General features: G+C 44.0%; 2 protein-coding genes across 2 annotated transcripts; both read left to right on the top strand.

The window, feature by feature from the left end:
* Positions 1 to 12038: 12038 nt before the first annotated feature.
* Positions 12039 to 64054, top strand: ercc6 (excision repair cross-complementation group 6). The gene is made up of 24 exons (XM_038960275.1): positions 12039 to 12235; positions 12879 to 13096; positions 15229 to 15457; positions 15632 to 15752; positions 15995 to 16109; positions 19289 to 19458; positions 19535 to 19642; positions 19791 to 20233; positions 34639 to 34770; positions 35319 to 35477; positions 42609 to 42744; positions 46345 to 46518; positions 46748 to 46924; positions 48112 to 48228; positions 51465 to 51560; positions 52744 to 52962; positions 53111 to 53221; positions 53594 to 53713; positions 54780 to 54874; positions 58194 to 58339; positions 58432 to 59127; positions 60387 to 60555; positions 60721 to 60799; positions 62725 to 64054. Exons 2-24 carry the CDS (start codon positions 12889 to 12891, stop codon positions 63175 to 63177), a joined length of 4473 nt encoding a protein of 1490 aa, XP_038816203.1. The 5' UTR covers positions 12039 to 12235; positions 12879 to 12888; the 3' UTR covers positions 63178 to 64054.
* Positions 64055 to 72099: 8045 nt separating this feature from the next.
* On the top strand, positions 72100 to 76919 carry drgx (dorsal root ganglia homeobox). Its single transcript, XM_038960120.1, has 6 exons — positions 72100 to 72160; positions 73086 to 73189; positions 73649 to 73750; positions 75567 to 75742; positions 76256 to 76368; positions 76516 to 76919. The coding sequence occupies exons 1-6, from the start codon at positions 72100 to 72102 to the stop codon at positions 76917 to 76919; spliced, it is 960 nt and encodes a 319-aa protein (XP_038816048.1).
* The last annotated feature ends 67260 nt before the right edge of the window (positions 76920 to 144179 follow it).

Here is a 144179-nt window from a genome sequence, read left to right on the forward strand (position 1 = left end):
GTAATTGCCCTCTGTCCTATTACATTTCTTCCGCGGCGCCTGGTTTTGGTGAGGTTGAAGCCAACCTCATCCACATAAATAAATTAATGGCGAATTACTTGGGCATCCAGCTCCAATACTCTCTGTAACAGACAAAAGGATATACAGATGAGTAAATACAGTATGTCTGAAGTACTGGAAGTAGTGTTGCATACATACCTCTACAAAGTCATGTCGCATATTCTTGACTCTGTCAGAGTTTCTCTCAAATGGCACCTTGTAAAGTTGTTTCATCGTCACTCGGTGCCGTTGGAGGATGCGTTGTATGGTCGACAGGCTTACAGCATTGATGTTGTTAAATATGGTGTCATTATTCAAGATATGCTCTCTTATCTCTCGAATCCTAATTGCATTGTTGGCCAAAACCATATTTATAATTGCAGTCTCTTGTACATCTGTAAACAAGCGTCCTCATCCTCCATGATGTCTTTGCCTTTCCACTCTGTACAGAATTCAAACACAGTATGTGTTCAGCATAGGAACTGTGAACAATGTACAAAAAAATGTAGTACAGCATGATAACCAACCTCATTCATTCAATGCAGTGCAGTAAATCGATGGCTTAGAGTTACAAATGTTTATGCAATACTATGCAGTCATACGTATTTTACAGTACATTACTGTAATGCTAAAATAGTCATTAGATAGTTGCATACCTGTTCTCATTTCTGAAGGTTCGAATTATGGACGCCTCTGTAAATCGACTCAAGTTGGGCTGGACTCTCAGTCCAGCCTCTCTCATGGTCAAACCGTGGTTGATCACATGATCAACAAGTGTTGCCCTAATCTCATCAGAGATGGCTCTCCTTCCTTCTCTTCTTTGCCCTCGTCCTCCTCTTCCTCTCCCTCCTACTCCTCTTGCTCTCTGTCCATTGTTGGCATCCATTGTTCAAAACAGGTAATCTGACCTGTGACCTATTTATAGGCCTATACTACAGTAAAGCAGTGATTGGTTAGTGATCAGTTAAGCTATTAGTGTTTGCACATGTGAGGAGTGTGTGTGTGACCTGGTGAATAAGTGTAGCATTTTGATTGGTTTTGTTTGGAAAAGGAAAGCAAGTCACTTCCTGTTAGATTTTGTGTTTTAGGTAGAGAATTGTGTGTAGAGTTTTGAAAAAAGTGTTTTATGCAAATGACAACTGAGTCAAAGGCTGAGAAATAGCTTATGGTTTTGGATATTTGGTGTGTAGTTTTGCACTTTGAGTGAGAGGTTTCAAAAATCGTGTGACATTAAAAGAGTTTGTGTGTAAGCAGTTGGAAAAAACTGTAAGAAGATCTCTGCTTGGGGGATACAGCAGAGTCATTTCCTCAACAGTCTTAATTACATTACATTTTGGGGGATATGTCATTACTATGTCATAGGGCCGTTTGGGGACAGGGCCTACATGTACAGTATATGTGGATATGTAACATGCTGAGCCAGTGTCTGTTCTACTGAGCCAGCTGAGCCAGCTTCCAAGTCTGTTCTACTCATTCTTATTTCTATGATGGCAACCATGTTCTGTGTATGTTTGGTGGGACGTTGATGGAACATTCTCCTAACCCGCAGAAAACTGGACACACAAATGTTCTTGTAACGTTCTCTAGAACATTAATAGCTTATATTTGGAGAACCTGCCAATCATATTCTGTGTATGTGTGGTGGCACGTTGATGGGATATTCTCCTAACCCTCAGAAAACTGGACACATTAAGGTAATGTTCTCTTTGACGCCAAAACATGCTTAAAAGGTTCTCAGAAGGTTTTTTGCTAACGTAGTTCCCCTTAACAAATGAAAAACTGGACTCTCAAACATTAGGGGAACATTACGGGTAACATTACAAAAACGTTCTCTCTCTCTGGAATTGTTAGACGGGTCCCCAGTTTCAGTTTAAATTACCTGGTTATCCACCCCTGCAACTGCTTTAAGATTGTAGTTGTGTTCCCTGTGTTTTTAATGACATTCGGTGCACACTACCCATGTTGTAGATATGTTGTTTTTTGTTTATGTGTTGAGTTTTCAGGAATTGTCTTCTTTGCTTAGGTGTATCGCTCTTATCTTGATCAGGTCGTAATTGTAAAAGATAATATGATTTTTTTAGATTATTTTTTTATTTCACCTTTATTAAACCAGGTAGGCTAGTTGAGAACAAGTTCTCATTTACAACTGCGACCTGGCCAAGATAAAGCAAACAACAACACAGAGTTACACATGGAATAAACAAGCGTACAGTCAATAACACAATAGAAAAAAAAGAAGGTCTACATGCAGTGTGTGCAAATGGCGTGCGAAGGTAAGGCAATAAATACGCCATAGTAGCAAGTAATTACAATTTAGCAAATTAACACTGGAGTGATAGATGTGCAGATGATGATGTGCAAGTAGTACTGGTGTGCAAAAGAGCAGAAAAGTAAATAAAAACAATATTGGGATGAGGTAGGTAGATTGGATGGGCTATTTACAGATGGGCTATGTACAGCTGCAGCGATCGGTTAGCTGCTCAGATAGCTGATGTTTAAAGTTAGTGAGGGAAATATAAGTCTCCAGCTTCAGCGATTTTTGCAATTCGTTCCAGTCATTGGCAGCAGAGAACTGGAAGGAAAGGCGGCCAAAGGAGGTTTTGGCTTTGGGGATGACCAGTGAGATATACCTGCTGGAGCGCGTGCGGTGGGTGTTGTTATCGTGACCAGTGAGCTGAGATAAGGTGGAGCTTTACCTAACAAAGACTTATAGATGACCTGGAGTCAGTGGGTCTGGTGACGAATATGTAGCGAGGGCCAGCCGATTAGAGCGTACAGGTCGCAGTCGTGGGTGGTATATGGGGCTTTGGTGACAAAACGGATGGCACTGTGATAGACTGCATCCGGTTTGCTGAGTAGAGTGTTGGAGGATATTTTGTAAATGACATCGCCAAAGTTGAGGATCGGTAGGATAGTCAGTTTTTCTCGGGTATGTTTGGCGGCGTGAGTGAAGGAGGCTTTGTTGCGGAATAGAAAGCCGATTCTAGATTACATTTTGGATTGGAGATGTTTAATATGTGTCTGGAAGGAGAGTTTACAGTCTAGCCAGACACCTAGGTATTTGTAGTTGTCCACATATTCTAAGTCAGAACCGTCCAGAGTAGTGATGCTAGTCGGGCGGGCGGGTGCGGGCAGCAAACGGTTGAAAAGCATGCATTTAGTTTTACTAGCATTTAAGAGCAGTTGGAGGCCACGGAAGTAGTGTTGTATAGAAGCTCGTTTGGAGGTCTGTTAACACAGTGTCCAAAGAAGAGCCAGATGTATACAGAATGGTGTCATCTGCGTAGAGGTGGTTCAGGGAATCACCCGCAGAAAGAGCGACATCGTTGATACATGCAGAGAAAAGAGTGGGCCCCGAGTATTTAACCCTGTAGTACCCCCATAGAGGCTGCCAGAGGTCTGGACAACAGACCCTCCGATTTGACACACTGAACTCTGTCTGAGAAGTAGTTGGTGAACCAGACAAGACAGTCATTTGAGAAACCAAGGCTGTTGAGTCTGCCTATAAGAATACGATGATTGACAGAGTCGAAAGCCTTGGCCAGAGAAGACGGCTGCACAGTACAATCTTTTATCGATGGCGGTTATGATATCGATTAGTACCTTGAGCGTGGCTGAGGTGCACCTGTGACCAGCTCGGAAACCGGATTGCACAGCAGTGAAGGTAAGGTGGGATTCTAAATGGTCAGTGATCTGTTTATTAACTTGGCTTTCGAAGACTTTAGAAGGCAGGGCAGGATGGATATAGGTCTATAACAGTTTGGGTCTAGAGTGTCACCCCCTTTGAAGAGGGGGATGACCGCGGCAGCTTTCCAATCTTTAGGGATCTCGGATGATATGAAAGAGAGGTTAAACAGACTGGTAATAGGAGTTGCAACAATGGCAGCGGATAATTTTATAAAGAGAGGGTCCAGATTGTTTAGCCCAGCTGATTTGTACGGGTCCAGGTTTTGCAGCTCTTTCAGAACATCTGCTCTCTGGATTTGGGTGAAGGAGAAGCTGGGGATGCTTGGGGAAGTAGCTGCGGGGGGTGCGGAGCTGTTGGCCGGGGTTGGGGTAGCCAGGAGGAAAGCATTGCCAGCTGTAGAGAAATGCTTATTGAAATTCTCAACTATCGTGGATTTATCGGTGGTGACAGTGTTACCTAGCCTCAGTGCAGTGGGCAGCTGTGAGGAGGTGCTCTTGTTCTCCATGGACTTTACAGTGTCCCAAATCTTTTTGGAGTTAGCGCTATAGGATGCACATTTCTGTTTGAAAAAGCTAGCCTTTGCTTTCCTAAATGACTTTGTGTATTGGTATATCGCGGGGACTATTCAATGCTATTGCAGTCCGCCACAGGATGTTTTTGTGCTGGTCAAGGGCAGTCAGGTCTGGAGTGAACCAAGGGCTATATCTGTTCTTAGTTCTACATTTTTTGAAAGGGGCATGCTTATTTAAGATGGTGAGGAAATTATTTTTAAAGAACGACCAGGCATCCTCGACTGATGGGATGAGGTCAATATCCTTCCAGAATACCCGGGCCAGGTCAATTAGAAAGGCCTGCTCGCATAAGTGTTTTAGGGAGCGTTTGACAGTGATGAGGGGTGATCGTTTGACCGCGGATCCATAGCGGATGCAGGCAATGAGGCAGTGATCGCTGAGATCCAGATTGAAAACAGCCGAGGTGTATTTGGAGGGCAAGTTGGTCAGGATAATATCTATGAGGGTGCCCATGTTTACGGATTTTGGGTTGTACCTGGTGGGTTCCTTGATCATTTGAGTGAGATTGAGGGCATCTAGCTTAGATTGTAGGACTGCCGGGGTGTTAAGCATATCCCAGTTTAGGTCATCTAACAGAATGAACTCTGAAGATAGATGAGGGGCAATCAATTCACATATGGTGTCCAGGGCACAGCTGGGAGCTGAGGGGGGTCTGTAACAGGCGGCAACAGTGAGAGACTCATTTCTGGAGAGATTAATTTTAAAAATTAGAAGCTTGAACTATTTGGGCATAGACCTGGAAAGTATTACAGAACTTTGCAAGCTATCTCTGCAGTAGATTGCAACTCATCCTTCTCCTTCTCAATGCTTTACCTGATTAAATAAAGGCATTTTTTTTTAAAATCAACTTAATATTTAGATTGATAGAAAAAAGGTATTATATAAAAAGACTTGAATCCATCCAATCCATCCATGTATTTATGTGTGTGATAGACAAGAGTGCAGTGCATGTAGTACATTCTTATGTACCACTAGAGGGTGCCGTTTAAATGTTGAGCAGAGTAAACGACAGTGCACTTGGAAAGTATTCAGACACCTTCCCTTTTCCCACATTTTGATACGTTACAGCCTTATTCTAAAATCGATAAAAAATATATAAAATCCTCATCAAACTACACACAATACCCTATAATGACAAAGAAAAAAAAGGTTTTTAGACATTTTTTGAAATACCTTATTTACATAAGTATTCCGACCCTTTGAGCTCAAGTACATCTTGTTTCAATTGATCATCCTTGAGATGTTTCTACAACTTGATGGGAGTCCACCTCTGGTAAATTCAATTGATTGGACATGATTTGGATGGCACACAATTGTCTGTATAAGGTCTCACAGCTGACAGTGCATGTCAGAGCAAAAACCAAGCCATGAGGTCAAAGGAATTGTCCATAGAGTTCCCGAGACAGGATTGTGTTGAGGCACAGCTCTGGAGAAGGGTACTAACAACAATTCTGCAGCATTGAAGGTCCCCAAGAACATAGCGGCCTCCATCATTCTTAAATGGAAGAAGTTTGGAACCACCAAGACTCTTCTTAGAGCTGGCTGCCTGGCCAAACTGAACAATCGGGGGAGAAGGGCCTTGGTCAGGGAGGTGACCAAGAACTTGATGGTCACTCTGACAGAACTCCAGAGTTCCTCTGTGGAGATGCGAGAACCTTCCAGCACTCCACCAATCAGGCCTTTATAGTAGAGCGGCCAGAAGGAAGCCACTCCTCAGTAAAAGCAACATGACAGCCCGCTTGGAGTTTGCCAAAAAGCACCGAAAGAACTCTCAGATCATGAGAGACAAGATTATCTGGTCTGATGAAACCAAGATTGAAGGAAGGAAGGAAACTTGGCACCATCCCTACGTTGAAGCATGGTGGTGGCAGCATCATGCTGTGGGGATGTTTTCAGCGGCAGGGACTGGGAGACTAGTCAGGACCAAGGGAAAGATGAACGGAGCAAAGTACAGGGAGATCCTTGATGAAAACCTGCCCCAGAGCGCTCAGGACCTCAGACTGTGGGGAATGTTCACCTTCCAACAGGACAATGACCGTAAGCACACAGTCAAGACAACGCAAGAGTGGCTTCGGGACAAGTCTCTGAATGTCCATGAGTGGCCAAGCCAGAGCCCGGACTTGAACCCGATCAAACATCTCTGGAGAGACCTGAAAATAGCTGTGTAGCAACACTCCCAATCCAACCTGACAGAGCTTGAGAGGATCTGCAGAGAAGCATGGGAGAAACTCCCCAAATACAAGTGTGCCAAGCTTGTAGAGTCATACCCAAGAAGTCTTGAGGCTGTAATCGCTGCAAAAGGTGCTTCAATGAAGTACTGAGTAAAGGGTCTGAATAGTTATGTAAATGTGATATATTTGAGTTTTAATTTCTAATACATGTACATAGATTTCTAGAAACCTGTTTTTTCTTTGTCATTATGAGGTATTGTGTATAGATTGATGAGGGGGGAAAACGATTGAATCCATTTTAAAATAAGGCTGTAACATAACAAAATGTTGGAAAAGACAAGGGTCTGAATACATTCCAAATGCACTGTACATAGCAAGGTTCTCTCTCCCTCTACGGTTGTCACCGAAAAAGATTTACGAGGTGTCATAATGGTTGTCACTAGTTACCACAACCACAAAGTAATAAACCCTGACGATTTCTAAAATGTCTCTTCCTCGGAGCGCGAGGCTTCCACCGAGGGTTAGGATAAAGATGAGTTTGTGACAGTAGGAGTAAAAAAATTTTTTTAAGTGGACCTTTGCCTTTTGGCTGATCCATCTGTGGTTTCAGGGTGGGTGAAAACAGAGTTGGGTGCTGTGGATAATTGTTTGTGTTTCTGCTGGTCAGACGGAGCAGGCACTCCGCGTTAAACGAATGGGGACAAGAGAGGTGAATTGTTTTGCTCTCAAGGAAAGGGCGCCATTGTGATTACTGGGGTAGAGGTAAATATGAAAGATGAGCAACTGAAGGGGAAGATTCCCGGTGTTTGTGATGCTCGTTGTTTGGTGCGACGCAGACAGGGTGGCGTGAGTGGTGTCTGTCTTTGCCCGACAAAGTGATGTTAGGATATATAAGTTATCCCATATGAGCTTTGTGCTGAATACATTACGCTGTTACAGGTGTCAAGCTTATGGGTATGTGGCAACAGTGTGTAGCAGGGAGGTTCCTAGGTTTGAGCAGTGTGCAGAAGGGCATGATACAAAGGAATGTGTAGTATTGGGGAAATTAGTGGTACAGTATGTGTTAATTGTAGGGGTGCCCATGGGGCTGGGGATTAGAAATGCCCAGTGCCAGAGAGGCAGGATTGAGGTTTCCAGCATTAGAATAGCGCAGACGTTGTTGTATGCTGAGTCAGTGAAGAAAGTAGAGGAAGATGGATCAAGGGGGAGGGATCCTGAGAGGAGTGGTGTGAGTAGTAGATCTGTACCAGTACAGAGGGATAGGCCAACTAGTGATATATGGTTCAGAAAGATTGGATTTTTAGCATTTATAGCAATGGCTATCAACTGAACTGCATGGATGGAACGTAAGTCACAGAAAATTGAGGTGGTGGTGTGCAGAGAGGTATTTGGGTGTGTGAGACTTGACGTCAGGAGAGTTAGAGGATGTGTTAAGTGGTGGTATCCCATCCTTTCAAGCTGTTGGCCTGAGGTAAGAGTAAATAGATTTAAATAGAGGAGTATGGTGGTAGGTTTTTAGTGAGTGTAGGGTTAATGGTAGGGTATTTTTTTAATTAATATTATTTTATTATTATTAGGCTTTTTCTCTCATGTTCTAAACTCAGAAAAAAAAGAAACATCCTCTCACTGTCCACTGCATTCATTTTCAGCAAACTTAACATGTGTAAACATTTGTATGAAAATAACAAGATTCAACAACTGAGACATAAACTGAACAAGTTCCAGAAATGGACAGAAATTGAATAATGTGTCCCTCAACAAAGGGGGGGTCAAAATCTAAAGTAACAGTCAGTATCTGGTGTGGCCACCAGCTGCATTAAGTACTGCAGTGCATCTCCTCCTCATGGACTGCACCAGATTTGCCAGTTCTTGCTGTGAGATGTTACCCCACTCTTCCACCAAGGCACCTGCAAGTTCCCGGACAATTCTGGGGGGAACGGCCCTAGCCCTCACCCTCCGATCCAATAGGTTCCAGACGTGCTCAATGGGATTGAGATCCGGGCTCTTCGCTGGCCATGGCAGAACACTGACATTCCTGTCTTGCAGGAAATCATGCACAGAACGAGCAGTATGGCTGGTGGCATTGTCATGCTGGAGGGTCATGTCAGGATGAGCCTGCAGGAAGGGTACCACATGAAGGAGGATGATGTCTTCCCTGTAACGCACAGCGTTGAGATTGCCTTCAATGACAACAAGCTCAGTCCGATGATGCTGTGACACACCGACCCCGACCATGACGGACCCTCCACCACCAAATCGATCCCGCTCCAGAGTACAGGCCTCAGTGTAACGCTCATTCCTTCGACGATAATTGCGAATCCGATCATCACCCCTGGTGAGACAAAACAGCGACTCGTCAGTGAAGAGCACTTTTTGCCCGGCCTGTCGGGTCCAGCAACGGTGGGTTTGTGCCCATAGGCGACGTTGTTGCCGGTGATGTCTGGTGAGGACCTGCCTTACAACAGGCCTACAAGCCCCCAGTCCAGCCTCTCTCAGCCTATTGCGGACAGTCTGAGCACTGATGGAGGGATTGTGCGTTTCTGGTGTAAATCGGGCAGTTGTTTTTGCCATCCTGTACCTGTCCCGCAGGTGTGATGTTCGGATGTACCGATCCTGTGCAGGTGTTGTTACACATGGTCTGCCACTGCGAGGACAATCAGCTGTCCGTTCTGTCTCCCTGTAGCGCTGTCTTAGGCATCTCACAGTACAGACATTGCAAATTAATGCCCTGTCCACATCTGCAGTCCTCATGCCTCCATGCAGCATGCCTAAGGCACATTCACGCAGATGAGCAGGGACCCTGGGCATCTTTCTTTTGGTGTTTTTCGGAGTCAGTAGAAAGGCCTCTTTAGTGTCCTAAGTTGTCATAACTGTGACTTTAATTGCCTACCGTCTGTAAGCTGTTAGTCTTAACAACCGTTCCACAGGTGCATGTTCATTAATGGGAAACAGTGTTTAAACCCTTTACAAATGAAGATCTGTGAAGTTATTTTAATTTTTACGAATTATCTTTGAAAGACAGGGTCCTGAAAAAGGGAAGTTTCTTTTTTTGCTGAGTTTATAAGGGAGTTATACTACAGTCGAGTAGGTAGCGGGAGGTCAGGAGAGGAAGATGGCGGAAGTGGTTGATGAGTTCGAATTAAGCAGCACGTCAAGTAAATTTGACGAATGTTCTGAATGGACAACAGTAAAATCAAAAACTGGAACAAAGAGGATAATTGTCTGAAATTGGAGTGGATGATGCGTGCTTAAATGATAATGAATCACTTCTTGTTGGGAAGCGGTTGTTCAGTAAGGATGCAGATGTGGGAAACCAGTTTGAGGTGTTGAAAATGGTGACGTTTTTGCTTGGAAAACTGGAGTCTGTCAGAATGACCAGGAGTGGTCATATTTTGATTCATTGTATTTCTGACGAGCAGAGGAAGATTGCAGTTGGCCTCAAAAGAATCCGGACAACATAATATTGTATTTTGAACTTCGGAGTAGAGCACCCGTCAAAGGAGTCATCTCAGGGGTGACGACGGATGTTTAGGTTGAACACCCGAAGAGAATTCCTGGTGTGGTTGGTGCCCGGCGTCTGACCCGCAGGCTGAATGGAGAAAAATAAGAAAGTCTGTCGGTACTGTCGTTTATTGATTAAGTGCAATTACCTACGCATGTGAACCTTGGTTATGAAAGATTCGTCGTAAGAGCTTTTGTCCCCAAACTACCGCTGTGTAAAAATTGTAAAGGATTTGTCCCTGTTTCAAGTGTGTGCAGACGAACAGAGTATACTGAAGAATGGCGTGTAGAAGGACAACGGTGTTGCAGTTGTGGTGGGGGGATCATGATCCTGAGTTCCTGGAGTGCCCTGTAAGGGCGAAGTAAATTGTGGTGGCAAAAGTCAGAGAGGTCAATCGAATCTCCTATGAGGAGGCGATCAAAAGAATTTAGAAAAAAAGTGGTGCCAGTGAAGAGATGGTGGTGGATACCCCACAGCCTATATTAAATGTTTGCTGCCAGACAAAAGATACCCTGTGTGTCAAAAGTTTTTTTGGTGGAATCCTTTGCAGATGTGAAGCGGAACTGAGGACGGGATGGAAGATGGTGCAAACGGAGGTTTTGTTTGCAACTGATAGTGAGTCAAGTGAAGCTAATAGTAAAGAAAGTGAGAATGAGTGGGTTACAGTGGCGATGAAAAATGGAAACAAGAGAAGTTAAGAAAGCTATGTTGGAAAATAGGAAACCACTAGACTCGTTTTTGGTCGGAGTCAGGGTTTTGGATCAATGCTATTTGGAAAATCTGTTTAACGTCTCCAGGAAAATCTGGAATGTGTTGGAGGAAAGTGTGGATTTGGTGAGACTAACAAGAAGGGGTCTTATTTTTTTTGTGAGTGTCTGTGGAGCAGAAGAAGAGTGTTTAAAGACTGAAAAAGACATCGGAGTGGAATGTTTCCTGCATGGATTTTCATAGCAGAGCGCCGATCAAGGGGGTTATTTCTGGGGTGGTGCAAGAAATATAGACAGAGGATAATACTGAAGACATCGATGGAGTGGTTGGTACACGTCGACTGACTTGTATGGTGGGCAGAGAAAAGAAATTCACTTCATCCATGCTACTGTTCTTTGATGAAGAGTCTCTCCTTTCTCAAATAAAGTTTGGATTCATGACATACCCTGTAAGCGCTTTTGTGCACAAGCCCCTTCAGTGTGATAAATGTAAAAGAGTTGGTCATGTGTCAAGTGTGTGCAGAAGGGAAGAATATCGTATGCCAGATGAAGGGAAATGCTGCAACTGTGGAGGTGAGCATGTGCCTGAATTCTTGGAGTGCCCTGTTAGGGTGAAGGAGAATGAGCTGGCAAGGGTAAGGAGTGTCCAGCGTGTATCCAATTTGGAGGCGGTGAGAAAATTGGAAAGAATGAGTGGGAAAGAAAGGGAAAGGGCAGGGAAGAAAGGGCAGGGAAGAAACAATAGTAGTAGAGTCACCACAACCAGTGAAGGTTTCTCATCAACCGAGGGATAGTGAAATGCTACATGTTAAAATGGTGGACTTTGTATAATTTATTGCAATAGTTATAAACTGTACAGCACAAGCGGAGAAGAAGTCTAAGAAAATTGGAATCACTGTGAATGCCGCTGAACCTTTTTGGGGTCTTCATGACTTCACAGCTGAGGCAGTGCAAGAAATCCTGTCGGTGAATGTACCATCATCACAGGCCCCTGAGACTGTGTAGGGGTGTATTTTGGAGTGGACTGTGATTGAAGAAGTGTGATTGGTTTTCTTAGTTGATGTGTTTTATTTTGTATGATGTCGTTTACCCCTTTCCCGAAATGTTGTTTTGTTTGTTTCTTATACAATACCGCGTCCAGCTGGTGGCGGTAATGCACCATTACAATTGGATCCCAACCGACGTTAAACACCATCGAAGAAGAGAAGAAGAAACGCCGTTTCCACGCCGCATAGTAGGTGGGTGGCGGATGTGTAATCGCCAATATATCATAGATAAGAGGTGTAGGTGGCAGTAATGCCACATTTATTGGATGCCAACCGCCGTTAAACCTCATCGTAGAAGAAAAAAAAAGATCTTCTTAAAATTTGATTTTAAACCTATCCACACGGTTATGCCTAACCCTAAATTAAGATTTAAAAGCACATTTTTGTTTTCATACATTTGTATAAAAATTATACGATATATATCCCATTTTGACTTTGTGGCTGTGCTATCTAGTGGAAAGCATCACAATAGGAGTAGCCAGGTAGCTACGTTGTGTAACTTCGAGATTTGTAAGTATCATAGCTAGGCTAAAGACATTAACATTACTTTTTGTAATCTCGATGTAATTGTAATGTAAGTGGTGAAATGGGTGATCTTTGAGACGTTATATCAGCCTCGTTTCATTGATCGAGACTAGACTATTTTCTGTCAACAATGAATTTGCTGTCGACAACGTTCCTGACACAACTATCTAGCTAATTAGCTCGCTACTAGCTCGAGAATGTAACTAGTTAGTAAGGTTGCAACTTGTAGTCTCTAAATAAAACAAGATTGAACTGCTAACGTTATTGGTACTAGCCAATAAACGTTACATAGCTAACTCACGTTAGTTAGTTAACTCTGCTAACGTTCAAATTATGAGTCTGTAATCTAGCGAATGTTAGCTATTGGACCTAATTTGGTAGAATAACTACAGCAGCTAGAGAGAGCTAAATGGATTATTTTCAAATCAAGTCATGACATATTCTATTTAGTTAGCTAGTTACTGGTAAGTGTGTAGTTTAGAGCTGAAATAGTCTTCGAAATAGATAGCCATAGCTACAGATTAAAGAGCTATGTGTAATTTTGCAATCTGTTGACATCTCTTTCCCCGTGTGTATCTGTGTATTTGCACTGCAGTTGAATCAGATGGTTTAATCTTTCTGTCTCAAGATGTAACAGGATGCCAGTAGAAGATACTGAGGACCAGGTTCCTATTTCCCTCTCCAACCCGGCGAGTGCTGCTCTCACCCCGGGAGTAATGGAGGAGGATGGGGCCAACAGAGGAACCGCTGGATGCTCAATCTCCATCACTGGGACCAGCCAGGGGGACGCTGAGCAGCCAGCAATGGCCTGCCCAGATAGCACTGGATCTGGGGAGGGCAGCAGTGGTAAGACGACGGATAGTCTGGGTTCACAAACTCAAATCAAATGTTCCAGTGAAACGCTTACTCACAAGCCCTTAACCAACAATGCCGTTTTAAGAAATATAAGTGTTAAGTGAAAAGTAACAAATAAAGAACAGCAGTAAAATACCAGTAGCGAGGCTATATACATGGGGAACCGGTACAGAGTCAATGTGTGGAGGCACAGGTTAGTCGAGGTAATTGAGGTAATATGTACATGTAGGTAGAGTTAAAGTGACTGCATAGATAATAAACAGAGAGTAGCAGCAGCGTAAAAGGGGGGGGGATTACAAATAGTCTGGGTAGCCATTTGATCAGCTGTTCAGAGTCTTATGGCTTGAAGGGGGAAGCTGTTAAGAAGCCTTTTGGACCTAGACTTGGCGCTCCAGTACCACTTACCGTGTGGTAGCAGAGAGAACAGTCTATGACTAGGGTGGCTGGAGTCTTTGACAATTTTAGGGCCTTCCTCTGACACCTGTCCGGTATAGAGGTCTTGGATGGCAGGAAGCTTTTCCCCAGTGATATACTGGGCTGTGTGCACTACCCTCTAGTGCCTTGTGGTCGGAGGCCGAGCAGTTGCCATACCAGGCAGTGATGCAACCAGTCAGGATGCTCTTGATGGTGCAGCTGTATAACTTTTTGACGATCTGAGGACCCATGCCAAATCTTTTCAGCCTCCTGAGGGGGAATAGGCTTTGTCATGCCCTCTTCACGACTGTCTTGGTGTGTTTGGGTGATGTGGACACCAAGGAACTTGAAGCTCTCAACCTGCTCCACTACAGCCCCGTCGATGAGAATGGGGGCGTGCTTGGTCTTCCTTTTCCTGTAGTCCACAATCATCTCTTTTGTCTTGATCACATTGAGGGAGAGGTTGTTATCCTGGCACCACACGACCATGTCTCTGACCTCCTTCCCTATAGGCTGTCTCATCGTTGTCGGTGATCAGACCTACCACTGTTGTGTCATCAAACTTAATGATGGTGTTGGGAGCCGTACCTGGGAGTACATGAGGGGACTGAGCATGCACCCCTGAGGGGCCCCCGTGTTGAGGATCAGTGTGGCAGATGTGTTGTAACCTACCCTTACCACCTGGGGCGGCCCATCAGGAAGTCCAGGATCCAGTTGCAGAGGGAGGTGTTTAGTCCCAGGGTCCTTAGCTTAATGAGTTTTGAGGGCACTATGGTGTTGAATGTTGAGCTGCAGTCAATGAATAGCATTCTCACATAGGTGTTCCTTTTTTCCAGGTGGGAAAGTGCAGTGTGGAGTGCAATAGAGATTGCATCATCTGTGGATCTGTTGGGGTGGTATGCAAATTAGAGTTACGTTAGTCTTCTTGGGCACATGGACTATGGTGGTCTACTTGAAACATGTTGGTATTACAGACTCCGTCAGGGTCAGTTTGAAAAGGTCAGTGAAGACACTTGCCAGTTGGTCAGCGCATGCTCGGAGTACACGTCCTGGTAATCCGTCTGGCCTTGTGAATGTTTACCTGTTTAAAGGTCTTACTCAAGTCGGCTACGGAGAGCGTGATCAAACAGTCTTCTGGAACAGCTGATGCTCTCATGCATGCTTCAGTGTTGCTTTTCTCGAAGCGAGCATAGAAGTAATTTAGCTCGTCTGGTAGGCTCGTGTCACTGGGCTGTGCTTTGTAGTCTGTGAAACATAAGTCTGTGAAACATAAGATATTACAGTTTTTAATGTCCCGTTAGTAGGATATTCGTGATCGTAGCTCGTCTATTTTGTTATCCAAGTACGTTGGCTAATAGGACTGATGGTAGAGACAGATTACCCACTCGCCTGTCGGATCCTTATAAGGCACCGCGACCTACGTCCCCGATATCTCTGTCTCTTTCTTATGCGAATTACGGGGATTTGGGCCTTGTCGGGTGTCTGAAGTAAATCCTTCACGTCCGACTCGCTAGTACGAGGTGAGCAATCGTTGTCCTGATATCTAGAAGCTCTTTTCGATTATAAGAGACGGTGGCAGAAACATGTACAAAAAAGTTATAAATAACAATTGGTTAGGAGAACGTGTGGAGACCTCCGTCGCCATTATATCATTACTCCTCTGTTGTTCTTAGTGACAGTGACTGTGTGTGTCTGTACTCTGTTCTTAGCCATTAAGAAGTCTGGAGCCCTGCTACACATTGACCGTCAGCGTATCCAGGCTGTGAGTGCCAGCTCCGGGGCTGCAGAGCTGCAGGGTCTGGGTGTCGCCGTGTACGACCAGGATGTGTTGGAGCAGGGGGTCTTGCAGCAGGTGGACCAGGCCATACACGAGGCCAGCCAGGCTGCAGCCAAGGCCGAGGCAGAGAAGGAGTACCAGTCTGTACTGGACGATGTCAGGTATGGCCTTTGGCTAGGCTGGGTGAAGGTTAATCTAGCTAAGTCTAAGGGTTATAACTGGGTTGGTAGAGTACAGGAGAGGTGCTGGGGTATAATTGTAGTTGGAGCAGGTATCGGTCAGGCTGTACCCGTGTCAGTTCTGTACTAATGTATGTATGTGTGTGTGTGTTCCAGGTCATGTATGGCAGCTCTGAAGCACATTAATAAGATCATAGAACAGCTGACTCCCTACGCTACTTCCAGTAAAGACATTAACAGGAAGATGGAGTCTGTCAGACGGCAGAAAGAGAACAAGGTGAGGAAAACTGCTGTCAGGAATGCGGCTGTGCTATGCAAGCCGTGATCCACTGTTCTTCAATGGATTAGCTCTTGTTAAGTTTACTAGTGTCCGCTTGTTGCAGATCCTCTTGTGGCCAGCACTTTCTGTCTCCTGATTTGATGCTCCTCCTGTCCTTTATAAGTGATGATGGGGCTGGTTATGATGATGATGATGATGATGATGATGATGATATTCAAGATGAAGATGTCTCTCTGCAGGAGAAGCAATTGAAGAAGATCAGAGCAAAGCAGAGGAGACTACAGGCCATCCTGGGGGGAGAGGACACACAGAAGATAGAGGCTGAGCTACTGCTGGAGGACGATGGGGACGAAGGTCAGTTACTTCTCACTAGAGGGATCTTGATTGCCCTGTCCCATTCTTTGCACATTCGCCGTACTCTATGGTCTCTATTTTAAGAATGTGAAATGTCAGAATAATAGTAGAGAGAATTATTTCAGCTTTTATTTCTTTCATCACATTCCCAGTGGGTCAGGAGTTTACATACACTCAATTAGTATTTGGTAGCATTGCCTTTAAATTGTTTAACTTGGGTCAAACGTTTCGGGTAGCCTTCCACAAGCTTCCCACAATAAGTTGGGTGAATTTTGTCCCATTCCTCCTGACAGAGCTGGTGTAACTGAGTCAGGTTTGTAGGCCTCCTTTCACTCACCCGCTCTGCCCACTAATTTTCTATAGGATTGAGGTTAGGGCTTTGTGATGCCCATTCCAGTAACTTGACTTTGTTGTCCTTAGGGCCATTTTGCCACAACCTTGGAAGTATGCTTGAGGTCATTGTCCATTTTGAAGACCCATTTGCGACCAAGCTTTAACTTCCTGACTGATGTCTTGAGATGTTGCTTCAATATATCCACATCATTTTCCTCCCTCATTAAGCCATCTATTTTGTGAAGTGCACCAGTCCCTCCTGCAGCAAAGCACCCCCACAACATGATACTGCCAACCCTGTGCTTCACGGTTGGGATGGTGTTCTTCGGCTTGCAAGCCACCCCCTTTCTCTTCCGAACATAACAATGGTCATTATGGTCAAACAGTTCTATTTTTGTTTCATCAGACCAGAGGACATTCCTCCAAAAAGTACAATCTTTCTCCCCATGTGCAAACAGTAGTCTGGCTTTTTTATTGCGGTTTTGGAGCAGTGGCTTCTTCCTTGCTGAGCGGCCTTTCAGGTTATGTCATAATAGGACTTGTTTTACTGTGGATATACATACTTTTGTACTTGTTTACTCCAGCATCTTCACAAGGTCCTTTGCTGTTGTTCTGGGATTGATTTGCACTTTTCGCACCAAAGTACGTTCATCTCTAGGAGACAGAACGCGTCTCCTTCCTGAGCAGTATGACAGCTGTGTGGTCCCATGGTGTTTATACTTGCGTACTATTGTTTGTACAGATGAAGGTGGTACCTTCATGCATTTGGAAATTGCTCCCAAGGATGAACCAGACTTGTGGAGCTACATTTGTCTTTTTCTGAGGTCTTGGCTGATTTCTTTTGATTTTCCCATGATGTCAAGCAGAGGCACTGAGTTGGAAGGTAGACCTTGAAATACATCCAATCAAAAGCGTCTAAAGCCATGACACAATTTTCTGTAATTTTCCAAGCTGTTTAAAGGCACAGTCAATTTAGTAAACTTCTGACTCACTAACAGACTTGCCAAAACTATAGTTTGTTAAAGATATACCTCTCCTTAATGCAACCGCTGTGTCAGATTTCAAAAAAACTTTACGGAAATATAAACCATGCAATAATCTGAGACGGAGCTCAGGTGATTAGCCAAATTAGCCACCATGTTGGACTCAGCAGAAACCAGAAAATACATGATAAATGTTTCCTTACCTTTGAGGAATTCATCAGAATGTAGTCCTATGAATCCCAGGTCCACAATAAATGCTTGATTTGTTCGTTCATGTCCGTTATTTATGTCAAATTAGCTACTTTCGAATTGTTTACCAAAACCCTAACCAAAGTCTCAAAGCGCGACCACTATAACGTGACCAAATATGGTGCATTCGGAGAGTTTTCAGACCGCTTCACTTTTTCCACATTTTGTAATGTTATAGCCTTATTCTAAAATTGATCAAATTAAGCCATAAAGTCGAAGGAATTGTCCGTTGCGCTCCGAGACAGGATTATGTCGAGGCACAGATCTGGAGAAGGGTACCAAAAAATGTCAGCAGCATTTGAAGGTCCCCAAGAACACAGTGGCCTCCATCATCCTTAAATGGAAGAAGTTTGGAACCACCAAGACTCTTCCTAGTGCTGGCCGCCCAGCCAAACTGAGCAATTGGGGGAGAAGGGCCTTGGTCAGGGAGGTGACCAAGAACCCGTCGGTCACTCTGACAGAGCTCCAGGGTTCCTCTGTAGAGATGGGAGAACCTTCCAGATGGACAACCATCTCTGCAGCACTCCACCAATCAGGCCTTTATGATTGAGTGGCCAAACGAAAGCCAGTCCTCAGTAAAAGGCACATGACAGCCCGCTTGGAGTTTGGCAAAAGACACCTAAAGGACTCTCAGCCACGAGAAACAAAATTCTCTGGTCTGATGAAACCAAGATTGAACTCTTTGGCCTGAATGCCAGGTGTCACGTCTGGAGGAAACCTGGCACCATCCTTACGGTGAAGCATGGTGGTGGCAGCATCATGCTGTGGGGATTTTTTTCAGCGACAGAGACTGGGAGACTAGTCAGGATCGAGGGACAGTTTAGCAGAGCAAAGTACAGAGAGATCCTTGATGAAAACCTGCTCCAGAGCGCTCAGGACCTCAGACTGGGGCAACGGTTCACCTTCCAACAAGACAATGACCCTAAACACACAACTAATACAAAGCAGGATGGCTTCGGCCAAGTCTCTGATTGTCCTTGAGTGGCCCAGCCAGAGTCCGGACTTGAACCCGATCGAACATCTCTGGAGAGACCTGAAAATCCCTGTTTAGTGACGCTCCCCATCCAACCTGACAGAGTTTAAGAGGATCTGCAGAGAAGAATGGGAGAAATACCAAAATACACTGTGCATTCAGAAAGTATTCAAACCCCATGACTTTTTTCACATTTTGTTTCGTTACAGCCTTATTCTAAAATGGATTAAATTGTTATTTTCCCTCCCTGTGTAATGATCATGCTGTTTAATCAGCTTGTTGATATGCCACACCTTTTAGGTGGAAGGATTATCTTGGCAATGGAGAAATGCTCACTAACAGGGATATAAACAAATTTGTGCACAACATTTGAGAGAAATAAGCTTTTTGTGCGTATGGAACATTTCTGGGATTTTTTTTTTTCAGCTCATGAAACATGGGACCAACACTTTACATGTTGCGTTTATATTTTTGTTCAGTGTATATATAATGGTGTGTATGGAAAGTATATGAATAGAAAATGTGTGTACAGCAATAGTTATAATAGGACGAGCCATGACTACAATACAGTATATACATATAAAGTGGGTAAAACAGTATGTAAACATGATTAAAATATTGAACCTGTTTTGTTCTAACAGAGCCCGGCCCATCTGCTCTGGGCAGTATGCTGATGCCGGCACAGGAGACGGAGTGGGAGGAGCTAATCCGGACGGGTCACATGACACCGTTTGGAACGAGGGTCCCTCAGAAGGAGGAGAAGAAGGAACCACGCAAGTTCATGCTGTCTGAAAACTCTGGCTTCGACGCTGTAGGTGGATCATTTTTTTTCATTGATGGGTTGATCGGTTGATAAGTTGATTGATTGTGTTATTGTTATTGTTCAGTACCTGGCGGACCAAGCTAAGATGGCGGTGGACAGGAAGAGACCTGCACCCCTAAAGCAGAAGAAGAAGACTGCTGTGGGCAAGGAAGGGAAAAAGACCAACGGAGCGGTGGGTGATTGTGTGTGTGTGGAGATTTCGGTACCATTAATTCCTGAATCTGTGACTCTATGGCTACTTATGGTGAAAAGCATTATATCTTAATGCATTTCATGATTATTATTATGACTATGCTTATCATCATTCATACCATTACTAGGCTCTCCCCTCCTTCTCTGTGGATAAGAAGCTCCAGAAGCGAATGCGTAAGCTACAGAGAACCGCTCTGAAGGCCCACTCTAAGGCCCCGGCTAAGAGGGTCACGCCGATCCCCAAGCCCAGGACGAAGCTTCAAGCTGGGGGCGATGAGATGGACAGCGAGGGGTCTGAGTACCTCCCCAGTGATGAACTGATGGACCCCGAGAGAGAAGAGAGGGAGGACCGAGACGAGGGCTGGGGAGAGGAGGATGAGGTTGACTACTATGAGTTAAAGCCCTACAGGAAGAAGAGTGAAGAAAAAGGGGGGAAGAAGGGGAAAAGGAGAGCGAGTGACGAGGAGTATTACCCCGACAGCTCAGAGGAAGACGAGGGTTCAGGGAAAAAGGGAAAAGAGAAGATGAAGAAAGACGACGGAGATGTGGAGTCCTATAAACAGAGGATACGGTAAAAAAAAAACACGCCTTCACAAACAGATTATATGATAAACACTACCTGTAAATGTACCTCATCAGCATCCAGGCTGCCAACACCAACTTTGGAACATTCCTATGAAAACACATTCAGACATAGATGAGCTGGGCAGGGTAGTTTGTCCCATCTAAGTAACATTGGTAGTAGTGGAAAAACTGATGTTAATGGTGTAGCCTAATCACTAGTAGGTTTGTCCTTACCTCTTAGTTACCCCCCGTGGCATAGATTAAATAAATGTAATTGAATTTCAAAGGAAATTAAAATTACAGGACTAACCTACTAGTGACTAGCTACACCTTTAACATCAGTGTTATTGTAATGTAGGCCTGGTTGGGGTTGGGATTGGGGTTGGGAGGGATGTTTTGGAGAGACACGCAAGACTATATTCTTTGAGCTTTTCAAATCAAAGCTTTGCAGTTTTATCAGTTAGGCTGTATCAATATGTTGAAAAGTAAGTCTAAATGAATGAACTAAGCCTTATTGTTTTGTCATACTTATTTAATTAGAAATCGACTATAATATCATAAATAAGCACAAATTGCAGTCTGTAGTTATAATCGTTTCACACCGTTAATGACTAGATATCGGATATCGAGATATTTGGAGTAGCACTTTGTAGAAGAGGTCTCCCCAAATATCCTCCCCCAACCCTACTGCACACATTTAATATTAAGACAGTGCTAACAAGATTACATATTTATAGACACTAACTAAATAGTGTTGGCAGGTGTCCTTTCTCTGCACTACAAGCTACACAGTTGGAATGATAATACAACATCACTGTTCTGGGTACTTATGGTAGGGGGGTCATTCCCTGTCGTTTCAGCAAGCCATGACACCCAACCTCTCAGATTGTTCTGAAATAGTTTCCATAGTTATAAACAAATACGATTAGCATTCCTGAAAATATTATTTTGTCGAAATGTAATTTGATCTCTCTGAAATAAATGTATTGCACTCAAATTGTCCATTTAAACTTAGAGGAGTCATATCTTCAATAAATGGTACTGAACATTTGGTTTGGACCATAATTCTTCATAACAATGAGTAAGCAGGGTTCTGCGCTAACTTTTTCCAACTGGTGGCACCAGCACATTTGATAATGACTTGGCCTGTGTCCCATAATGTGCCTGCATTCCATACAGAACTGGGCTAATAATGACTAGCTGTCTTTTTAAATTAGCATGCCCTTGTGTTCTTACATTGATTTGGATAGATTTACTGTAACGGCATAGAAAATGGTGTTAAAATAAAGTGCAAAATGTATTTATTTCAGATTTCTGAACTAATAAGTGCCATGTGTTAATTTCTGCGAAATTCTCTAGAGGGCAGAATTGGGGAGAAAATGCGGGTTTTTGCTCTCAAAACACAATTGAATGTTCTAAATCCACAATAATGCTTAAACCACACCAGGGGACCATTGTTTAGGTCTGGGGAAAATCTAAGAAATGTTAAAAAGAAGAAAAAAAATGGTTTAGCTACCCTTCGGTTTAGGTGTGCACCAGCCAGACAGTTGTGTTAGGCTAGCGGTGTTTCTGTAGCGCACTTGTGATGGAGTCTTCAAAACAAATGGCCACTGGATTGATTCAAATGATCATGATTCTGCCAGTAGGGCATAGACTACTTTCTAGTTCTTCTGCTGATGTGTGTGCGTCTGGGAGCGATACTCTATCTATTCGACTATGTTCCTTTCGGCAGGGTTAATCCTTGCCTGGCCCCCGAACAAAACTCTTTATCTTTACCCCTCTAACAATATCACGATAATTGTATCTTTCATTTGCGGGCTGATCAAGTAGCCTATGCATGGTTCATACAGACATTGGCAAGTCAAATTCAAGGACTTTTTCAAGCACTTCATTGTAATTTCCCATTGAATTGTTGTAATAGCCTATAATAGGCCTACCCGCTGCATTGACATTCACACTATTTTTACGTTCTAAAGTATGTTGAAATAATGTGGGCATTGTCATACTAAATCGACTACATCCTCCCGACACACACACTAATGAAGTCTGTCCATGTGGTAGCCAGTCAGTCTCGCCATTTGAGATGTTGAAGAGTTATTGAGGGATTATTGTATCATGTGTTAAAACGAAAAGCTATTTAAAACCCGATCCCCTTTGTAATGGAACGCATTGTATGGAGAACTAAATTGAAGGCAACATTCGTTGTTGTCTTGCTCATAATAACCGCATATGGTTTTTACCGCAACAGACTAGGGCAAACACCCTTCATTTGAGACGGCGGGAAACAAACGGAAGTGCCAATATCTCTCATTAAAATCTGATCAGAAATGAAATCGCAGAATAATTATATTGGAGCAGTGAAACTTTAAATTGGCTACCATAACTTAAATTACTTCAAGGACCAAAGAGCCTAGAGGCAATGTCGGATTTTCAAGGTAGGCCATGATGACTGAATTGCGCATTGCAAATATTCAAACGAGACTGAACTTTTTAAATTCCTGATTTGCATACACATTCTTGCCTTGGCATTTACTGGTAGATATCAGAACTAGGAACATCTTTCCTACCCCTACCGCTCTCGGTCTTCGCTCCACGCAACAACCAACTGCCCGACAGAATATCTATAGGCTATATGAGTGCAGCGAGCGTGTGATAAGTACTCGATATAACGAACTTTCTAGGCACAGACTGTGTTCAACATCGAGTCCTGACACACACTGCCATGGGCATTCCTGTGCTGTTGTTGGTTTATTTTTGGTAAATTGCACATTACTGTTTAAATAAATCATGATGATTAAAAAAGCTAATTGTGAACCAAAAACGAACCTGATTATCAATGTTTGTCGCATTGCCAAGTCAAACTGGTCGCAGTATCGAAACCTCGTAAGACATTAGGAATCCAATAAAATGGTCAAAAGCTACCCACGGACCCCCCCCCCCCCCCACACACACACACACACCAATCCCACCCCAATAACCAGTATACAATATTCGTTTTCTATGTTTAACAAGTATACTGAACAAAAATATAAACGCAACATGCAACAATTTCAAAGATTTGACTGAGTTACAGTTCATATAAGGAAATTCGTTTATTGAAATAAATTCATTAGGCCCTAAACTATGGATTTCACATGACTGAGAATATAAATATGCATCTGTTGGTCACAGATACCTTCTTTTAATAAAAAAAAAAGTAGGGACGAGGATCAGAAAACCAGTCAGTATTCTGGTGTGACCACCATTTGCCTCATCAAGCTCGACACATCTCCTTCACATATAGTTCATCAGGCTGGTGATTGTGGCCTGTGGAATGTTGTCCCACTTCTCTTCAATGGCTGTGCGACGTTTCTGGATATTGACTGGAACACACTGTTGTACACGTCGATCCAGAGCATCCCAAACATGCTCAATGAGTGACATGTCTGGTGAGTATGCAGGCCATGGAAGAACTAGGACATTTTCACCTTCCAGGAATTGTGTACAGATCCTTGTATCTCTGTGCATTCAAATTGCCATCGATTAAAAAGCAATTGTGTTTGTTGTTCGTAGCTTATGCCTGCCCATACCATAACCCCACCGCCACCATGGGGCACTCTGTTCACAACGTTGACATCAGCAAACCGCTCGCCCACACGATTCCATACACTTGGTCTGTGGTTGTGTGGCCAGTTGGACGTACTGCCAAATTCTCTGAAACAACGTTGGGAGGTGGCTTATGGTAGAGAAATGAATATTACATTCTCTGGCAACAGCTCTGGTGGACATTCCTGTAGTCAGCCTGCCAATTGCACACGCCCTCAACTTTAGTCATCTGTGGTGTTGTGTGACGTAACTGCGCATTTTAGGGTGGCCTTTTATTGTCACCAGCACAGGGTGCACCTGTGTAATGACCATGCTGTTTAATCAGCTTCTTGATATGCCACCGCTGTCAGGTGGATGGATTATCTTGGCAAAGGAGAAATGCTCATCAACAAGGATGTAAACAAATTTGTGCTCAACATTTTTGAGAAATAAGCTTTCTGTGCGTATTGAACATTTTTGGGATCTGTTATTTCAGCTCATGAAACATGAGACCAAGACTTTACATTTTATATTTTTGTTCAGTGTAGTTTAAAGATGTGGTATGCAGTATTGCTTCTTCATCCCTTGTGATGTATTTCCTGTGAATCTGGTTATGTCCCCCCCCCCCATTTAGAGAAATTAGCCATTGAAGTCACTTCCATAATTTAGTGTTTAAGTACCAGGTTTTTCCCACTAGATGTCGCTTTTCCTGCTGCTGCCAGCACACCCTTTTATCCATTTTTCTGGTCTCTTGTGTTTATTAAATGGATCTCAACATTTTCTTTGCAACTTTGGGTAGAAAACCAATAGCTTTTGCTCATGATGAAAAAAAAAAAAAATCAAAGCCGGTCCTCTATGAAAGCAATTCAGTTTGCCCTTTTCTTAGCAACCTAATGCTTCAACCCAACTCTCCTTAAATAGTCCAAATGGCAGTTCATATGAAGGCTTTTTCTACAAGCCCAAAACGTTGATGGAGAAAAATGTTGTGAGAGTCCTAATAAAAGAATACAATTATAAACCATTGCATGGCAGTTGTATGTTTTTCAATACAATATTTAGAGAACATCTCTATATGTAGTGTGATTAGTGACATTTACCTTTAAACCCAGCCCAATACAATTACCCTTGCAGAACACGATACAGTGTGTGTTTGGGACTTTAACTCTTTGAAGACCATTAGAGAACATAACATTGAAACCATTAGAACTGCTGTTGGTCTAACTAATCCATGCCTTTTTTTAATGGGAATAAACCACACACAGAGGGGTCGTTTTCCTGGACACAAATTTAGCCTAAGAGAAGGACTCACTGAATTGCTTTCATAGAGGACTGGGTTGAATTGTGAGGATGGCCGCACAATTTATTTTCACCATGAGCAAAATATATATAACCTAAACCTAAATATAACCTAAAGTTGCTAAGAAAATGTTTTATCCATTTAATAAACACAGGAGACCAGCAAAATGGATAAACGTATCAGGAACAGCAGCATCTAGTGGGAGAAACGTTGTACTTTCACACTAAATAATGGAAGAACTGTTTTCCATTCGTGCCGGCTGCGGCTAATCAACCGGTTGCATACTCGTTTTCAACCGGCTACTTTTTCCACTTCATATTAACTAGACTATTTTTTAAATTTAAGTTTCAATTCGCTACTCAAGCCCTCTCCCGCTAGAATGAACAATACGCATCTTCTAGCAATGTATTGAAAGGATAGGCGCCTGTCGGTCACAAAGCGAGCGATGACCGGTAATGAAGTCTGCTTCATGAAGTCTGTCCAACCTCCCAGTACAATTTGTGTGCGCTGTGGTTGGTTGCCTGCAGTCCAATTTCTTCACAGGGAGTAGGGAAAAAGCATGATGCTCGTGAATTAGCACGTCCCTTGTAATGTCAGTGGTAACAATGAGTCGAAATCCAGTTAGCCTTATTTATATGATTTGTTTTCTGGTACATTTTTCTTTTCTTTTGCGTGTTACATGTAAGCCAGCCACGTGGCGTTGTAGCCTACTTGCCAGAAAGTGACGCTAAAGTCAGTGTAGTTTACTGAATCTCATTGGTGAGAGAGCTGCTCATTTGGCTCCCTTATTTACATAGGCTACTGGTAGGCCTAGCTTTTTGCGATTATCTGCAGATAAATTATGGAAATATTCGATGAGAGTGAATCATCACTGCAGCAATAAGTAGTGGAGAGCCTCATTCTGGTCCATGATAATTAGGCCCCTCACGGAATCCAGGCATTAAAAAGGAATAAAACAAAATATATATTTTTTATTGACCTTAGTTAGGGCTGGGAGGTGTACCGGTATTGATGCATGGACAGGTTTGTGTTTTTTACTTTACCTCCTATACCGGTATTTGAATGTTTGGTTTGTTAAATGTGATAGGCAGTGTGTAACGTTCATTTTTGTAGTTTACTTCGCTACTTGGGTCATCTCTATGCCGCTTTCCACACAGATCTAGCCACGCCCCCTGTCACTCAAGGAGCGCATTTGATGTTCCTCAACCACGAGACAAGTGATGGGCATTCCGGCTCTTTTCAGTGAGCCGGCTCGTTCGGCTCAGCTCACCAAAAAGAGCCGGCTCTTTTGGCTCCCAAACGGCTCTTTAAAAAAATATGTTTTGTATTTTTTGAAGTCAAACCGTTTGCGATAGTTTGACTATGATTGGTGTTAAAACAATTCTAATTAAATGATCAAATGAAATCATACTCTACCTTAACCACAATGTATTTAAAAATGCATTGGTTTGTTATGAAAAATAATGCTATTAAACATTTGCATTTAAAGTGTAACATTTTAATGTACACTGCTCAAAAAAATAAAGGGAACACTTAAACAACACAATGTAACTCCAAGTCAATCACACTTCTGTGAAATCAAACTGTCCACTTAGGAAGCAACACTGGTTGACAATACATTTCACATGCTGTTGTGCAAATGGAATAGACAACAGGTGGAAATTATAGGCAATTAGCAAGACACCCCCAATAAAGGAGTGGTTCTGCAGGTGGTGACCACAGACCACTTCTCAGTTCCTATGCTTCCTGGCTGATGTTTTGGTCACTTTTGAATGCTGGTGGTGCTTTCACTCTAGTGGTAGCATGAGACGGAGTCTACAACCCACACAAGTGGCTCAGGTAGTGCAGCTCATCCAGGATGGCACATCAATGCGAGCTGTGGCAAGACGGTTTGCTGTGTCTGTCAGCGTAGTGTCCAGAGCATGGAGGCGCTACCAGGAGACAGGCCAGTACATCAGGAGATGTGGAGGAGGCCGTAGGAGGGCAACAACCCAGCAGCAGGACCGCTACCTCCGCCTTTGTGCAAGGAGGGGCACTGCCAGAGCCCTGCAAAATGACCTCCAGCAGGCCACAAATGTGCATGTGTCTGCTCAAACGGTCAGAAACAGACTCAATGAGGGTGGTATGAGGGCCCGACGTCCACAGGTGGGGGTTGTGCTTACAGCCCAACACTGTGCAGGATGTTTGGCATTTGCCAGAGAACACCAAGATTGGCAAATTCGCCACTGGCGCCCTGTGCTCTTCACAGATGAAAGCAGGTTCACACTGAGCACATGTGACAGAGTCTGGAGACGCCTTGGAGAACGTTCTGCTGCCTGCAACATCCTCCAGCATGACCGGTTTGGGTCAGTCATGGTGTGGGGTGGCATTTCTTTGGGGGCCGCACAGCCCTCCATGTGCTCGCCAGAGGTAGCCTGACTGCCATTAGGTACCGAGATGAGATCCTCAGACCCCTTGTGAGACCATATGCTGGTGCGGTTGGCCCTGGGTTCCTCCTAATGCAAGACAATGCTAGACCTCATGTGGCTGGAGTGTGTCAGCAGTTCCTGCAAGAGGAAGGCATTGATGCTATGGACTGGCCCGCCCGTTCCCCAGACCTGAATCTAATTGAGCACATCTGGGACATCATGTCTCGCTCCATCCACCAACGCCACGTTGCACCACAGACTGTCCAGGAGTTGGCGGATGCTTTAGTCCAGGTCTGGGAGGAGATCCCTCAGGAGACCATCCGCCACCTCATCAGGAGCATGCTCAGGCGTTGTAGGGAGGTCATACAGGCACGTGGAGGCCACACACACTACTGAGACTCATTTTGACTTGTTTTAAGGACATTACATCAAAGTTGGATCAGCCTGTAGTGTGGTTTTCCACTTTAATTTTGAGTGTGACTCCAAATCCAGACCTCCATGGGTTGATACATTTGATTTCCATTGATAATTTTTGTGTGATTTTGTTGTCAGCACATTCAACTATGTAAAGAAAAAAGTATTTAATAAGAATTTTTCATTCATTCAGATCTAGGATGTGTTATTTTAGTGTTCCCTTTATTTTTTTTGAGCAGTGTATACAAACAAAGTGCATATAAATCTAAACATTCAAAATGAATACAATCTGAACAGCATAATAGAATATTGCACCATATCAAAGAAAAATAAATAACAATGTGCAAAACTGCAGCATCCCACTTAAAACATTAAACTGGTCCCTCTTTTCTCTCTCTCCTTTAATGCCATGTTATAACCAGCAGCACACAGCAATGCTGACCATATTTTTCTTTTATGAGAGATTTGCATTCAGAAATGCAAGCTGCCTCACTTTCGAGGGGCTGATGCAGTTTCTTCTCTCAGTAATTATTTGTCCCGTTTTCGAGAAGACCCTCTGAGAGAATGGATGTGGCCACTATGCAGAGTCTCCCTGTCATGACTTTAGTAAGCCCTGGGCAGACAGAGGCCTTGTTCTTCCACCAGCTCAGAGGATCTGAGGGGCTCCTCCAAATAGGATCGGACCTCCATTATGGAATCTGCTAAGGGATTCCTTCGTGCTGCATCCCCAGTTGCTCTCTCGTCAAACAGCATCCAAACAGCAGACGTTTGTGGCACTACTGCTGGTGCTTCTGCTCCATCTGATCCCTCTTCTTCCTGTTGCCCTGGTGCCTGAGCCAGCTGACTGCTGGGGCTGTCCCTCCCTGCTGCTGAGGTTATTCTTTGAAGAGCCTCGTCAATCGCTCTGGCATCACTGAAGGCTAACTTCTTAAACCTGGGGTCAAGTGCAGCGGTTTCTGATAGCACGTGATTATTTTTCATTCGGTGGAACTTTCTGTCCATTGATGAACACAGGGTGTCCATCAACTCTGTGGTTACATTTGCTTCTCTCTGGCAGCTGGCTGAGATTCACTGAAGACCCTTACACAGGGATATAATTTTTTTAGGCTGTCACATAGCTGACGAGAGAACAGTAACTTATTAGTTCAGGTTCATGTTTTGTCCACTGATACTACATTCTCATCTACTGCTCATATACATATAAAATACTGGATTAAATAATGATGTAGTAATAACTGCGTACTGTACCTCTCTCCACTGATCTCCACAGTGACCTGCTCAAAGGGTTCCAGGACTCTGCACACCTCCTCCACCACCTCCCATTCCTTTTGGGTCAGAGCATCAATAGGTGCATTGGCAATGGCCAGGGTAGATATGATGGCATCCTTTGACTCAAGAAACCGCTTCAACATATAAAATGTTGAATTCCACCTTGTAGTGCAGTCTTGTTTAGGCCTCAGCTCAGGCTTCCCCATCTGGCATGTAGACTTTAGTTTTTCAGCACCTACTGTGCTCCTGTGGAAGTATTCCACAGCTGCTTTCACTTTGTCCACAGTGGGCTTCATCACCTTCAGAGCATCTCTTACAATCAGGTTGATTGTGTGGGCAAGACATGGATGATGGGTCCATTTAAACATTTTCATGGCTTTGGTTATGTTAGCTGCATTGTCGCTAACACAACAGACCACTTTTCCATCTACTTGCCATTCTCTGGCCACTCTCAACAGTTACTCTACCAAGTTCTCTGAGGTGTGTCTGTCGCTGAACTAGACATTAAAGTCTTCAATGACGTGACATGTAACCGACATGTAAGAAGTGGTTACCCTTGATGTCCAGCAGTCAGTGGTAAGGCAAACTGCAGTAGCTTTTTGGACTCTTTTTCGCACTGAAGCTTGTGTGCTCTCGTACAGTTGTGGAATAAGTGATTTTCAAAGGGTTTTCCTGCTAGGAATTGTGTACATTGGATTTAGACTATTGCTATAATTTCTAAAACCTCTGTCCTCCACGATCAAAAATGGCTGCTAATCGGTGTCAATCATTTTAGCCAGTGCAATATCAATTTGGCCTTGTTTTGCCTCAGACATAGACTTTGGCATAAATGGGTCCATAGAAGACTGCGTTGCTGTGGGTTGCGGAGTAGGCCTACTTGACTGAGTGGATACATCTCCATGTGTGGAGTTGCTGGCTCCACCACTATCACTAGCAGGCCCGCTAGTTGCTCGAAGCTCCACTACAGCTAGCTTCACAGTTGGGTGCACAGTTTGCAACTGCCGGTGTAGGTTGTGCGTAGAACCGGCTTTATATGAGATCTTGTTTTGGCAAATTCTACACTGTGCTCTAACATTGTCTACATTATTAAAATGCATCCAAATGCTACTTTGCTTCCGACTCATTTTCCAGCTGTTTTCACAGCTGTCCTTCCTCTCTCTCCTCGGCTGCTAAGTGTGTGACTGTGAGTGAGTTGGCTCGGCCCTCCCTCACACATCTTTGGTTCATTGGTTGACACTGCGTGTCTGATTGACAGGAACAACAGGTGAGGCTGTTAGTCTGAGCAGACAGTCAGAACGAATGGGTGCGCTTGAGCATTTAGGCCTATATTATTATTATTTATTTATTTTTGAATTAGTTAATTCTGTTCATTTAAATCTTTTGATAATTGATATCTTTATTTTATTTTTATAAATAGATTCGGCTCTTCTGATATGCAAGCCGGCTCTTAGAGCCGACTCGTTCTCGAAAGACCCATCCCTACACGAGACACTTGCGTTCAGTCTGCATGGTCAGTGCAGCATATGCAACACTGTTGATGACAACGATGCTGTTGTCACTTTGCTTCTTAATATAAATCTACTAGCATTCTATAATTACACTGTTAGCTTGTTTCTTACATCTGCAAACAGCTAGTTTGTCTTAGCAAGTTGGTCCTAAATCTTGTTGTTTGTGCAACAGTGTCTTCTAAATTAACGAGGTAAACGCAAAGAAAGAATATTTTAGCTACATGAAGTTGCTAAGAGAACATTCAATGTAGCCAAAGATTATAGGGTCCCCTAGGACACCTAACCTAACCTGTCACAATAAATTCCTCCCTGGCATTTTCATTCGTTGTCATGTCAAACAACACTGTATTAAAAGTGCCCACTATTATATTATAACTATATAATTACAATAGACATTCTATTCCCATGATTCCAACAGTTAACCCAAGTGTTTTGCTCTAAATCGCAAGTCAAATTGCAACATTTGGTTAAAAATAAGGCCCAGATTACTTGCCCATATCGTGCAGCCCTACGTGGTAGTGTGAAAATGATCTCAAATGCAGGAATTGATGAAAATTATGACTTTTTGGGGGTTGAAGTTGAATTAAACGGTATAAAACAATCAGAATGGAGAAAGACCCATTGAAATCACTTAGAATGTATGTGTTGCCACCCTATAGTCACACACTACTCATAAAGCAAATTTTGAACTTTTATTATTAAAAAAACATAAAATACTGTAGATTTTTTTTTTTAAATATGGTGATATAATATTTTGGCCATATCACCCAGCCATAACCTTAGTAGGGAATCAACTAAATGTATTAAATTAATTATCCCAAGTTTATCATAACACATGAACAGAATGCATCAGTGATCTGTATTTCCTGCAACTTTCTGAAGAGGCAACGAGAATTCCCCTGTGTGTGTCTGAACAACTTTGTGTAGCTTTTAGCGTTGATGCTAATGGAAACATTATTCTGGTAAAAATTCTCAATTAAATGTGAACTACAAAGTAGCCTTTGCTTATCTGGCACAATTTTATGATTATTTTCATTAATCCAGTGGGTATTTGTTTTGAAAACTCTACCATCACATGTGCGCTACAAAAACACAGCTAAAAAAAGGCTTCTTGTTAGGTGCACACTTCAATTAAAAGGTGTCTACACCCAAAAATCTAAACAGAATTTGGGAAAGAACAAAATGGAATCAGGCAAAAAAATATAACTGATTTTATAGGGCCCTACTTAATGATCATTTTACATAATTTTACCTTAAAGGTGCAGTCAAACGTGTTTTGCCTGTGTTTGATATATATTTCCACACTATGAAGTTGGAATAATATTGTGAAAATTATGATAGCCCTTTTAGTGTAAGCGCTGTTTGAAACGACTGCCTGAATTTCCAGCTTGTTTTGGTGGGATGGAGTTTTTGCCTGCCCAGTAAATGAGTTAATAGACCAATAAGAAATCATTCTAAACCTCTGCCAATAACAGCTAGATTTCAGTTTCCCCTCCCCACTCAGACCACTCCCAGACAGTCCTAGCAAAATTCTTCCTTGAGAAATTGCTCTTTGCTAAGAATTTTAAACCTTTATTTAACTAGGCAAGTCAGTGAATAACAAATTCTTATTTACAATGACGGCCTACACTGGCCAAACCCTAACCTGGACGACGCTGGGCCAATTGTGTGTCGCCCTATGGGACTCCCCATCATGTAGTGACGCCTCTATCACTGAGATACAGTGGGTTAGACCGCTGCGCCACTTGGGAGCCCAGTAAGAAGCTATTTTAGTTTATTTTCAACCATTTTAATTGAGAACAATCACAGTAAGGTACTTAATTGTTACCCAGAAAGGATTTCATATTGAGATAAAAACAGCTGCATTGGACCTTTTTAAGATGTGTGTGTATATAGCCCTTTTATTTAAAAATGTAACCTTGAATTTATTTGTCAAGATAATGTGGGCTATTTACTTCATTATTCTGTTTTAATAAAATACATAATTTGAACAAGCATCATTGTGGCATTTCATATCTTAAATAAATAAGACTTTAATCTCAAGAGAAGACAGGTTAAAGGTTTAATGTTCTCTTACTTAGAAAATAGTCCTGATCATATAGACCTAGACGATATCCAAAACAACTAACTATTTGTATTTATTATGGATCCCCATTAGCTGCTGCCAAGGCAGCTTCCTGGGGTCCAGCAAAATTTAAGGCAGTTTATACAATAGATTGAATTCATACATTCTCAGTCATTTAAATTGTAAAATCATGTCTTACACAATACCACAACAAATATTTCCAATCTGGGATATAAACTCGATAAAGTATTCAATAACTGGTGTATTTCAGATGGAATCAAAGCATTAGTATGTACTAGAGGCTACTAAAAACATAGCTCCTTCCACAATGTTGTTTAAACTGAGTACTTGTGGAAAACGCTGATGCAAGCAACTTCATTTGCTAATTTCTCTAAACAGGGGAACAGCACCAAATTCACAGAGAATACGTTATAAAAGAAGAAGCAATACTCCAAGCAGCAGCGTCATACTCCTTGTCAAAGCTGATAGTATACTGGTTGTTGGAGTGGGATTGGCGTGGGCTGTGCGTGGCTCGTAGGTGGTTTTTGACAATTTTATTAGATTCCTCATGTCTTACTCATTGTTAGGAAGAATTATGGTCCAAATCAGATTCATTGACTATATGAATCCTATCAATTTAAATTGACAATTTGGGCGCAATCAAATAGCTTAATTTCTCAGATCAAATTATATTTCAACAAAATAATGTTTCAGGAATGCTTATCTTATCTGTTTCTAACTACAGAAACGATTTCAGTACAATCTAAATTGGTGGGTTTCGAAATCCTCTTTCTTGTGCTTTTTGAGGTGGAATGACTCAGGAGGCTGAGAGAGCGGTTAAGAAGAGCGAGAGGGACGGGAAGGGAGTGAGAAAGGACAGGAGAGGGACAGGGGGAGAGAAAGGAGAGAGAGAGAGAGGAAGGGAAGTGTGTAGAGAGAAAAGCGTAATAAACTGAGCCGATGCCTTGACTTAATTAGTGTGGCTGGTCTCAGCAGGCCAGCAAAGAGCAGCAGTCTCCCAGCCTTAGTGACAGGACCAGGACCAAATGAAGATGGATTCCGGTCCTCTCCCTCTCACACCTTTCCTAGGGAACCCACTCCACTAATTGTCTGTATCAATCTTCATTTGCTGTGTGACGACTCTGCCACTAACTGCCCTCTCGCTCTATGCAGCTAGTCTATTAAAAATACACGTGTCCTGGCTGGTCTAGTGGTAATCCCGCAGCCTCCGGCACACGTCTATTGTGCCGGCATAGGTTTAAATCCGGCCTACTGCCCTTTGACACAGCCTCTATCTTTCCACACTATCACCTTTTCTCTCTATCTGTTCAAAAATGTCAGAAAAGACAATGTAAATATATATATATATATATATATATATTTTAAAAAATTCAACTGCCTTAGATTGCTCTCCTTAAAACGGCTTAAGAATTCCCTATGCTAACTGATAGTGATTACACCAATTACTCACACATCCCTTTGGGTTTTAAAGAGCAAGGTTCGGGCCGCAAATGTTTAGTGGTCTTGTTTCAGCATGGGACATCTCTGCTGCTCAGATGCACATAAGGGTCTGGGCCCATATTCATAAAGCGTCTCATAGTAGGTGTGCTGATCTACGATCAGTTTAATGAAATTAGAGGTGGGACCTGATCCTCGATCGGCAGGCCTACTCTGAGACACTTTGTGTTATGGGCCCAAGTGTTGTAGGGGGAGAGATCCAGATGGGGCTGGTTGGGCGATTGCTGAGGGAGATTTTGCTGAGTCAATACAAGAGTGTGTGCGGGGCTGTAGTGACTGTTATGTGACAGTAGCACCTGCTCCCCTGTAGGAGGAGGAAGAGGAAAGGGAGAGGATGAGAGTAGTGGTGACTGTTTTCTCTCTTTACAGGAGGTGGAGGCGGCTGCGGCTGAGAGAGAGGGAGGAGAAGAGGGAGAGAGGAGAGGAGGAGAGTGACCAGAGTGACGCTGAGTTTGATGAAGGATTCAAAGTGCCGGGATTCCTCTGGAATAAACTCTTCAAGTAAGTAACAAACAAAGTAACAGCTTTTCCCAATTGTCACTGTATTTTGTAACGTTTCTGACTAATGTTTATGTTGATACCTGTTGAATATGAACTCTGATCGTGTAAATGATCATATACATAAAGTATGACTATAATAAGCCGTGTGTGTGTGGACCAGTTTATAAAAAAAATACATTCAGTTTTAGATTGGTTTTATCATCACCACAGAACATCATTGTAAGTATAAGTGAAGCGTATTGAACTCAAAGCAGGCAGATTGTTTTGGACTGTGTTCAGTTGAGTAACTGAGTCTGAGTTGAGTAAAAAAGTACTCAAGTAGAAAGTAAGCAAAGTGGCTCACAGCTGATCAGTCTCTACACTTCCGGTCTCTTTATCTGGAATGGTTACTGATCATGACCTAACGATTCATTTACCACTACACACACTGTGCTCTTTGTGTTTTGGCGGGGGTGGATTTTTGACAGACAGGGATGTTTGTGTGTGTGTATATTAACAGCTGTGTGCGCGCGTATGTGTGTCTTTGTCTCTTTCTGTGTGTGTTCCAGGTACCAGCAGACAGGTGTGAGGTGGCTGTGGGAGCTACACTGCCAGCAGGCAGGGGGAATCCTGGGGGATGAGATGGGTCTGGGTAAAACCATCCAAGTCATCGCATTCCTGGCTGGCCTCAGCTACAGCAAACTACGCACACGAGGGTCCAACTACAGGTACACATGGACACACAGGCATGCACACACATACACCTGACACACACATACACCAAGTCTTTCAAATACTTTGAGCATTTGCTCTAGCCTGCCTAGAAGGCCAGGTGGGTGGGGTCTGCATTATTTGAACTTTTATATTAGTTCCATTGCAACAGGCAAGCTCAATTAGGCATAGATCAAGTATTTGGACCCTAGAGATAGATGGAGATCACTCCTTGGAAATAACACATTTTTGCATGGACATTGCCATTGAGGACTTTTTAAAAGTAGTCAACTGGGTGGAACTTCCTATGGGTTAATGAAGGATCACACAATTCCATCCAGCTCATCAGCAGCGATCAGCCAAATAATTATACTTGTGAGCAAACATTACATTACTGCAGGTGGGTTAAATCGCCAACCTTGGCTTTATACCTGTTCAAACAACAGACTCCAGGTGGCAGTATGCACCCTTTCAGTTTGTTTACCAATTCAGTAGAAGAAGAAAATTAACTACTTTATAATGGAGATGGCCTCAATTGTGCTGCTCATGCCCACAGACGCCATAATGGGACAGTTACAAAGATTTGTCGTCTATGATTTGGACCCAGGTCTGACGCTCGCACGAACACACACAAACTCTAGCCGTTATGGTGTGTTCAGACTGGGAGTCTGTGTAGTAATGAATATTTCATTAGGGTGATTTGTGCTGTAGAGTTTTAGTCTGAATTATTAAACATGTTTCAATTATTAGACTCCTCTCATTCTCTACTGCAGACACCAAAGGAAAAACGCGGACATGACACAGGGTCTGTGTGTGTGTGTGTGTGTGTGTGTGTGTGTGTGTGTGTGTGTGTGTGTGTGTGTGTGTGTGTGTGTGTGTGTGTGTGTGTGTGTGTGTGTGTGTGTGTGTGTGTGTGTGTGTGTGTGTGTGTGTGTGTGTGATTCTTAGTGGACGTGGTCACGGGGGCAGAGGGGGCCAATTAAACGTGAACCACATTAAAGCACGTTGAAGGCGGGGCCCACTGGTTCCGCACACACACACACTCCGGAGGGATTGAACCTCTCTGATGGTCAATACTCTGTCTGCTGTGAACGTCCACAAATTGATTGTTTGCAAACTCAATTATGCCTCTATCAATGGTTTCCACCAAGCAGAGGTTCATGGCAGTTAGGGCTGTGACGATAATTTAATAACCGTGTCGTTGACGGTTATGGATAAAGAACGTCATAAACGAAATAACCGTCAAAACCGTTGAAATGGGCCTACATTCATTTTCGGATTTAAAAAAAATCGTATTAACTTTATTGTCGTGTAGCTAAACTTGACCAAGTAGTGTTTACTAATGACTATAATCAATTGTTTTGCTAACTTAGTCTATCCATTAAACTTTCTACATCCTCTTTTTAACTGTCCTTTTGATGCTCAACTAGCTGTAGAGCGCTATAGGCTGTGACACTTCAGTAAAAAGTCTTTTGATGTGTCGACTTTCTTTTTACACAATGCACGTTTTCATTGCTTGCTAGTAAATAAATAAATACATCTCTTTTTTTATTTTTTTTAAGCAGTCGACAAGGTTGTTCTGGCTCTGAGGCCTATAATGCGGTAATGTTGTGTCAAATGGACAATGTGTCAATCCTCATATCGGCCCGGTCCTGGCCAACATACCGCCCTATGCGAGTTAAATAAAATTGCCGCCCTCTTATCCCCGCAAAGTGGAATAGTAGCCTAGACTATACAGTGTTGGCCCGCAAAGCACTTTTATGAATGCCCATGTTGTAGCCTACCATTTGTAAAACAGGCAATTTAATGATAAACCCTGTTATTAATTTATAGTTCTCATTCTCTGAGTGGAAATGTTTTTTGCAGAGTTCACAACCTGCTACATTTATGAAAAACACGTTTTGGTTTATTTCATAGCATAATTGACATGCTCCATGTAAGCAATGAGCGCGTGTCTTGTTTCTCTTTCCTGGTAATTTTGACGCAGCGTTGCGCGCCTGAGCACACACACAAGTACCTGGCCTGCAAATGCAAATGTAGGAAAGTGCCCATTTGGGGATGTCTGATTTCTGATTGTGTTCACTCACCACCACTAATAAGCTGGGCATCTGTCATTTTTTTATTCACCTCACACAGTAAGTCAACGAAGTCATTTTTTTAAATGTTTTTTTTTTTTTTTTTTTACATCCATTCACACTGAACAAAAATATAAACGTGACATGTGAAGTGTTGGTCCCATGTTTCATGAGCTGAAATAAAAGATCCCATACATTTTTCATACGCACAAAAAGCTTATTTCAATCAAATCTGGGGAACAAATTTGTTTATCCCTGTTAGTGAGCATTTCTCTTTTGCCAAGATAATCCATCCACCTGACAGGTGTGGCATATCAAGAATCTGATTCAACAGTATAATCATTACACAGGTGCACCCTGTTCTGGAGACAATAAAAGGTCACTCTAATATGTGCAGTTTTGTCACACAACATAATGCCACAGATGTCCACCAGAGCTGTTGCCAGATCATTTAATGTTAATTTCTCTACCATAAGCCACCTCCGTTGTTTTAGAGAATTTAGCAGTATGTCCAACTGGCCTCACAACCGCAGACCAAGTGTAACCACGCCAGCCCAGGACCTTCCCATCCGGCTTCTTCACCTGCGTGATCATCTGAGACCAGCCACCCTGATGAAACTGTGGGTTTGCACAGCCAAATCATTTTTGCCCAAACTGTCAGAAACCATCTCAGAGAAGCTCATCTGCGTGCTCGTCATTTTGACCTGACTGCAGTTCGACGTCGTAACTGAATTCAATTGGCAAATTCTCACCTTCGATGGCCACTGGCATGCTGGAGGAGTGTGATTTTCACGAATGAATCCCGGTTTCAACTGTACAGGGCAGATGGCAGACCATTCATCTGCCGCCATCACCTCATGTTTCAGCATGTTCATGCACGGCCCCATGTTGCAAGGATCTGTGCACAATTACTGGAAGCTGAAAATGTCCCAGTTCTTCCATGGCCTGCATACTCGCCAGGCATGTCACCCATTGAGCATGTTTGGGATGCTCTGGATCGATGTGTACGACAGCGTGTTCCAGGTCCCACCAATATCCAGCAACTTCGCACAACCATTAAATAAGAGTGGGACAACATTCCACAGGCCGCAATCAACAGCCTGATCAACTCTATGCGAAGGAGATGTGTCACGCTGCAGATACTGACTGGTTTTCTCATCCACGTCCCTACCTAAAAAAATTATAATTAAAGGTATCTATGACCAACATATGCGTATTCCCAGTCATGTAAAATCCATAGATTAGGGCCTAATAATTTTTATTTCAATTGACTGATTTGCTTATGAACTGTAATTTAGTTTTTTTTTAAAAGGAAATAGTTGAATGTTGGGTTTTATATTTTTGCTTAGTGTATATTCCGCACAGTATTTGAAAAATATTTCCAACACTCTCCCCCTCGATAATCGGCATCGCTGATAAATAGGCTATGGACATGTTGCACGTATTTCTTTCTATTTTGATGGTTGTCAATTACATCTTCATACTATAGCTTGTGGCATTGATTGACCGGTGCTTTTATGGGGGGGGGGGTGTCTCTTTAAGAATCAAACGCTCCTGTCATGATTTAATCTTGGATCTTTCATTGAGCCAATGACTGCAACAGCAGGGTTTGTGACATTATGTGAATATTTTGGGAAAATTAGAAAACCCATCGGATTTCATTTGAATGGTTTTGTGCGTGAAAATAGGATCTGTGTTGCTTTTCTTTATTTTTTATTACAGGAAAGTCAACTGATAGGCATACAATACCGGTAGGCATACACTACCGGTCAAAAGTTTTGGAACACCTACTCATTCAAGTTTTTTAAAGTAATTTTTTTACTCATGACAGCTTTGCACACTCTTAGCATTCTCTTAACCATCTTCATGAGGTAGTCACCTGGAATGCATTTCAATTAACAGGCGTGCCTTCTTAAAAGTTAATTTGTGTAATTTCTTTCCTCAATGTGGGTGGCAGGTAGCCTAGTGGTTAGAGCATTGGGCCAGTAACCAAAAGGTTACTAGATCGAATCCCCGAGCTGACGAGGTAAAAATCTGTCGTTCTGTCCCTGAACAAGGCATTTAACCCACTGTTCCTAGGCCGTCATTGTCAATAAGAATTTGTTCTTAACTGACTTGCCTAGTTAAATAAAGATTAAATAAAATGTGTTTGAGCCAGTCAGTTGTTGTGACAAGGTAGGGGGGTATACAGAAGATAGACCTATTTGGTCAAATGCCAAGTCCATATTATGGCAAGAACAGCTCAAATAAGCAAAGAGAAACTACAGTCCATCATTACTATAAGACGCAAAAACCATGTGTAGCTCTATGATGAAACTGGCTCTCATGACGACCGCCACAGGAATGGAAGACCCAGAGTTACCTCTGCTGCAGAGGATAGGTTCATGAGTTACCAGCCTCAGAAATTGTAGCCCAAATAAATGCTTCACAGAGTTCAAGTAACAGACACATCTCAACATCAACTGTTCAGATGAGAATGTGAATCAGGCCTTCATGGTCAAATTGCTGCAAAGAAACCACTACTAAAGGACACCAAGAAGAAGAAGAGATTTGCTTGGGCCAAGAAACACAAGCAATGGACATTAGACCGGTGGAGATTTTTGGTTCCAACCGCCGTGTCTTTGTGAGACGCGGTGTGAGTGAACGGATGATCTGCATTTTAGTTTTTCCCACCGTGAAGCATGGAGGAGGAGGTGTTATGGTGTGGGGGTGCTTTGCTGAAGACACTGAATTATTTAGAAATCAAGGCACACTTAACCAGAATGTCTACCACAGCATTCTGCAGTAAATACGCCATCCCATCTGGTTTGGGCTTAGTGGGACTATCATTTGTTTTTCAACAGGACAATGACCCAACACACCTCCAGGCTGTGTAAGGGCTATTTGACCAAGAAGGAGAGTGATGGATGCTGCATCAGATGACCTGGCCTCCACAATCCCCCGACATCAACCAAAGTGAGATGGTTTTGGATGAGTTGGACCGCGGAGTGACGTAAAAGTAGCCAACAAGTACTCAGCATATGTGGGAACTCCTTGAAGACTGTTGGAAAAGCATTCCAGGTGAAGCTGGTTGAGAGAATGCCAAGAGTGTGCAAAGCTGTCAAGGCAAAGGATGGCTATTTGAAGAATCTCAAATGTAAAATACATTTTGATTTGTTTACCACTTTTTTTGAGGGGGTTACTACATTATTTAATGTGTTATTTGATAGTTTTGATGTCTTCACTATTATTCTACAATGTAGAAAATAATAAAATAAAGAAAAACCCTTGAATGAGTAGGTGTTTCAAAACTTTTGACCAGTAGTATATAGTTGACGTCAGAAGTTAACATACACTTAGGTTGGATTCATTAAAACTTGTTTTTCAACCACTCCACAAATTTCTTGTTAACAACTATAGTTTTGGCAAGTCGGTTGGGACATCTTTGTGCATGACACAAGTAATTTTTCCAACAATTGTTTACAGACAGATTATTTAACTTATAACTCACTGTAAAACAATTCCAGTGGGTCAGAAGTTTACATACACTAAGTTGACTGTGCCTTTAAACAGTTTGGAAAATTCCAGAAAATGTCATGGCTTTAGAAGCTTCTAATAGGCTAATTGACATAATTTGAGTCAATTGGAGGTGTACCTGTGGATGTATTTCAAGGCCTACCTTCAAACTCAGTGCCTCTTTGCTTGACATCATGGGAAAATCAAAAGAAATCAATAGACCTCCACAAGTCTGGTTCATCCTTGGGAGCAGTTTCCAAATGCCTGAAGGTACCACGTTCATCTGTACAAGCAATAGCACAAGTATAAACACCATAAAAAAGCCAGACTATGGTTTGCAACTGCACATGGGGACAAAGATCGTACTTTTTGGAGAAATGTCCTCTGGTCTGATAAAACAAAAATAAAACGTTTTGGCCATAATGACCATCGTTATGTTTGGAGGAAAAATAGGGAGGCTTATCACACCATCCCAACTGTGAAGCATGGGGCTGGCAGCATCATGTTGTGGGGGTGCTTTGGCGCAGGAGGGACTGGTGCACTTCACAAAATAGATGGCATCATGAGGGAGGAAAATTATGTGGATATATTGAAGCAACATCTCAAGACATCAGTCAGGAAGTTAAAGCTTGGTTGCAAATGGGTCCTCCAAATGGACAATGACCCCAAGCATACTTCCAAAGTTGTGGCACAATGGCTTAAGGACAACAAAGTCAGGGTATTGGAGTGGGCATCACAAAGCCCTAACCTCAATCCTATAGAAAATTTGTGGGCAGAGCTGAAAAAGCGAGTGAGAGAAAGGAGGCCTACAAACCTGACTCAGTTACACCAGCTCTGTCAGGAGGAATGGGCCAAAATGTACCCAACTTATTGTGGGAAGCTTGTGGAAGGCTACCTGAAACGTTTGACCCAAGTTAAACAATTTAAAGGCAATGCTACCATATACTAATTGAGTGTATGTAAACTTCTGACCCACTGGGAATGTGATGAAAGAAATACAAGCTGAAATGAATCATTCTCTCTACTATTATTCTGACATTTCCCATTCTTAAAATAAAGTGGTGATCCTAACTGACCTAAGACAGGGAATTTATACTAGGATTAAATGTCAGGAATTGTGAAAATCTGAGTTTAAATGTATTTAGCTAAGGTGTATGTAAACTTCTGACTTCAACTGTATATCTTTCTTTTGACTCCGTTTAATGTTGTCAATATGCAACAGATCCTCCATCCTGGCTTTTCTGTATTTGTAATAACCTGAATAATAAGAATAAAATGCCATGATAATAGGGAAGTGTTAATTGCTTGTTTCAAATGGGTTTTATTAAGCTGCATGTCCATGTAACAAGTGTACGAACCTGAACGGTTATGTCGGTGACCGTGTACGTTGGCCTGGCCAACTACCGTAACCTCATTTTCCAAGACTGTCACAGCCCTAATTTGGCTATTTATGTCGGTATAAACCCGGTGTGAATGAACCATAACATGCCAGCAGCCTGACAAACACAAACCCCGAACTTTACCTGATCCTATATATGTGTGTGTGTGTGTGTGTGTGCGTGTGTGTGTGTATTCCAGGTACCAAGGACTAGGTCCTACAGTGATAGTGTGTCCAGCTACAGTCATGCACCAGTGGGTCAGCGAGTTTCACACCTGGTGGCCCCCATTCAGAGTGGCTGTCCTACACGACACGGGATCCTTCACCCAAACAAAGGTAGGGGGGGGGGGGGTGTATTCAGGTGTTCACTTGTGCTGTATCTTCTCCCCTGTCAGCATTTTGTGGAGGATTCCGCTCTGAGGGAGATGTAAATTAATTAGTGGTACACTAGTAGATATTAATTACTTTACACTGTTGTGTGGGTGTGACAGCAAGTTGTGTGGGTGTGACACAGTGATTAATGGGTGATGCAGGCTGGGCTGGGCTGGGGGGGGGGGGATACCTACTGTAGTCAGTTGTACAAATGAATGCATTCAACTGAAATGTGTCTTCCACATTTAACTCAACCCCTCTGAGGGAGCGAGTTTTTTTTTTTTTTTTTTTTTAAAGGGGTTTCCTTTGGGGGGGGCACCAAAGACCTGTTTATGCAGAGTTGGCTCCTCATGCCTCCCCCTTTTTAATAGTGAAGAGCTACAAACTCCACATGCACTTTTAATTAACCAGTCTCTATGGTACTGAGAAATAATGCGTCACCATCAGCTGGCGGTGTGAGGACTGGAGTTCAGTGAGGTGACATGTTCTCAATGATAGAAATGTAATGAGTAGAGCTGACCCAATTCCCTGTTCTTCCTGAAAGACAAGCATATATGTTCTACACAATACATACATTTTAATTTTTACTCTCTGTAATACCAATTGACCCCACCGAATACATTATTTTTAAAGGGCAAATAAAAGTCACAGAATTAAAAGTTACGTTTTATATCTTCCTAACATGCTGACCACACCGCTCGCGTCGCAAAATAAATGGACACATATTCAATCATTGCACCCACACTGCTCCCGCGAGACAGCGAGCGAAAATAGAAGTTGGTTCTATTTGTGACACTCAACGCGCTTCAAGTCCTGGCTCTCGAATCTCCTCATTGGTTTTTAGGAGCATATACCCACGTGGGTGATTTGAAAGGTGAACTGACGTCCACACTCCAGTCGGTTGTAGTAATGCCCTGTAAAGTTGGTTGCCAACCGCCATATCAAGTCCAAAGAAGCCTGTAGGAAGGAGGAGCGATGATGAGAAACGAATTCGGTTGACTGTTTTTTCTGAATTAATTGTCAGAGTAGAGGAATTTGTGTATTTCAGGTAAAATAACCCAATGTTTATATCCCAGAACAAATTAGCTAGCAACAGCAAGCTAGCTAGCTAAATTGTCATAAATGTTTAATGCAAATTTGACCTGTCCACAAATTATAATAATTGGTTCAGAGTTTGTTTTGATATTTCAATCTGCGTGTCCTGATCGCTTCTGGTGTGGCTGAACAAAGTCAACGTGCGCACGCAGACAGCGTGTGTGCGCTCGCGTCTGGTTTGGCCAGCATGTAAGTCTGAGAGTGGTTTTAACCTTCCAGACTTGGAATTGTATCAACACACCACCCAGGGCTTTTACTTGCGACATGTACACTCAGTAAAAAAAGAAACGTCCCTTTTTTAGGACACTGTCTTTCAAAGATAATTCGTAAAATTCCAAATAACTTCACAGATCTTCATTGTAAAGGGTGTAAACACGGTTTCCCATGCTTGTTCAATGAACCATAAACAATTAATGAAAATGCACCTGTGGAACAGTCGTTAAGACACTAACAGCTTACAAATGGTAGGCAATTAAGATCACAGTTATGAAAACTTAGGACACTAAAGAGGCCTTTCTACTGACTCTGAAAAACATCAAAATAAAGATGCCCAGGGTCCCTGCTCATCCGTGTGAACGTGCCTTAGGCATGCTGCAAGGAGGCATGAGGACTGCAGATGTGGCCAGGGCAATAAATTACCACGTCTGTACTGTGAGATGCCTAAGCCAGCGCTACAGGGAGACAGGACGGACAGCTGATCGTCCTCGCAGTGGCAGACCACGTGTAACAACATCTGCACAGGATCGGTACATCCGAACATCACACCTGCGGGACAGGTACAGGATGGCAACAACAACTGCCCGAGTTACACCAGGAACGCACAATCCCTCCGTCGGTGCTCAGACTGTCCGCAATAGGCTGAGAGAGGCTGGACTGAGGGCTTGTAGGCCTGTTGTAAGGCAGGTCCTCACTAGACATCAGGCACCAACGTCGCCTATGGGCACAAACCCCCCGTCGCTGGCCCAGAAAGGACTGGCAAAAAATGCTCTTCACTGACGAGTCGCGGTTTTGTCTCACCAGGGGTGATGGTCGGATTCGCGATTATCGTCGAAGGAATGGGCTTTACACCGAAGCCTGTACTCTGGAGCGGGATCGATTTGGAGGTGGAGGGTCCGTCATGGTCTGGGTCGATGTGTCACAACATCATCGGACTGAGCTTGTTGTCATTGCAGGCTATCTCAATGCTGTGCGTTACAGGGAAGACATTCTCCTCTCTCATGTGGTACCGTTCCTGCAGGTTCATCCTGACATGACCCTCCAGCATGACAATGCCAGCAGCCATGCTGCTCGTTCTGTGCGTGATTTCCTGCAAGACCGGAATGTTCTGCCATGGATCCGAAGAGCCCGGATCCCATCGAGCACATCTGGGACCTGTTGGATTGGAGGGTGAGGGCTAGGGCTATTTTTGCTGGGTTTATTTAAGTGCACTAAAGAGGAACACTGGGTACATATAGAGGATACTCATCCCCAGAATCGTTTTACGTGTTTATTTTCAAAGGATAAAGCTAAGCACATTAACAACTTTATAGTTAAGAACGCTATAACAATATGGAAGAAACTGAAACGTCTTCTACAAGAACCAATATCCCTCCCTAAAAACACCCCTATGGAACAATCCTTGTATAGCTTTTCAGAATTCACAGATCAATTGGTCTACATGGAAAACTAAAGGCATAGAAACCTTTTAATGACTTGGTAATAGGAAATACATGTATTTCCATGACAGAATTTAAAAAGCAATTTTGGACTGACCAATGTAGATATTTTCAAAAGTTGAATATCAAGATATTTCGATTTTTATATCTTTTCAACATTAGAGGCAAAAACGTGGATGTCGATTTTAAGGCAGCCCCCCGCACCTCTCCGATTCAGAGGGGTTGGGTTAAATGCGGAAGACACATTTCAGTTGAATACATTGTTGGACAACTGACTAGGTATCCCCCTTTCCAATCTTGTGGGAACCCTATTTGAGTCCGAATAGGATATTCATGTGATGGGTAAGATATACCAAACCTTATAGAGAGCCTATACAAATATAAACTACTGGAACCAAGACTTAAAAAGAACTGACATTGGCACAAGATGGGAATGTTGGAACATAACACAATTACAGTTAATGAAAATGAACGCTTAATAAACTCAAATTTACACATGACAATATTCTCAATCTACAGTACAACTAACAACGACTCAATAATCCATGCCTTCTGGGAATGCTATAAAGTCCGAAAGTTAGTGAATGTCAGAAGTATTACAATGTAAATGTACTTTTCATCTGTCTGTCTGCGTATTTCAAGACATGGAATATGAGGGTGCAGTGAGATACCTGATGGGTCGGACGATACTTTTCTGTACTAAACTGGAAATCAACCAATCCACCATCGTTAGCTCAATGGGCACTCCCATGTGGCGGCGAGTCATTTGGGCACTGGAGAGCGATGCGGGGGGCTGACTTTTCTCTCTCTCTAGGAGAAGTTGATCTCAGAGATGGCAGCGTGTCATGGCGTCTTGATAACGTCGTATTCAGCCGTGAGGATCATGCAGGAGACCCTGCAGAGATACGACGGCTGGCACTACGTCATACTGGACGAGGGACACAAGATCCGCAACCCTCACGCTGGAATTACCACTGCCTGCAAACAGGTACGCTCACACAGCTCAATAAACTATTGGTCAGCACCCCTGGTCCTGGATAGCTACAGTATACATATTTAGTATAGTGTTTTGTTCCAGCCAAGCTGCTAATCAAGATTTTTCTTCCCTTTACCCGCTTGCTCTCTCCTCTCTCTCACCCTCTTTTTCTCTCTCACACACACACCCCTCTCTCTCTCTACCTCTCTCCTCATCTCTCACTCCCTTTCTCCATCTCTAGTTCCGTACTCCTCATAGGTTCATTCTATCTGGAAGTCCTATGCAGAACAATCTGAAGGAGCTGTGGAGTCTATTTGACTTTGTCTTCCCTGGCAAACTGGGCACGCTGCCTATTTTTATGGAACAGTTCTCTGTACCCATCACCATGGGGGGCTACAGCAACGCTTCACCTGTACAGGTAACACACAGCCACACGATTTGGCATCAAAGAAGCTCTCGTCATTTTCGGGAAGCAGGGAGTTGAGCTTACAATTGTTAAAGGGTCATTTCTCAGGATTTGACCTCAGGATTTGATTCACATTTGTATTCACATGGAGGGGGTGGAAGAGAGGTAGGGGATGGATAGAGGGGAGGGAGGTAGAGGGTGGACGAAAGGGGGGGGGGGGCGTGAGAAGGGATGGACAGAGAAAGAGGCGGTGAGCTGCTAAACGATGATCCTCAGTCATTAGTGTCCAGTCATTAATAACTCACCGACTGGATTTAATTATTTAACTGGCTCTAGAGGTAACACACACACATTGACTGGATTTAATTATTTAGCTGCTTTTAGATGGCCATCCGTGTTTCCGCTGTCGATAATAAAAAACCTTTACTAATTATTGAAGTTATTAAATGATGAGCGGGCAAAGCACTCTTTCTCTCTATAGCTCCCCCCCCTTTCCCTTTCTCGCTCCTCTGTCTTTCTCTCTAACCCCCCCCATCTGTGTCCATCTTCCGTCTCCCCTCCCTCAACTCACTCTCCCTCGCTCTTTCTTTCCATAGTCCTATCTTTCTCTCTCTCTCCCTTCCTCCCTCTCCTCTCTAGCTCTGTGTTATATAGTGCCCTGCAGCTATAACACTTTTTGCCCCCTGCTGGCTGTCCCTCTGATCTCACCCCCCCCCCCCCCCCCCCCAGTGAGGTGGATGACTGATGAATGAATGGTCAACAAACGGTTAAAGGGTTAAATCGTGACCCTGCGCTGAGGCCGTTTACTGGATCACACACTATAGGCAGCTGATGAAAGGGAGAGAGGTCCCCCTCTAGAGACCACCATAAGCACTCTGATCAATGTTTAATGGCCCAATCTGCTGAGAGGGAGGAGTGGATAGAGGGAGGTGGGGGGGGGCTAAACGACAAACATGCCCCAGGACAAATGTTCCATTATAGCATTATAGGTGTCGTAGTCAAGTGTTTGTTCATCTGACCCTTCAGAAGGCGCGTGTGTGTGTCATGTATGTTTACCCAAGGGCCTGTTGAGCCATTGTGTTGGTGTCTTTGTTGTCATTTGTTGTAATTGTTTGTTGTGCGTCTTGGTTATTATAGGTCCAGGCTGTGTAAAATTGTGCGTGTGTCTTGAATTGTTGTGTCTTTTTGTGTTTTTTTAGGTCCAGACAGCGTATAAGTGTGCGTGTGTTCTGAGGGATACCATTAACCCTTACCTGCTCAGACGGATGAAAGCTGACGTGAAGGCCAACCTCTCTTTACCTGACAAGAATGAACAGGTGCGCGTCTCTTTCTGTCCCTCCCCTCCTTCTCTACGCCTTTCTGTCCCTCATGTAGCGGATACCGAAAGAGGCTGTAGTCTTTTTGCAATTCTTTTGACAGTTTACAGTTCTACGTTGTTGAGGAAATGGGAAATAAGAATACTAGCATAAAGAACTAGGCAGTATCACACTGCAGACCTGTTCCTGCACAATGCCAAGCAAACCTCAACGAACCACAGGTATGTAGAATGTGCCAATTACGAGTTGTATCGGGCGTGCCGCGTCGAGATCGGCGCTGTCCGCCCGCCGTAACTGAACCCGTAGTCAGCGCTGTTTTCGCGGTGACTGTCCGTGTTCCTGTGCAATAATACAGTCAATATTTGATGGGTTTTTACAAATTGAGTTGTCTTACTTCATTATGTAGCTGTTACATTTATCAGAATGTGTTTTTTACCTTCTCAATTTTGACAACCGTTGCTGGTTTTAATGGGTACATCTTGGGGTTTACCAGAGGTTTTATACAGTTGAAGTCGGAGCTTTACATACACTTAGGTTGGAGTCATTAAAATTTGTTTTTCAGGGCCTCCCGGGTGGCGCAGTGGTCTAGGGCACTGCATCGCAGTGCTAACTGTGCCACCAGAGTCTCTGGGTTCGCGCCCAGGCTCTGTCGCAGCCGGCCGCGACCGGGAGGTCCGTGGGGCGACGCACAATTGGCATAGCGTCGTCCGGGTTAGGGAGGGTTTGGCCGGTAGGGATATCCTTGTCTCATCGCGCTCCAGCGACTCCTGTGGCGGGCCGGGCGCAGTGCGCGCCAACCAAGGGGGCCAGGTACACGGTGTTTCCTCCGACACATTGGTGCGGCTGGCTTCCGGGTTGGAGGCGCGCTGTGTTAAGAAGCAGTACGGCTGGTTGGGTTGTGCTTCGGAGGACGCATGGCTTTCGACCTTCGTCTCTCCCGAGCCCGTACGGGAGTTGTAGCGATGAGACAAGGTAGTAATTACTAGCGATTGGATACCACGAAAATTGGGGAGAAAATGGGATAAAATTTAAACATTTTTTTTTTTTTTTTTTTTTTTTTTCAACCACTCCACATTTTCTTGTTAACAAACTAGAGTTTTGGCAAGTTGGTTAGGACATCTACTTTGTGCATGACACAAGTCATTTTTCCAACAATTGTTTACAGATTATTTCACTTATAATTCTCTATCACAATTCCAGGTGGTCAGAAGTTGATTTACACTAAGTTGACTGTGCCTTTTAAACAGCTTGAATAATTCCAGAAAATGATGTCATAGCTTTAGAAGCTTCTGATAGGCTAATTGACATAATTTGAGTCAATTGGAGGTGTACCTGTGGATGTATTTCAAGGCCTACCTTCAAACCCAGTGCCTCTTTGCTTGACATCATGGGAAAATCAAAAGAAATCAGCCAAGACCTCAGAATAAATATTGTAGACCTCCGCAAGTCTGGTTCATCTTTGGGAGAAATTTCCAAACGCCTGAAGGTACCACCTTCATCTGTACAAACAATAGTACGCAAGTATAAACACCATGGGACCACTCAGCTGTCATACCGCTCAGGAAGGAGACGCGTTCTGTCTCCTAGAGATGAATGTACTTTGGTGCGAAAAGTGCAAATGAATCCCAGAACAACAGCAAAGGACCTTGTTAAGATGCTGGAGGAAACGGGTACAAAAGTATCTATATCCACAGTAAAACGAGTCCTATATCGACATGACCTGAAAGGCCGCTCAGCAAGGAAGAAGCCACTGCTCCAAAACCACCATAAAAAAGCCAGACTATGGTTTGCAACTGCACATCCGGACAAAGATCATACTTTTTTGAGAAATGTCCTGAAACAAAAATTAACTGTTTGGCCGTAATGACCATCGTTATGTTTGGAGGAAAAATGGGGAGGCTTGCCAGCCGAAGAACACCATCCCAACCGTGAAGCGTGGGGGTGCTTTGCTGCAGGAGGGACTGGTGCACTTCACGAAATAGATAGCATCATGAGGAAGGAAAATGATGTGGATATATTGAAGCAACATCTCAAGACATCAGTCAGGAAGTTAAAGCTAAAGATATTTTCATCTGTCACGTGAAACCGCTTGCATGTGCGGTGCGCTTTTGACGATAGGTTTTCCGCTAATTGCATTATGGAACGAACATTCCCGTGTAGCCTACTGCATTGTGCGCATTGCTGCTCTTATAATGTGAAGAAATAATTGTTAATCAGTGTTTTAAACTAAATGTTCTGATCTGTTGGATCAGCCCTATTGCTTTTGACATTATTTTTTTACTGGTTATATGAATTTGGGATCTATCGTTCCAAAGTCTATTTGGAATAGGCTATTTATTTTTCTCACAGAATGACAAGCTGACCAATAGAATAGGTAAACTTTTCTAATATGGGAGATATTAGATTGACTAGTGATTTTGCTGTTCGTTACTCGTCTTGTTGGCTGAGGAAAAGTACATTGTGGCAGTTATTCCAACATCTTCAAAGTGCGCATCGGAATTTGGTAAGAAGTGCACGCCGTTGCATGTTCTGTTAAGATGAATAACCATGGGCCTCCTGAGTGGTGCAGTGGTCTAAGGCACTGCATCACAGTATTGCTGCGTCACTACAGCCTGGGATTCGATCTTGCAACCGGCCGTGACCGGGAGTCCCATAGGGCGGCACACAATTGGCACCAGTGTCATCTGGGTTATGGGAGGATTTGGGTGGGGGGGGTGCCTGCAAGCTGACTTCGGTCGTCAGTTGAACGGTGTTTCCCGCCGAATCATTGGTGCAGCTGGCTTCCGGGTTAAGTGTGCGGGTGTTAAGAAGCGTAGCTTGGCGGGTCATGTTTCGGAGGACGCATGACTCGACCTTCGCCTCCAGATTCCGTTGGGGAGTAGCAGCGACGATACAAGCTCGCAATTGGATATCACGAAATTGGGGAGAAAAAGCGGGGTTAAAAAAAAAACACGATGAATACTCATCATCTAAATGTGATTTTTGTCATTCTGAGCACCGTGAGTGGACGCCCTAATCAGGTAACGCACTCAATACATGTGGGTCTGGTAAATTTCTCAAATGTCCATTAAATTCAAATGCTGCCGGTCAAATTTCCACACACACACACACACTGTTCAGTTCATTAATTGTCTCCCTCGGGACAGAGCCTCTAGGCTGAAACCTCTTGTCTTTGATTTCTGCTCACACACTTGTTTCCTCAAGAGGTTTTAAAGTGAAGGCTTGTGTTTCTCCAGGTTTTGTTTTGCAGGCTAACAGAGGAGCAGCGCGAGGTGTATCAGGGCTATCTGGACTCCAAAGTGGTCTACCAAATACTGAATGGAGATATGCAGGTGAGTCTCACTCCCTCCTCTCCATTTCCTCTCAGCTGGCTCTCCCCCTCCTCTTTCTGCACTGAGGCTCTTTTGTTATTGATCAGAGAATTGTATCCATCAACACTTTTGATTGATTGACCTTTTTAGCTTTGAACAGTCAATTGTCTTGTCTACGCAAATGATTGTGCTGTAACCACAGGCTGATTTCTATTTTCATTTAAGGCCCAATATAAATATGTTTCGTTCGACCGTCCTGATCTTGCGAAGCTGACGTTCTGTTTCACTGTGAAAACAAAACAAAAGTGCAGTGGTCAGCTAATAAATCTCACGTTATGATCCGGATTGGAAATACACGTTCTGGCATCTCGCTGAAAGACGAGTACCTGGTTCTGGTTTAAGCCAGTTATTCTTCCAGGAAGAAGACGGGCCTTATTCATTATTTAACACTAACACTGGAGTACTGCCCGAGATGGGCTATAATGTTGAGATACGCCATTCTATGGGTTTTGCTAGACATGATGCATGCATAAAGCTTTCTGTAGGGACCTGTATGTTATCTCTGCGTGTCATTCACATTAGGATATGTAAGGTCAGTGGTATGATAACTGATGCCTGGTCGGAAGAATGCTCTACAGTGGTTTTTGAGTGTATCTCTGACCCGAGGAAAGGCTTTTACACCAACCGTTCTTCATCACTGCTCTGTATTTCCTTGTGTGTGCGCGCGCGCACACACACTCACACACACACACTCTCAGTGGTCAGTCCTCTCCTTGATGTGGTCTCTGAATCCATTAACCCACATTACTAATGCAGCACTTGGCTAGTGCACTGCGAACGCACGACACACTCTGTGTCTTCTGCAGGGAATTAGTTATGTCGGATCATTCATTAGGACCCTTATGGAAATAATTAGTCTGGAAATGTGTTTGTTTAAAGGGACCAAATATAATCGAAATGTAATGTTGTTGACTGAAAACGCATATTATTTTCTAGCTTCTTTTTTTTAGATCCTAACAAGGTAGATGCAAAAATTCGTTCAATGCTGTGTTTACCAAATGTTTTTGTGCTATGATCAACCTTAAGTTTTGTGAGCTATCGTGGAACACTACCACAAAGTTGGGGAACACCGTCCTCCTAGTTCACAGTGACTGTTTTATTTATTAATGCATTTATATATTGTATTTTTATCCTTCATTTCCAGGTGTTCGCGGGCCTGATAGCACTGCGTAAGATGTGTAACCACCCGGACCTGTTCTCTGGGGGTCCCAAGATCCTGAAGGGTATACCAGAGGACCAACTGACTGAAGAGGAACACTTTGGCTTCTGGAAACGTTCCGGCAAACTGATGGTGGTGGAATCACTGCTCCGACTTTGGTTTAAACAGCAACACAGAGTCCTGCTATTCACACAGTCCAGACAGGTATGTGTGTGTTGGGAAGGGGGAAGGGGGGGCAGAGACACTGACTGGGTGATTCTCAGGTTCCATGGAATATTAATCTGACAATCCTGTTAGGCCGAATCCACAACTCTTTCTTCCTCTCTCTCCCTCTCGCGCCGTCTCTTTCTAGATGTTGGGGATATTGGAGGTGTTTGTGAGGGAGAATGGCTACGCCTATGTGAAAATGGATGGTACCACCACCATCGCCTCCAGACAGCCTCTCATCGCTCGATACAACAAAGTAAGGGTCTACAATTCTACCCGTTTCACACTTTCTTGCAGACCTGAACCAAACTGTGCTGGCTCAGACATTGTCTTTCTCAGCATGCTTCCAGCAACTATGGTTGACGCGTAACCAGGCCTGCTTGGTTTGGATCGGCTCGATTCGGCTCAGTAGTGTGAAAAAACCTTTCAGTAAAGAATCTTACCGCTGGGGGGTTAGATCACTAGTGTGAAAACAGCCTATTGTCTAGCCTGCTGCCCAGTGTCATCTTCGCATATGGTCCCGTGATCAGACATGTCCTGACGAGTGATTAAAAAAAGTAGTATAAGAAATAGTTCTGTATATGCTTTGACCACCATTCTATCCTATTTTTCCTCTCCTCCTCTCCAGGACAACTCTATCTTTGTGTTCTTGTTGACCACCAGAGTGGGGGGGCTGGGAGTCAACCTGACCGGAGCTAACAGAGTCATCATCTATGACCCCGACTGGAACCCGAGCACTGACACACAGGTACACACACCATGGAACCCGAGCACTGACACACAGGTACACACACCATGGAACCCGAGCACTGACACACAGGTACACACACCATGGAACCCGAGCACTGACACACAGGTACACACACCATGGAACCCGAGCACTGACACACAGGTACACACACCATGGAACCCGAGCACAGACACACAGGTACACACACCATGGAACCCGAGCACAGACACACAGGTACACACACCATGGAACCCGAGCACAGACACACAGGTACACACACCATGGAACCCGAGCACAGACACACAGGTACACACACCATGGAACCCGAGCACAGACACACAGGTACACACACCATGGAACCCGAGCACAGACACACAGGTACACACACCATGGAACCCGAGCACTGACACACAGGTACACACACCATGGAACCCGAGCACTGACACACAGGTACACACACCATGGAACCCGAGCACTGACACACAGGTACACACACCATGGAACCCGAGCACTGACACACAGGTACACACACCATGGAACCCGAGCACTGACACACAGGTACACACACCATGGAACCCGAGCACAGACACACAGGTACACACACCATGGAACCCGAGCACAGACACACAGGTACACACACCATGGAACCCGAGCACAGACACACAGGTACACACACCATGGAACCCGAGCACAGACACACAGGTACACACACCATGGAACCCGAGCACAGACACACAGGTACACACACCATGGAACCCGAGCACTGACACACAGGTACACACACCATGGAACCCGAGCACTGACACACAGGTACACACACCATGGAACCCGAGCACAGACACACAGGTACACACACCATGGAACCCGAGCACTGACACACAGGTACACACACCACTGACCGTAGGGTTCGACAGACTCCATGCTACGCAGACATGTCTGTAACCAGTCAGTCGTTGCCTAACCATGAATCTCCTGCTATTGTGTTGTCCCCTAGGCTCGAGCGCGTATGTGGAGGATTACACACACACACTCACACACTCTTATCACACTCTCACCCCCATGTCCCTGTGTTGTTGTCCTCTAGGCCCGAGAGCGAGCTTGGAGGATCGGTCAGAAAAAGGAGGTGACTGTCTATAGGCTACTGACCGCTGGGACCATTGAGGAGAAAATCTACCACAGGTAGGAAGGGAAGGAGGGCCACTTTATTCATATCACTGGCCATTCACCGAGGTACAGCCCTCACTTCCTGAGGGGTTCAAATACAGACTTTGCATAGAGCGGAGCTCGCTGCATTTTGCCAAAGGCATCAAGAAGGGTGTCATTTACTTTCTCAGGCACCATTATGATATGATATGCCGTTTTATCAGATGCTTTCATCCAAAGCGTTTTACAGTATTGCATGCATACATTTTCATGTATGGACTTCCCAAAGAAACCGCTGACGTTGCACGCTCTCTCGTTTCACGTTTTATTTGTCACATGCACAAGTACAGTGGCATGCTTAACTTGCAAACCCTTCTCAACAGTGCAGTATTCAATATCAAAATAGGAGAACTAAAAAAACACACGAGAAATACATTTTATGTGCAGGTGGTATACTGCATTAACTGAGGTAGATGTGTACATGTAGGCAGGGTTTAGGAGAAAGTGACTGGTAGCAGGATGGATAAATAATAATAGTAAACAATTTAGCAACAGCGTAAGTGGTGGGTGGGTGTGTGCGTGGTGTCGAGTGTCAGTGTATTCGTGTGTGGGTTGAGACCTGTGAGTGTGCGTATTGTCAGTGCATATAGTCCATGGTGGGGGTAGAGGCTCTCGCTCTCTTGGAGCCTGTCGGTCCGAGACCTAATAATCTGGTACTGCCTGTTGGACAGAGAGAACAGAGAGAACAGTCTATGGCAGGGGTGGCTGGAGTCTTTGTCAATTTCTTGGGCCTTCCTCAGATACTGCTTGGTGTGTATGTCCTGAATGGCTGGGAGCTCGCCCACAGTGATGTGCTGGGCTGTCCGCACCGCCCTCTGTAGGGCCTCGCGGACAAGGGTGGAGCAGTTGCCATACCAGACAGCGATGCAGCCAGTCAACACAGTTGCAGAGGGAGGTGTTCAGTCCCAGGGTCCCAAGCTTGGTGACAATCTTGGAGGTTGCTATGGTGTTGAACGCTAAGCTACAGTCGATAGACAGCATTCTCACATAGGATTTTCCCTTCATGTCGAAGTGGGAAAGGGCAGTGTGGAGTGCAATTGAGATGGCATCGTCTGTGGATCTGTTGAGGCGGTATGCAAACTGGAGTGGCTCCAGGGTGTCTGGGGTTGATGGTGTGGATGTGTCATGACCAGCCTTTCTAAGCATTTCGTGATTACAGATGTGAGTGCTATAGGGCGGTAGTCATTGTGGCAGGTTACTTTAGATTTCTTGGGAACAGGAGCGATGGATGGTCATTTTGAGGCATGTGGAGATTTACAGACTAGAACGGGGAGAGGTTGAAAATGTCCGTTACGACACCTGCCAGCTGGTCTGCTCCTGCCCGGAGGATGCGCCCTGGTATTCTGTCTTGCTCAGTGGCCTTATGAGTGTTGACACGTTTAAAGGTCTTACTCAGGTCAGCCTCGGAGAGCGAGTAATCCGGAACAGCGGGAGCCTTTATGCAAGGCTTGTGGTATTGTCAATGAAGAGTACATAAAAGGCTTTAAGTTCATCTGGTAGAGTGGCATCGTTGGGTAGCTCACGGTTGGCTGGTTTGTCCTTTGTAATCCGTAATGCATTTTCATCCTTGCCCAATGCATTGAGCATTGGAGCCAGTGCAATAGGATTCCACCTTTTATTCCTGTATTGTCTTTTTTGCATGTTTGGTGGTTCTACGGAGGTTGTAGTGGGACTTCATCATGTGACCGTGGCTACTTCCTTAGCCTCATGGTTAGCTACGTTGGCTGCAATAGCCCTGTGTGTAGTGTGCCTCTGTCCTTTAGTTTAGCATGTGTCTCAGTGTTAATCCAGGGCCTTTGGTTGGGAAAACATCTGACCTTTACTGTCGGGACAACGTCATCGGTGCACTCTCTGATGAAGCCGGTGACGGAGGTGGTGAACTTGGCGAAGTCCCGAAACACATTTCTGTCCCGTAATGTAGCCACTGCTTCATTGGACAACTTCTCCACTGAGTGTGTCACGGGCACTTCTTGCGAAGGGAGGCCAAGGGAGTGACTTGTAAGCGTGCTTGTTGGTCATATAACAGTAGTTATAGAGCCCCTAGTGGCACAGAACACTTGCTGGGAAACGTTAGGCAGAAGGAACAATGTCTGAGTTGAATTCGTCAAGTGGAAAAACATAAATGTAACAATTTATGTTAAATGGAGAGTTGAAATTAAAGAGAAGCGAGGGCCAGAAAAGTAATGTTTGGGAAAGATTTGGTGAAGTGGTTAAAAAAAATATCGATAGCAGTGCCAGCTATGTTATGTGTGTCGTTGTGAGAGCGCTATACAAATTCACCAGTCACAAGACGGGACTTCAAATAGGCCTATGGCACGTCAAGGGAACTGTAGCTTACTATTCTGATGGGTTAAATGGACAGTGAAATCTGGACACGAAACGTAGATCTATATCCTCTCACATATTAACTCCTGCAGCATTAAGCATTTCTTGCAGTAAAATGATACACCAAATGTTGGCAAAATTTTGACTCAGGAACAGGAGTGGATAAAAAAAAAAAAAAAAAAATCAGGGTCTTAAGAGAATGTCAACCGCATAAAATATGCATTCAAGCCAAACTGAGATCTTATCAGAAACATGTTGGTTCGTTTTCACAGCTTTCTATTTCCTTACAACTGGTCAAAATGATATCAAAACATTTTGCGCTGAGAATCTGTCCAGTTTCTAAAAATGTTATTGCATTTTCTCCCCGGTCCCTAAATGTCTTTGCTCTGTGAAAGAAGCGGAGATGATAGAGAACTTTACCGATGTCAACTATATTGATGCATTCATTCTATGGATTTATGACATTGTTCTGGTGAGCAAGGGTTTATGTAGTCTTCTAGGGCAACATATAATGACAGAAGAGAAGCTGCATGTGTCTAATTTATAGACAAGTTGACTGCCAAATAGCCTACCAAAAAGTTGGAAATTTATAAGCAGTAACCGTTGATTAATGTGCACTGTCCCTGTAAAAATAAACTCAAACTCAACTCAACCTATCTAAATCTGTCTCAAAATCATTCCGCCATCTGACTGTAGCCTACAGCGCATTTTCTATATTATCGGGTTTGGGTCGGGGCTTCAGATTTTCATTTTGTCACATATAGTCGGGCCATTTCTGTTATTAGCAATTGTGTGTGCGGGTGAACAAACAGCTGACCGACCACAGGACTACAATTACTTCTGGTCCTTTTACTGTGTCCACGTTTCAAGTAGCTCTTCATCTATGATTAACGGACCTATTGAGATTCTCCTCCCAACACCATCAGGAGAGACTGTGTTAATATTCACCTCTGGTGTTTTTTCCCTTCAGGCAAATCTTCAAACACTTCCTGACCAACCGCGTTCTGAAGGACCCAAAACAGCGACGCTTCTTCAAGTCCAACGACGTCTACGAGCTGTTTACCTTATCTAACCCTGACGGGACGCAGGGCACTGAGACCAGCGCTATATTTGCAGGTACACACACACACGTGGTTCCGCCTGTCTTTTCCTATTGGTTTTGTGTCTGTTTTTATTTCCATTCGTTTTTATTTCCACTCATTGTGTAGGTACGGGTTCTGATGTCCAAGCTCCTAAGAAGCCAGTCAGACCAAGGTCTAACCATAGACACTCTGTAACAAATCACAATGTTAGCGCCACTGGAGGTGGAGCCATCCCTTCCCCATCGCCCCGGCCTGGAGACAGGACCACCCCCCTTCGCAGTAACATCTTGCTCAATAAGAACAACAGGCTGACGGACAGCCAGGAAGCCAACCAGGGCGAGGCAGATATTCCTATTGGACAGTCCCAGACAGAATGTGACACACAGCATTCTAGGGAGGAGGGAAGCAATGCTCATATACTCACAGACCCAGACAGAGACCAAAACTCCGTTCTGCCCCACAAACACAGAGACTCACCCGTGACCAGCCCAAATCCACACAAACATTCACACACTGACTCCGTCAGTCCCAGCACACAGAAACACCGAGACAAACACAGTCCACACAAACACAGAGACTCTCAAGGACCCGGCTCCAGTCCCTACAAACACCGGGAGAAGAGGAAGCACTGTGACTCGACAGTAGAAGGACCTAAAAACAAACACGGGAATCAGAAACGGGCCAAGGTCGAGGGTCATCGCATCTCCTACCTGGTGAAGAAGAGGAGCTACAAAGGACAAGAGGAGCGCGAGGGGCAGCCGGAAAAACGGGACCAGAGACAGAGCGACGACTATGTACTGGCCAAACTCTTCAAGAAGTCGGGTATGTTAATACATGTTTACAAGTAATGAAATATATTTGTTGGTAGTTTATATATCGCCTTAATGCTTATTCATGAAAGTTATTATAAAGTGTTATCGTACTTTTCTTTACGCGTTTCAAGAGATCGGGTACCTCTGCACACCAGGCATTATTTTCCAGGTGACGTTTTGCTGGGCTGAAGGTGAAGCACTTCGTTTGAACCGTAGAAGATGAACTAGCATGAACCAAACAGTGTTTTTGTGTGTGTGTTTTTTTGTTTATGGTGTTTAAAACTTCTTATGGCTGCAGGGGCAGTATTGAGTAGCTTGGATGAAAGGTGCCCAGAGGTGCCCATAGTAAACTGCCTGCCCTTCAGTCCCAGTTGCTAATATATGCATATTATTATTAGTATTGGATAGAAAACACTCTGAAGTTTCTAAAACTGTTTGAATGATGTATGTGAGTATAACAGAACTCATATAGCAGGCAAAAACATGAGAACAAATCCAAACAGGAAGTGGGAATTCTGAGGTTGGTCGATCTTCAACCAAGCCCTTATTGAATACACAGTGGGATATGGATGAGTTTGCACTTCCTACGGCTTCCACTAGATGTCAACAGTCTGTAGAACCTTGTCTGATGCCTCTACTGTGAAGTGGGGCCGAAGGAGACAGGAATGCTCTGAACATGCGCGTTCACATGAGGGAGCTCTGTTCCATCGCACATCTGAAGTCAATGTAATTCTCCGGTTGGAACGTTACTGAAGATTTATGTTAAAAACATTCTAAAGATTGATTCAATACATCGTTTGACATGTTTCTACTGACTGTTACGGAACTTTTTGACATTTCGTCTGCTTTTAGTGAACGCGCTTCTTGACTTTGGATTTGTTTACCAAACACGCGACAAAAATAGCTATTTGGACATAAATGATGGACATTACCGAACAAAACGAACATTTCTTGTGGGAGTCCTGGGAGTGCATTCCAACGAAGATCAGCAAAGGTAAGTGAAGATTTATAATGCTTTTTATGAGTTTTGTTGACTGCATAATTTGGCGGGTAACTGTATGGCTTGCTTTTGTGGCTGAACGCTGTTCTCAGATTATTGAATATTGTGCTTTTGCCGTAAAGCTTTTTGAAATCTGACACAGCGGTTGCATTAAGAGCAAGTGTATCTTTAACCACAATTTGTGTTAATGATTTTGTCCTACAATCCCAGGGGAAAGTAAAGCTACACAGTGCATCTTTAACCTTCTTCTCTCGGTCTCTCCTCTCCAGGTATCCATAGTGTGATGCAGCATGACTCCATCATGGAGGCGTCGAACCCAGACTTTGTCCTGGTGGAAGCTGAAGCTAACAGAGTAGCTAAAGACGCTTTGAGAGCTCTGAAGGTCTCCAGACAACACTGTAGACTGCCCTACAACCAACCTGCCCCAGCTCCAGCCAGGTACACACACACAGCCTGCGTGTACACGTGTGTAACACACACACACACACAGCCTAGCCCATACACAGGCTAGCACACACAGGCTATCACTGTAGACTTCCACATTGAGTGGAGGACTATGGGTATTGTAGTTGAATATGTGTGTGGGTGGTTGTGTGTCTACAGGAAGAGGTTTGGTCAGAAGAAGAATCCTTTGCTGTCTGCTCCTCCTGCTACAGCTGTCCCAGCTCAGGACAAATGCAAGGTAACTACACACCTCAGCACCGCTGAGGTAGACAACATATTTGTATTAGGGCACACAAAATAAAATGTTTTTCACAGGGTGTCTGCTGGTTCTTAAAATGTATTTTTTAAATGTATTTAGCTAAATGAAAGGCCTTTAAAATGTCTTAATGTCAGTTTTCAATGGTCTTAAAAAATTCAACCGGAGACTACTGTGTTTCCGCTATGTTGTGCAGCTGCTTAATTGTTGCCACCACAGCAAAATAAACAGTATAGTGCATTGTCTTCATAATTCCTCTGATGAAAGTGTCTGCCCTGCCCATGTTCCTGTTTCGCCAGGACCTGCTGCAGTGATAATGAGCGAGACACTTTTTACTGCCTTTTCCACTGCCCTTATTTTGAAAAAAAATTGTTTTGGTTCTAGCTATAAGAAAAACACAGCTATCCTGTGTAATATTCAGGGCATAAAATTAACACCCGCCACCTGACAAATGCAGGTAGATTTTGGCGTTGGTGGGTAAGAATGTCTAATTCACCAGCCACGTTGGCGTGTGGTAACTCTCCGGGCTCTACAGTGTGAGCGTTTAATTAAAAAAAAGTGTCTGTCTGGGGGGGCTGTCTGGGGGGCTGTGAGCACTGTGCGTTGAAATATTTGTTTTTAGAATTATTGGGCACAGGCATAAAAGTTGGTCTAATGTACTCTGAAGTCTACTAAAGTGAGACTTTGTCCTCGTGTTTCTTGGCAATTTACATTGAAAATCAACCTAGCTTGTGAACAAAACAATGTTTGAGTTTGCTCTCGCTGCTAGCAAAAAGAGACGTTGTTGGCCTTTACTAGTGAAGTTCTCACGGAACATGTGATGACTCCAGCAGCCCTGTTACCAAGGTTACCTTAAAGGGGCAGCTAAAATGTTTTGTGTGATATTTTTGTTCAAATACTCGGGTCACAGAATATGACATTAAATCAAGCAATATACCACATTATTTCTTACTAATAATACTGTTCTTGTTTTAGAAACATTACTAACCATGCTGATAATTTTTTTGTGTTTCTTTGTGTAGTTATGCCAAAAAACAAATCAAAGTTGCTGCTAGATTTTTTTTATCTACCAACCACAGTGGCTGGTATACAAAAATGTTTGTTTTAGGCCGTGGTAATACTTGTCTCAGTTGAAGAGAGGATGTTCTCAGCTTTGTGCAGGTATATTGTTTTTCATTTCTCAGCTGTCTATTTTACAACCGAGATATGGATCTGCGATACGGAGCACGCAAAATTAGCATTGTCCATTGCGAGCACATTGGCCTCACTGCGTATTCGGCTATGACAGCGACGTTTTGGGGGGGAATTAATCATTACTTTACTGTTAGATTAAAACACGGTAACTTCCAACGAAAATTCTACTTCGAGGTAGTGATCTAGCTAATGTGTTTTTATTTTCCACCTACCGAGGTGAATTAACACCAAATATATTAATCTGTGATAGTAGTGCACGTAAAGATGTAGGAAAATGTATCTATTGAACAGAAAATAGAGACTTATTTTAACAGTAAAATATAACAATGGACTAATTGTCAACCTAAAATTCATTACAATCAGTGGATTAGGTTGCAGTGCATATCAAAATATCTTGAGTCATGCATTCCTGCCTAGATGAAAAAAGTTATTTGTATACCATCTCAGTAGTCTATTGCACTTCTTTATTAAAGCACTATGAATGCCATCAGAAGGTGATTCGCCTACACATTATTTTTCTATTAGTGACGGTGGAAATGGAAATTTGTGTTTCTTATTGGACACATCCAGGTAGTCCCTCCGTGTTTCGGTCTGTTTTCCTCTGTTAGGTGCCTAATGAACATGACCCTGCTGAAACATATAGTCAGATATTCCTCTGTTCTTCATTATTCTGTTCTCTGTTGTAACCCAGTGTGTCTGCTTTATCTGTGTAGGACGCTGCCATCATCAAGAAAACCATCGCTAGGAAACCCATCCCGGGGGTTCACTTCAGTGGAGAAGGGGTAGAGGTGGGAGGCTCTTCCTCTACTACGGCCCCCCTCTCTTCCTCCACTCTACTGGCCCGCATGAAAGCTAGGAACCACCTCAGCCTGCCCCAGAGAGAAGGGGATGAAGGAGGAGAGGAAGAGGGGGATGCGCGTAGTCCCTCAGGCCCTCCTGCCCCCCCTACGGAACACGATGAGCTCCTGGTGGAGCTGAGAAACTTTGTGGCATTCCAGGGAGCTGTGGATGGACAGGCCAGCACCAAGGAGGTCCTGGACCACTTCACCCCCAGACTGACCCAGACCCAGACCCCTGTCTTCAGAGAACTACTCCGAAACATCTGTAACTTCCACAGGGCAAAGGGGCAGGAGGGGACGTGGAGACTTAAACCTGACTACAGATAATGGGAGTAGGGAGAAGGGGAGAGGAGACTCACATCTGACTACTTGCAGAGGAGGAGAAGTCTGGGTTGATGGAGAGGAACTTGAGGCTCAAAAAAAACATTTGACTGAGGGCGAGGAGATGGGAAAGAGAGCACAGAGAGGGAGAAGGGGACCTGAGTTACTGTAGTAGTTGGGTTGAGGGGGTGCTATTAATGAAAATGTCTTGTTTTTGTTTGTTTTGTTGTTTATACCTGGGATCTACTTGAATTCAGACATTTTACATGTAACTGACATTGTAACTAGAAATTGATTACTGTTATTGTGGCGGCAGGAAATTATGCATATGTTTTTAATTCAAAATAAGAGTCCCCCTACAAAGACACGTTAAACTTGGAATATGCCGTACAACTGTTTTTCACAGCATTGCAACCACCTTTTAAGAAAATGTCTTGATCATTTGACGTACTTTTATTTTGAACCCCATAGAGACGATTTTCACGTCTTAATCCGCCGATGTCGCACTTCCGCATCTGCGGTGAAAGGTGGCAGAGCTAGAGCTGTGTTTGTCAGACCATGAGACATTCCAAAATATCGGTCTTCTCACGAAAATGTCTGTAGCGTCCGAACGGCCTACAAACTGTTACCCCTATATGGAAAGATGAAACTCACGAACACAATGTTGTGCTCTACGACCACCACAAGCATCTTGGGACTCGTTTGAAGTCAGTACAGCTGATCTGCCAACTTCTGTCTGTAGCGTCTGAACAGTTTGGGCTACACGCTAATATCTCTCACGAACACGTACACTACCGTTCAAAAGTTTGGGGTCACTTAGAAATGTCCTTGTTTTTGAAAGAAAACATTTTGTACATTAAAATAATACAGAAAATCAGTGTAATTACTATTGTAGCTGGAAATGGCTTATTTTATGGAATATCTACATAGGCCCATTATCAGAAACCATCACTCCTGTGTTCCAATGGCACGTTGTCTTAGCTAATCCAAATTTGTCATTTTAAAAGGCTAATTGATCATTAGAAAACCCTTTTGCAATTATGTTAGCACAGCTGAAAACTGTTGTTCTGATTTAAAGAAGCAATCAAACTGGCCTCCTTTAGACTAGTTGAGTATCTGGAGCATCAGCATTTGTGGGTTTGATTACAGGCCAGAAACAAAGACCTTTCTTCTGAAACTCGTCAGTATATTCTTGTTCTGAGAAATGAAGGCTATTCCATGGGAGAAATTGCCAAGAAACTGAAGATCTCGTACAACGCTGTGTACTACTCCCTTCACAGAACAGCGCAAACTGCCTCTAACCAGAATAGAAAGAGTGGGAGGCCCCGGTGCACAACTGTGCAAGAGGACAAGTACATTAGTGTCTAGTTTGAGAAACCGATGCCTCACAAGTCCTCAACTGGAAGCTTCATTAAATAGTACCTGCAAAACACCAGTCTCATCGTCAACAGTGAAGAGGTGACTGCTGAGAACGCTACCTGCCCGCATGCATAATGCCAACTGTAAAGTTTGCTGGAGGAGGAATAATGGTCTGGGGCTGTTTTTCATGGTTCAGGCTAGGCCCCTTAGTTCCAGTGAAGGGGAATCGTAACACTACAGCATGCAATGACATAGACGATTCTGTGCTTTTTACTTTGTGGAAACAGTTTGGGGATAGCCCTTTCCTGTTTCAGCATGACAATAGAATAAAACTTTATCGTCCATCCAGGATGGACATTTTTCTTTGGCATCACCTTCATTAAAATAATCACATACACATACATTCTCACATCATACACATTTAAACCAGTCAGTCCATCATGTTGCATACAGTAACAACATAGAGGACATTAATTCACTCACAAATGACCACTGTCCTAACTGCACTCGATAGTTAAGTACATATACTGATACAATTTACTTTGCATTTAGTAGTTCAACAGCACAAGGAATGAATGAATGTTTCTTGGCTGCCCCTGTGCACAAAGCGAAGTCAATACAGAAATGGTTTGTCGAGATCCGTGTGGAAGAACTTGACTGGCCTGCACAGAGCCCTGACCTCAACCCCATCGAACACCTTTTGGATGAGTTGGAACGCCGACTGCGAGCCAGGCCTAATCGCCCAACATCAGTGCACGACCTTACTAATGCTCTTGTGTCTGAATGAAAGCAAGTCCCTGCAGCAATGTTCCAACATCTAGTGGAAAGCCTCCCCAGAAGAGTGGAGGCTGTTATAGCAGCAAAGGTGGGATCAACTCCATATTAATGCCCATGATTTTGGAATGAGATGTTTGACCAGCATACTTTTGGCCATGTAGTGTATTTATACCAGCATTTCCTTAGAAAGTTTACACCAACACTGGTATGTTGAAAGCTATACGTAAAGAAATACACTTTTAGTAAAATACAAATATATGTAATTGGATTACTTGTCTACACAACTTAAGTTGGTCTATTGAGCTGAGCAATGGGTTTAATACAGAGTGCTGGTGAGTCCTTACTCCACCCACTCCATTCACTGCAATGCAATACACCGCATATGAGTTACATATTGGCATATAGAGAAAAAATATAATGCCACTGTAAAAGTGGAGTAGGGATTACTCAATATGGTCTGTAGAATCTAAATAGGGTTTTATTTCTTGGGGGACTGAGTCTACATACCCAGACAGCATTTTTACTCCACCCATTCCAATAGTCCCAACACAATACACTGTAGGCCTATAAATTACATATTGGCTTAGAGGGGGGAAGAAAGACTGCCGATGTTCATTGTGTCCAATGGAATGGGTGTAGTAAAATGCCAGCAACACTCCATATTATTCAATGCCCATGAAATTATTCCATACAGATTCTACAGACCCTACTGAGTACTCCCAACCCCACTTTTACATTGGCACAAATAATATTTTTTTCACTGTAAGACCAATATTGTCAACATACCAGTCTGAACATTGTATTTTTCAAGTAGCCTTAAAATAATGTTTTAAACATTTAACAAATATTCCATACATTCTTTCTTGCATTTGAAGCACAATAAAAATCGACCTTGATTAAAATGTCATATCTTTTGAATGAGGATCCATCCACCTTGCAATGTTTTGAAATGCGTGCTTTAATTTAGGTTACTTCATTACCATAGGAAAGTGATGTCATCCTTAGTGCTGTTTGCAGGATAGTAGTCAGAGATTGACTCTAGGGAAAATACAATATACATGGAGTGTACAAAAAAAATTGGAACACCTTCCTAATATTGAGTTGCACATGCTTTTGCCCTCAGAACAGCCTCAATTCGTCGGGACATGGACTCTACAAGGTGTCGAAAGCATTCCACAGGGATGCAATCCTAGCTTTGTGGCATGGGGCATTATCGTGCTGAAAAAATCCATTCGAAAATGGATACACTGCTGCCATGAAGGGATACACCTGATTCAGATATCCTGAAATGTTGCTCCACTTTTACCAAGGGGCCCATTGTGTGCAATGTTGACACGTGGCATAATGGATGCATGTACTCGTTGTTTTCTCCATACCCTAGTCCTCCCATCAGCATGAAATGGCAGGAACCGGATTCATCAGACCATGCAATGTTTTCCAATTCTCCAGTATCCAGTCTTTTTGTTCCTTAGCCCACTGCAGCTGCAACTCTATAAGGTCGTCGGCAGTGACACGAATTGGGTAGAAATGACGAGTTGTGCATTATTTTATTGGCCTTTGGGATCCAATGTTGTACTGGACTGTCAGTTGACTAACTGTAGCCCGCCCGTCTGTTGCTCTGCACAATTCGTGTCAACCTTCTTTTGTCCTCTTTCATCTATGACCTGTTTTAGACCACTGGACTGCCATTGGCTGGATGTCCTTTGGGTGGTGGACCATTCTTTATACACACAGGAAACGGTTGAGCGTGAACAACTCAGCAGCGTTGCTGGTGCTCCTGGCACCTACTAACATACCGCGTTCAAAAGCACTTAAATACTTTGTCTTGCCCATTCACCCTCTGAATGGCACACACACAATCCGTGTCTCAATTGTCTTGAGGCTTAAACATTTTTTTAACCTGTCTCCTCCCATTCATCTACATTGATTTGAAGTGGATTTAACAGGTAACATCAATAAGGGATCATTGCTTTCACCTGATCAGTCTCTCATGGAAAGAACAGGTGTACCAAATGTTTTGTACACTCAGTGTATATTAGTAATATAATGGATATTTGTGGTATTACACATTGCTATGTTGAGGTCGGATTTTGCAATATTCCAAAATTTATATTTGTGCTGATCTTGGAACAAATAATATTGAAAAAGTTGATGCGTTCATTCACACATTTTCTTGGGCGTATCAAGGGGGGAGGTCAATTGAAATGCTATCCTATACTATCTTCTCTCGTATCGACCAAAGATGTAACGACTTGATTTTTACTGTTTTTTTTAAGGCTGTTGAACAACTTGATTTTCTAAAACCATGGAGAGATTGTGGTGAAATATTGCGACATTGTAATAACTGACGTCGTAATCAAACCTGATCTACCTCAATACCACAAGAAGCTGCTGAGGGGAGGACGGCTCATAATAATGGCCGGAATGGAGTGAGTGGAATGGTGTCAACCACATGGAAACCATGTTTTTGATGTGCTTGATACCATTCCTTTGATTCAGTTCCAGCCATTAGTATGAGCCCGTCCTCCCCAATTAAGGTGCCACTGGCCGCCTGTGCTCTATACCCAGCATGGTCTCATAGGCTAGACGTAACATAGTAAAAGTAAATCCGGGACAAGCAAATTAGTGCTATAGTTTTGTTTGGTATGGTTACATTAAACAGAAGGTGAATTAAGGCCAAAACTAAAGTTGGGTGAGCGTGTAACACAAACAAATAGCAGCCCAAAGGTTACGTGTTCTAATATTATCACGTACAACTTTAGCATTTTAGCTAATTAGCAACTGTAATATATCATACAAATTGTAATTCATAACATACCATATGAAATGGATGATGGACATCCACAAATTAATACATACCAATACGAAACATAACATATCATACCAATTGCAGTGTCCCGGATTTACATTTACTATGTTTTGTCTACACCCGAGTCTATATCTGTCAGTTGTGTAGATAGAAATGTGTAGATGCCAGCTTTTCTAGACACAAAACATGACTGCATTTCATAATGAAGGAATAAATCTTCCATAAAATCTACTGTATAGTGTATTTATTTGTTAATAAGTCTATGGAGATCCCAATTTTTTTCTAATTGTACAATGCCAACCACATACTTATACTCTGTAGAAAATATTTATTCATAATTTACCTTCAGTTCTCTTTCAAAATAGCTTTTCTTTCAAATCAGTTCATCCTCCTTTCTACTACACTCACGAGCAGTAGCAGCTCACAGGGGCTTTCTTAAATCACACCTGCCTTTTTACAACCGCTGAGCAATGACTTTACCCAACCTCTATTAACCTATATTAGTTATTATGAACAGTGCATTTGACTATCAACGGTAGAAACATTAAACAAAGCTTTTTTCGTGTCGGTATAAATGGGAGAAATATATTGATTTGTCCAAAATGGAATCAGATTGACCGCTTCAGTTATTTTGAGCTGAAAAAAATTAAAGCATGCACCATTAAACTTTACTTTAGGATTTTATTTTGGAGCATAGCTTTTCCTGTGTACCAAATGAAGCTCGGTGAAAACCTATGGCCCAATTCTGAAACAATAAGTAGACTTGCGCAACTATACTGAACAAAAACATAAATGCAACATGTAAAGTGTTGGTCCCATGTTTCATGAACTGAAATAAAAGATCCCAGAAGTTTTCCATATGCACAAATAGCTTATTTCTCGCAAATTTGATGCGCAAATTTGATTACATCCCTGTTACTGAGCATTTCTCCTTTGCTAAAATAATCCATCCCTCTGTCAGGTCTGGCATTTTAAGAAGCTGATTAAACAGCATGATCATTACACAGGTGCACCTTGTGCTGATTACAATAAAAGGTCACTCTGAACTGCACATCACAACATTTGTTACACATCACAATGCAACAGATGTCAAGTTTTGAGGGAGCATGCAATTTTGGCATGCTGACTGCAGGAATGTCCACCAGAGCTGTTGCCAGAGAATTGAATGTTAATTTCTCTACCATAAGCCGCTTCAACGTCATTTTAGAGAATTTGACTGGACTCACATCCGCAGACCACGGGTAACGTGTAACTAGAAAGGGAAGCTCAAGTGTGTGCTCGTGGAGAAGTGTGCTCTTCACGGATGAATCCCGGTTTCAACTCTACCAGGCAGATGACAGACAGCGAGTATGGTGTTGTGCGGGCAAGCGGTTTGCTGATGCCAATGTTGTCCGCGGTAATCCTTGAACAGAGTTCCCCATGGTGGCGGTGGGGTTATGGTATGGGCAGGCATAAGCTGCGGACAACGGACACAGTTGCATTTTATCAATGCCAATTTGAATACAAAGAGCTACTGTGGCGAGATCCTGAGTCCCATTGAAGTGCCATTAATCAACAATCAACAAGCTGATCAACTCTATGCGAAGGTGTGTTGCGCTGCATGGGGCTAATGGTGTTCACACCAGATACTGACTGATTTCCCTATTTGAACTAACTCAGTATAATGTTTGAAATTGTTGCATTTCTATTTTTGAGAGTGAGAGTTATGCTAATAACCATTCGGATTTAAATGTTCTATTCGTGACCATAAATTCATATGAAGTTAGTAAATTATTTTCTGATAGTCTACTTTTTTGCTCCTGGGTTCTAGAACAAGTTAAAAACAACATGGAATAGTCTTCCAGTCATTGCCCTAATGCTAGTTAGCATTGGCTCCCAGAACTACCACTAATTTCCTTCATACTGCAGGCAGAGACATTAAAATGGTATCCAGGTGTTCATCTGAGTCTGGGTATGTAAAACTAGGGCTTAAACGCAGGGAAACTCGCAGTATCCTTGGCTTGCACACATCACAATGAATGTGGTTCTAGCATTATTCAGCCGCCAATCATCTAGCACGCTGTGTTTTAGGGACAACCTGCTTGCTGTAGGCCGTCATTTTTCACGCGATTCTACATGTAAAATCGTTTGGCACTCAGTTCGCAAATGATGTTCAGAGGGGCTAAATAGCCTACTCTTTGCCAGAAAACGCTATTGTTGTGTTTGAGCCCTACTGTAAGTGAGTGACTGAGAGAAAGCTGCAGTTTACACCGACAGACTTCACATGATAAAGAGGGTCGTTACTGACACACACACACACACAGATTAAATATCTCTATACTATTAGAAAAAACAATTCTAAGAGTAATACACTTGATTTCAATTTTCTCCTTCCCTTTAGTCGGAAGTCGTAATAACAACTTTATTTTCAGCAGTGCATAAATTAATTACATGCATTTAATAACCAAAATATCATTATTATTCCCCCTTTTAATATAATAAATGCTGCACACAGGGGATGCACTTAATAGCGCATGGGCCGTAACTGCCCATTACCCGACTGTAACGATATTACAGACCCAATTACCTGCCATTAGACCGGCTTCTCTACCTTATGTGCGTTGATCCAATCCCACCCTCCTCTTTCAAATTTCAGGTGCAGTTTGGAGCCTCATTTCGTCTCTCCATGGAGACTCCAGCGTCTGTGCTGTGATGTCCCAGATGCGCTTTAAAACTAATTGAAATGGTCCCGTGGTATATCGTTTATCGGTGGAAGCGATATAAATCGTGGGACCCCTTGCTGTGAAGAAAATCAAAATTCTGGCCATTGTGAATGTTATGATATGCGCAGCCCGTTGTAAAGTGGACCCGGTAACCCACCTAAGGAGCAATTAACGGCCTGGCAGTCAATCTCAAACCCAACAGAAGTCATCTTAGATTTTTAATATAGAAGCAACCAAATAAAGAATGTGTGTGTGTGGGTGTATGTGTGTGTGTGTGTTTATGGTCAGGGAATAACCACTGACATAACAGCAGAATAATCTGCCGGGGAAAATATTTGAATTCTCAGATACCTGAGAGAGTTGATGTTTCTCTCACACACAGAGAGAGAGAGAGAGTGAGGGAAAGAGGTCCCACTCACAGTGAGAAGACAAAGCCGCGGTAATCCGATTAGAACCAATTAAGCGTGAGATTCTAAAAGCAGCAAGAGCTGAAAGCCTCAACTCGCCGAAGACATCTGGACACTCCCAGAAAGAGAAAGGCAGAGTAGATAAACTCAGATAGGGATGGTGTGGGGGAAAGAGGGGAGTGAGTAAGAGAGGTTGTAGAGAGAGATAGTGACTGTTAAAGTGGATTTGCCGGTCCCTCAGACATACAGGAAACTCTTCGTGTCCTCAGCATCCTCTCCTCCTCACGCCCTGGACCAGCACAAGACAAATACACAGCAGGTATGACAGACAGATGGAATATCTATCATATATCTACCATATTCTATCATAGACAGGCTACATGTTTCGTATAATTTACTATCATTTATTACTTTTTTTTGCAAGAGACATCTAGGCATTATTTCTGATGTGTCTCTTTAAAACATTTGGTGAGCGCTGCCCTGTCCCATCGTTATGGACAATTTTGATGAGGATTCTCCTCCGCTAATAACTTTGGTGTGAGCACATTGCATGCTATTTCATGTTTTATTCCAATGTTTTATAGCCCAGTGATTTGGTTTGTTACGCAAATTACTTATTGTTCGTTAATTTCGGACGAATAGTAGGGAATTTTGCGGAGTTTTTTTTTCTTTCTATTTTGTCAATAATATGAACATTGTAATAATTACAAATGACTAGGCTTAAAATGGTTTTATTTTGGCCCGTTCCACTGTCAAATATTGACTCGTTATTCTCTGATTTGCGACTGAAATGATTTGATTTCTTTTCAGATTTCTCAGGGACATCGGGCTTTCGTACACAGCTCCATAGATAAACAAAGCCCATAAAACCATCATGTTTTACTTTCATTGTCCCCCTCAGCTGGATGGAGAATGCTGTCGGACTAATAATACGTGTAAGTAGACCATAGCCTAATGCTGCAACTTTTGGGACCGCTTCTCCATAGATGGGCTAGAATGTGTTGACAGTTTTGATTTGGAAATACTAAATGTAGGCTACATCAGCCTATAACTTCTATTTCCTTGCAATTGAGCTCAAATATTTGCAGCTTGACGCTAGCTCGGAATTTGCTGTAAGAAGAGTGGTTTAAGGGTTATGACTCGTGACAACTGTAAACATCTGAATAACATATTTGTATCCACTTTATTTCATTGTGGTAAATAAAGTATGTGTGTATTTATGTGTTAGCATCATTTCGTGTAAAATACTATACAATATATATATATATATATTACCGCATGTTCCATAAATGTTTTAAGCGGTTGTCGCTTAAACTTGCCTTTTAAAGTTATACTTGTTTTTGAAAAAGCATGATTTAATAGCGAATTTTTGTTTGTTTTATGAACCCACCCGTTTGAAGTGTGTGTGTGTGTGTGTGTGTGTGTGTGTGTGTGTGTGTGTGTGTGTGTGTGTGTGTGTGTGTGTGTGTGTGTGTGTGTGTGTGTGTGTGTGTGTGTGTGTGTGTGTGTGTGTGTGTGTGTGTGTGATGTTAGCCCTGGGGCTGAGGCGGGTGTGTTGTCCCGTCTGCGGCCACAGATGTTGGGTGTCATGCCTCTCAGACCGGGACATCAATGTTTCATGGCTCCAATAAAAGGAATATACAAGCAGATTATAGTCCGTTTCAATGGGCCAACCTATTTACTGACATCCTAAAAAAGAACTCCTGCTTGATCCCTTCGTTTTGATGTTTTCGCTGTAAAAATATGTTGCAAGGTGTTTCTATGTCAGGTTTTGACTGAAAACAAACACAAATGTATTGCATTTATTTATATAAACAAGTGTTTTTATTGAACCATTTCTTCGATGACTTATGTTTTCAGTAAACACCAACGGGTTTGCCAACCATGCGTCAGCAGGTGATTTTGATGACGGCTTTCTGCGGAGAAAACAACGTAGAAATAGAACAACATTTACTCTACAACAGGTAGCTAGCTATCAATTATAAAACTCTGGACTGCTTAAAAATATCACTCTGTACATTGGTTATAACGAATTTAATCTAATGTGAGCAAAACCATGCATTAGGCTAGCTAGTTTATACAAATGTAGGCCTCATATTTCCATAATATTGTTGATAACGATTATTATAATGATGCTTCTCATTATTTCCGCCATAATAATAAAATGTAACCTATCACTTCCTTATTACTTGAACTTATTCTAGTTAATAGCATTTTGTTGCCTAGTTACGCTATTCATAGGCCAATATATAGGCCTATCGCTTCTGAAAGTAGGCTACTTACCAAAACACGTATTTTGTAGATTTTGTATATTTCGTTCGAAAACCAACACACCAACATAAATATACCATGTTGTGTAGTGTTATGAATAATAAACTCACGTAACTTTAAAACTCTTAATCTAATATTTCTCTCATTCTCAGTTGGAAGCTTTGGAGGCTGTTTTCGCGCAGACTCACTACCCGGATGTTTTCACGCGCGAGGAACTGGCCATGAAGATCAACCTGACGGAGGCGCGTGTCCAGGTGAACACGCATGCTCACGCACACACAGGAATGAAGCAGTGGGCTCTGAGCACGTTTGACCAGAGAGGGTAAATTAAGGCACTCTGTCATTCTCCCGATGCTCTTTAATAACATCAACATAATGGTGAATATTAGATCAGGTTGATTAATCGGTCATTCATAATTAACCAGTGATAATGTTCTTCACTAATTTGTCCGCGTCTCAAAACAAAGGTACATAAAAAATACATCATACATGTGCGTCCTTTTCCGCAGCTCAGAAAAAAAAGCTAAAAGGGATGCTTTTAAAAGAGGGTAGTAGATACAAATGTTAAGACAGCATTAAATACGCGCTCACACACACACACCCCTTTACATTGTTATTATTATTTTGGGGCAATTTATAACTGCCCTGCCCTCCACATATGTGTGGTTATAAATGTGGCCAGTTGTAATTCAATTCAGTGTGTCCTGTATGTAATTTTCTGCATTCCAGATTTGCTTTTGGGTTTTGTTGTGAGCGCAGATCTAATTGTAGGAAATATAATAGTTAGGCTTTGCTTCCCCTGGGTCATCTTACTATTGCTTAAAGCCGACAGCGCGCGGGATAATGGAATCCCGAGCTGTAAATTAGGGATTGTAAACAAATTATTCCGCTCTAATCCGATTACAGCATTCCTATTATTAAATCTGAACATGAATCGGCTGCAGCATGCAGGGATATTAAACTTACATTATTATTAGAAAATAAATGTCCTTTCTGTTGTAGTGTTGTTGGCCCGTCTTTATTGTATCGTGTCAATGGGTTTCCCCCTCCTTAAAGCAGGTGCCAAATGGAGATTAATGTAGCAATTACCAGCCATTCAGAGAGACGGGATCACGACTCTTTAGCTGTAAGGTGCAGGGGTGAGATAGCCTGCCTCACAATCACAACAAGCCGCTGTATTGTTGTCCTGACACTAAACTAAACTGTTGTCCTTTTTTCGTACATTGACTGAATGGGATTCGTTTTTTTGGTTGTTGACGTCCTTGTACCTAGGCTTTTGCACAATGGTGACTGTTCTGTCCCGCACAGTTGCTCCACCCCATTCCATTCACACACATCATGATTAATGCGTGTGGGAGTGCAGTCTTAATCGAATCTGATGTTGTCAAACAATCACTAAATAGGGGAATAAACGACTTCATCACAGCTCTCTCTCTAAAGCGCCCTGACTGTCAGTGGGAAGTCATTAAAATATGAGAATGAAAAATTGCTCAATTAAATGTTGTTATAGGCAATGACCTTCTTTCAATTAGGATATAGAAGTTGGCACTATGTGGCGGGCTGGAGACTATGGGTGGGTGAAGTTTGGGAGAAGTCGCAGTGCAAAGTCACTCAGGCAGAGAGCTTCGGTCTGACACACACACACACACACACACACGCACACGCACACGCACACACACACACACACACACACACACACACACACACACACACACACACACACACACACACACACACACACACACACACACACAGCGACATCTTTATATTTATATTATCATGATCTAAAAATGACATATCCTTTTGATGAATTTGATGACAAGACACAATAGACCCTGTCCATATTTCGGTGATGAGACATGGTTCATGACGTCGATCTGTTTTCTGACCAACTGAATCTTACTTTCTGCTCCTGTGTGCATAACTACAAAGATGCTGGTCTGGGTTTGTAACATGCCAATATACATCACAAAAGCAGGTATTCATTGGACTACTTTAGATTGTACACGGGAGAGAGATTGCATGGCGCAACAGTGAGTTTTTAACCTCCTCTCCTCTCCTCCTGTTTAGGTGTGGTTCCAGAATCGCAGGGCCAAGTGGAGAAAGACAGAGAGAGGGAGTACAGACCCTGATGGAGGGAAGGAGCAGATGAACGAGGGAGGCACTCCTCCGTCCAGGAGTCTGAACTCCCAGTCTCCTGTGGATCAGAGCAGGAAACAGAAGGAACCTTTGGAGATGCAGCAGAGGTAAGAGGACAGGGACAAGGACATAGGTGCATGAAGACAGGGTTGGCTGTATAGTCTAGCATAGAGTTTGTGGGGAGCCTTCCCCTCCAGAGTTAGGCCTCTTTTTTTCCCATTGGCCAGTGACGTTGAAGCTGTCCATTGTCATGTGGTGCTGAATGTCTCGAATTTGGGATTCTGATTTAGCAACAGTCCAGTGTGCTTAAAACCCTCTCTCCCAGTGGCCAGTAACATTACAGCCGCTGTCCACTGTTATGTGGTGCTGAAAAGCAGATCACAGGGTTCTGCTCTGTGGTGCTGAAGTCTCAGACCAGCCACTATTTGCTTGTTGTTTACTTCGGACCTTCCACATGTGATTCAGTCACCACAAATGTTAACCCACTCCTCTTCCCCTCCTCTATCCCCTCTTACCCCCCTCACTCCTCTTCACTTTCCTTCAGTTGCAGGATAACCATAATCTCTTATCTCCTCTCGGAGTCATTTTAAACTAACCACCCTCCTCTCTCTGACCTCCAGTATAAACCGAGCGGTGGGTCCTGGTGGACCGTTCTTCCCCTCCTGTCTACCAGGAACCCTCCTGAACTCAGCCACCTATGCCCAGGCTCTGTCACATGTTGCCACAATGAAGGGTAAGTTAACACAGCTAACAGTTAACATAGCTAACACACTTGATGGTTAGAGGAGGAGGGTGATGATTACGATACTGATGATGGACATACTCTGCTGTAAAACAATATCCTGACCCTGTGTGTGTGTGTGTGTGTGTGTCTTACCAGGAGGTGGTCTGTGCTCATGCTGTGTTCCTGACCCCATGGGCCTGTCCTTCTTGCCCCCCTATGGATGTCAGGGCAACCGTACGGCCAGTGTGGCGGCCCTGCGGATGAAGGCCCGGGAGCACTCCGAGGCCGTGCTACAGTCAGCCAACCTGCTGGGGGCCGGCCATGGGCATGGGACTGGAGTAGGAGGCATGTCGGTGCTTGGGGTGTCTGGGGCTGGGTTGACGAGGCCCGGGATGGGCCCTGCCCTGGGAGTAGTATCTGGATCTGTGTTGGGCGTCTCTGGAGCCGTGGGGAGATGCTCCAGAGACGAGGCTCCCAGCCCAGGCTCCAAGACCCTGACTCAGGGTACCGGGTCTGACAAACACCCCCTCTGCCCCAAGGAACCACTGGAGAAAAAGTGAGTGTGTCTGTGTCACTGCCCAGAGGAGACAGACGTACAGACAGTGTGGATGTACAGACGGAAGGACTGGGACTTAAAACTCCTGTGGTGTGAATGTGCCTACTGTTACTTTCCCTCTACCTACTCCTCCTAAAGCACAACTATGGACCTAGTCCTATTACTACTGGAGCAGGGAGAGGAGTGGTTACCCAGATATCATACTCTATGGATTCAACTATCAAGATATTGTATGAATGTGATTTATTTATTGTGGGTGAATATTGCTGAATATCGTGGGGCCGTTGCGGTCCCCTTATAAGCACACATACTGTACGTAGCTCATGGACTCTACATGGACTCTGAATAAACTGTGTGTGATGGAGACTACCACCCTGGCTAATAATGTGAATCTGAGGCATTTCCCCTTCTCTCTCATCTTGGCTACACGCTCTCCCGTGTGTATTAGGCTATTGTGTTACAGAAAGTCACCAGACAATGTGACATGTTATGTTCCTCTTTTTTTTTTTTTTAAACACATGTAAAACACAATGTGAAATATTGACACTTCTATAGTTTTCACTGGAGTCATGGTCATCAGTGTTCAGGTTTTTAAGCCAGCGACCAGAGAGAACGCTAGCTACTGATTTATTTATGTCTCGTTTAACTGACAGTGGCAGTGTACATGAATCAACGTATTTGCTTTTACATCGATGTTAAAGTGCCACAGTTGAAGCTAATGTTGCCCTGTGGTCCCTTGGCTACGCTAACAGGGTAGGCTAACAGATATGATGACACAACAGTGGTGTTGATATCAGGGCTTTTGCTAATAGCAGTCTGTTAGCACGTCCGTGGCGTTACTAGCGCTAGCCGACCCTGGATCACTTTAGTCCTGTTGTGACATGTTCTCTAAAACAATTAAAGATGTAGTCTCTCCTGTTGCCTACCGCCACGGCCATCTGCTCCTATACATTATTCATCAGTTTCCCTTAAAGCTGGAGAAACTAGAGAACGCCACTCATAACCTCCTCTCTCTCTCTCGCTCGAGACGCATCGCCAGGTTACAATAGCCCATTAAACACGATACATGCTATTTATTAATACTAAAATGTATATTTACAAAACGATAGGCCTTTAAACCCAGAGGCTCCTTCATGGTTCATCAGTGATTGTTGATTTATTAGTTTAGCCTTTAAAAAAAATATTAAACCTCTTTTCTGTGTTGTCTTTCACCAGATCGGCTAATAAGACATAAACCAATCAGATTGAGAATACTTAATCGCAGGAAGAGAGAGTACACAGAGACCAGGATTTAGGCTGATTCAATTTGAGTCCTTGAGGATTTTCAGGAAATTACTTTTGATAATCAATAACACAATTAAGTCAACTACACACACATTAGCATGAATAATTGATGGTGAATTATGTATTACCACAAAGTACTGGGTTAATAATTAATGATGAGGGAGACACCCCGGTGACATGGAGGAGGGAGATAATGTCAGAAGTCCTGGCTCGAGCACTCATACTCTTTTATTCTCTCTATTCTTCTCTCTTTCTCTCCCTCTATTTCTCTTGTTCTCCATCTATTTGTCTCTATATTTCCCTTTGTATCTTCTTTTTCTTTCCCTCTCTTCATCTGTCTCCTCTCTCTTCTCTATCGCTCTCGTCTTTCACAATGGAATGTTCTGCATGCTGTGCATAGTTCACATATATTAATAAAGTGAAGACTTAATTGGATCTTTGAGTCGTCGAGTTCTATTGTTATGGAGTGAAGACTTCGTTGAAACTTTGAGTCACTGGGTTATATTGTTAGTGTGTTGATATCAGCAAGACCACTCGTGATCTGTGGAGGCTGCTGCTGCTTCTTCTATCTTTATGGGTTATTTTGTTCTACACTCTTTAAACAAGACAAGCAAAATCTTCTATGAAACAAATAGCCGTGCATGTAGTTTGAGTTTGCATGATTATGCTCTAAAATCGGAGTAAATTGCGATGCTTCTATCTAAAACTTTGGACCATTATTTAGTGATTGAGTTTTCCAAACCACTCATGTAACATTGATATCTTGGCCAGATTCGTGTAGTGAGGAAAGGCAAGTTCAACAAATTATTTGTATTTTTGCATTACGCCAGTATTGTTTTCTTTTTCAGATTATAAAAAAATATATATACAGTACCAGTCAAAAGTTTGGACACACATACTCATTCAAGGGTTTTTCTTTATTTTGACTATTTTCTACATTATATAATAATAGTGAAGACATCAAAACTATAAAATAACACATAAGGAATCATGTAGTAAACAAAAAAGTGTTAAACAAATCCTTCTTTAAATAATGTAAATTCTTCAAAGTAGTCACCCTTTGCCTTGACAATCGCTTTGTACACTCTTGGCATTCTTTCAACCAGCTTCACCTGGTGCTTTTCCAACAGTCTTGAAGGAGTTCCCACATATGCTGAGCACTTGTTGGCTGCTTTTCCTTCACTCTGCGGTTCAACTCATCCCAAACCATCTCAATTGGGTTGAGGTCGGGCGATTGTGGAGGCCAGGTCATCTGAAGCAGCACTCCATCACTCTCCTTGGTCAAATAGCCCTTACACAGCCTGGAGGTGTGTTGAGTCATTGTCCTGTTGAAAAACAAATGATAGTCCCACTAAGTGCAAACCAGATGGGATGGTGTATCACTGCAGAATGCTGTGGTAGCCATTCTGGTTAAGTGTGCCTTGAATTCTAAATAAATCACAGACAGTGTCACCAGCAAAGCACCCCCACCTCCTCCATGCTTCATGGTGGGAACCACACATGCAGAGATCATCCGTTCACCTACTCTGCATCTCACAAAGACACGGCAGTTGGAACCAAAAATCTAAATGTTGGACTCATCAGACCAAAGAACAGATTTCCACCGGTCTAATGTCCATTGCTCATGTTTCTTGGTCCAAGCAAGTCTCTTCTTCTTATTGGTGTCCGTTAGTAGTGGTTTCTTTGCAGCAATTTGACTGATTCACGCAGTCTCCTCTGAACAGTTGATGTTGAGATGTGTCTGTTATTTGAACTCTGAAACATTTATTTGGGCTGCAATTTCTGAGGCTGGTAACTGTAATGAACTTATCCTCTGCAGCAGAGGTAACTCTGGGTCTTCCTTTTCTGTGGCGGTCCTTATGAGAGCCAGTTTAATCATAGCGCTTGATGGTTTTTGCGACTGCACTTGAAGAAACCTTCAAAGTTGTTGAAATATTCCGTATTGACTGACCTTCATTTCTCAAAGTAAAGCTTATTTCAGCTGTTCTTGCCATAATATGGACTTGGTCTTTTACCAAATAGGGCTATATTCTGTATACCACCCCTACCTTGTCACAACACAAGTGATTGGCTCAAATGCATTAAGAAGGAAAGAAATTCCACAAATTAACTTTTAATTAACAAATTAACCTGTTAAATGAAATGCATTCCAGGTGACAACCTCATGAAGCTGGTTCAGAGAATACAAAGAGTGTGCAAAGCTGTCATCAAGGCAAAGGGTGGCTGCTTGTAGAATCTCAAATATAAAATATATTTAGTTTAGCACTTTTTTGGTTACTACATGATTCCATTTGTGTTATTTCATAGTTTTGTGGTCTATACTATTATTCTACAATGTAGAGAATTGTAAAAATAAAGAAAAGCCCTGCAATGAGTAGGTGTGTCCAAACTTTTGACTGGTACTGTATAATATATATAAATATATATATTTAAAACTATGTGGACACCCCTTAAAATTAGTGGATTTGGCTATTTCAGCCACACCTATTTCTGACAGGTGTATAAAATGGAACACACAGCCATGCAATCGCCATAGACAAACATTGGCAGTAGAATGGCTTTACTGAAGAGTTCAGTGACTTTCAATGTGGCACCGTCATAGGTCCGTCAAATTTCTGCCCTGCTAGAGCTGTCCCGGTCAACTGTAAGTGCTGCTATTTTGATGTGGAAATGTTTAGGAGCAACAACGGTTCACAAAACGGGACTGCATAAAAATCGTCTGTCTTCAGTTGCAACACACACTACCAAGTTCACACATTTTTGGTCATGTAGTGTGTGTGTGTGTGTGTGTGTGTGTGTGTGTGTGTGTGTGTGTGTGTGTGTGTGTGTGTGTGTGTGTGTGTGTGTGTGTGTGTGTGTGTGTGTGTGTGTGTGTGTGTGTGTGTGCAGTGTGTGTGTGTGCAGTGCATTCGGAAAGTATTCAGACCCCTTGACTTTACACATTTTGTTACATTACAGCCTTATTCTGAAATGGATTCCCCTCATCAAACTACACACAATACCCCATAATGACAAAGCGGAAAAAGTTTTTTAGACATTTTTGCAAATGTATTAAAACTAAACAGAAATACCTTATTCACATACATATTCAACCCTTTGCTATGAGACTCGAAAATGAGCTCAGGTGCATCCTGTTTCCATTGATCATCCTTGAGACCTTGAGCTGTGGTGAATTCAGTTGATTGTACAAGATTTGGAAAGGCACACACCTATCTATATAACTTCCCACAGTTGACCATGCATGTCAGAGCAAAAACCAAGTCCTGAGGTCAAAGGAATTGTCCGTAGAGCTCTGAGATTTATTTTTCGAGGCACAGATCTGGGGAAGGGTACCAAAAAATGTCTGCAGCATTGAAGGTCCACAAGAACACAGTGGCCTCCATCATTCTTAAATGGAAGAATTTTGGACCCACCAAGACTCTTCCTAGAGCTGGCCGCCTGGCAAAACTGAGCAATCAGGGGAGAAGGTCAGGGAGGTGATCAAAAACCCGTTGGTCACTCTGACAAAGCTCCATAGTTCCTCTGTGGAGATGGGAGAACTCTCCAGAAGGACAACCATCTCTGAATCACTCCACCAATCAGGCCTTTATGGTAGAGTGGCCAGACGGAAGCAACTCCTCAGTAAAAGCAACATGACAGCCCGCTTGAAATTTGCCAAAAGGCACCCAAAGGACTCTCAGACCATGAGAAACAAGATTCTCTAGTCTAATGAAACCAAGATTGAACTATTTTACCTGAATGCCAAGTGTCACGTCTGGAGGAAACCTGGCACCATCCCTACTGTGAAGCATGGTGGTGTCAGCTTCATGCTGTGGGGATGTTTTTTAGCGACAGGGACTGGTAGACTAGTCAGGATCGAGGGAAAGATGCTCCAGAGCGCTCATGACCTCAGACTGGGGTGATCGTTCACCTTACAACAGGACAATGACCCTAAGCACACAGCCAAGACAACACAGGGATGGCTTCGGGACAAGTCTCTGAATGTCCTTGAGTGGCCCAGCCAGAGCCCGGACTTGAACCCGAGGTGAAACAGATCAGGGCGTGACACATACAGGTGTGCCAAGCTTGTGTGCGACGCCCATTTTAGCAACCATTGAGTGTTTTGACCATGAAAGCTTGCTATCTAGGGTTACAACCAGCAGTCTCCTCAACTTGCTCAATAGCCACATTATTCAATAATAGATCTAAATGAGGTTTAGCATTGAGCGAGTGATTTGCCCCCAAAATGATGCTTTTTGTTATTTTGATATTTAGCACCAGCCTATTGCTAGGGTCGTGGAAATTACCAAAGTTAAATGAACAGATCTTTACTATCACGGCTAGAGAGGTTACAACAAACGTAATACTCAAAGTACAAGTCTGTTATAAGCTCTGAAGGGATGCTCTCCCTTCAGCACTCTTTATATTCTTGCAAAAACTAGGCATCTCTGCTGTCAGGGTGCAATAGGCTGATCATGACCTTGTATACATTGTTACTTTGGTCCAACGCCTAGAAACTATGTGTTCCATTCTTTCTGTTCTTCTATCAGGTCCCTTCCCTGAGAGCAGTCACAGAACATCCTGACACAATAACGAGAAACAATATGCTACATGTAGTCACGCATTTGCAGAGACAGAGAGGACACTAAACATTTCCACCACACTCCCTCCTTTTATCACCGTATGTGATAACATGTATTTTAATTCTTAACATACATTCAGTCTATCATCAGGAGTGTGTTTCGTAAATACTGATTCTTACAGATGAGCCATAACAAAAGGCAAAAATCCACCTTCATATTTTATTATTTTTCCGTTACTCTTTACATTGTAAGGATGTTGTTTTTTAACAACTTAATCTTTAAACCTTCGGGTACTTAATCAAACATGGATACTAACTCATGTTTTCATATTATCATCCATTATAAAGGGAAAGGGGAGTTCCCGGGGAGACAAGTTCTCAGTATCACCTTCTTTAGTAGCATTGAACAGGATAGTTGCTGAGACTCGAGTTGCCATGGAAGTACAAATGGTCTTACAACAAGAAAGCAAAATGATCAAACACATTAACCAAAAGATTCCAGCTATCACCCACCGAGCTCTCTAGGAACCCCAAGCTCCATTCAGCCAACCAGTAAACACCCACTCTGATTTCCCGGAATGAGACTTTGCAACAGTGTGAATGTAGTTCGCAAGATCAGTCACATTTGATGACACATCTGGGATAAAAGTGCAGCATTCATCACCAAAGAGAGAACAAGTGCCCCCTTGACAAGCCAATAAGTAGTCAGCTGCCTCCCTGTTTTGCAGGGCCACCTTGCGGAGTGGTTTCACTTCCTCATTCAGTAGCATTTCTAATTTTCGCAACTTTAATAGCCAAATCTTTAATTTGATCTAAGGCACATGCAACTCCATATTGAGGCAGTAAAACACCAGTGAATCGGGAGAAGAAGGTCTGCACCTGATTGACATCTGCAAGGGATCACTTATTAAAATGAGGGTTCGGCTGACAATAGTGCCTGAACAGAACCTTCAATTCTGTTTCAGTGTTTCCATGGACTCTCATGGCCGGCACCACAAACCCAACAGTACACGCCCCTTCCCAATGAAGTGGTAAACTGTAATAAGCAAATCGGCCACACAACCAATAGGTACCATTTGGGTCTCCTTTCAGTGCGGTAGACTTATTGTAAACCGAAATTGTATAACTCACATTTCCTGGTGCTCCTGTAACAGAATCATGTACTACAAGAGAGCAGTTATTGCTACCATTAACCAACATATTACAGTTACAAACATTTCCCCTAACCATCACACACACCCAAATGGTAGACAAGAAGACTTGAGGCTGTAATCGCTGCCGAAGGTGCTTCAACAAAGTACCGAGTAAAGGGCTAGCTGGATTGGACAGCATCTCTGAATGTTTGTCATGTACAGGGGAACTGCACTAAGACCAATCCTTAGAAGACTTGAGTAAGATCAAATACGTTTTTAGATTTTTCTTTAAAAACAATATATTCAGTGCCTTCGAAAAGTATTCAGAGCCCTTGACTTGTCCCACATTATGTTAGGTTACAGCCTTATTCTAAAATTAATTAAATAATTCCCCCCCCCCCATCAATCTACACACAATACCTCATAATGACAAAGCAAAAACCTTTTTTTTTAATGTTACCAAATTTATTAAAAAAAAACTGAAATATTACATTTACATAAGTTTTCAGACCTTTTACTCAGACCCTTTACTCAGTACTTTGTTGAAGCACCTTTGGCAGTCAAGGGGTCTGAATACTTTCCGAAGGCACTGTGTATATTTATATATTTACACAGTACTGTGAAAAAGTATTTGCCCCTTTCTGATTTTCTCTATTTTTGCATATTTTTTATTCTGAATGTTATCAGATCTTCAACCAAAACCTGATATTAAATAAAGGGAACCTGAGTGAACAAATAACACAACAATTACATATTTAACTTATTTAATAAACAAAGTTATGCAACACCCAATTCCCCTGTGTGAAAAAAGTCATTGCCCCCTTATACTCAATAACTGGTTATGCGACCTTTAACTGCAATGTATGCAACCAAATGCTTCCTGTAGTTGTTGATCAGTCTCTCACATAACTGTGGAGGAATTTTGGAATGCAGAATTGCTTTAACTCAGCGACATTTGTGGGTTTCCAAGCATGAACTGCTCGTTTCAAGTCTTGCCACAACATCTCAATTGCGATTAGGTCTGAACTTTGACTAAGCCATTCCAAAACTTCACATTTTTAGCTTTTTAACCATTTTCATGTTGACTTGATTGTGTGTTTTGGATCGTTGTCTTGCTGCATGACCCAGCTGCACTTCAGCTCACTGACAGATGGCCTGGCTCAGACCAGATACTCAGACCAGATACTAACTGTGGGCTGCCCTGGAGAAAACACATCATCTGCGAAACCTGGAAAGACTGACAAGTGAATTTCAGTAAGTCAACTTAAAAAAACTGGTTTGAAAAGCTTAGAAAAGGATCCAGAGTCCCAAAAGGGGACTAGGTGGGGGTAGAGAGACCCCATCGTCAACGTTGTCTGTAGGTTGTCAGGGAACACTTTCATAGTTCTGGGAACTATATGGCAGTTCTGGGAACACAATTTTAGGATTTAGAGAATTGTAAGTGATTGAGTGGAATGATTTTTGTATGATTGACTAATTTATGGAAAAAGGGAAATTAGTTCCCAGAATGATTGCGTTATGAGTAGAGTAATGCAAATTGATAATGTATAATTAGAAGTAGTCGTGGGGAAAAGTACAAGTAGATGTGAAGACCCAGATTTGGCAAGAAAGGGACCCAGTAAAGTGATGGCAAAGAAATTTGGTAAAGGGGTACTGTGTCCGACAGAAGATTGGACAGCATGGAATGACCCCACGAAAGATGCCGTGAAGTTTGAAGAAGAGGTGAGAGCAATCATTGCCATGTATAACCCCCCCACCCGTGAAATTGAGGAAATACTCTGTCGGTGTTTGAAGTTCAAGTGGAACCAGTGTAAGGGAGGCTGGAACAGTGATGCAGTCAGAGCCAACCGTGCTGACCAACTTACTGCTGTGTTTGATCATGTAAAGACAACATATCCAAAGAACACAGACCGGCAGAAAATACATTCCACCATGATGAAGGCCGATGAGAGCTTTGAGGACTATCAGGAACGAATGGAGAAGAGCTTCCTCCAGCATCCTGGTCTGACCCCTGACCAAGAACCATATGGCAGCCTGCTGTGCCATGCCAAAGAAGCATGGATACATCCTACATGCATTGGGTGGGAGACAAAGAACCTCGCTGAACCTCAAACCTCACATCACCCATGCAGAAAGACAGATCAAGTTGAAGAACTCCAAGACTGGTGTTAAACTACAAGCTGCACCGTTGATGTTTTTCGCTGGAGGAGGAGGAGGAAGAGGATACCGTGGAGGTCAAGGACGAGGTTGAGGAGGAGGTAGAGGAAGGGTAAGAGGCAGAGGGCGAGGAGCACAAGGCGCCTCTGGAGGGAGAGACTGGAGCTGCTATAACTGTGGCGGGGGTAGAGAGACCCTGTCGGCAACGTTGACTGTAGATATTCAGGTAGCACTTACATAGTTCTGGGAACTACATGCAAGTTCTGGGAACACCATTTTAGGATTTAGAGAATAGTAAGTGATTCATTGGAATGATTTTTGTATGACTGATTCATTTACTGATAAAGGGAAATTATTTCCCAGAATGATTGTGTTAGGGGATTCTTTCCTGCCTCAGAACCTGGACGACATGCCTTAATATAAGGAACAAACTATGAATTATGCTCTGCATCAGAGAAAACGACAGGAAAATGTCAGGCCATCCGTCTGTAAGCTAAAGTGCTGCTGGGTCAATCAAGTCTACGTGAAAATGGTTAAAAAGCAACATATTTTAAGTTCTGGAAAAGCTTAGTCAAAGTCCAGGCCTAATCTCAATTGAGATGTTGCGGCAGGACTTGAAAAGAGCAGTTAATGCTTGAAAATGTCGCTGAGTTAAAGCAGTTCTGCATGCAAGAATGGGCAATAATTCCTCTACGGTGATGTGAGAGAACAACTACAGGAAGTGTTTAGTTGTGGCACAACCAATTATTGAGTTTAAGGGGCAATGACTTTTTCACACAGGGGAATTGGGTGTTGCAAAACTTTGTTAATTAAATGAATAGAATAAGTATACATTTTTCTTGTTATTTGTAAACTTGTAACGGCTGTCAATGTCGTTCTCCTCCTCGGACGAGGAGGAGCATGGATCGGACCAAGATGCGGAGGGATAAGTGTTCATTATTTAATGACAAAACAACAAAGCACTTCAACATACAAAACAACAAACGTGACAAACCCAAAACAGTCCTGTGTGGCCCAAACGCTGACACAGGAACAAACACCCACAAAACACAAGTGAAACCCAGGCTGCCTTAGTATGATTCTCAATCAGGGACAACGATAGACACCTGTCTCTGATTGAGAATCATACCAGGCCGAACACAAAATCCCAACATAGAAATAGAAAACATAGACTGCCCACCCAAAACTCACGCCCTGATCAATAAACACATACAAAACAAGAGAAAACAGGTCAGGAACGTGACAAAACTCAGGTTCCCTTGATCTAATATTAAGTTGTGGTTGAAGATCTGATTACATTCAGTATTAAAAATATAGAAAATCAGAAAAGGGGCAAATACTTTTTCAAGGCACTGTGTGTGTGTGTGTGTGTATATATATATATATATATATATATATATTATCCAATCAAGCCGAATCAAGGATTACTTGATTAATCATCTCCTAATATAGTAATATGTAAATGTGTGAGTTCCAAAAATCCAATGACATGGCAGCTAATGATAATATTGTGTATAGTTATTATAACAATACTTATATAGTGTATACGTATTATAACAATAGTTATTTTAAGAAATGTACACTGCTTCCCAAAATGGAACATTTATTATATATGTGGCTGACATTGACATACGGTCTAAAACTCACACAAAAGATTCAGACAACACATTTAAATCTCTCCAAATTGAATACAGTAGATTTGGAATTGAATCATTAACAAAAACAAAAGATTCGGGGGTTATAATGGTTCCGATCATTTAAGTTTTGTATGGCACCCATAATTCACTGCTTTAATATCCCATAAACAAGTCAAGTTGCTATTGACATCCCCGCTGTGCATGTGGCATCTGTGATAATTCTCTGTCACCTAAAATAAGTCCTGCAGCAGTTTTGTGGAGCATTGTTGTATTAAATTAACTGGAGGGCAGCCAGAAACAGAAAGAGTGAATATGGAGGACAGGCATTTTAACTCTGTTCTACACAGCCATGTTAATGGACTTCTATTGTTGCAGTAATGAAAACATAATACTGAGCTGCAGAAAGAGAGAGATGTCCTGGACTCTTCACACTGAGAGACAACCAGCAGGATAAAGTTTACCCTGGAAACTGATCCGAGGTCAGTTATGTTTTCGCTCCCTAATGCTAACGAACAGGGGGGGGGGGGGGGGGGGGGCGCATTTAAGCTGATCCTAGAGCTGTGTTTATAGGGCTATGCTAACTTCTATCCAACGGCAGAGAGAAACAGTGCAGACAGTATTCAGAGAAGAGACTGAACCTCCACCGTCATCATCACTGCTTTTAATTCCCGCATTAGAAATGATCGATAAGCCAATCAATTAGATCTGTTAGACGCATCGCTGATGGAGGTTATACCAGCATAGCATATTTTAACTCAGCAGAGTAATGCATTTGTCTGTCAGACGTCTGCCAGCTGTAACCACAGGCTGCTGACAGCGACACAACCACAGGGAGGCACCTGACTCAGCATGGAGAGGACCAGGACCAGCTCTCTGCTCTGGACCAGACTCCTGTCTCATATCAGACCCAGAGATGGCTCATTATTTAACTAGGCAAGTCAGTTAATAACAAATTCTTATTTACAATGACAGCCTACCTCAGCGAAACCCGGACAAAACTGGGCCAATTGTGCACCGCCCTGTGGTACTCCCAATCACGGCCAGATGTGATGCAGCCTGGATTTGAACCAGGTACTGTAGTGATACCTCTTGCACTAAGATGCAGTGCCTTAGACCACTGCACCACTCAGGAGCCCCAAATCCATCAACATGACCGTCTTGGCCAGGTCTCCTAAACTCAATGGGACGTTATTTAACCTAAATAAAGGTTCAACCAAAAACATTCTTTCAAATTTTTCTCCCTTGAAAAATGTATTTATTTGATACGCAAAATTAAAAAAAGATATCTCATAGATCGGGGCGGCAGGTGGCCTAGTGGTTAGAGCGTTGGGCCAGTGACCAAAAAGTTGCTGGATTAAATCTCCGAGCTGACAAGGTAAACATCTGTCGTTCTGCCCCTGAACAAGGCAATTAACCCACTGTTCCCCCAGTAGGCCGCCATTGTAAATAAGAATTTGTTCTTTAACTGACTTGCCTAGTTAAATAAATAAATGAAAATGTATGTATCTTTTTCAAGTTTAGGCTTTAGATCAATGATCAAAGTCAGAGCATAGGTTGCATCTCAGTATGAGGGCATTTCATCAGTGATATGTATCCCTAGGTTTACATACACTTAGGTTGGAGTCATTAAAACTCGTTTTTCAACCACTCCACAAATTTCTTGTTAACAAACTATAGTTTTGGCAAGTCGGTTAGGACATCTACTTTGTGCATGACACAAGTCATTTTTCCAACAATTGTTTACAGACAGATTATTTCACTTACAATTCACTGTATCCCAATTCCAGTGGGTCAGAAGTTTACGTTGACTGTGCCTTTAAACAGCTTGGAAAATTCCAGAAAATGATGTCATGGCTTTAGAAGCTTCTGATAGGCTAATGGACATATTTTCAGTCAATTGGAGGTGTACCTGTGGATGTATTTCAAGGCCTACCTTCAAACTCAGTGCCTTTTTGCTTGACATCATGGGAAAATCAAAAGAAATCAGCCAAGACCTCAGAAAAAAATTGTAGACCTCCACAAGTCTGGTTCATCATTGGGAGCAATTTCCAAACGCCTGAAGGTACCATGTTCATCTGTACAAACAATTGTACACAAGTATAAACAACATGGGACCATGCAGCCGTCATACCTCTCAGGAAGGAGGTGCGTTCTGTCTCCTAGTGATGAACGTACTTTGGTGCGAAAATTGCAAATCAATCCCAGAACAACAGCAAAGGACCTTGTGAAGATGCTGGAGGAAATAGGTACAAAAGTATCTATATCCACAGTAAAACGAGTCCTATATCGACATAACCTGAAAGGCCGCTCAGCAAGGAAGAAGCCACTGCTCCAAAACCAAAATAAAAAAGCCAGACTACGGTTTGCAACTGCACATGGGGACAAAGATCGTACTTTTTGGAGAAATGTCCTTTGGTCTGATGAAACAAAAATATAACTGTTTGGCTGTAATGACCATCGTTATGTTTGGAGGAAAAAGGGGTATGCTTGCAAGCTGAAGAACACCATCCCAACCGTGACGCACGGGGGTGGCAGCATCATGTTGTGCTTTGCTGCAGGAGGGACTGGTGCGCTTCACAAAATATATGGCATCATGAGGGAGGAAAATTATGTTGATATATTGAAGCAGCATCTCAAGACATCAGTCAGGAAGTTAAAGCTTGGTCTCAAATGGGTCTTCCAAATGGACAATGACCCCAAGCATACTTCCAAAGTTGTGGCAAAATGGCTTAAGGACTACAAAGTCAAGGTATTGGAGTGGCCATCACAAAGCCATGACCTCAATCCCATAGAAATGTTGTGGGCAGTACTGAAAAAGCGTGTGCGTGCAAGGAGGCCTACAAACCTGACTCAGTTACACCAGCTCTGTCAGGAGGAATGGGCCAAAATTCACCCAACTTATTGTGGGAAGGCTACCTGAAACATTTGACCCAAGTTAAACAATTTAAAGGCAATGCTACCAAATACTAATTGATTGTATGTAAACTTCTGACCCACTGGGAATGTGATGAAATAAATAAAGCTGAAATCAATCATTCTCTCTACTATTATTCTGACATTTCACATTCTTAAAATAAAGTGGTGATCCTAACTGACCTAAGACAGGAAATTGTTACTCAGATTAAATGTCAGGAATTGTGAAAAACTGAGTTTAAGTATATTTGGCTAAGGTGTATGTAAACTTCCAACTTCAACTGTACATAAATGCACCATAAGAAATGACTGGAGCATTTTGCAGGGAGGACAGTGTGGGAGGACAGTGTACTGAAAATGCTACAAAAAGTGTGATTATGAAGGCTCTGGACACCAAATCTACTATTATACTGAAGGAGAAGAGGACCGTGGTTATGTACGTATCACGTCCACTAGGTGGTATCTTAGTCAGCTACTGAGTTCATTAACAGAGAACTATTTTTGTCAACAACAAAAACAAAAACAAAACCAACAAACAACACATCATTTGTTTATTTGCTTCTTTACAAAGTGCTTCTGAAAGACATCCAAAATACTGACAAAGAAAGTTCATACAGAGTGATAAATTGTGCTTTCGTTAAGTCCATCTCACACTATATTATTCACAGCAAGGGAGAAACCCTGTACACATTTCTCACTTCAGAAATGTGGATCTATTTATTGAAATCAAATCTACTAAACATTCATATTTAAATCAGCGTTCACATCTACACAATGTGGTTGCATATTTGCATAAATACAAGTTTTGTGTTCACTTTGCATAGACCTTTCAGTTTAGGTGACATACGGTATAATGGTTAAATTCCCCATATGTCACTATTCTGACATATTCTAAGGAGACCTTGTTGCAGAATCGCCACCACATTGTTTGACAATATTTCATGCACACCAACCAAATTGAGGTGTAAATAATAATCCAATCCATTTGACGTTTACACCGGTAACAGATGTAGCTAATGAGAACTTCGGTTTCTACAACCTGCTAAACTGCATCCCCAGAAGTACTCTCAGCATTGAAACGGTTAAATACTGTAGATATCTATTGTGTTGTGTTCTTATTCACTATTCACTAATATTAGTAAAAGTTCTAGGTGACCGTGACATATCGATCAAATGCACCGCAAGAATATCCTAGACAGCATATCACATTCAAAATATGGAATGGTAAACATTTCTGTGAAACAGTTAATAATAAATAGCCTTAATCTAATTCATAATTCCACTACAAAACTACAAAAAGATCAACATCAGCAATATAACAGCAAGCTTTACAAAATGTCTCAGAAGAGGGATAATTTTCGAAAGAAAAACAAAACAAAATAGTCAATTACAGCAGACAAAGATCTGAAATAAGTCACATATAAAGCCACATCGCTTCACTCGCACCGCAACTCACACACACACACACACACACACACACACACACACACACACACACACACACACACACACACACACACACACACACACACACACACACACACACACACACACACACACACACACACACACACACACACACACACACACTGCTGCTACTGTCTATTATCTATCCGGTTGCCTAGTTTATTCTATTTATTTATGGCCAGACAATTATTTTATTTGATTTAGTATCTAATCTTCAACTCTGCATTGTTGGAAAAGGACCCGTAAGTTAGCATTTCACTGTTAGCCTACACCTGTTGTCTACCACGCATGTGAATTTTCTTTCATTTGATTTGTTTTTAAAACTATGTATTGGGCTTCTGTGAAATCTGTATTTTTGCATGTAAATGCAATCAAAACACTTTAAAACACAGCTGTTTATTCCATTAGATGAAACGCTATTCAGCCTTTTATAAGTCTCTTTGATGCTTGAACCTCTGCTCTAGGGAAACCAGGGCCGTGTTCATTATCAGGGCACGTAACGGGAAAAAGCCAATCTCAGTCCGTTTTCTTCTGTTCGGTGCCTAATGAACACGATCCTAACAGGACCTGTGAAACAAAAGCTGTCAATCAGTGTCACCAGTCACCAGAATCCATAGCAAAGTCCTCCAGCTCGCTCATGGTGATGATATCACGGTGGGGGGCGGGGTTAGTATCATCAACGTCCACTGCGCCTTTGTCCAGCTGGTTGTGTGTGTCGTACGCAGCGTGTGTGTCATGGGCAGTGCGTGCGTCATGAGCTGTGTCCATGTAAGGTGTCTGCTCTTGGCTGTAGCTCTGTCCATATGTCTCTCTCTCCATTATCTCATCCTCTCCTTCACAACACTGGCTGTTCCAGCCCTCCCCCTGCCTCTCTCCCTCCTCTGCCCAACCCTGACTCTCCTCTGTGGGCTGTGGGTCCTGGGTGGGAGACACCAAGGCAGACACCCCAGAGAGAGACCTGTGAGTGGGCAGGGATGATACGGGCATGGGCTGGTATCTCTGGGGGTATCCCTGGTAGAGCACATAGGGCCGGCTGGCTGGATGAGCCTGGGGCTGGGTGTATGGGGGATATGTTTGGGGTTGGGGCTGGTGCTGGGTGTATGAGTCTTCGGGGAGGGACTGGGGATAACACTGTGGCTGGGGCTGAGACAGAGAGCCTCCCTGACCTGGCTGACGGACATTCAGTTGGACGTACTTCCTCGTCTCTGGGTCAAAGAAGGTCTTGGTCTTCACCTGGACAGGCATGTCCACCACAAAGTACTGACCAGACCCCGGGTCCTGTAGAACCTTCTTCTGGGTTAAACCTTGGGTGAAGTGCTGGGGGAGGCTGAGGGAGGGTGGGGAAGGGTAGTAGGGGTCTACGTGGTACTGAGGGACATTCAGGGGGGAGGCCAGGGGTGAGACAAGGTGTCTGGGGTGAGCATGGTGGTGGTGGGTGGGGGAGGAGGGCACACTGGCCACTTGCGTTGTGACTCGGGGGTGGGAGACAGGGGCTTTGGCGTGGGGGGAGGCGTGGAAGGATGGGTGATGAGTGGATCCTAAATCAGTTGGAGAACAGGGGACACTGGAGATGTGAGTTGGGGCAAGGGGCAGGGAGATAGGGGCAGCGAAATGGGGGGAGGCAAGAGCGTGACGGTTGGAGGATCGTAGCTCTGAGGGTGAGAAGGGGACACTAGCGACTGCATGGATCGGTTTCTTCACTAAGTCAGTAATGCTGTCTGTCTCAGTCTTCGACTCTTTCTTTATCCTGCGGGTTGTGAGCCTCTTGGCTCTCTGTAGAGCTTTCTCACTCTTAGGAGGAACAGTCGGGGGCTTCCCCAGTGGCCGTCCTACGTCACTGATAAAACTACAGGCTGAATCTGGCCTGCTATAGCCCCCCCTGCTGGCGAACTCAGAGTCAGACAGGTCAGCTACACTGGTGGCATAACTCTCAACATCCCCAGACATGTTGCTGATCATCGAGCGAGAGTCATCGTCGTCCAGAGCCACATTCCTCCTGGATAGGAGCCTGGAGTAAGGGTATGTGTAGGTGGTCTCCGAGGGGGCGGTAAACTCTTTCGAGGGCTGAGTCTCTCGGATGCGGGGGAGTCGGTGTGACGAGATGGCGGAGTCATGATACACAGGAGTCCCGGCGCTCTCTCTCAGCCTTTCATGTACGCTCTCTCCTGTCCTCTCAAGCTCCTCGTCTCCCATCTCTGATCCGCTCCAGAGGGCTGAGCCCACCTTGAACTCTTCTCCAAAGCTCTTGTGGAAGAGTGGTTTGACGGACTTGGTGAGAGAGGAGCCTCTGAAGGTGTTGTCTTTGACTCTGAACATGGTGGGCTTGCCCCCGAGGGCAGGGGAGGAGGTGTTGGAGCGGGTGGAAGGGGGGGCAGGGGAGGTAGGGAGGTGAGGTCTTCCACAGGACTCCCAGTCCTCAAGGTCCCCCCTGCGTGGGGAAGGCTGGGGGGAGAAGAGGGGTATGTCCCTGGGTCTGGTTTGACCCTCAGGGCTGCTGATGGAATAATACTGGAGAGCATCCATCTTCTCCTTCTCTCTCTGTCTCTGTCTCGCCCTCTGCTTCTCCTCTTTCTTCTCCTCCTCTCTCTGTCGCTGTGGGTCTCTCCTCTCCTTCTCTTTCCTCTCTTTCTCGTTCTGTCTCGCCATCTTTTCCTCATCTCTTTGTCGCTGTTGCTCTCTCCTCTCCTCTTTCCTCTCATCCTCTTTCCTCTCCTCTTCTTTCTGTCTCGCCATCCTCTCCTCTTCTCTCTGTCTCGCCTTCCTCTCCTCTTTCTTCTCCTCCTTCCCTCTCTGTCGCTGTTGATTTGTAATATCCTCCTCTTTCTGTCTCACCCTCCTCTCCTCCTCTTTCTTCTGTTCTTTCTGTCGCTGTAGCTCTCTCCTCTCCTCTTTCATTTCCTCCTCTTTCTGTCTCGCCCTCATCTTCCCCTCTTTCATCCCCTCTATCTGTCGTTGTTCCCCTATCCTCTCCTCTTTCCTCTCCTCCTCTTTCTGTCTCACCATCCTCTCCTCTTCTATCTTTGTTGCTCTCCTCTCCACCTCTTTCCTCTCCTCTTCTTTCTGTCTCACCATCCTCTCCCCTTCTCTCTGTCTTGCCCTCCTCAACTCCTCTTTCCTCTCCTCCTCTATCTGTCTCACCCTCCTCTCCTCCTCTTTCTTCTCCTCTTTCTGTCGCTGTTGTTCTATTCTGTCCTTCTCCTCCTCTTTCTGTCTCACCACCCTCTCCTCCTCTTTCTTCTCCTCCTCTTTCTGTCGCTGTTGCTCTTTCATCTCCTCCTCTTTCTGTCTTGCCATTCTCTCTTCTTCTATCTGTGTCGCTCTCCTCTCCTCCTCTTTCCTCTCCTCTTCTTTCTGTCTCACCATCCTCTCCCCTTCTCTCTGTCTTGCCCTCTCCTCCTTTTTTCTCTGTTGCTCTCTCCTCTCTTCCTCTTTCAGATCCTCCTCTTTCTGTCTTGTTATCATCTCCTCTTCTCTCTGTCTCGCCCTCCTCAACTCCTCTTTCCTCTCCTCCTCTATCTGTCTCACCCTCCTCTCCTCCTCTTTCTTCTCCTCTTTCTGTCGCTGTTGTTCTATTCTGTCCTTCTCCTCCTCTTTCTGTCTCACCACCCTCTCCTCCTCTTTCTTCTCCTCCTCTTTCTGTCGCTGTTGCTCTTTCATCTCCTCCTCTTTCTGTCTTGCCATTCTCTCTTCTTCTATCTGTGTCGCTCTCCTCTCCTCCTCTTTCTGTCTCACCATCCTCTCCCCTTCTCTCTGTCTTGCCCTCTCCTCCTTTTTTCTCTGTTGCTCTCTCCTCTCTTCCTCTTTCAGATCCTCCTCTTTCTGTCTTGTTATCCTCTCCTCTTCTCTCTGTCTCGCCCTCCTCAACTCCTCTTTCCTCTCCTCCTCTATCTGTCTCACCCTCCTCTCCTCCTCTTTCTTCTCCTCTTTCTGTCGCTGTTGTTCTATTCTGTCCTTCTCCTCCTCTTTCTGTCTCACCACCCTCTCCTCCTCTTTCTTCTCCTCCTCTTTCTGTCGCTGTTGCTCTCTCCTCTCCTCCTCTTTCTGTCTTGCCATTCTCTCTTCTTCTATCTGTGTCGCTCTCCTCTCCTCCTCTTTCCTCTCCTCTTCTTTCTGTCTCACCATCCTCTCCCATTCTCTCTGTCTTGCCCTCTCCTCCTTTTTTCTCTGTTGCTCTCTCCTCTCTTCCTCTTTCAGATCCTCCTCTTTCTGTCTTGCTATCCTCTCCTCTTCTCTCTGTCTCGCCCTCCTCAACTCCTCTTTCCTCTCCTCCTCTATCTGTCTCACCCTCCTCTCCTCCTCTTTCTTCTCCTCTTTCTGTCGCTGTTGTTCTATTCTGTCCTTCTCCTCCTCTTTCTGTCTCACAACCCTCTCCTCCTCTTTCTTCTCCTCCTCTCTCTGTCGCTGTTGCTCTCTCCTCTCCTTCTCGTTATTCTCCTCCTCTCTCTGTCTTGCCATTCTCTCTTCTTCTCTCTGTGTCGCTCTCCTCTCCTCCTCCTTCTCCTCCTCCCCTCTCTGTTGCTCTCTCCTCTCTTTCTCCTCCTCTTTCTTTCTCGCCATCCTCTCCTCTTTTCTCTGTGTCGCTCTCCTCTCCTCCTCCTTCTCCTTCTTCCCTCTCTGTCGCTGTAGCTCTCTCCTCTCCTCCTCTTTCCTCTTCTCCTCTTCTTTATTTTCCTCCTCTCTGTGACACTGTTGCTCTCTCCTCTCCTTCTCTTTCTTCTCTTCCTCTCTCTGTCTCGCCATCTTCTCCTCTTCTCTCTGTGTCGCTCTCCTCTCCTCCTCTTTCTTCTCTTCCTCTCTCTGTCTCGCCATCTTCTCCTCTTCTCTTTGTCTCTTCCTCCTCTCCTCCGCTTTCTTCTCCTCTCTCCGTCGCTGTTGCTCTCTTCTCTCTTCCTCTTTCCTCTCGACTTCTTTCTGTCTCGCAATCACCATCCTCTCCTCATCTCTCCATCTTACCTTCCTCTCCTCCTCTTTCCTCTCCTCTTTGTTTCTCACCATCCTCTCCTCCTCTCTCTGTCTTGTCTTCCTCTCCTCTTTCCTCTGCTCCTCTCTCTGTCTCTCTCTCCTCTCCTCTCTCTTCTCCATGCTATATATGTCTCCCAGAGAGGCCTGTGTTGCATGTGTTTTCTCCATATATTGCGTTGCCTCTGTAGGGGAGAACAGGTCTTTTCCAGGCATGTCAACATGGGTGGGTTGGGTCGGTTGTTGTGAGAAAGAGGGGTTTCTGGTCTTAACGTCAACCTCTGAGGGTATGGCGCGAGCTGGCAGAGGAGGATTCTGGGATTGATAGAGCCTTTGGTTCCAATCAATCCCAGATTGGTACCCAAGTTGGTACCCTGAAGTGGTTGCATGTTCTGGTTGTGGCACAGTGTCGTGTTTAAGAGAGTGTGTCTCTGTGAGTCCCTCAGTAGTTTTTGCCTCATTGAATGAGATTGCCTGTTTTTCTTTTTCCCTCAGTCTGAACATCCCTTTCTTTCTCTGTTCCTGCTCCATGGAAGACACCACTCCTATCTTAGCCTCCGTGTTTAGTTTGGAGGGAATCTCTGGTTCTTTCACAGATACCTCTTCTTTCCTCGACATCCCTCCGGTCACCGGGGGGTCTTCCTGTTCAGCTGTAAAGACTGGACATCTACTGCGGAGAGTCTGTATCATGGGAAAATATCCATCCTTTCTGCTTGGACTGTCCACGTTAGGAGGGGAATCTTCTTCTGTAGAGATCACCTTTAGTCTGGCGTAGTCTGCGATGGCAGTAGGGACAGTAGGCAGCACCTTCTGTCTTGGTTTCACCTCTGGTTTACGAGACACTTTTTCACTTGGAAGTGCCGGGTTATGCGCTCTCTCTTTTGCGTTTGTTTCCACATTGCTGTTCTCACTCACACCTGACACAACACGGATGTCTATGCTATCAATGTGGACATTGTTGTCACCAGTGGGTTTCTCTGCTCCTGAAGAAACATGTTTGGTAACTGAGTGACTTTCAGTAGTTTTGTGGTTGTCAATCTCACTTATTGATGATACAACATGGATTGTAATACTTTCTATGTGTACATTATCCACTTGGCCATCTTGAACACTGATGTCTTCGCCACCTTGAATGACACTGCTCTTTGCCATTTCCACCGCTGCAAGGTCGGCCTTGCCAATGCTTTCATTAGTAGGATGGTTGTTATTTGCGTAGTCGTTAGGGTTTCTTGCGGTGATGCTATGTTTAAAGAGGAGAGGTTGAGTTTCAGCCAACTGTTTATTTTTAGCAGATTTGACCTCTGCTGAGCGTCCATCGTTAACTGCAGGGGTGTCATGGAGTAGAGTTTCCCTCTGAGACTTATCTCTCCCATACGATTTAGGAATCTCCCGTGAACAATTCTCGTTCCTCACAGATTTGTCATTTTTTTCGGGATCTTTCTTTGTGGTTTCAGGTGCACTTCTAGCCTGCTTACTCCCACTTATAACACATTCTGTTTTAGGTTCACCGTTCCCTTCTGGCAACTGTGTTTGCTGTTTAACTCTGGCCTTTTCTGTAATTACAGGCTCAGCAAATGTAGTGTCTTCCCTTTTGCTTGTTACAATTGATCTAACTTCATTTTCTGAAACGCTTTCATCTGCAATGGGAGCCATGGCTGGAGGAGTCTCTTGTTTCAAATGGCCTGAATTGTTGCTGGGAAGTTGACCTGAGCTGAGTTCATTTTTATTGGAAATATTTGCCTCTTTTTCCATGTTTATCTTATCTTTTACTGGGGCGGGTTGATGTGGAGTAGAAACGTTGTCTTCATTCACCGAGGGTTCTCTTATGGTCACCATTATCCCCATGATCTGCAAACTGTCACCAGAAATGGCCTCATTTTTACTTTCCTCCTTCTTTGACTGACGCCCTTCCTTTTCAATTGCATCACTGACCTTTGACCTGTTCATGGCCTGTTCCAGTGATGCTCTTGACTGTTGATCATCACTGACAGCCGATGCTTCAGTTTTAGCTGGCTCTCTATGTTCTGATTGACGTGCTTCCTTCCTGATGCTGAGTTGGCTGTTTGTTTGTTTATCACCCCTGGATGGATTATTTTTAACGCTCTTCACTTCCTGTCCATTCTGACCTCTCTCTCTCTGTTCCTGGTGCTTGGTGGGGTTTCTTGATAAGAGTCTGTCTCGTTTACCAAAACCTTTCTCTTTGATGGCTGAGATCTCCTTTTCAGCGTGGGCCTTCAGTTTCGACGTCAGTATCTCTTGCTTGGTCTGGCCTTTCTCTTTTAGTGACAGAGCTCTGAATGAGGACGGATGGACGTCTTTCATCATTGCTACAGTCGGGTCAGCCGGCGTCGTCTTACTCTCGATCTGACTGGCCAGTTTGAATTGTTTGGATGACTCACTGTACACCCATTGGCCCTCATTCCCCCGCTCATGTTCATTAGTGGCAAGTGCATCCCTCGGAGTCTTTTTACAGTCATCTGTCGCAGCTACATCCTTAGAGGGCTGTTTGTTTCCCTTAGCTGAAACTGCATGACTGAACCCGTATTTCTCTCTCAATCTGTTGTAGTCATCTCCTCCCCTGTCTACCCTTTCACACCTGCTGATGGGAGAGACATCATTCGGTTGGAGTGTTTTGTTCTCGGCCTTTGCAGATATGTTGAGATATGTGAATGTGTCGCCCGCTGCTGAAACGGCTTCGTTGGCAGTGTGCTTTCTCTCTCTCAGTCGCTCTCTCTTCACCTGTTCATAGTCTCTGGTAGTGAGGATATCATTTATGCCGTATCGGTCCTCGCTGGCTGACCATGAACTGTACTGGGCGGGTTCATCATGCTCTGCTTTAGCTGACTCTGCTTTAGCAGTTTCTGCTTTAGCTTGTTCTGTTTTGGCTAACTCTGCTTTAGCTAACTCTGCTTTAGCTAACTCTGCTTTAACCAACTCTGCTTTAACCAACTCTGCTTTAACCAACTCTGCTTTAACCAACTCTGCTTTAACCAACTCTGCTTTAACCAACTCTGCTTTAGCTAATTCTGCTTTAGCTTGTTCCCCTTGAGTTTTAGCTAACTCTTCTTTATCTTTCTCTACTTTAGCCAACTCTGTTTTTGCTAGCTCTGATTTCACTTTCTCTGCTTTAGATTGTTTTGCTTGAGCTTGAGCTAACTTTGCTTTAGCTAGTTTAGCTTTAGCAAGATCTGCTTTTGCTTGTTCTGTTTGAGCTTTTGCTAACTCTACTTTAGCTAGTTCTGCTTTAGCTTGCTCTGTTTTGTTTTGTTCTGTTTTAGGTAACTCAGTTTTAGCTTTCTCTGCTCTAGCGCTCACTGATTTAGCTTGTTCTGCTTTAGCCATCTCTGGTTTCACTTGTTCTGCTTTAGCCTGCTCTGCTTTAGCTAACTCAGTTTTAGCTTTCTCTGCTTTTTCTAGTTCTGCTTTAGCTTGCTCTGCTTTAGCAAGTTTAGCTTGAGCTAACTCTGATTTAGCTTGTTCTGCTTTAGCTAACTCTGCGTTAGCTAACTCTGCTTTAGCTATATCTGCTTGAACTTGTTCTGCTTTATCTAGCTCTGCTTTCACTTGCTCTATTTTAGCCTGTTTTGATTTAGCTAACACTGCTTTATCTTGCTCTAATTTAGCTTGTTCTGCTTTAGCTAGCTCTCCTTTAGCTAGCTCTGCTTTAGCTAACTCTGCTTCAGCTATACCTGCTTGAACTTGTTCTGCTTTATCTAGCTCTGCTTTTACTTGCTCGATTTTAGCCTGTTTTGATTTAGCTAACACTGCTTTATCTTGCTCTAATTGAGCTTGTTCTGCTTCAGCTAGCTCTGCTTCAGCTAGCTCTCCTTTAGCTAGCTCTGCTTCAGCTAGCCCTGTTGTGTGCATCTTACTGGGGTCATTTGTAGTACTTTTGGGATATTGGTGACTGTTAATTGCACTAAATTCTCCATTTGTCTGTTGCAGTATTGCAGCAGTCCTGTCGGTATACTGATTGTGATCTTTTGCACATTGTGCTGTTGTAGCTGCACTGTCTCTGTATTGTCTGTTCTCATTCTTGTATGATGAACTCCACTGTATATCCTGGTCATATTGTTGTTTATCTACATATCCTTCGTGTCCGGGTAGTTTGTTGTCTTCCACCCATGGGGCATGTGGTTTTCTCTGAACAGGTTGCTCTCTTTCTGTCAGGGTGTTATGGACTGTATATGTCTTATCGCCCTCCGAATACAGACTCTGTTTCCTGTGGTCTTGTCCTGTACCCCTGTACAGGTGATCATTTTGGTTCTGACGCTTCTCTTTGGTGGTGAGAGATTCCTCATTGACTCGATACTGATCTACAGTTCCATACTTGTCCATAAAAGTCCCAGAATAGCATTGCTCTTCTACGGTGTCGCTGATGATCTGCTGACTAAGAGGGCAGACTGTGTTTTGAGCGAATCTGTTTGACAGCTCCTCCTGATTGGCCAGTGTGTGGTCAGGAACCGGAAGCATTTCCTTATATGGAAGGATATTTTGACCTCTTAAGACTTCACCAGCTGGATGCAGCCTTCCACAAGATGCATTCTGCTCCCCCTGTTCTCTCTTTTCTTGTTGTCCATATATATTCCACTCATTTCCATATTTCTGGTTTGGGTCCTGCTTCAGTGTAGCTGCTCTGTGTGAGGGTAGAGACTGTTTGTCTTTTTCGATTAGCGCAGCGATCTCCCCTTTCCATGGAGGCACTTCTGTTGTAACATTCACACCAAAACCATATTTGTTCTCTCTTACTTGCTCATATCCACCTGTCTTTGTGTATCTCTCTACCGTAGTCTGGTTTGTATTGGGCTCAATACTTTGTTTGGATACTAGTGCGTCTCTGTTTGCAGTGTTGGTTTGGTTTGGAGTGATTCCATCTGTCCTGTAAGTGTCTAGAACTGCTGGGGGTGGGTTAGGGGTAGAATTAGGGCTAGGGTAAGGTTTGGGCTTAGTGTTAGGGAGGTGCGAGCTCACTGTGGGAAGGGTGTTGTCTAGGCCTGGTTTCGTGGGGCTGACTTGCTCATACATATCATTTTGGAGGTGCTCAGTCCTACTTATTTCATCGGATTGAATAAATTGTGATAACCCACCTTGGCCGTTCTGACTGGTAGTGAGCGGATCTCTGTTTCTGCAGTTTCCACTGTACTCCTGACGGTAAACCATCTCCTCCTGAGTCTGAGACGACTTCACTGCCTGATAGGCCTCTGGTTTACTAGTGTCTGTGTAATCCAAGTGTTGGTCAGAGTGTGCAGTGGTTGGCTGCAATGAGGGGCTATACTGTGGGTTGGTATGGGGGTGAAATGAAATGTCTATTGCATTGGGCTCCTCCTGTACTACCACCTGGGGAACAGGGATGTCTAAGTAGGCTGGCATATCTATCACTGTGTCTCTGGGCTCATAGCCGTCCAGGTTAGATTTACTCCTGCCAGTCACCTCCAGGCCTTTGAACTTGGTGGGACTGTATGTGCTTTTCACCCTCTTCCTATTGTCTTTCAGGTTAAAGAGGAGACCGGACGCTCTGGACTTGTAGCTGGAAATCCTCACCTCTGGTGTGGCCCCCCTTCTCTCCCTCTCTCTCTCGCCCCAGACGGTGGACTGTTCGAGAGCGAGGGGGGGTGAGAGGGCGTACTGTAGCACCTCCGAGGTGGTGTCAGTGTCTTGCGGATTGTGGATGACAGGTGTTAACTGCTGGGTGAAGTTAAAGGGAGTGGTGCTGGGGTTGCTAGCGACTACAACCGGCTCCACTGATACTGTGGTGGGGGATCGCTCGATGGCGACGGAGGGGGAAAGGGTGTACTGCAGAGCTTCTGAGGTGTCCTGATGGTTGTGGATGACAGGCGTCAGCAGCTGGGTGATGTTAAAGGGCGTTGTGCTGGTGTTGCTAGCGACTACACCCTGCTCCACTGCTGCTGTGCTAACCTTGTTGTGAAAGGAAATGACACTGTTCTTGTTGCCTTTCACGACACTACTCTGCTCGGCGCTGTTTAGGACTGTTGTAACACTCTGCTCTGCGGTCAATTTGGTGAACCGCTCAGTGTGCTGGAACTCAGTGATGGCGCTGACAGCATCGTGGCCACGCCGGGACCTCTCACTGGTAGGAGAGACCGTCGAGGGACGGAGTGAGAGATATCTGTTTGACCCCGCGCTCTGGGTGCGTTTCCATGGTGGGTGGTGACCGGCCAGCTCAGACTCAGAGCGTTTCTCCAGGGCTGAGGCCTTCTGCAGCACTGTGGAGCCCCCCTCCAGGGGCTTACGTTGGGGTCCATAGACTGTCTCCTTGATCCCAGGGTGGGCGTAGAACTGCTGTTCGAATGTCAGCTCCTTGTACATGGGTGAGTCATACCATTTAGGGAAGTTTGCAGGGGACATGAACTCGGACACACCCCCCTGCTGGAAGGGGAACCTGTTATGGTCTCTCCACAGGGGCTGGAAGGGGCTGAACTCACTATGGAGAAAGAAGTTAGAGGTTGAGTTGAGCTGTGCAAACATGCTTTGTTTACTACAGTGTTTTCTGTGGGAGGATCTCATGAAGGAGGATGTTTTGTCCAACTGAGACACAGCAGAAGATACCTCAGAGGGGTAGAGGCTGTTCCTACTGTGGGGTAAGGGGCCTGTTTGCTGGGAGAAGGTGCCGGCCGCCGGGAAGGGGCCACTGTTAAAGTTATGGGGGTATGCCGTAGAGAACTCAGACAGCTCTCTCTGGATGCTCATCAGAGCTGACTTGTCCCAGGAGGACTCATTGTTCCAGTCCCTGAGTTTCCCCTCCATCCACCCGTCCCCACCTCCATAACCCTCTGAGCTAAAGGCTTTGATGAGAGAGGAGACTCGGGAGCGACTGCGACGCTGCTGCCAGCTGGTGTCGGACCCTCCATAACTCAGGAAGGATAGTCTCTCCTCCCTCAGAGTCTTCTCCTGCTGAGACACGTCTATGAAGGAGCGCTGGAATGTGGTAGACACCCTTCCCTCTGTCCTCCCCTCCCCTTGCTCCTCCCACCCTGAATAACCCTGGTTCTCTAAACCATACTGTCCTGTCCACATCCTCCCCTCCCCCTCCCAACCCGCCTCACCCCCTCCCTGTCCATATTGCTGGAGACTGAGGCTGAAGCTCTCGTGGGCGGCTCTCTTGAGAGCATCCCTTTCCCTGTCCTCCTTCTCCTGGGCAGCTATAATATCTTGACTGAAGGCCTGGTGTCTCTCCCTCTGAGCTGACGGTGAGGAGCCCAGGTCAGAGTCGTTGTAAATGGCTTCTTCGCCAATGCAGAGGCTCCTGAAGGCTCGGTCAGTCAGGCTGCTGACCTCACGGTCTGTGTCATCCAGGATCGAGCCTCCACTGGATGTGTTGCTCAAGCCGCCGCTGCTGTGCTTCCTGTGGCCGCTGCCCCTCCGGCTGAAGTGGCGCTTCTCCACCGTCGTCATGGGTAAAGCTCAATCACACACCTCACACACACACTCACATTCACTCAGACAAAGCTCATGTCTAGTGCTCAGTCACACACCCAGACAGCAGTGTTTAGCTGGGGCTGGTTTAGGAAACCTCAGAGGGGCCCAATCAGTCTCTTTGGAGGGCCTTAGCCCCAAAGGCGTGGTTGTATTCCTGGTGGGCCCCTAAGGCGTATTGCATTTCTGCAGCAGAAGGAGCCATGACATCCCGTGTGTCCTGCAGGAAGAGAATAGACCAGAGAACAGAGTTAAACGTGGAAAAGGCTTAAAATTCTTCTTTAGCCTAAATCTATTGAATGAAAATTGGACTGTGTCTTCATGACCATCAGACTTTTTCTTTGTTGCCCTAAACGGGAACATACAAGTAAGTTGTCCCATATCACTTTACGTCAAGCTACTATTAAGTGCAAGGGGATACTGGTGGTGGTTTAGCAATTGAACAAGAGCTGTATTTATTTAAAGCGACTTTCTGTTAATTAAGCGGCGATGGAAAAGGAGATTCGTGGTTTCTTTTTAGTATTTATTTCATTCAGGTGTAGATAGATAGACAAGTGTTTCGGCCTAAGCGTTCATCAGTGTCATGAAAGCCACATGAAAGTAAAGCACTTTGGTCACACACACCAGTGGTGGGTTTTGCGTTGAAAGAAAGATGCATACGCAGAAAATAACCCCAGTAACCACTTGTAAAATATGGTGGTGGATCTATTTTGTTTCCACTGGTGCTGGGGCCCTTGTTAAGGTCAACGGCATTATGATTTTTCCCAGCTCCAGGATATTTTAACCAGAAACCTGGTTGCCTTTGCCAGGAGGCTGAAACTTGGCCGCAAGTGGATCTTCCAGCAAGACATTAACCCCAAGCGCACATCAAAATCCACAAAGAAATGAATTGACCATGGCCATCTCAGTCCCCAGACTTGAACCACATTGAAAACCTGTGGTTTGAATTGAAGAGGGCAGTCCATCAGCGCAGATGAAGGATATCAAGGATCTGGAAAGTTTCTGGATGGTGTTCTCCAATCTCATAGAACATTTTAGAAAAAGGCTCAGTGCCCTTATCCTTGCAACCCTATCTTTTTGCGAAAAATTATTTGTAATTTCTCTGAGAAATTGTATTAGTATAAAATAATATATTTTCCCCAGTTTTTTAGGATACAATATACACTACATGACCAAAAGAATGTGGACACCACCAAAATCATGGTCATTAATATGGAGTTGATCCCACCTTTGCTGCTATAACAGCCTCCACTATTCTGGAAAGGCTTTCCACTAGATGTTGGAACATTGCTGCGGGGACTTGCTTCCATTCAGCCACGAGAGCATTAGTGAGGTCGGGCACTAATGTTGGGCGATTAGGCCTAGCTCGCAGTCTACGTTCCAATTCATCCCAAAGGTGTTCGATGAGGTTGAGGTCTGGGCTCTGTGCAGGCCAGTCAAGTTCTTCCGCACTGATCTCGACAAACCATTTCTGTATGGACCTCACTTTGTGCACGGGGGCATTGTCATGCTAAAACAGGAAAGGACCTTCCCCAAATTGGAAGCACAGAATCGTCTAGAATGTCATTGTACGCTGTAGCGTTAAGGTTTCCCTACACTGACACCCTTCACTAGCCCGATCCATGAAAAACAGCCCCAGACCATTATTCCTCCTCCACCAAACTGTACAGTTGGCACTAAGTGTTGGGGCAGGTAGCGTTCTCCTGGCATCCGCCAAACCCAGATTAATCCGTCGGACTGCCAGATGGTGTAGCGTGATTAATCACTCCAGAGAATGCGTTTCCACTGCTCCAGAGTCCAATGTCGGCGTGCTTTACACCACTCCAGACGACGCTTGGCATTTCTCATGGTGATCTTAGGCTTGTCTGCGGCTGCTCGGCCATGGAATCCCATTTCATTAAGTTTCCAACAAACAGTTATTGTGCTGACGTTGCTTCCAAAGGCAATTTGAAACTCGTTAGTGAGTGTTGCAACCGAGGACGGTTCCGTTCTGTGAGCTTGTGTGGCCTACCACTTTCTGGCCGAGCTGTTGTTCCTCCTAGACATTTCCCCTTTGCAATAACAGCACTTACAGTTGACCGGGGCAGCTCTAGCAGTGCAGAAATTTGACTAACTGACTTGTTGGAAAGGTGACATCCTATGACGATGCCACGTTGAAAGTCACTGAGCTCATCAGTAAGGTCATTCTACTGACAATGTTTGTGTATGGAGATTGCATGGCTGTGTGCTCGAGTTTATACACCTGTCAGCAACGGGTGTGACTGAAATAGCCGAATCCGATAATTTGAAGGGGTGTCCACATAGTGTAGCTCAGTATTTGTATATATTTTATACCATATTTTTTGCTTATCTTTATCAGGGTGCCAATCATTATGGACCTGACTGTATACACTATATAATATAAAGTTCATGCATCCGGGTTCTTGAACTTGCCCAAGTCATCATCAGCAATTTCTTATGAGATTTTACTCAATGTTTGTCGAGTCGTTCATAAGAATACGATCAGCTGTTCAATGGCTTAAATCTAAAACTGAATAGTGATGTTGCATGGAGTGGTAGGGTAAAAATAATTATAGATTGCTAGACGATGCTTTCATTAGACTCAATCTTTTCTTGATATAAAAGACTTTGGTGCCAAGTGTCCCTAATATGTATGTTATTACGTGTTAGTTACACAGATCAAAATGTAAACAGATAATTACATAAACTGCAAGAAAGCTATAAAACCTGTAAGTAACAATACGTACCTATACACTGTAAATACACTATACCTGCCTATGCAACTACCATGTAAATACCAGAGGCTCGTCCTGGGAGGAGGAGGAGGAGGAGGATGGTCTTTCTCATAAATTAATTGCTGCTTGTTCAAGGATTATACAACAGCATTGTACCTGGGGCAGCCAAACGTCAGTTCTCAAAACTGAAAAGAAAACATTAAACGGGAAATAATGCTCTATACGATGAAAACAATCACCTGATCATTTCATTTGGCAAATCAGTTCAAATCCTGTCCTTTTCCTTACCCACTACAGCATTTCCCATCAATGAATGACGTCTCCTGTGTCTCGAAAGAACAACTGAGATCTGTAAATGGTTAAAGTTGCCAACAGCGCTACAGTATTGTGCACGTTCCCTTGGGAATTTAAATGAATGTTCCACTCAATATTTTTGGGGCCGATATTTTGTTCGCTTATAGAATGACTTAATAGACACTTTTTGTTGAGTTGGAATGGCATATAAACGTACCATTCACCCTGAATGGTACGAGGAGTGTAATACAGGGTGATCATCATGTGCGTTTCATTTGACTGCAGCTGCCAGGCAGTCTTCACCCTGCCCAGAATATCTACCGATGGGCCATTAATACCTCCTGACCTGACTGGGAGGATCACACAGCACTCATTACATACCACACACTACAGTAACTAGATGCAGACCACACTACACTGCAATACCGGTCAGATACAAGGGATTTTGATTGCACTGACCTGGGATTCACAGAAAAGCTGCATTCAGTATCGCAGAATATCCATCATACATCCATCATACCAGCCCGGTCTTAAAATACACTATACAAAAGTATGTGGACACCCCTTCAAATTAGTGGATTTGGCTATTTCAGTCACACCCGTGTCTGACAGGTGTATAAAATCGAGCACACAGCCATGCAATCTCCATAGCTAAACATTGGCAGTAGAATTGCCTTACTGAAGAGCTCAGTGACTTTCAACGTAGTGCCGTTATAGGATGGCAGCTTTCATCAAATTTCTGCCCTGCTAGAGCTGCCTCGGTCAACTGTAAGTGCTGTTATTGTGAAGTGGAAACGTCTAGGAGCAACAACGGCTCCTTTCTGAATGCATAGTGCCAACTGTATTGTTTGGTCGAGGAATAATGGTCTGGGGCTGTTTTTCATGGTTCGGGCTGGGACCCTTTGTTCCAGTGAAGGGAAAAGTTAATGCTACAGCATACAATGACATTCTAGATGATTCTGTGAATTCAACTTTGTGGCAACAGTTTGGGGAATGCCCCCCCCCCCCCCCCCCCCGTGCACAAAGCGAGGTCCATACAGAAATGGTTTGTCGAGATCGGTGTGGAAGAACTTAACTGGCCTGCACAAAACCCTGACCTCAACCCCATCGAACACCTTTGGGATGAATTGGAGTTCTGATTGCGAGCCAGGCCTAATCCCCCAACATCAGTGCTTGACCTCACTAATGCTTTTGTGGCTAAATGGAAGGAAGTCCCCGCAGCAATGTTCCAACATCTAGTGGAAAGCCTTCCCAGAAGAGTGGAGGTTGTTTTAGTAGCAAAGGGGGAACCAACTCCATATGATTTTGGAATGAGATGTTAGACGAACAGTTGTCCACATACTTTTGGTCATGTAGGGTACCTCATTAAACGTACAGATTGTCTCTAGGCCTAGCTTCACGGTCTTTGATGCCCATAATCTTATCTCTCCAGTCATAGGGTGATTTCGTTTCATCTGTGCATGCGGCAGGTTTATTTTTAACCAATGAAGGTCCTCTAAAACCTGATACCACTGGGCCTCCCTTAAAACGGCTGGTGGTCAGTTACAATTACACCTTACGGCTACTGAACCTAGCACTATATAACAAAAACCATTAGTGTACTTTTGGCCATGTAGTGTACCTATTCCAGTCCCATGTTCATAGGTTTCAATTGCAGTCAGTCCAATGCAGTGAAAGACTGTGCAGCAACAGCTATTTTCAGTGAATGTGTCAACCATACAGTACCCATGGGAGATAAGCGCACATGCGTTCCTTCATACAGTATCTATCTACCCCTGTTCATGACCAAAGAAAACACAAAGCAGTGGGTGGCAAGAAACCGGCGTACTCTCTTACCTTCTGCTGCTGTATTCCATATTTGTGTAGTGATCTTTTAGTAAATCCTCAAACACAAGTCTGTCCTGAGGAGAGTCTTGGCATGCTGCACCAAGCCAGCAGCTGCAGGAAGACAGGCCCTTTGTTGCCCAGAGCCCTCTCAGACAGCACACTGACCGCTCTGTGCCTCTCAACTCAACATGCTGCTCCAGCCCAGTCCTCCATCCATACAGTACTCTCTCAGGCCTAGGAGCGCTGGTCAGATGCTTGGTTAGACGAAGGGTCTGAAGACCAGGCGGAGAAAGACGAGCCGTCCAGGAGAAAGCTAGTGTTGCAGGCTGGGGACGGTTACCAGGGCCTTCAACTAGTGCACATAACCAGCTATCTGACAGACGGTCGGTGTCGAGTGTCAGACAGATGAAACAAACAGGCCCCTCAAACTATTTATAAATCTTGTCCGCTAACGGCTAATGCTAATGGCTAGTTGCTAACAGCACCTCGGAAGACTATAAAACATAGAGGGAAAAACATGGGTCTAAAGTTAGAAGAGAACCCTTTTCCTCCAGTTCTGTTGTTGTGGTAAGGGGATGGGGGTAGGAGGAGGGGGTGCTTGGGCACATGTGCCCCCTTGGGAAACAAAAATAGCCTGTTGAGCTCACTTCTGAGCTCACCCTTTTCATATGGCGACAGAGAGGAGAGCTACAGCGCATCAACAAATAGTTTCTGAGCCTCCCACAGATAAGGACAAAGATTTCAACTGGGATTATTATTCTAGATTACTCTAGGTTATTCTAGAAGTTGGTCATTGTGTTTTTGACCATAGATAGGACTATTATCTACCAACTCCAGACCATGTGCGCTGTAATTTCTCCTGTACAATTTTCAGCAATCAGCCTCTCTGTTTGTATTCCAGGTATTCTGTTTATAGTCTTCAGTTCTGGGTGTGTTTCACAGCTCAAGGAAACATGCACCACTAAAACAATGCCCTGCACGTTTCTTGATCTTTTTCGTGGCAAGATCCGCACTAGCTAAAATCCACATAGTTGTTGTTTTGTCGGTGTAAGAGTTGGAACTGCTTTAGAGCTGTCAAATCCGCAAGCGGCTCCCTGCGTTACCTTGTTGCGGACACTGCCAACGGATGCAACCAAACCACACCGACTTCATGTCTGACAAATCCCACGCTGCCGCGTTAGAAGTTCATGCAGCCAAGTTACAAGTTCAAACACTCAAAACACTCAAATGTTCTGTTGTCTACACCTCGATTAGACCGATAGCCTATCCCTATCCAAATTAACATAACATACCACAGTTACACCTCCAGGCCCATAAAGATGGCGCCGAAGAACATGGCTGATGTTTTATTTTCTCCCGAACAATTGTGCAATTTTGTAATTTTTTTTGCGTTTTCTGTAACTTATTTTTTTTTACTAATTGTGTACATTATGTTGCTGCTACCGTCTCTTATGACCGAAAATAACTTCTGGACATCAGAGAAGCGATTACTCACCGCGGACTGGAAGACATTTTTCCTTTAACGTGTCCGACGAGAAGGATATCCTGCTTTCACTGGAACAAACCCAGATCCACGCCTTTGCGTGAAGAAAAGACGCCGGAAAAGGGACGCAGATCGGGGATCCTTCTGAGAAGCGAGTAAACTCCCAATGCCTTACATTCTCCTTGCTAACGTGCAATCGTTAGAAAATAAAATTGATGACCTACTATTAAGATTATCCTACCAACGGGACATTAAAAACTGTAACATCTTATGTTTCACCAAGACATGGCTGAAAGAAGAAATGGACAATATAGAGCAGGCGGGATTTTCCATGCACCAGCAGAACAGAGATGCTACCGCTGGTAAGACGAGGGGTGGGGGTGTGTGTCTTTTTGTCAATAACAGCTGGTGCGCGATGTCTAATATTAAAGAAGACTCGAGGTATTGCTCGCCTGAGGTAGAGTACCTTATGATAAGCTGTCGACCACACTATCTACCTAGAGAGTTCTCATCTGTATTATTCGTAGCTGTCTATTTACCACCACAAAGCAAAGCTGGCGCTAAGACTGCTCTCAACCAACTCTATAAGACCATAAGCAAAGATGAAAATGCTCACCCAGAAGTGGCGCTCCTAGTGGCCGGGGACTTTAATGCAGGCAAACTTAAATCAGTTTTACAAAATTTTTACCAGCATGTCACATGTGCAACCAGGGAGAAACAAATCCTAGACCACCTTTACTCCACACACAGAGATGCATAAAAAGCTCTCCCCCACCCTCCATTTGGCAAATCTGACCACAATTCTGTCCTCCTGATTCCTGCTTACAAGCAAAAACTAATGCAGGAAGTAGCAGTGACTCGCTCAACAAGGAAGTGGTCAGATGACACGGATGCTACACTACAGGACTGTTTTGCTAGCACAGACTGGAAAATGTTCCGGGATTCATCCAATGGCATTGAGGAATACACCACCTCAGTCATCGGCTTCATCAATAAGTGCGTCGATGACGTCGTCCCCACAGTGACTGTACGTTCATATCCCAAACAGAAGCCATGGATTACAGAAAACATCCGCATCGAGCTAAAGGCTAGAGCTGCTGCTTTCAAGGAGACACTAATCCGGACGTTTATAAGAAATCCCGCTATGCCCTCAGATGAACCATCAAACAAGCAAAGCGTCAATACAGGATTAAGATTGAATCATACGACACCGGCTCTGAATCTCATTGGATGTGGCAGGGCTTGAAAACTATTACGGACTACAAAGGGAAACCCTGACGCGAGCTGCCCAGTGACGTGAGCCTACCAAACGAGTTAGATGCCTTTTATGCTCGCTTCGAGGCAAGCAACACTGAAGCATGCACGAGAGCACCAGCTGTTCTGGATGACTGTGTGATAACACTCTCTGTAGCCGATGTGAACAAAACCTTTAAACAGGTCAACATTCACAATGCCGCTGGGTCAGACGGATTACCAGGACGTGTACTCAAAGCATACGCGGACCAACTGTCAAGTGTCTTCATTGACATTTTCAATCTCTCCCTGACCGAGTCTGTAATACCTACATGATTCAAGCAGACCACCATAGTCCCTGTGCCCAAGGAAGCGAAGGTAACCTGCCTAAATGATTACCGCCGGTAGCCATGAAGTGCTTTGAAAGGCTGGTCATGGCTCACATCAACAGCATCCTCCCAGATAAGCTAGACCCACTCCAATTTGCATACTGCCCCAACAGATCCACAGATGACGCAGTCTCTATTGCACTCCACACAGCCCTTTCTCACCTGGACAAAAGGACCACCTATGTAAGAATGCTGTTCATTGACTACAGCTCAGCGTTCAACACCATAGTGCCCTCAAAGATCATCACTAAGCTAAGGACCCTGGGACTAAACACCTCCCTCTGCAACTGGATCCTGGACTTCCTGACGGGCCACCCCCAGGTGGTAAGAGTAGGCAACAACATGTCTGCCACGCTGATCCTTAACACTGGGGCCCATCAGGGGTGTGTACTTAGTCCCCTCCTGTATTCCCTGTTCACCCACGACTGCGTGGCCAAACATGACTCCAACACCATCATTAAGTTTGCTGAAGACACAACAGTGATCACTGACAACGATGAGACGGCCTATAGGGAGGTGGTCAGAGACCTGGCAGTGTGGTGCCAGGACAACAAGCTCTCCCTCAATGTGAGCAAGACAAAGGAGCTGATCGTGGACTACAGGAAAAGGCGGGCCGAACATCGACGGGGCTGTTGTGGAGCGGGTCGAGAGTTTCAAGTTTCTTGGTGTCCACATCCCCAACGAACTATCATGGTCCAAACATACCAAGACCGTCGTGAAGAGGGCACGACAAAACCTTTTCCCCCTCAGGAGACTGAAAAGATTTGGCATGGGCCCCCAGATCCTCATAAGGTTCTACAGCTGCAGCATCGAGAGCATCCTGACCGGTTGCATCACCACCTGGTATGGCAACTGCTCGGCATCTGACCGTAAGGCGCTAAAGAGGGTAGTGCGAACGGCCCAGTACATCACTGGGGCCAGGCTTCCTGCCATCCAGGACCTATATAATAGGCTGTGTCAGAGAAAAGCCCATAAAATTGTCAGAGACTCCAGTCACCCAAATTATAGACTGTTTTCTCTGCTACTGCATGGCAAGCGGTACCTGAGCACCAAGTCTAGGACCAAAAGGCTCCTCAACAGCTTCTACCCCCAAACCATTAGACTGCTGAACCCCCCCCACCCCCACCCCCTTGTACACTGCTGCTACTCACTGTTTGTTTGTTACCTATGCATGGTCACTTCGCCCCCACCTACATTTACATATTACCTCAACTAGCCTGTACCCCTGCACACTGACTCGGTACCGGGTCCCCCTGTATACAGCCTCATTATTGTTATTCTTATTGTGTTACTTTTTATTCTAACTTTTTATTTTAGCCTACTTGGTAAATTTTATTCTTCTTGAACTGTGCTGTTAGTTAAGGGCTTGTAAGTAATCATTTCACGGTAAAGTCTATATTTGTTTTATTCGGTGCATGTGGCAAATAAAGTTTGATTTGATTTTGAACACCGCCAAAACATCCTCTATATAGGCCAACATGGTTAAATGGTCGATCTGATTGAATCAAGGCCTTACAACAGTTGTTGCATTCAGGAGAATTCAGAGAGAGATAGATTATTTCATAATGCTCCTTCCTCTCCCTGGTGGCAGCATCTGGCTGTTACCATTCAGAGCTGTGAGGAAGAACTGAATGAACTATACTGAACAAAAATATAAACACAACATGCAACAATTTCAAAGATTTTACTGAGTTACAGTTCATATAAGGTAATCAGTTAATTGAATAAATTCCTTAGGTCCTAATCTACAGATTTCACATGACTGGGAATACAGATATGCATCTGTTGGTCACAGATACCTTAAAAAAAAGGTAGGGGCGTGGATCAGAAAACCAGTCAGTATCTGGTGGGACCATCATTTGCCTCATGCAGCGCAACACATCTCCTTCGCATAGAGTTGATCAGGCTGTTGATTGTGGCCTGTGGAATGTTGTCCCACTCCCCTTCAATGGCTGTGCAAAGTTGCTGGATTTTGGCCTGGAACACGCTGTCGTACCCGTCGATCCAGAGCACCTCAAACGTGCTCAATTGGTGAGACTTCTGTGAATATGCAGGCCATGGAAGAACTGGGACATTTTCAGCTTCCGGGAATTGTGTTGTGTGACAAAACTGCACATTGTAGAGTGGCCTTTTATTGTTCACCCCAGCACAAGGTACACCTGTGTAATGATCATGCTGTTTAATCAGATTCTTGATATGCCACACCTGTCAGGTGTATGGATTATCTTGGCAAAGGATACATTCTCACTAACAGGGATGTACAAAAAATTGTGAACAACATTTGAGAGAGTTAAGCTTTTTGTGCGTTTTTCAAACATGGGACCAAGACTTTACATGTTGTGTTTATATTTATGTTCCGTGTAAATTAATTTGAGTTATTGTATAGCTTTTATCCCTGCAGACTCTCACCTCTGAGGTAAAGGCCAGAAGACAGAGGAGAAGGGGGAGAGAAGGAGGTGTCATACCGCCTAACACCCTTACGACCAAACCCCCTTTCCCCCATTTCCCATCCCTACTTCCGCAACGTTATTAGGAGTCCTCTCCACTACATTCCCTCTCCCCCTTCTCACGTCTTCCTACCGCCCCTCTGCCTTCCCCTGCAGTCCACATCTATAATAGGAAATAGGCCCTCTCCCAGGGCTGGCCTGTCTGGGTGATGGACACACACACATGGGCTGGGCTTTAATGGAAACACACACACACACACACACACACACACACACACACACAGCCTGTTACTATGCCACAGGAAAGGCAAAGAGGTCCTCCCACTCAATCCCCCCTCCCTGTTACTATGCCTCAGGAAAGGCAGAGGTACTCCCTCTCAACCCCCCTCCCTCTTACCCACCTCTCACCCACTTCCCCTTCTCCTTCACCCCCTCCCTCCATGCCAACCTGGTCTCAGAGCATTGCATATTATTCTGTAAATAAATCCGAGACACTCCATTTAGTATGATATGTTACGTTTCGTATTGGTATGTAAATCACATAACGAAACTAAACAAAAAGAAGAAGAAACTATACTACGGAACAAATATCAATTATTTAAAGAACGATAGTAAAAAGCTGTGGAGTACTTTAAATGAAATTCAAGGCAAAAAAGCTAACTCGGCTCCATCCTTCATTGAGGCAGATGGCTTGTTCATAACAAAACCCTTTGATATTGCCAACCACTTTTAATATATTTTTTTGTTGATAAGATTAGCAAACTTAGGCATGACATGCAAACAACAAATGCTGAGCCTTCATATTCATGCCACAATGGACTAAACAATGAAACACAAGCGCTGTAGTTAAGTTCCACAAAGTGGGTGTGGAAGAGCTGGATTTTAAAAAAAAATCTATAAATAAGGACAAACCACCTGCTACCGACAACCTGGATGGTAAATTGCTGAGGTTGATAGTGAAATACATTGTGACTCCTGTTTGCCACATCTTCCATTTTAGCTTAGACGACAGTGTGTGCCCTCAGACACGGAGAGGGGGCAAAGGTCATTCCACCACCCAAGAATAGCAGAGCACCCTTCAATGATTCAAACAGCCGACCAATCATCCTGTTACAAGTATTTTGTTATGCTGGTGAATGAGGACCCAAAAGCGACGTAATAGAAACAGAGTCTTTATTCCAGTCTTAAACAAACAATGATTCTCCTGGATATTATCAAAGGAAAATCCAAAACAGGAAACTGAAATCCTCTCGTCAGAAGAGAGGAACGACTGGAGACGCGACCACAGACTGCAGGTCGCTTCAGGAAGGCACAGGCCGTAGCTGACATAGACACCTGCTCACACGCAGCATCTGAAGAAGGCAAAAACACGACAGGGCGGAACAAGGACACAGAACAGCAAACATCAAACAAGAATCCGACAAGGACAGAAGCGGAAGACAGAGGGAGAAATAGGGACTCTAATCAGAGGGTAAAATAGGGGACAGGTGTGAAAGAGTAAATGAGGTAGTTAGGAGAATGGGAAACAGCTGGGAGCAGGAACGGAACGATAGAGAGAGAGAGCGAGAGAGGGAGAGAGGGAGGGGGAGAGAGAGGGATAGAAAGAGGGAAAGAACCTAATAAGACCAGCAGAGGGAAGCACAGGGACAAGACATGATGATCAATGACAAAACATGACATATTTAGCAAACTTCTGGTAAAAAATGGGTTTGATCAAATACAAAGTTACTTTACAGAAAACAAATGAACAACAGACTTTCAGCATGCTTATAGGGAAGGGCACTCAACATGCTCTGCACTGACACAAATGCCTGATGATTGGCTGAAAGAAATTGACAGTAAGAATATTGTGAGAGCTGTTTTGTTAGAGTTCAGTGCAGCTTTTGATGTCATTGATCATAACCTATTGCTGAAAAAACTTGGCTGTTATGGATTTGCATCCTCTGCCTTATTATGGATTGAGAGTTACCTATCTAATAGAACACAGAGCGTTTTCGTTAATGGAAGCTTCTCTCATGCATATTCAGTTGAGTGTGGTGTACCGCAGGTCAGCCGGCTAGCGCCATTATTGTTTTCTGCTTTTACTAATGACCTTCCACTGACCTTGAATAAAGCCTGTGTGTCTATGTACGCTGACGACTCAACAGTATACACAACGGTAAAATAAATAACTGACACCCTTAACATAGAGATACAGTCAGTTTTAAAATGGGTAACTAGCAAAAGGCTGCTGCTAAATATCTAAAAAATGGAAGCATCATTTTTGGGAAGAAAACACTCGCTCAACGCTAAACCTCATTTAGATCTATTATTGAATAATGTAGCGGATGAGCAAGTGGAGGAGACTAAACTGCTGGGTGTAACCCTAGTTAGCAAGCTGTCATGGTCAAAACATATAGACTCAATGGTTACTAAAATAGGAAGAGGTCTAACCATGAGAGGGCGTCGCTCTGCCTTCTTGACATCTCAGTCGACGGGACAGGTCCTACATGCCCTCATTTTTTGCACCTGGACTACTCCCCAGTTGTGCGGGCATGTGCGGCAAAGAGGGACATAGGTAAATTGCAGGTCATCCGGAACAAAGCAGCACTTTGTTCTGGGGTGGCAGGTAGCCTAGTGGTTAGAGGTTGGGTTGGGCCAGTAAACAAAAGGTTGCTAGATCAAATCCCTGAGCTGACAATCTGTCGTTCTGCTCCTAAACAAGGCAATTAACCCACTGTTTCTAGGCCATCATTGTAAATAAGATTGTGTTCTTAACTGACTTGCCTAGTTAAATAAAGGTTACATTTTAAAATTTTAAAAATACAAATTAGATGTACACAGCAAGTGTCAGTAACATGCATGTCAATCTCTCCTGGCTTACTATTGGTCTTTGTGTTCGAGGTATTGATGTGTTGAAGGTACCAAAATGTCTGTTCAAGCAGCTGGCACACAGTTCAGACAATCATCAAAAAACGCAAGACTTGCAACCAGAGGTCTCTTCACAGTCCCCAGGTCCAGAACAGAGCCTGGTAAACACACAGTACTAATTAAATAGAGCCATGACTACATGGAACTCTCTGCCACCCCAGGTAAGTCAAGCTAGCAATAAAAACAGATAAAAGAACACCTTACTGCACAACGGGGACTGTGAAGAGACACAGCCATTTTATACTATATCTTGTATTGTATTTTGCACCGTAATATGTATTAAACTTAGGTATTGTGTGTATGTAATGATATGTAGGCTATGTGTGATGTTTTAAATGTATGTACACCACCAGCCAAAAGTTTTAGAACACCTACTCATTCAAGGGATTATCTTTATTTTTTACTATTTTCTACAATGTAGAAATGCCAAGAGTGTGCAAAGCTGTCATCAAGGCAAAGGGTGGCTATTTGAAGTATAAATATAGAATATATATTTTGATTTAGTTTTGATGTCTTCACTATTGTTCTACAATGTTGAAAATAGTCAAATAAAGAAAAACCCTTGATTGTGTAGGTGTTCTAAAACCTTTGACCGGTAGTCCTTGACTAATAATCTTCTGTAGTATATAATATGTCATGTTTCATGTGGACCCCAGAAAGAGTAGCTGCTGCTTTTAAAGCGGCTAATGGAGATCCTAATAAAGACCAATACCAATATCTAGCTGGCTAATGTTAGCTAGGCTAGGGGTTAGGGTTAAAGTTAGGGTTCAATTTAGGAGTTAGGTTAAAGGATTAGGTTTAGGGTTAGGGGAAAGGTTAGCTAAAAGGCTTAAGGTTAGGGTTAGCTGAAAGAGTTATGGTTAGGGTTAGCTAAAAGGGTTACGGTTAGGGGAAGGGTTAGCTAACATGCTAAGTAGTTGCAAAATCGCTAAAAAGTTGTAATTAGTTGAAAAGTTGCTAAAATGCTAAAGTTGTCCGTGATGACATTCGAACTTGCAGCCTTTGGGTTGCTAGGCGTTTGCGTTATATGCCCACCAATCCACACCGACAAACCACCCTAATTTCATTTTTTGTCTTAAGATCCTTAAGATCCGCCCTTTTTTTCCCAAATTTTTGCCTAAAATGACACACCCAAATCTAACTGCCTGTAACTATTCTTGGTAAAAATTGAAAGGAAACACTTTGAAGTTTATGAAAGGAATGTAGGAGAATATGACACAATAGATCTGGTAAAAGATAATAAAAAGAAAAAACCAACCGTTCTTTTGCATTTTTTTGTACCATCATCTTTGAAATGTAAGAGAAAGGCCATAATGTATTATTCCAGCCCAGCTGCAATATAGATTGTGGCCACTAGATGGCAGCAATGTATGTGCAAAGTTTTAGACTGATCCCATGAACCATTGCATTTCTGTTCAGAATTTTGTATCAAGACTGCCCAAATGTGCCTAGTTTGTTTATTAATAACTTTTCATGTTCAAAACTGTGCACTCTCCTCAAAAAATAGCATGGTATTCTTTCACTGTAATATCTACTATAAATTGGACAATGCCGTTAGATTAACAAGAATTTAAGCTTTCTGCCAATATCAGATATGTCTATGTCCTGGGAAATGTTCTTGTTACTTACAACCTCATGCTAATCGCATTAGCCTACATTAGCTCAACCGTCCCGTGGATGGGGCACTGATCCCGACCATCTGTCTTATATTACCTTACCAAATGTAACATATCATACTAATTTGAGTCTCTCGGATTGACATTTACTATGTTAAGTCTAGTCTATGAGACCTGGCAGTCCAGTTTAGTAAAAATGTATGCCTTAATCAAAACATTTCAAAATACTAGGCTGATCCATAATAAGAAGGTGGCATCTTATGCACAATTGGGTTGTTCCCCGCCATCGTTTCCTTCTTCAAAGGGTAGATTCATTAATGAATAGTATGTAAATACAGTACATGATTAAAATGTCCTGGATTTGGTACCCGTAGCACCCCATGCTAATCATTGAGGGTGATCAAGAGGTTTAACCTTCTCACATCTTCTAAAGAATAAGATATGGACTGAGACCCTCCTCGCTAGTCCCTCCCTCCCTCCCTCATTTCCCCCTCCCCCTCTCTGCCCCATGTCTTAGAGGCAGGATTGGGACTGTCTTTATCACACAGATAATTACCACAGTTCATTAGGGAGGTTTAAGTAATCACATTCTACGCTGCTACTCTCTCTCTTTCTTCCATTAAATCAACAACATCACTCTCTTTCTCTTTCCCTCTCTTTATTTATTGTTAGTGTGTGTGTGTGTGTGTGTGTGTGTGTGTGTGTGTGTGTATGTGTCTTTCCCGTTGCTATATAAACCACCCAAACGAGTTAAATGAATGTCAACTGCCCCCAGAGGACTGGAAGCTTCAACTGCTTTGAAAACGCCTTTCCTTTGATTTCCCCTGATCCACAACCTCACAACACACACACCTCACCCTACCGTCATCCCTCTACGTTTATGTCCGTGGACCCTTCATAATATTGAACGGTCCCACCTAATATTATTGGAAAGATATACTACTTGCTGTGTGTACCACGTGTGTGTCAGCATCAATAAAACGAAGGAGCTGATCGAGGACTTCAGGAGACAGCAGAGAGAGCATGCCCCATCCTCTTCAGCAGGCCACAGTGGAGAGGTTCCTCTGCGTGCACATGACTGACAACCTGAAATGGTCCATCCACACAGACAGTGTTGAGAAGGAGGCGCAACAGCACCTCTTCAACCTCAGGAGGCTGAAGAAATTCTGCTTGGCCTCTAAGACCCGCACGCACTTCTTACAGATGCAGCATTGAGGGCATCTTGTCAGGATCTGGACAGGGAAAACAAAACAACATTAATGCTGACACGGGGAACAAACTGAGGATCAGACAGATATAGAGGGGGCAATCAACAGTCCAGGTGAGTCCAATGAAGCGCTGATGCGCTTAATGATGGTGACAGGTGTGCGTAATGATGGGCAGCCTGGATGGGCCAGCTGAGGCGTGAGAGCCCGACGAGCCGGCTGAGGCATGACGCAGGAAGGGAGCCTGCCTAGCTCGCTGAGGCGTGGGAGCCTGACGATCTAGCTGAGGCGTGGGAGCCCGACGAGCCGGCTGAGGCGTGGAAGCCTGACAAGCCAGGTGAATCATGTCGTGGGAAGCCTGACTAGCCGGCTGAGGCGTGGGAGCCTGGCGTGCCGGGTGAGGCGTGACGTGGTGTGGGAGTGTGCCGAGCCAAACGAGGCAAGGAAACCTCTCGAGCCAGCTAAGACGTTGTCAAAACGGTTGGTGTAGCTGGTGCATGGAAGTCAGGCGCAGGAGAGCAGAGATGAGTGGACAAAGCACTTTACTGAGGCAATTATTAGAACAGAACGCAACCGCGTCACAAAAACAACTGCCCAAAGAACAAGTGAGGCACCACAAAGTACAACAACCAAGTACAAAGTACCGGCTGCCACAAAGCACGGGTACAAAACAAAACCTGGCGCAAACCAGCCGGAAGCGTACCAACCTTGACAATAAACAATACCCCACACAGACATGGAGGGAACAGAGGGCTAAATACACATAGTAATTATGAGGAGATGTAAACCAGGTGTGCAGGAAAACAAGACAAAACAAATGGAAAATGAAAGTTGGAGCGGCGATGGCTAGAAGACCGGTGACGTCGACCGCCGCCCGAACAAGGAGAGGGACCGACTTCAGCGGAAGTCGTGACAGACGTGGAAGTCCGACGAGCCAGCTCAGGCACCCGGGTTCCTTCGGCAGCGGCACCCGGACCCGGACCCGGACCCGACGTCACCAACTAAAACAAAAAACAAAACAAACTCCCTGATGCTTCCAACATTGGTGTCAGCATTCTGTGAGGACAGACGCTGGGAGATGAGAAGCAAGTACAGGGAGTGAACATTTAATAAATAACGGACATGAAACAAACATGGACAGCATCTGGACAGGGAAAACAAAACGACATGAATTAATGCTGACGAGGGGAACAAACTGAGGAGCAGATAGATATAGAGAGGGCAATAAACAAAGTGAAGGAGTCCAGGTGAGTCCAATGAAGCATTGATGCACGTAATGATGGTGACAGGTATGCTGAAATGATGGGCAGCCTGGCGCCCGAGAGGGGGAGTGGAAGCAGGCATGACAGTATGTTTGTGAGACATATGGATGGTTGTACGAGGCTAGCTCCTAGCCACGTAGTGGCTGGTAGCCTTATTGTTTTTGTTAGATTGTTCTTGCATGGGAACAATATCTCAAGCCCAGATTGTCAAAAGGTTATACAATGGGCATACAAGTAATTATAGGGCCAAACCATGAACTGAATCGCTCATTGTATCAGACCAAGATGCAGACAGTGTCGAAGTAACAAAAGTTTATTACTAGAACAGGGGGCAGGCTAAACGACAGGTCAAGGGCAGGCAGAGGTCAGTAGTCCAGATCAGAGTCCAAAAGGTACAGAACGGCAGGCAGGATGGCAGTGTTGCCATCAGATGGGGAGGAGACCTATGACAAAGTCCAGGGATACAGTTGAAGTCGGAAGTTTACATACACTTAGGTTGGAGTCTTTAAAACTCGTTTTTCAACCACTCCACACATTTCTTGTTAATTGACACTAGGGGTCAGATTTATTTTTATTTTTTAAAATAACGTTCCCAAGGTAAACGGACTATTTCTCAGGTCCAGATCGTAGAATATGCATATAATTTACAGATTAGGATAGAAAACACTCCAAAGTTTCCAAAACTGTCAAAATAGTGTCTGTGAGTATAACAAAACTGATTCTGCAGGCGAAAACCTGAGAAAAGCTAACCCGGACGTGATTTTTTATCTGTGTTTCCTGGCACGTCCTTCTTCCATTTAAAGGGGTATCAACCATATTCCTTTTCCAATGGCTTCCTCAGGCTGTGACCAGGCTTTAGACATAGTTTCAGACTTTTATTTTGAAAAATTAGCAAGATTTTTCAAAACTAGTCAGGTGTCCTCTGATTAGTTCCTGCGCGCGAGAGGGTAGCTCTCCATTTTATTTTTCTCTGTTATTGAATAGGTTACGGTCCGGTTGAAATATTATCGATTATGTTTGTTAAAAACAACATGAGGATTGATTATAAAAAACATTTGACATGTTTCTACGACCATTACAGATACTTTTTGGAATTTTCGTCGAATGGAACGAGGCTTTGGTTTTCTGAACATAACGCGCAACCCAAATGGCGTTTTTTTGTTATAAAAGTAATATTTATCGAACAACAATAACATTTGTTGTGTAACTGGGAGTCTCGTGAGCGCAAACATCCGAAGATTATCAAAGGTAAGCGATACATTTTATTGCTTTTCTGACTTTCGTGACCATGCTAATTTGGGGCTAGCTGTTCTAGCATTGATTGATACACTCACAAAAGCTTGGATTTCTTTCGCTGTAAAGCATATTTTCAAAATCTGACACGATAGGTGGATTAACAACAAGCTAAGCTGTGTTTTGGTATATTTCACTTGTGATTTCATGATTATAAATATTTTTAGTAATATTTTGCGCCCTGCAATTCAGCGGTTGTTTAGGAAAATGATCCTGTAAAAGGGATCCGTAGCGCAGAGAAGTTAACAAACTATAGTTTTGGCAAGTCGGTTGGGACATCTACTTTGTGCATGACACAAGTAATTTTTCCAACAATTGTTTACAGACAGATTATTTCACTTACAATTCGCTGTATCACAATTCCAGTGGGTCAGAAGTTTACATACACTAAGTTGATTGTTAAACAGCTTGAAAATTCCAGAAAAGAAGCTTCTGATAGGCTTATTGACATCATTTGAGTCAATTGGAGGTGTACTTGTGGATGTATTTCAAGGCCTACCTTCAAACTGAGTGCCTCTTTGCTTGACATCATGGGGAAATCAAAAGAAATCAGCCAAGACCTCAGAAAAAAAATTGTAGACCTCCACAAGTCTGATTCACCCTTGGGAGCAAATTCCAAACGCCTGAATGTACCACGTTCATCTGTACAAACAATAGTACGCAAGTATAAACACCATGGGACCACGCAGCCGTCATACCGCTCAGGAAGGAGAGGTGTTCTGCAACATCTCAAGACATCAGTCAGGAAGTTAAAGCTTGGTCGCAAATGGGTCTTCCAAATGGACAATGACCCCAAGCATACTTCCAAAGTTGTGGCAAAATTGTTTGTTGGCAGAACTGAAAAAGTGTGTGCGAGCAAGGAGGCCTACAAACCTGACTCAGTTACACCAGCTCTGTCAGGAGGAACGGGCCAAAATTCACCCAACTTATTGTGGGAAGCTTGTGGAAGGCTACCCAAAATGTTTGACCCAAGTTAAACAATTTAAAGGCAATGCTACCAAATACTAATTGAGTGTATGTAAACTTTTGACCCACTGGGATTGTGATGAAAGAAATACAAGCTGAAATAAATAATTCTCTCTACTATTATTCTGACATTTCACATTCTTAAAATAAAGTGGTGATCCTAACTGACCTAAGACAGGGATTTTTTACTAGGATTAAATGTCTAGGATTAAATGCTTCCCTATTCCCCAACTGAGTGCCGTTGCCAGGCACGAGGTGGGAAGGATGGTCTCGGGTTCTGGGGTTGTAGCTGTGGGGCTATAGCGGCGTGACAGCGCATCTGGCTTGACATTCTTGGATCCCGGTCGGTATGAGAGGGAGAAGTTGAACCAGGTGAACATCAGAGCCTACCTAGCTTGCCTGGAATTGAGACGCTTGGCGGTGCGGAGATATTCCAGGTTGTTGTGGACGGTCCACACAATGAATGGATGTTCCGCCCCCTCCAGCCAGTGTCTCCACTCCTCCAACGCCATCTTCACTGCGAGAAGCTCACGATTCCCCACATCGTAGTTCCTCTCCGTGGCGTTGAGGCGATGGGAGACGAAGGCGCAGGGATGTAACTTGAGGTCCCCCACTCCAACATTCGAAGCATCGGCCTCCACCACGAACTGGCGGGACAGGTCAGGATAATGCAAGATGGGAGCTGTGGTGAAACGGTGTTTGAGATCTCGGAACGCCCGGTCAGCAGCTGGGTACCACGTGAACAGAACCTTGGTAGAGGTGAGTGCTGACAGGGGGAAAGCCAGGGTGCTGTAACCCTGGATAAAGTGGCGATAAAATTTAGAGAATCGCAGGAAACGTTGCAGCTGCACCCTGGACATTGGCTGGAGCCAATCCTTCACCTCACTCACCTTCCAGGGAGGCATCTGTACACTCCTTGCAGCGATGATGTAACCCAGGAAGGGGATGGTGGAGAGATGGAATTCACGCATCTCTGTTCCACAAAAATCTCCAGGAGGCGTTGGAGAACCTGTCGGACTTGGAGCACTTGTTCTTGGGCGGGAGAAGACGAGGATGTCGTCAAGGTAGATGAAGACAAACCGGTTCAACATGTCGCGGAGAACATCATTAACCAGAGCCAGGAACACAGTTGGAGCGTTGGTAAGGCGAAATGGCATGACCAGATACTCGTAGTGACCGCAGGCCGTGTTGGAGGCAGTCTTCCACTCGTCCCATTCCCGTATCCGCAACAGGTGGTAGGTGTTCTGTAGGTCCAGCTTGGAGAACACGGTGGCCCCCTGGAATGGCTCGAAGGCCGAGGAGATGAATGGTAGCAGGTAGCGCTTCTTCACCGTGATGTCGTTGAGGCCCCGGTAGTCGATGCCCGGACACAGGGTTTTGTCCCTCTTCTCCACAAAGAAGAGAGGCAGAAGGATGGATGAACCCTGCAGCTAGGGAGTCCTCAATGTATGTCTCCATGGCCTTGGTCTCCGGACCCGACAGAGAGTACAGTCGTCCCCGGGGTGGAGTGGTGCCTGGGAGGAGGTCAGTTCCGCAGTCATAGGGTCGGTGCGGCAGAAGTGATGTGGCCCGGGCCTTACTAAACATCTCCCGGAGGTCTTGGTACTCTGCAGAAATGGCGGAGAGGTCTGTGGCAACTTCCGAGCCCCCAGAAAGACGTCCCGGGGCAGGCTGCGCTGACTTCAGGCAATGAGCGTGGCAGAACAGGCTCCAGCCCATGATGGCACCAGCAGACCAGTCAATAAAGGGATTATGTCGCTGGAGCCAAGAGAATCCCAATACCACGGGAACCTGAGGAGACTTAATGAGCAGGAATTGGATTGTCTCGCTGTGGTTCCCTGACACACGTGGGTGATGGGGGTGGATTTAGTGGGAGACCCAGCCTATAGAGCGCCCGTCCATCACTCTAACGTCCAGGGAATGGAGAGGGGCTGAGTGGGGATGCCCAGCTCGGACTCCAGGGTAATATCCATAATCTGAGAGAGATTTCGACTGGTCGCCCACAGCAAAATGGACTAAAAAGGGGTGCAAGTAAAGGGAGAGGAAAAGTTCTCCGTATGTACTCGCTCCTACTGGTGAGCCTGGTCTTTTAGTCGACAGGTGGATACGAAATTACCAGTAGTCCCGCAATACAGGCAACTCTTAGTTTGAAGCCTGTATAGCCGTTCGGCTGGAGACAGCCTGGCTCTGCCTAGTTGCATTGGCTAGGGAAGAGGTGAATCGGCAGACAACGTAGACTCTCTGGGGAACTCGGGTAGCCTCGGGTTCTCTTGGCAACGGAGCTGTCGGGGACTTCCGGGATGCCTAGGAGGCGAGGTGGAGTCCTTGGGCGGGCGAGTGAAATCAAATCTCCTCTCCTTCCTTCGTTCCCGTAGTCACCCATCGATCCGAATGGTCATGGCGATGAGCGAGTCGAGATCCGTCAGTAGTTCCCGGACTGAAAGCTCCTCCTTTACTTCCTCCGATACTCCATGCAGGAACATGTTGAACAGCGTTTCCGGGTTCCAGGCACTCTCAGCTGCCAACGTACGAAAATCCACTGCATAGTTTGCCGCACTGCGGGAGTCTTGCAGAAGCTGGAGTAATTTCCGCGCAGACTCTCTCCCGCACAATGGAGCGTCGAAAACTTTCTTAACCTCCGCCACAAACTCCTCCAGACTGAAGCATACGGCCGACTGTTGTTCCCATACTACCATAGCCCAGGCGAGAGCCCTCCCGGACATCGGCGTGATGAGGTACGCTATCTTAGAGCGGTCCGAGGGGAAGGAGGAGGGCTGCAGCTCAATGATGAGGGAACACTGAGCAAGAAACACCCGACAGGTGCCCGACTCACCATCGAAGCGTTCCGGGGGAGGTATGTGGGGTTCCTGGAAAACCAGGAGGCCGGGGAGGCAGTGCTGCTAACAGCCGGGTTACTAAGGAGCTCTGAGATTACCGTCGCGGTAGGCTGCCTAACAGACAACCCGCGGAATTGCTCCAGCAATGTGTTCAACGCTGGGTCATGGCTTTCGGCCAAGGTTTGGAACCCTTCCATAAGACCACGAAGCAACTCCTCGTGCCTTCCAATGGTGGCTCCTTGGGAAGAGATGGCGTTGTCGAGCTGGTCCAAGTCTGTTGGGTCAGTCATGGCCAGTTCATACTATCACGTTTTAGGGAAGACCAGATGCAGTGTCGAAGTAACAAAAGTTTATTACTAGTACAGGGGCAGGCAAAACGACAGGTCAAGGGCAGGCAGAGGTCAGTAATCCAGATCAGAGTCCAAAAGGTACAGAACGGCAGTTATTCTCAGGGTCAGGGCAGGCAGAGGTCAATAATCCAGTGTGGTGTGACAAGGTACAGAACGGCAGGCAGGCTCAGGGTCAAGGCAGGCAGAATGGACATAATAGGACATTTTCTTCTTCCTTTACTCGCACCCCTTTTCATGCCATTTTGCTGTTGGGGGATCAGTCGAGATCGCTCTGGGTCCTCATCAACTCAGGGGCCGATGAGAGCTTTTTGGACTATACCCTGGCTTCCGAGCTGGGCATCCCCACTCAGCCCCTCTCCATTCCCATGGACGTTCTGTCATGCCCATTTCCTGAAGTCAGCACAACCTGACCCGCGACTTCTTCCTGGGGGATCAGGAAGTCGCCTCGGACCTCTCCGCCGACTACCAGGACCTCCGGGAGGTGTTCAACAAGGCCCGGGCCACTTCACTTCCACCGCACTGACCTTACGACTGCGGGATTGACCTTCTCCCTAGCACGACTCCGCCCCAGGGACGACTGTACTCTCTGTCGGGACCAGAGACCAAGGCATTGGAGACCTACATTGGCGACTCCCTAGTTGCAGGATTCATCCATCCTTCTTCTTCTCCCGCTGGCGCCACGGTTCTTCTTTGTGGAGAAGAGGGACAAGACCCTCCGTCCGTGCATCGACTACCGGGGTCTCAACAACATAACGGTGAAGAACCGCTACCCCTCATCTCCTCGGCCTTCAAGCCGCTCCAGGGGGCCACCGTGTTTTCCAAGCTGGACCTACGGAACACCTACCACCTGCTGCGGATACGGTAAGGGGATGAGTAGAAGACCGCCTTCAACATGGCCATCGGTCACTACGAGTATTTGGTCATGCCATTTGGCCATACCAACAACCCTGCTGTGTTCCAGGCTCTGCTATCGCTGCTTTACCAGGCTCTTCTATCGCTGCTTTATCTGGGGTTACAGCACCCTGGCTTCCCCCCTGTCAGCACTCACCTCACCCAAGGTTCCATTCACATGGTCTCCAGCTGCTGACCGGGCATTCCGGGACCTCAAATATCGCTTCACCACTGCTCCCATCTTGGTTTATCCTGACTCATCCCATCAGTTTGTGGTGGAGGCTGATGCTTCGGATGTTGGAGTGGGGGCTGTCCTGTCCCAGCGTTCTGCCCTGGACCTCAAGCTACATCGCTGCACCTTCTTCTCCTATCGCCTCAAAGCCATGGAAAGGAACTACGATGTGAGGATACGTGAGGTTCTTGTGGTGAAGATGGCGTTGGAGGAATGGAGGCACTGGCTGGAGGGGACGGAACATCCTTTCATTGTGTGGACCAACCACAAGAACCTGGAGTATCTCCACACCACCAAGCGCCTCAACTCCAGGCAATCCAGATGGGCCCTGCTGTTCACACGGTTCAATTTCTCCATCTCGTACCGGCCGAGATCCAAGAATGTCAAGCCGGATGCACTGTCCTGCCGCTATAGCCCCACGACTACGACCCCGGAACCATCCTTCGTGCCTGGCGACGGCACTCCGCTGGGGAATAGCGAAGCAGGTCCGGGAGGCGCAGCGTTCCCAGCCGAACCCCGGGTGGGGCCCTGATAACCAGATATTCGTTCCTGACGCCGTCCGCTCCGCGGTCCTGGAGTGGGCCCACTCCTCTAGGCTTGCTTGCGACCCGGGCTCCCATCGGACCCTGGCTTTTGTGCAACAGTGCTTTTGGTGGCCTACCATGGTCCCTGCCGTGTCCGCATTCGTCGCCGCTTGCACGGTCTGTGCACAGATCAAGACTCCTCGACAAGCTGCGGCTGGTCTCCTCAAACCTCTGCCTGTTCCTCACCGTCCATGGTCTCCCTCCCTGGACTTTGTCACGGGTCTTCCCCCATCTGATGGCAACACCACCATCCTGACTGTGGTGGATCAGTTTTCCAAAGCCGCCCACTTCATTTCTCTCCCCAAACTACCCTCTGCCAAAGAGACGGCCCAGCTCATGGTGCAGCAGGTCTTCCGGATCCATGGACTACCGGTAGACATGGTCTCCGACCGGGGTCTTCAGTTCTCGTCCCAGTTCGGGAAGGCGTTCTGCACCCTCATTCGGTCATCGGCCAGCCTGTCGTCCAACCCCACCACCTGGAGCCAGCAGCTTGTGTGGGTCGAATACGCACGCAACACCCTTCCCTACTCTGCCATGGGCCTATCTCCTTTTGATTGTTCAATGGGGTATCAGCCCGCGCTCTTCCCTGAGCAGAAGGAAGAGGTCGGCACACCTTCTGCCCAGATGTTTGTCCGCCGGTGTCGTCGTACCTGGAGGAGAGCCCGGTCGGCCCTCCTCAAGACCACAACCAGGTATCGATGACAAGCGAATGGCCACCGGACCCCGGCTCCCCGGTATCGTGTCTGGCAGAAGGTATGGCTGTCCACCCGGGATCTGCCCCTCTGGGTGGAATCCCGCAAACACTCGCCCCGGTTTATCGGCCCTTTCCCCATCTCCAAGATCATTAGCCCCTCTGCTGTTCGTCTTCTGTTGCCCCGTACCCTTCGTATACATCCTACCTTTCATGTGTCCAGAGTTAAAACCATGTCTCCTAGCCATCTGTCCCTTGTTTCCTTTTGTGTCCTTTTGCCTGCCCCTGTTCAAATAATAAACGTTGTTATTTCAACGCTGTCTGCACCTGGGTCTTACCTTGAACGTGATAATAATACTCTGAGCAAAGGTGTTCATCTTCAATTAACAATCTATAGAAACTATGAGAATAGAAAAGTTCCGAACTTTTGTGAAACATCACAGCACAATAGAAATATATATGGCAGCTAGAAATCAAAACTGTATGGTCTTCAGAGATAGATGGGAGGGGTTGAGGGTAGCTGAAGGCTGTGACTAAAAACAAACAAAAGATAACTGAATGTAAGATATACTGTCTGTGAAATATATGTAGTATATATAAGCTGGAAGTTTAAGCCTAAGTATTATTGTCCATTAGTTTCCTCCAATTAGGGGAGGGCTGGTAGGGTTAGGGGAAAATAATAAAGGAAAATATATGTAATTAGTTTACTCCATTTAGGGGAGGGCTGGTAGGGCAAGGGGAAAATAATAAAGAAGAAAATATACACTACCGGTCAAAGTTTTATAACACCTACTCATTCAAGGGTTTTTCTTTATTTTTACTATTTTCTACATTATAGAATACTAGTGAAGACATCAAAACTCTGAAAAAACACATATGGAATCATGTAGTAACCAAAAAAGTGTTAAAGAAATGTAAATATGTTTTATATTTGAGATTCTTCACATAGCCACCCTTTGCCTTGATGACAGCTTTGCAATCTCTTGGCATTCTCGCAACCAGCTTTATGAGGTAGTCACCTGGAATGCATTTCAATTAACAGGTGTGCCTTGTTAAAAGTTAATTTGTGGAATTTCTTTCCTTCTTAAAACCTCTCTGGGATAGTGGGCGGTATTTTCACGATGAAAAGCGTGCCCAAAGTAAACTGCCTGCTACTCAGGCCCAGAAGCTAGGATATGCATATTATTAGTAGACTTGGATAGAAAACACTCTGAAGTTTCTAAAACTGTTTGAATAATGTTTGTGAGTATAACAGAACTGATTTGGCAGGCGAAACCCCGAGCACAATCCATCCAGGGATTTTATTTTTGAGGTAAATCTGTTTTCCATTGGTTTTCTATGGCAAGCCAGTTTTAATAGAAATATGCTTGCATTTCCTATAGCGTCCACTAGATGTCTTTAGAAACTGGTTGATGTTTTTCTTTTGAGAAATTAAGAAGTAGCCATTTCCTTTCTGGGTGTATAGCCAAGTGGACTCTTTTGTTTGGGGCGCGTGACCTGAAGCTCGCTCCACTTTCATTTTATCCGCTATTGAACGCAGTTTATCCCGTCTTAAATTTGATCAATTATTTAAGTTTTAAAATACCTAAAGTTGGATGAGGAAAGTTGTTTGGACAAAGTTTACAGGTAACTTATTATATATTTTGTAGTCATGTTGGGCGAGTTGGAACCAGTGTTTTTCTGAATCAAACGCGCCAAATAAATGGACATTTTGGAGATATAACGACGGAATTGTACAAAAGGACCATTTGTGATGTTTATGGGACATATTGGAGTGCCAACAGAAGAAGCTCTTCAAAGGTAAGGCATGAATTATATCATTATTTCTGAGTTTTGTGTCGCGCCTGGCGGGTTGAAATATGATTGTCATGTGGTTGTTTGATGGGGTGCTGTCCTCAGATAATCGCATGTTTTGTTTTCGCCGTAAAGCCTTTTTGAAATCTGACACGGTGGCTGGATTAACAAGAAGTTAAGCTTTAATTTGGTGTATTGCACTTGTGATTGTATGAAAGTTAAATATTTCTAATAATCTTTTTTGAATTTCGCGCTCTGCAATTTCACCGGATGTTGTGAAATCGATCCCGCTAACGGGATTTGATCCATAAGAAGTTTTTAATGCGTTTGAGCCAATCAGTTGTGTTGTGACAAGGTGGGGGGTATACAGAAGATAGCCCTATTTGGTAAGTCCATATTATGGATGGAACATTTCAAGAACTTTGAAAGTTTCTTCAAGTGCAGTCGCAAAACCATCAAGCGCTATGATGAAACTGGCTCTCATGAGGATCGCCACAGGAATGGAAGACCCAGAGTTACCTCTGCTGCAGAGGATAAGTTCATTAGAGTTACGAGCCTCAGAAATTGCAGCCCAAATAAAAGCTTCAGAGTTCAAGTAACACACACATCTCAACATCAACTGTTCAGAGGAGACTGTGTGAATCAGGCCTTCATGGTCGAGTTGCTGCAAAAGAAACACTATTAAAGAACACCAATAAGAAGAAGAGACTTGCTTGGGCCAAGAAACACAAGCAATGGACATTAGACCGGTGGAAATGTGTCCTTTGGTCTGGAGTCCAAATTGAAGATTTTTGGTTTCAACCGCCGTGTCTTTGTGGGATACTGTGTGGGTGAACGGATGATCTCCGCATGGGTATTTCCCACCGTAAAGCATGGAGGAAGAGGGGTTATGGTGTGGGGGTGCTTTGCTGGTTACACTGTTTGTGATTTATTTAGAATCCAAGGCACATTTAACCAGCATGGCTACCACAGCATTCCGCAGCGATACACCATCACATCTGGTTTGTGTTTAGTGGTACTATCATTTGTTTTTCAACAGGACAATGACCCAAAACACAAATCCAGGCTGTGTAAGGGTTATTTCACCAAGAAGGAGAGTGATGGAGTGCTGCATCAGATGACCTGGCCTCCACAATCCCCAGACCTCAACCAAATTGAGATGATTTGGGATGAGTTGGACCGCAGAGTGAAGGAAAAGCAGCCAACCAGTGCTCAGCATATGTGGGAACTCCTTCAAGACTGTTGGAAAGCATTCTAGGTGAAGCTGGTTGAGAGACTGCCAAGAGTGTGCAAAGCTGTCATCAAGGCAAAGGGTGGCTCTTTGAAGAATCTCAAATATAAAATAGATTTTGATTTGGTGAACACTTTTTTGGTTACTACATGATTCCATATGTGTTATAGTTTTGATGTGTTCACTATTATTCTACCATGTAGACAATAGTGAAAATATAGAAAAACCCTTGAATGAGTAGGTGTTCTAAAAATGTCGACCGGTAGTGTATATATATTTAAAATTCTATATATACAGTATATTAAAAATGACCCGGTTAGAAAGAATTCTGAGATTCGGCTGAAAATATGTTAGCATTGTCAGAAATGCTACAAAACGTAGAAAGTACATCGTTTGTTCTTAATGGACGGGAATGTGCACGTGAGAGCGATAAATTCTAAATTTAATAAAAGCTGTTACACCTAGAAACTTAGGGTGTTTTGCAGATGAAAAAATACAGATTACATTTTTAATTAAAAAATGTATACTCAAAATTGTACCGCCAACCTGCACATCATCTTTTTGGGGTTTGTGGCACTAATGTGAGGGGCTATGGCAGGGGAAACGGTGTTGCAGTAGCTTATAGTGCTTGGTGTGGGAATAATGATAAGTGAACTGGGTGAGCTTTGTGTTCACATTGCACTAAAAAAGGGAACCTAACTACAGACTTCAAGTGAACCGATCTCAGACTACTTCTTCAGATGGTCTCACTTCAGGGGCTCTTTTGAGAGGTCTGAGTTTCTTTGAAGCATTCACACTGCACAGAAAATGAAAGGGAACCGCACTGAGTTCCCTAAAATTGGCTGAAAGGAACTAAGAGTGAAAACACTCTTTGTCAATATGACATTTTTAAAATCCAAATGGTCACATTATGGATGTTGTAGTCTCGTTTTGATCCGACATCTCAAATTTGAGCTAGGTACTCAGAAAATTATTCTGGCTCAGCTGTGGGCCGTATACTTTGATTTTTTGTGGCCCAGTATATGCCTGGGTCCCCGGACCAAAGCTGGCATACTTTGGTCAACACACTTTAAAATGATTCACTCTAAAAAGGTATGGCCCAGATCTGGCCCATATAGTAAAAAATACATGTAAAATCAACAAGAGCGGCCCAGGTTTGGCCCACATACTGCTCAAATAAGATAGGGCACTCAACATAATAGGGACTGACACAAATTACTGATGATTTACTGAAAGAAATTGATAGTAAGAAGATTGTGGGGCCTGTTTTGTTAGACCTCAGTGCAGCTTTTTTGATGTCATTGATCATAACCTATTGCTAAAAAAAACATAGGTGTTATGGATTTGCATCCTCTGCCTTATTATGGATTGAGAGTTACCTATCTAATAGAACACAGAGCGTTTTCGTTAATGGAAGCTTCTCTCATGCAAATTCAGTTGTGTGTGTTCTGTCTCAGCCGACTAGTGCCATTATTGGGCAGCCGACTAGTGCCATTATTGTTTTCTGTTTTTACAAATTACCTTCCACTGACCCTAATTAAAGGCAGTGTGTCTACAGTATGTACGCTGAAGGCGTATACATGTCGGATGCAACAGTAAAATAAATAACTGAAACACTTAACATAGAGCTCCAGTCAGTTTTAGAATGGTTAACTAGCAATAGGCTGTGCTACATATCTCAAAAACTAAAAGAATAATTTTTGCGACAAATCACTCACTCAACGCTAAACCTCGTGTAGATCTATTATTGAATAATGTGGCGAATGAGCAAGTTGAGGAGACTAAACTGCTGGGTGTAACCCTAGTTAGCAAGCTTTCATGGTCAAAACATATAGACTCAATGGTTGCTAAAATGGGAAGAGGTCTGTCCATGATAGGGCGTCGCTCTACCTTCGTGACATCTCATTTGACCAGACAGGTGGTTATGTGGGGCAAAGAAGGACATAGATAAATTGCAGTTGGTCCAGAACAAAGCAGCACTTAGATGTACACGGAGGGAAAGTGTCTGTAACATGCATGTCAGTCTCTCCTGGCTCAAAGTTGAAGAAAGATTGACTGCATCACTATTGGTCTTCGTGCGAGGTATTGATGTGTTGAAGGTACCGAACTGTGTGTTTTAGCAGTTGGAACACAGTTTGGACACTCCTCGGTACAACACAAGATATGCAACCAGAGATCTCTTCACAGTCCCCAGGTCCCGAACAGAGGCTGGGAAACGCACAGCATTAAATAGAGCCATGACTACATGGAACTCTCTACCACCACAGGTAACTCAAGCTAGCAATAAAACCAGTTTAAAAAAACAGATGAAAGAACACCTTACAGCACAAAGGGGACTGTGAAGAGACACAGCCATTTTATAAATCTTGTATTGTAATTTGCACTGTAATATGTATTAGACCTAGATATTATGTGTATGTACTTATACAGTTGAAGTCTGAAGTTTACATACACCTCAGCCAATGTCATGCCCGGACCAGAGTTTGCTTTGTATGTTTTATGTTTTGATTGGTCAGGGTGTGATCTGTGTGGGCATTCTATGTTGTTTGTCTGGTTTGTCTATTTCTGTGTTTGTCCTGATATGGTTCTCAATCAGAGACAGGTGTTTTGCGTTGTCTCTGATTGGGAACCATATTTAGGTAGCCTGTTTTGTAGTGTGTTTTGTGGGTGATTGTTCCGTGTGTTCATCTGTTCTGTGTTCACTAGTTCAGGACTGTAGCGTCTTCGGTTCTTTCTGTCAGTTTGTTGTTTTTGTTCGTTGTTTAAGTAGCCTATTAAAATATGGATTATCATCACGCTGCATTTTGGTCCTCCTCTTTTTCACCCGAAGACAGCCGTTACAGCCAAATACATTTATACTCAGTTTTTCACAATTCCTGACATTTAATCTAAGTAAAAATTCCCTGTCTTAGGTCAGTTAGGATCACCACTTTATTTTAAGAATGTGAAATGTCAGAATAATAGTAGAGAATGATTTATTTCAGCTTTATTTATTTCATCACATTCCCAGTGGGTCAGAAGTGTACATACACTCAATTAGTATTTGGTAGCATTGCCTTTAAATTGTTTAACTTGGGTGAAATGGTTCGGGTAGCCTTCCACAAGCTTCTCACAATAAGTTGGGTGAATTTTGGCCTATTCCTCCTGACAGAGCTGGTGTAACTGAGTCAGGTGTGTAGGCCTCCTTGCTCACACACACTTTTTTAGTTCTGCCCACACATTTTCTATAGGTTTGAGGTCAGGGCTTTGTGATGGCCACTCCAATACCTTGACTTTGTTGTCCTTAAGCCATTTTGCCACAACTTTGGAAGTATGCTTGGGGTCATTGTCCATTTGGAAGACCGATTTGCGACCAAGCTTTAACTTCCTGACTGATGTCTTGAGATGTTGCTTTAATATATCCACAATTTTCCTCACTCATATTGACAACTATTTTGTGAAGTGCACCAGTCCCTCCTGCAGCAAAGCACCCCTACAACATGATGCTGCCACCCCCGTGCTTCACGGTTGGGATGGTGTTCTTCGGCTTACAAGCCGACCCCTTTTTCCTCCAAACATAACGATGGTCATTATGGCCAAACAGTTCTGTTTTTGTTTCATCAGACCAGAGGACATTTCTCCAAAAAGTACGATCTTTGTCCCCATGTGCAGTTGCAAACCGTAGTCTGGCTTTTTTTATGGCGGTTTTGGAGCAGTGGCTTCTTCCTAGCTGAGCTGCCTTTCAGGTTATGTCGATTTAGGACTCGTTTTACTGTGGATATAGATACTTTTGTACTTGTTTCCTCCAGCATCTTCACAAGGTCCTTTGCTGTTGTTCTGGGATTGATTTGCACTTTTCGCACCAAAGTATGGTCATCTCTAGGAGACAGAACGCGTCTCCTCCTGAGCGGCATGACGGCTGCGTGGTCCCATGGTGTTTATACCTGCGTACTATTGTTTTTACAGATGAACGTGGTACCTTCAGGCATTTGGAAATTGCTCCCAATGATGAACCAGACTTGTGGAGGTCTACAAAAAAAAAAATCTGAGGTCTTGGTTGATTTCTTTTGATTTTCCCATGATGTCAAGCAAAGAGGCCCTGAGTTTCAGAGTAGGCCTTGAAATACATCCACAGGTACACCTCCAATTGACTCAAATTATGTCAATAAGCCTAACAGAAGCTTCTAAAGCCATGACATAATTTTCTGGAATTTTCCAAGCTGTTTATACTTCCGAATTCAACTGTATGTAGGCAATGTGTGACGTTTTAAATTGATGTATTTCAGTACTTGACTAATAATGTTCTATACTATGTATTATGTCTTGTTTCATGTGGACCCCAGGAAGAGTAGCTGATGCTTTTGCAGTGGCTATTGGGGATCCTAATAAATACCAAATACCAAAGGTACGGCTGAGGTCTTTCCTAGATCCCTGGGTCAAGAGGTGGGCGAGATGCAGTCTGCCACACAGACCTTTAATGGGGCTACATTAAACAAGCATTAAACCAGCTATACTGTCCAAATTACATTCAGATCCTCTGCTATTAAATGCTGTATTTAAACAAAAGAGAACATAAAAAGAGAAGAGCAGTTGCACATGAAACATGAAACATGAAAAATTCTAAGTATCACTGACTTGGATTTGTGCCATAACTGCTAAAACATGAGCATTTGAAAACATTGGCCAGGTAAACAAAAGCAAAGCATGGACTGCTGTCATACCTTGTCCATAGAAACCTTACAGGGTAAGGACATTTTTAATGACTGTTTCCCCTTCCCATGGGAAGTCCACTGGTGTTGATGGGATTCATTGTTTTTTCCCCCTGTATTTAATTTCAGATTTTTGCACGGTTCTATTGGGCCCAGTGTAAGTAGAAGATAGGCTCCAAAGCCAAAAAATGGTGTATTCTAATCCATTGACTTTGAACTGTGTCTGTTATTCTGAACCTTCCATTTCATCATTTTAAGATGGCACACCATCAGTTAAACTAATAACAATTCATTAATAATAACAATTCCAATAACAATTCCTGAGAATTCAACCTGGTGTTGATAGGGTTAGTGTATATTTCCCAAGCTGCTGGAAGGAGAGACAGTGAAGATGTGTCTACCCTCAGCGTCAGATTAACACATCCTCCCCATCTCTCCCTCCACCAGCCGGTACTGAAACATGAGTGAATGAGATATTGTTGCCTCATAAGAAAAGGAGAGACAGGTAGCCAGGTGGTAGCCAGATTTTAGTATCATGATACCATCCTTCTCTCATCCCGGGATGTACGGTATCATCGGCTTAGTACGCAAGGCTATCGGGTGTCTATTACCAGAATGCTAACAAAATTAGGACACGTAATAGCACATTTCTATGGAGACTGCTAGCTAAATATGTCAATGAGAGACAACGAAAATAAACTAATTGAAAAGACAGGCAATCCCGCTCATAAAGTTACACATACATAGGTAGGAACTACTGAATGTAATTTTTGGTGAATTTGGACATTAACAAGCAAATGTGAAGGAGAGACATTGTGCAAATGAACAAAGTTTTGTTGCATGCTTGTCTGAAGGAAGAACAGCACTGTGTACACGCTGTGTCTTTGTGGAGTCTGGAGTCGCTAGGGCAATGGGCCTACCTGCTCTGCTTGGAAAAGATGGGGGAGGAGCAGACAAGTCGAGAACGGAGAGGAGAAAAAACACAAAGAAATCAAGCTGCAGTGGCAGCTGTACAGATAACTAATCCAAAGGACTTTGACTTCTCAAACACGGCAGAAATATAACAATATGATGCGCTGTTGCCTTATTATTCAGCCACTTCAGCCACTTGCTAGATCACTAGCAAGTTAAACGTAGGGGTTGTGTTAACAAAGAAATCTTTGTTTTTCACACAGGAAATAAAGATAAAACACAATAAAATATCTTGCTGTGTTTTATAAATGCAGATCTAAAAAGCTTATTTTTGTAATTTCTGCTTGGCATCAAACTGATTGTGTGCTTCAGTTGCACTTCTCCAGTCGGATGAGAATTCACGAACGCACATTCTATCATTTATCAGCAGACAGAGCTCTGACTCCGTAGCTACTTTTCTCTGGTACTTTTCTCGTGTAGCCAGCCTACTTTTCTCTGGTAAATGCAAGATTAACTTAGGCAAAACATTATGAAATGTAGCTGGCTACATTCTTTCCAAAGAAAACATTAGAAATATGATGGCCATGGATCGTTTTGGCAAAAAATACTTTGCTTTTTCATTGTAAACTCATTTACTTGTGTGGCTGCCAGCCAAATAACATTGCACTTCTGTTGTCATCAGGTGACAATTCTCTGCCAAATATGTTGCACTAATACATTTTCTGTTAAGGAAAACTATAGTTGCACGTCCCAGATCACTCGTGGCCAAAAGTTTTGAGAATGACACAAATGTACATTTTCACAGTCTGCTGCCTCAGTTTGTATGATGGCAATTTGCATATACTCCAGAATGTTATGAAGAGTGATCAGATGAATTGCAATTAATTGCAAAGTCCCTCATTGCCATGCAAATGAACTGAATCCCCCCCAAAAAAACATTTCCACTGAATTTCAGCCCTGCCACAAAAGGACCAGCTGACATCATGTCAGTGATTCTCTCGTTAACACAGGTGTGAGTGTTGACGAAGACAAGGCTGGAGATCACTCTATCATGCTGATTGAGTTTGAATAACAGACTGGAAGCTTCAAAAGGAGGGTGGTGCTTGGAATCATTGTTCTTCCTTTGGGTTGGCGCCCCCCCCCTTGGGTTGTGCCGTGGCGGAGATCTTTGTGGGCTATACTCGGCCTTGTCTCAGGATGGTAAGTTGGTGGTTGAAGATATCCCTCTAGTGGTGTGGGGGCTGTGCTTTGGCAAAGTGGGTGGGGTTATATCCTGCCTGTTTGGCCCTATCCGGGGGTATCATCGGATAGGGCACAGTGTCTCCTGACCTCTCCTGTCTCAGCCTCCAGTATTTATGCTGCAGTAGTTTATGTGTCGGGGGGCTAGGGTCAGTCTGTTATATCTGGAGTACTTCTCCTGTCTTATCCGGTGTCCTGTTCGAATTTAAGTATGCTCTCTCTAATTCTCTCTCTCTTTCTCTCTTTCTTTCTCTCTCTCTGAGGACCTGAGCCCTAGGACCATGCCTCAGGACTACCTGGCATGATGACTCCTTGCTGTCCCCAGTCCACCTGGCCGTGCTGCTGCTCCAGTTTCAACTGTTCTGCCTGCGGCTATGGAACCCTGACCTGTTCACCGGACATGCTACCTATCCCAGACCTGCTGTTTTCAACTCTCTAGAGACAGCAGGAGCGGTAGAGATACTCTCAATGATCGGCTATGAAAAGCCAACTGACATTTACTCCTGAGGTTCTGACTTGTTGCACCCTCGACAACTACTGTGATTATTATTATTTGACCATGCTGGTCATTTATGAACATTTGAACATCTTGGCCATGTTCTGTTATAATCTCCACCCGGCACAGCCAGAAGAGGACTGGCCACCCCTCATAGCCTGGTTCCTCTCTAGGTTTCTTCCTAGGTTTGGGCCTTTCTAGAGAGTTTTTCCTAGCCACCGTGCTTCTACACCTGCATTGCTTGCTGTTTGGGGTTTTAGGCTGGGTTTCTGTACAGCACTTTGAGATATCAGCTGATGTAAGAAGGGCTATATAAATACATTTAATTTGATTCCTCTGTCAATCATGGTTACCTGCAAGGAAACACGTTCCGTCATCATTGCTTTGCACAAAAAGGGCTTCACAGGCAAGGATATTGCTGCCAGTAAGATTGCACCTAAATCAACCATTTATCGGATCTATAAGAACTTCAAGGAGAGCGGTTCAATTGTTGTGAAGAAGGCTTCAGGGCGCCCAAGAAAGTCCAGCAAGCGCCAGGACCGTCTCTTAAAGTTGATTCAGCTGCGGGATCGGGGAACCACCAGTACAGAGCTTGCTCAGGAATGGCAGCAGGCAGGTGTGAGTGCATCTGCACGCACAGTAAGGCGAAGACTTTTGGAGGATGGCCTGGTGTCAAGCCCCTTCTCTCCAGGAAAAACATCAGGGAGACTGATATTCTGCAAAAGGTACAGGGATTGGACTGCTGAGGACTGGGGTAAAGTCATTTTCTCTGACGAATCCCCTTTCCGATTGTTTGGGGCATCCGGAAAAAAGCTTGTCCGGAGAAGACAAGGTGAGCGCTACCATCAGTCCTGTGTCATGCCAACAGTAAAGCATCCTGAGACCATTCATGTGTGGGGTTGCTTCTCAGCCAAGGGAGTGGGCTCACTCACAATTTTGCCTAAAAACACAGCCATGAATAAAGAATGGTACCAACACCTCCTCCGAGAGCAACCTCTCCCAACCATCCAGGAACAGTTTGGTGACGAACAATGCCTTTTCCAGCATGATGGAGCAACTTGCCATAAGGCAAAAGTGATAACTAAGTGGCTCGGGGAACAAAACATTGATATTTTGGGTCCATGGCCAGGAAACTCCTCAGACCTTAACCCCATTGAGAAATTGTGGTCAATCCTCAAGAGGTGGGTGGACAAACAAAAACCCACAAATTCTGACAAACTCCAAGCATTGATTATGCAAGAATGGGCTGCCATCAGTCAGGATGTGGCCCAGAAGTTAATTGACAGCATGCCAGGGCGGATCATGTAATTGTCAATAAAATCCTTTGACACTTATGAAATGCTTGTAATTATACTTCAGTATTCCATAGTAACATCTGACAAAAATATCTAAAGACACTGAAGCAGCAAACTTTGTGGAAATTAATATTTGTGTCATTCTCCAAACTTTTGGCCAAGACTGTACTGAAGCAAAAAAATATTTGACTTTCAATATAAAATGCAACCCCTGTCAATACACTGCTGGACTCACCTGCTCCCGCTTTTTCCCATTGTGCTATTTACAAACAAACACGTGACTGGCTCAGCTGTTCTGGGAAACTATGGTAAGCTTCATAATGTAAAATAATGTGACAGGTGAAATTATGAACCCGATCTGCTTCATATCCTAACGTATTCCACAAGTTGACTGCAGGTATTTACTTAAAAAGAAGCTACAAATATAAAAATGTAATGAAAAACTTCAAATACATTTTTCACGGTATTTAAAAACCATCCTGTGGCCATTTCCAAATACCCCGGTGTAGTGTATTAGCGACACCTAGTGGTGCAATACCAGGGGGGCACTGTGAGGCACATGAGGAACAGATGGAGGCTATGCTTGGGGTATGCAGTTGGATGGGTTTGGAGTACGTGTCAATGATTCCGGTGAGTCTGAGTCAAGTCGAGACATTACACCCGGTATATGGTATAAACATATACCGCCCAAGCCTAGAGACAGGGAAGATATGTCTATCCTTGGCATCAGATGAACAGATCCTCCCCATCTCTCCCACCACCAGCTAGCACCTACCATCCCTCACTACATACCATTCTCCACCCTCAAATACACCCCTCTCACAGTTGTCTCCCTCACTTGACATACTTCTGTACATTTTCATTAAGTTTAATGATTTTTAGATTTGGAGAGGTTGGTCACCAAATATATTACAAACTCACAAGAGTTTATAGGGTAATCAAAGAAAGATTATTTCTGCCCTAACTCCCTATAGACAACATAAGCCTTGTCCTGAGACAGAAGAATGTTCATTACCAAAGTAATGCAGTTGCTAATCTTAACACAGTTATCTCCCTCGCAAGACTTCAAATGGAACCCAGTCTTCGCCAGGCGTGACTCAAAGTTTCAGAGCTTATTCCAGTGTCTTCCTTTTAACGGTTGGCCACATTCATTTCTTTATTTTTTAATTTTACCTTTATTTAACTAGGCAAGTCAGTTAAGAACAAATTCTTATTTACAATGACAGCCTACCCAGGCCAAACCCAGACGATGCTGGGCCAATTGTGTGCCGCCCTATGGGACTTGCAATCATGGCCGGTTGTGATACAGCCTGGAATCGAACCAGGGTCTGTAGAGACACCTCCAGCACCGAGATGCAGTGCCTTAGACCGCTGTGCCACTCGGGAGCCGAGAATGCACACACCATCCATCACCCACACTCCTGGCACCACATCTCCATTTTCACCTCTTCATAAATTCAATAACTTTGTAATGGCTTTTGAGGAAAGTTTTTGCATCCTCCCCATCTCTCACTCCTGGCTCATTTCTTTCTCCCTCCTTCACCGTCTGTTGACAGCTGTAACCACTTTTTCATGACCGACTCCACATCCCTCTCAAACTCTCTAGATGTTATCGTATTCTTCCAGACAGCAGCTAATGAACAAGAATACAAAATATTGCAATGTCATTGTAATCGCATTGCAGGAGGCTTTTTGTGTCGTGATGGGACATTTGTAAATATGATAAATCTTTACCAATCAAAAACTCCCTCACTCGAAGGGATGTGTCCATCTCTCCCTCCATCAGCTGGTACTGAAACATGCGTAAGTGAGGTAATGCTGCCCACCAGGAGGAGGAGGAGAGCATCTAATGAATCCCTGGGTTTTCTCGTGGTGGTGTCTGCTGGGGCCTAGGTCTTGCATGGTCTTGAGAAATCTGGTGGATTAGAGGTGGACAAGAGCAAAGAAACTGTTATATTAAGAAGATGGTGGACTGTCAAAAAATAATTAATGTGAGTCAGGAAAGGAAAGAAGGAAAGGGATCTAAGAAAGGAAGAAAGTAAGGATGAAAGGAACTCGGGAAGAAAGATACATGTATCTGAACATGTCTACATTAATGTGGACACTAACATGATTATGGGTAATCATGAATGAATTGTGAATGAGAAAGTTACAGGAGGACAAAGTTCATATGCCCAAAAAATTATGATCTCTCCTGTTATTGGTAATGGTGAGAGGATAGCATGTTTTGTTGTAGCCTCTGTGACTTTCTCATTCATCATTATTCATGATACCTTTCAGTTTTTATTTGGCAAAACATAACCCAAAACAAACTGCAAATTAGTCCAAAAAAGTGTGTAGTCACAAGCTTGATGTAGACATTGCGTGCTAGGAATAATAAACCAAACACAACACTTGACTACTTTAATACACTTTGAGTGAATTTTTCCAAATATGCACAACTTCTTCAAAAGGGGGTAATACATATTTGAAGTGATTTCAATTCTAAATGGTAAAACAGATGAAAATGCCCTTAAATTAAAGGTGACATTCTGTGCTGTCGCCTCATATGAAACATGTTAGAGTATAGAGCCAAATTAAAAACATTAGCTTCACTGTCCAAATACCAAAGATTAACCAAAGTCAATAATATTAATGTTCATTTTAGTGAGAGGCCAGTGTTTTTAGTGACAGGCCATGCTGTGGGACTACAGCTGGATACTATTAGGTTGGGCCACATAACGTAAACTCACCCCATTCCGAACAAATGTGCGCAACCGCAACATTCAAACGAGGCTACAAAGAAAACTAATGGGACTGTAGCGACTGTGTTGACTTCA

The sequence above is a fragment of the Salvelinus namaycush genome, chromosome 22 (genome assembly GCF_016432855.1).
Source record: "Salvelinus namaycush isolate Seneca chromosome 22, SaNama_1.0, whole genome shotgun sequence".
NCBI classification, from domain to species: domain Eukaryota; kingdom Metazoa; phylum Chordata; class Actinopteri; order Salmoniformes; family Salmonidae; genus Salvelinus; species Salvelinus namaycush.

Coding starts and splice junctions, on each gene's coding strand:
- ercc6 (XM_038960275.1), top strand. CDS start 12,889: ATGCCAGTAGAAGATACTGAGGACCAGGTTCCTATTTCCCTCTCCAAC. Junction 19,459..19,534: donor AAAACTCTGGCTTCGACGCT/GTAGGTGGATCA, acceptor GTTATTGTTCAG/TACCTGGCGGACCAAGCTAA. Junction 52,963..53,110: donor TATTCACACAGTCCAGACAG/GTATGTGTGTGT, acceptor GTCTCTTTCTAG/ATGTTGGGGATATTGGAGGT.
- drgx (XM_038960120.1), top strand. CDS start 72,100: ATGTTTTACTTTCATTGTCCCCCTCAGCTGGATGGAGAATGCTGTCGG. Junction 72,161..73,085: donor CTGTCGGACTAATAATACGT/GTAAGTAGACCA, acceptor TTATGTTTTCAG/TAAACACCAACGGGTTTGCC. Junction 76,369..76,515: donor ACATGTTGCCACAATGAAGG/GTAAGTTAACAC, acceptor GTGTCTTACCAG/GAGGTGGTCTGTGCTCATGC.